General features: G+C 39.0%; 4 protein-coding genes across 4 annotated transcripts; 2 read left to right on the top strand and 2 right to left on the bottom strand.

The window, feature by feature from the left end:
• Window positions 1-19,117: 19,117 nt before the first annotated feature.
• prop1 (PROP paired-like homeobox 1) lies at window positions 19,118-24,146 on the top strand. The gene is made up of 3 exons (XM_062996356.1): window positions 19,118-19,187; window positions 20,401-20,627; window positions 22,630-24,146. The coding sequence occupies exons 1-3, from the start codon at window positions 19,118-19,120 to the stop codon at window positions 23,020-23,022; spliced, it is 690 nt and encodes a 229-aa protein (XP_062852426.1). The 3' UTR covers window positions 23,023-24,146.
• Window positions 24,147-24,640: 494 nt separating this feature from the next.
• On the bottom strand, window positions 24,641-32,475 carry mcfd2 (multiple coagulation factor deficiency 2, ER cargo receptor complex subunit). Its single transcript, XM_062995974.1, has 4 exons — window positions 32,379-32,475; window positions 29,341-29,504; window positions 27,389-27,548; window positions 24,641-25,841 (listed from the first exon to the last, which is right to left on the bottom strand). Exons 2-4 carry the CDS (start codon window positions 29,493-29,495, stop codon window positions 25,710-25,712), a joined length of 447 nt encoding a protein of 148 aa, XP_062852044.1. The 5' UTR covers window positions 29,496-29,504; window positions 32,379-32,475; the 3' UTR covers window positions 24,641-25,709.
• Window positions 32,476-37,796: 5,321 nt separating this feature from the next.
• Window positions 37,797-101,995, top strand: ttc7a (tetratricopeptide repeat domain 7A). Its single transcript, XM_062995051.1, has 20 exons — window positions 37,797-37,941; window positions 43,465-43,628; window positions 44,232-44,400; window positions 51,196-51,326; window positions 51,442-51,566; window positions 52,495-52,573; window positions 52,679-52,848; window positions 56,348-56,411; window positions 56,783-56,920; window positions 57,991-58,074; window positions 59,429-59,533; window positions 64,111-64,228; window positions 64,373-64,430; window positions 64,522-64,594; window positions 71,449-71,609; window positions 81,350-81,466; window positions 81,548-81,654; window positions 84,409-84,543; window positions 86,009-86,211; window positions 101,699-101,995. Exons 1-20 carry the CDS (start codon window positions 37,812-37,814, stop codon window positions 101,915-101,917), a joined length of 2,550 nt encoding a protein of 849 aa, XP_062851121.1. The 5' UTR covers window positions 37,797-37,811; the 3' UTR covers window positions 101,918-101,995.
• Window positions 101,996-119,367: 17,372 nt separating this feature from the next.
• calm2a (calmodulin 2a (phosphorylase kinase, delta)) lies at window positions 119,368-124,094 on the bottom strand. The gene is made up of 6 exons (XM_062995973.1): window positions 123,996-124,094; window positions 123,134-123,164; window positions 120,943-121,086; window positions 120,750-120,856; window positions 120,525-120,660; window positions 119,368-120,357 (listed from the first exon to the last, which is right to left on the bottom strand). The coding sequence occupies exons 1-6, from the start codon at window positions 123,996-123,998 to the stop codon at window positions 120,329-120,331; spliced, it is 450 nt and encodes a 149-aa protein (XP_062852043.1). The 5' UTR covers window positions 123,999-124,094; the 3' UTR covers window positions 119,368-120,328.
• Between the last annotated feature and the right edge of the window lie 935 nt (window positions 124,095-125,029).

Below are 125,029 nucleotides of genomic sequence, written 5' to 3'. Positions count from 1 at the left end.
AGTTGGTGCATTTTATAAAATATTAAATATAAAACTCTCTCTCTCTCGAACCTTTATTTAACTGACAAAAGTAATGCTGCTTTGACTGTCCAACTTAATTGTATTTTGTAAATATATACAAATTTAGAATTTGATGCCTGGAACACACAATATATTGAGGCAGATACATTTTTCGCACCGTGTTGTATCACCTTTTATATTAATTACACTGAGAACACTAATTGTTGCAGTTTTGCAAGTGAAATTTTGTCCATTCGTCCAGACTCCGACTCAACAGTCTGTGTTTGCCATTGTCTGATTCTCCTCTTTATGTTGTGCCATACATTTCCAAAAGGAGACAAATCTGGACTGCAGGCAGGCCTGTCAAGCACATACATTGTCCTGCTGAAATAACCACGGGTTTACCCATGTGGGCAATGATGCACCACCAAATCATGGCAGATATATTTCTCATTAACTGAAGGACTTCCATGTTGCCATATATTAACTTTACACACACAATGTCATTCATTTTTGTAACAATAAATATAAACAAAAATAATAGATAGATGGATGGATGGATGAATCTTAGATGTTAGATAGATCTTTTTAAAGCATAAGGTAAAAATATTTGATAGGGTTGAAATGTTCATTAACTATATTAAAAAATTAAAGGCTTAAAGGGTACAAAAATAAATCAAGTTTTCTTTATTAATGCTCTTATTAAAAAAAAAAATACTTTGGTTAATATACTAATTAATATTGGGAGAACATGCAAACTCTGCACGGAAAGAACCTGGACCGCCCCGCCTGGGGATCGAACCCAGGACCTTACATTTACATTTTCGGCATTTAGCAGACGCTTTTATCCAAAGCGACTTACAGTACAGTGACAGTATACAGTCTATGCTATTGCAGTGGCAACCTGGCAGTGGTGGGGCTTGAACCAGAAACCTTTGGATTACTAGTCCAGTACCTTAACCACTAGGCCACAACTGTGCCCACTGAACACTGGGCTTTGACATCTAAGATAACCCAATTGCTGTCAGCTCACAGACTGATGATATCACAGTATAAAACTACATTTGCTAAATACAGCAAGTACCACGTTTGTATCCAGATGTAGCAAAGCACAGCATCACCATCACACTACCACCACTACATTTTACAGTTGCTGTTATGTCCCAAGTAGAAACTGTTTTGGTTTACCCTTGTCCAAAAGCTTTGACATATGTTTTACTGTCCATAAAGTCAAATAAACTCTGATGGGCTTCTTTAAGGTCCTAAACATTAACCTAAGCTGGGCTGAAGATCTCTGCACCTCTGTAGACGAGTTTCTGGTAACGTGTGTGACTTTCCAAATAAATTCACTAAGCTCTTGAAATTTCTCCGAGTTAATAGCACTCCCTGTGTTTCAGTGGAGTCCTAAAGTGTTTGAAATTACTTTAAACCCTCGTCAGAGGTGCAGCGGGCTAAAACACCAGCAGCGGGCTAAAACACCAGCCCACCAACAATGGCATTAAGCTTGAATCTCGGCTGTGCTATCAACCAGCTGGGTATCCTGACAGAGGATTGGCTGCGACATTCTTGCTGTGAGGCAACAGTGCTACCCACTGAGCCACCGTGCTGCCCAGTTATAAAATTATGAAATGAATTATTATTCCTAAAATTTCTACACATAAATTTATAAAACTAGCACTTAATAAAAAAGCAACAGAGCCAGAGCAAACACACACCAAACATTACTTGTAGTCAAATTCATTTAATAATCCACAATCAAAAAGTTAATGGGCTCTCAAATTTACTCCAGATAGATATACCAATACAAAATGTAAACTTTCTTTTGACATGCTTTTAAACATACAATAATAGGGATAACAGAGAAGACACTATTTACTTCAAAAGAGATGCAGGATGACTTGAAAGGAGCAGAAACAGAAGCTACTAGTAAAACATTAACCATTTACCAATAACTTAGACTGTCATTTTTAAAGGAAAAGGGAAGGTTGTAAAACCATCTACAGTGATGTATGGAGGTGATCATTATTTGGGGTCATTTTTCTGTCAGTACTGTTTCATAAAATGCCATCAAAGAAAACATAAATAAAGAAATATTTTATTTTTATGAACCAAGAAACTAAATCTGGAGAGAAAATCCAAACATAAAGCCACAGTAACTAAAACTGTTTTCCAAGAACGAAGGTAAAGGTACTTGCATAGTCCAGCCAATCTTCCAACATGGAATTAGTTAAAGTATAATAAAGTTACATTCTGTCAGAGGGACACTTGTAACCTTAGGAAACTGAGGATAATTTGGGCCAGAAGTAAAACACGATGCAGAACGCTATTGATTTTGTAATCAACAGCTTGGCAGCAAAGTACTTATGTTATTAATTTGGGTTTTCTAAATACTCTTCCTTCTTGTAGTTTTTGTTTTTAAATGTATAGTGGATAAATGCACTGGTAGTACAGTATATTAAGTAACAAAAATATTTAAGTATTTAAACAAAAAGGTTGTATACTTGTGTTTCCTCACTGCAGTTATATATGTATAATATACACCGATCAGCCATAACATTAAAACCACCTCCTTGTTTCTACACTCACTGTCAGCCCCACTTACTATATAGAAGCACTTTGTAGTTCTACAACTACTGACTGTAGTCCATCTGTTTCTCTGCATGCTTTGTTAGCCCCCTTTCATGCTGTTCTTCAATGGTCAGGACTCTCAAAGGACCACTACAGAGCAGGTATTATTTGGGTGGTGGGTCATAATCAGCACTGCAGTGACACTGACATGGTGGTGGTATGTTAGTGTGTGTTGTGCTGGTATGAGTGGATAAGACACAGCAATGCCGATGGAGTTTTTAAACACCTCACTGTCGCTGCTGGACTGAGAATAGTCCACCAACCAAAAACATCCAGCCAACAGCGCCCTGTGGGCAGCGTCCTGTGACCACTGATGAAGGTCTAGAAGATGAACAACTCAAACAGCAGCAACAGATGAGCGATTGTCTCTGACTTTACATCTACAAGGTGGACCTACCAGGTAGGAGTGTCTAATAGAGTGGACAGTGAGTGGACACAGTATTTAAAAATTAATTTTATGCATTTTCTCCCCATTTTCCTCCCGATTTAGCGCACTCAATTTTTGTCTTCCGCTGCTGAGAGATACCAGATTGCATCCAAGGAGAGCACGTCACTGTACATATCTGTTCCGACACGTGTACAGCCCTCCTCTTCTTGCCCACTCTGCACTCTGCACAGGCGTCTCTTCCGCCAATCAGGGTCTTTACACAGCATATGAAGACCCACCCACACATAGTCCGGTCCCCACCCTGCAGATACGGTGGCCAATTAGTATCTGCTGCAGGCACTGCCAATTATGCCTGCCAGATGGCGCCCAGCCGACCAGTGGCAACACCGAGTTTCGAACCGAGGAGGCTGATGGAGTTTTTAAACACATCACTGTCACTGCTGGACTGAGAAATAATACCTACTCTAATACCTACTAAATAATACCTACTCTGTGGTGGTCCTGTTGGGGTCCTGACCATTGAAGAACAGGGTGAAGCAGGCTAAAAAGGTATGTAGAGAAACAGATGGACTACACAGTCAGTAATTGTAGAACTACAAAGTGCTTCTATTTGGAAAGTGGAGCTGATAAAATGGACAGTGTAGAAACAAGAAGGTGGTTTTAATATAATGGCTGATCAGTGTACGTATATCAATCAATAAACAGTTAGGTATAGCCACACGAAACATTTTATCATGTTGATTAGACATTTAAAATCCAATCATACAAGAGCTTTTCAGTCAAGAGCCGGACTCTAAAACTAATGGACGTCTTCACTCTCTCTATTACTCTCCTAAGGCTATGGATTCAATACAAGCTGTTCTTTCATGCTGTGTGAATCAGGACTCTTCTGTTAATAGAATAGGGGTTTTGCTCTCCCAGCAGTCACATGGCTGATGTCTTTTACGCAACTCATTTAGTTCATCAAACAAAAGGCCTCATTATCCTCATATGTAAAGCATCTTTTACAAACTATAGGCTGACTATACCACAGCCAAGTGTATATTTCAGGGGGTACAAAGAAAACATTTACATCGCATTGCAATAAAACCTCCAAAATATTTCTATTAAAACTGCCTGACAGAAAAATGTAACCACAACATACATTCTGTACTCAAAAAAAACAAAAAAACGTGTGGGTTTGAAATACTTTAACCACTAGGATTTTTATTTTGGGCAGATGTCAAGTTTGATGAGGCTAAATAAAGGAACAAGCATTTTAGATGTTGACCCAATTCCAAATAAATCCCTGGACAGTAGGTGAACTGAAAGCAAAGCAGAAAGTGGTGATTTGTAACAGGAATACTTTTACAGGAATTGGGTTTGTGTGTATGCTGAACAATAAAAAGGAAATAAGGAAAACCTTGACATTGAGATTTGGCGATTAGTAAAAATAAATGAATTAATAAGTTAGTTTGGGATGTTTTTGTTGTTTTGTTCCATGTAGTTGGGTCAGGACTAGTGATCGACCGATATGGGTTTTTTAATGGCCGATGCCGATACCGATATTTAGACGAAAGAAGTGGCCGATGGCCGATATATAAAGCCGATTATACCATTTTTTTACAACTAAAAAATACAATAATAATAATAATAATAAAACAAAACAGAATTAATGATCTTAAATAAACATTTATTTATCACTGTATATTCTTGTTTGCTCTTTTGGCCGTTCAAAAAATTAAATAAAAAAAATAAAAACTTTAAATAAAATACAAATTATTTCAAAGGTTTCAGTGCACTTAACATACACAAGCAGATAGCAGTATCTTTTTGTTTTTAAGAATGAACAAACATGCTTAAACCTCCAGGCTGGAGGATTACAATCCTTGTTCTTGTGCATTCACTGATGTCTGCCTGGAGAGTGGCAAAATGGACACACGGGGCGCTCTAACAACAGCCAGACCAATGACTGTATACAGTCACTGAGCTGACGGAGGCAATGTTTAAATATCAGCCTTGTGCGCACATATATCGGCCGATGCCGATTATCAAAAAAATGCCAAAAATCGGCCCGATTAATCAGCCGGCCGATTAATCGGTCGATCACTAGTCAGGACTCTCCCAGGACCACCACAGAGTAGGTATAATTTCGATGGTGGATCATTCTCAGCACTGCAGTGACACTGACATGGTGGTGGTGTGTTAGTGTGTGTTGTGCTGGTATGAGTGGATCAGACACAGCAGCGCTGATGGAGTTTTTAAACACCTCACTGTCACTGCTGGACTGAGAATAGTCCACCAACCAAAAACATCCAGCCAACAGCGCCCCGTGGGCAGCGTCCTGTGACCACTGATGAAGGTCTAGAAGACGACCAACTCAAACAGCAGCAATAGATGAGCGATCGTCTCTGACTTTACATCTACAGGGTGAACCAACTAGGTGGGAGTTTCTAATAGAGATGTCAAGTGTGATGAGGCTAAATGAAGGAACGAGCATTTTAGATGTTGACCCAATTCCAAATAAATCCCTGGACAGTAGGTAAACTGAAAGCAAAGCAGAAAGTGGTGATTTGTAACAGGAATACTTTTACAGGAACTGGGTCTGTGTGTATGCTGAACCATAATAGGGAAATAAGGAAAACCTTGACAGAGATTTGGCGATTAGTAAATAAATGAATGAATAAGTTAGTTTGGGATGTTTTTGTTGGTCTGTCCCATGTAGTTGGATCATGACTTAATTTTGCTTGTGAAACTTAAGTAAATGGGTCCATGCGTTGACGATGACTATGCCTGTGGAACTTGTGACTGCTCAAATGAGATATCAGACTGTTGTTAAGAAATCAGGCCTGCTTTCTCCCTGACGCTGTAGATTATCTAAACTGTGTGTGTTTTTTATTGGTTCTCAGTTGTGTTGTAAGGGTGTGGTTGCAGTTGTTGGCAAGTTGAGATGATTTCCTAATTAATCCTGTAACTGACCAGCGCCAAATGCTGTCAAACACACATAATTACACTCACACTCATGCACCACACACCCTGTTGCTGTGGGGACTTCCAACACAGCTGGCAGTCACGCTATGCACTGGTCAATTCTAATGTGTGATTTCCGTTATACAGATGGAGAAATAATTGTTGATTGGTTATAGGAAGTGTAATTTGTGTTAATGCTTCTCACTTTGTTTATGAGGGTGTGGTTGCGGTTATTGGCATGACAAAGATTCATAATTAACCCTGACACTGATCATTGTCCACATGGACTTTTTTTACACTGACTTTTAAGATAGCTTGCAGTCACACTATACACTGATCAGTAATGATTAGGGCCCTACCTAATTTACAGCTGTATAATAGTCAATTTGCTGTAAAATTCAAAATGTAAGGTTTGTGTTTAGCGATATAATGTTTTTCATTCATGTAGCATATGTAGCATTTAAGTGCCTTATGTTTGTTTGTTAATTTGCACTAGGCTTGTCCTAGCAATCCTACAGCAATTGAGTTAGCAATCAGATAAAAACAGCTAATAAGCAGCTAAAAACATTACATAAGAGGACAAGGTAATTGGGTTTGGACAAAATGAAACTGTGTGTCAATCCCCACCAATTATATGGACGCAGAGAGGGCTGTGCCAAAACAAGGACAAGTACTTTTGTCTTTTACATTCAGCAGATGCTTTTATCCAAAGCGACTTACAGAGCTGTGAGAGAATATTGTCTAAGCAATTGAGGGATAAGGGCCTTGCTTAAGGGCCAAACAGTGTTAACATGGCAGTGCTTGGGCTTGAACCGGTGACCTTTCAATTACTAGTCCGGTTCCTTAACCACTAGGCTTCAACTGCCTTGTCTTAGAGACAGAGCATGGATGTTCTCGCTGGATGTTCTAGGTATACATTTAACCATTAAGGTTAAGGCTGTGCTGTGTATTGTATATCATTCTCTTCATGAGTGTTATTTAATGACTGCTGTGAAATGTGGCACTTTTGTTTAAAAATCTGTGAAATCTGTGATTTTTGAAAAACGCACATTTTCCTGTAAATTTATTAGGGCCCTAGTTATGATAAATGATTGTAGTGTAGTGGTTGGTGGAAAAACAGTAAACTTAAAAATCTAATCTTTATTTACAACCCCAAATCAGAAAAAGTTGGGACAGTATGCAAATAAAATAAAAATGCAGTGTTCATCTTTTCCAGGGACGTCCATGCATTTTTCAACAAGACAATGCAAAACCACATGCTGCACACATTACAAAGACATGGCTGTGAAACAAGATGGTACAAGTACTGGACTGACCTGCCTGCGGTCCTGACCTGTCCCCAATAGAGAATGTGTGGAGAATTTTGAAATGGAAAATGTGACGACGACCCCGTACTGTTGCACATCTTAAGACGTGTTTGCAGGAAGAATGGGACAAAATAAAAGCTGAAACACTAAATCACTTGGTAACCTCGGTGCCAAAACGTCTTGTGGTGAAAAGGAATGGCAACATTACAAAGTGGTAAATGCTTTACTGTCCCAACTTTTCTGAAATTGCAGGCCTGAAATGCAGGAATGGATGTTTATTAATCAATCAAATGACGTTGACCAGAGAAAACATGAAATATCTCAGGTTCATCCTGTCTGCAATCAAATAAAAGTCAAAGTAAATGTAAGAAACTCTGTGTTTTTATTATTTGCATTTTCCATGCTGTCCCAACTTTTTCTGATTTGGGGTTGTATATGTCTCAAAAAACTATTAATAGGAATATGCTTCAGTTACATTTGGTTTATAAATTCATCATATAATATAGATTTTGAATTAGAGTTGTAAAGAAATGGCCTGGATGAGGATGAGTAATCATAAAGACATTTTCTCATGGCCTTTCTTAACCATCTTTACCAAGGGTGGCATTAATTTTAATGCCGGCTGTATAATGTTTTATTACTTCTTACTTTAGTGGTAGTAGTAACCATTATCAGTGCCCACAGGCAGCTCTATAAACACATGAGCAACAAAAGTGTAATTTTTAAGGTAGCTAGCTGTTACACCATACCCTCATCAGTTATGATGATTGATTTATGTTAAACAGATTGTGCTTATGTGATGTTTTGCTGACCCTGCCCTTTTTAAAGAGGAATTATGTATTTAAATTTAAAGCTACAAGTGTCCTAACAGCATGAGTTATGGGATTGGGTTATTAAGGTAACTTTATTGGAAGGTTTAGGGTTCTGGGTTAATGTTGGTTTAAACTCATTGTGTGATTTATGTGTAGGATTAAATACACCCATTGAATACACCCACACTTGTTAAAGCAAGCAAACAGTGCCAGAATGTTTTATGTGTGTATGTTCCTATGCTGGCCCACTTGAATTTTACCTCATAGATGACAATAGGAAAATTGTAGCTGACTTTGAAAGAAGGTTCAGGACTGGGACGTATGGCAGGAGCTTTAGTGGTGAAGACAGCTGAATTGGCTTTTGCTTTAACAGGGTTTAAGCATGTGTGGTGCACACCAAGAACTCGGTTGACTGTGTCACCTAATAAGGAATTCTGAGGTCGATCCACAAAGTTTAATCCCATCATATACAGTAGCTTTCAATATCACTAAAGTAATTACTGTATGCAGATTTTAATGCACCAACTCAAATTCATGAATTCATATTTTGGACAGTTGGTGTTAGAACTGAACAGCATAAATTATTGCAAATCCAAAACTGTTCTAACACATGTCTATAAAGATGTGGTGGGATGAGTTTTGTGTAGAGGAACTTCAGTGGCTTGCACCTGACCTCAGCCTCAACACCTTTGGGATGAATTGCACAGTGGCACAGTAGGATATTCTGCTAGCACACCAATGCTGGGATTCTCAACTCTGCTACCGACCAGCTGGGTGCCCCTAGCAGGCACAATTAGCAGTATGTGCAGCACCCGGTCTGCTAGGTAGGAAAAGACCAAACTAAAAAGGGGATGGGGTCTTCGCCGCATTGTAAGGACCTTGGTTAGTAGTCCAAGGTGTCTGTACAGAAGTGGAGGAAGCAGAGATCAGTGCTTGACTCTCCGTGCACGAGACTGGTCTCACGCACAATTCCTTAGAAGTATACATGGCTAACATTCAGTCAGTTTATAATGATATAAAACAGCCTCACCCTTTGTTATTTTAATGCTTAATAGATTATTATTATTATTATTAAAATAATATTAATGCATATAAAAGTTTTCTGCTTTTTATTAGAATCTCTGAATGCAGCTGTAAACTGGCGGATGCACACTGAGGGTGGGTGAGGGTGCCTGTAGAGTTCTGTAGCTGCACTCTCAACTGGAATGGAATTGGAATGGTTAGCTGCTAAAAATAATTTTAAATTCCATTTTAATTTGATAGTATTAATAAGACAATGGCTTTCTTGATGGTTAGTGGTTACCACTGACATCCCTAATTGAAATGTGGTTTGAGAGCCAGGTCTTGTAATCCATTATCACTGCTTGTCTCCTTAAATGCTCTTTTGACTGAATGGGGAGCATTCCTTCAATTTAGTTGTTTTCAGTTTCCTATTACAATTTCTTTGGCACTTGCATCACCCCCACACTGGTCGAAGAGGCTCCCAGATTGGTATCTGCCCTCTACAACTTGTCACTAGTCGCTTCTTTACAATGTCGAGTCGCTTTGGAAAGACACACTATACCTTGAGTTATTCTCCACTAATCATGACATTGTCTCAAAAACACAGCAGAAGTCCCTGTTGAAGCAGCAATACAGAGAAGCCCTATCCAATTGTGTCCAACTCATGTCGCCAGCTGCTTCTTTACAATGTTGGATTCTTGTGTATGGAAAGACACACTATGCCTTGTATTTTCCTCCGCTAACACCAGTGCCTCAAAAACACAGCAGGAGTAAATGTTGAGGCAGCAATGAGGAGATGCCCTATTCGGTTGTGTCTTTTGAGTATCTGGCATGTATGTCAACTTTTGACTGTACTTATGGCCCCAGGAGAGTAAAGAAACTCTTCCCTTGCAAGAAACCCACAATTCCTTCTGGGGCATACAAACTAGGTATGTATAAATTCAGTACACAGGAAATGCGTGTGTTTCTAGGAAATCTGGTAGTTAGGGAATGAATGCTTTGTTAAAGTGTGGGTGTATGCCTCAGGCTGGATTCTGACTCATATTTGATATTGCCAAATTTTGACTAGGGAACTTTTATAGATTTCTGGTCATTAGCTTTCAGCATTGCTCATTTCTGCATGTGAATTTGAGTCAGCGAAGCTAATTCACAGACAACCTCAGCCTTCCATAATGAAGTGAGCTGACAGCATGGATTCAGGCCAGCCAATTTCTATGCACCAATTTAAGAAAATTTGAATCAGACTGTGCACATGTACAAATGCTGTTTGGGAGAAATTGGGACATTTTATAAAATGGATTAAAACAGTTTTAAACTGACAAAAATGCAAGAAAAGAAACAACTAATTTTGAATGTGATGATTGGAACACACTCAAAAAGTTGGGAACAGGGCAAAATGAGAGTGAAAGGGTTTATAAAATACTTAAGTTACAGTTTTTTTAAATGAAGTGAGGGTATCATGACAAATGAAGTGAGGGTATCATGATAAATAGAGGATCTGCTAAAATTCTTTGCAAGCAAAGAAAGGTTATGGCTCATCACTTTGTGCCATAGGTTGTCAGAGAAATGTCAATTACATTATATATGTGAGATTGCTATTAATTTAGGTATTTTATCCTCTTTGACCATCTACTGTACATAACATTGTAAAAAAAATCTGAAAATCTGTAATACATTTGTGTAGGGCAAGGCCAGAAACCAAACCAACGGTGACTATTAAGCATTTATGAAAGTTTCAAGAGTATCAAATATTTTTCTGGATTTTTCTTGTATTCCAGGATGTTACAGCTTAGGCCTAGTTCACACTACACAATTTTTGCCCTGATTTTCACTAGCCGACTGGTCGCCGCTAGATGTGGCAGCTCGGGAGCAACTCGCATGTTAGATATCTAGCATGTTGAATATCTGGATCAGTCGATTGTGACTGGCAATGAGTCTCACACACAAACTTTACAATATTTGTGAACTTATCGTCCACGGCCGCTCAGGTGGCGCAGCGGTAAAAAGACACGCTGCAGCCAGAGCTGGATTCTGAGTACATCGTATCGAATCCAGCTCTGCCTTACCAGTTCGAGGCTGAATGACTGTATGAGCAACGATTGGCCGGTTGTTCAGTTGGGGGGCGGGACAAAGAACCGGATGTGGGTCTCTCTCTGTCAGAATGCGATTACGACCTCTGCCGGCTGATTAGAGGCGCCTGCACAGAGATGAGGAAGAGTGCTCTTAGGGTGTGTCTCTCCGCATGCAACGCTAGGTGGCACAACACTCATCAATGTGTGGGTGGCAAACAATGCATCCGGCTGCTACCCATGTTTCGGAGGGGATATGGGTTAGCTTCGATCTCCTCGGTCAGGGCAGGGTTCGGCATAGACAGAGAGGAAGCATGATGCAAATTGAACAATTGGATGCGCTAAAGGGGAAGAAAAAGGGAAAAAAAACTTATCGTCCACGGCAAATCATAATACCAACACTGCATTACAAAAAAATATTTATTAACCTCCAACTCACTACAGAACAAAACAATCCCTGCTCGTCGCATTGCCAAGTCCACTCGGATTCATTTATTTTTCTCTTTGATTTTACGCTGCACATCAGCGCACAAACTTTGATTAATCGCTACTTGTTGTCGTGTATTTTTGGACATGGTATCATTAAACCCCTCGTCACTTCTCGCATTTGTTTTCGTGACAAAATGTAGTTTGGGAGACCAGAGAAGCTCGCCTGCGATTCCAGTTGGTGATAGATCGTGTAGTGTGAAACCCGCTATCGCCGATCAGTCGTGTAGTGTGAAATACACACCGACTTGAAAGACTCCCGATTACAAGAGATCCAGTTGTGTAGTGTGAACTGTGCATTAGTGGTGTGCTTTTAAAAATGTATAAATCAACTCAATAATTTCTCAACAGTTTCTACCTAACAACAGTTGCAACAGAAGATGGTGTTGTGCCTCAGCAAATCCAGATGAGACATGAAGCCAGAATGTGTCCTAAAAATTCTAAATAATAGACGTTAGTATGCATTTCAATATATAATAAATTAAAATAATGAATAATTCTTTAGTATTACTAGTTACAGATTTTGTTTGCAGACAGGAAAATGTTAAATCATTATTTGTTTGTTTTACTGCCCAGAAATGAACTTTACCAAAGTAGCATGTAATACCACTAAAATGTATCATGTGAAATGTGATATATTTGTTTTATTACCAAATACTGTGTGTGTGTGTGTGTGTGTGTGTGTGTGTGTGTGTGTGTGTGTGTGTGTGTGTGTGTGTGTGTGTGTGTGTGTGTGTGTGTGTGTGTGTGTGTGTGTGTGTGTGTGTGTGTGTGTGTGTGTGTGTGTGTGATGGCAGGTCAGGTCGACCTGGCCGGGTGGATGCTTGAGCAGTCCAGACGATGGCGGTGTCTTTCTTCGTGCTAAGCCTTCTGCATTCACACGTGTACAATAACGCTTAAGAACTAACATGACCTGAAGGTGTGTGGATAAAATCTAAACTAAAGATATAATAAACAATTAATACTAATAAATAAACAAACTTACTAGTAAGTCACATGAATAATCCTGTTTGCAATATTTGCTTTGACTCCTTGAGATCCAAGTCACTGATATTTGATTCTTTAATTTATTTTCAGTTCCTGCTTGAATCAGATTAGGGTAAAGGTGGATCTGGAGCATAACTTGAAACACTGCATTATAATAATAATAATAACAATAATAATAAGTTAAATTTATATAGTGCCTTTCTCATACTCAAGGTCATAAAACAAGTGAGTAAAACTTCAGTTTTGTCTGGATTGAATTTTAGGAAGTGTTTGCTCATCCACTGTTTAAGATCTTAAATACAAGATAGAAGAGCAGGGGGTGGTAAAGTAGCAGTAACTTAATTGCTGAAATAAATCTGGGTGTCATCAGCATAACAATGGAAATGAAGATGATCTGACCAATGGGTAACATATAAGTAATAAAAAGAAGAGGGCCAGGGACTGATCCCTGGGGAACTCCTTGAGTACAAGAATTAATGTGAGATGTATGTTTACCAATGGCAACATAGTGTGATCCAGGGGCGGCTCGTTCCTTAGGGCGATCGGGCGACGCACCACCAAAGGGCGACAAGGAAGAAATTTTTCTATCACAGCTGTGACTGTTCTGTAGGGTGGCCACATTCATAGTCACGAAAAGGAGGACATTACACTCCAAAAGGAGGACGTCATACCAGGAACAGGGGGGACATGATACTGCAACACACAGAATGAAACCATAACCCATATAACAGAGTTTTTGACCAATTTAAGCAAGAATTCTATAACAAATTACAGTTTTACTCACCATGTTGTGTCTACTTTTGATATTTAAGTCTGTTCCTCGCTGCCTCCAAAACTTTACTAATTGACTCAAGTAGAGGTGTATGCAGAACAGAGCGAGCGGGCGAAATTCAACCACCCAATCACAGACTAGCATTTAGAGGGCGGACCTTCTGCGATTGGCCAGTGGTGGGCGAGCATTTGTTTTGACATGTACCTGAGCTAATGACAGATAATATTGATCAAAAATGTAACCAGTTCATTCCAAAAGAAGGATTTTTAAGTGTCCGTCCTAGTGTTGCATGGGCGGAGGACTGGCAGCTGAAAAACCATACTGTCCGACCTAAAGCCGGACGGCTGGCCACCGTACTGTTCTGGACAGTCTGTCTTGCCTCTGAATATCGTAGTCCAATCAGCGTTCGTTCCGTACAGTACCGCCCCTTTTGGGGCGATTTCATTCTGACTGAAAATCTGCAATACAATCTGAATGTGTTCCGGGAGGGCTCGCACTTACGTGCTTGCGTCACACGTAACCTGGTGTCGCGATCTCGTCACCATGACTACCATCACCTCAGTTCGGAGCAACTCCATCGTGTAATCAGGATAAATTAGCAACTTAAGAATTAGGGCCACCCGGACCAAATTTAAACATCAAGCAAGTATCTACAAAGGGGGGAAAATCATATAAGTTACACGTAAATTACAAGTAAGTAATGTAATTTTTAAATTGTGAATTGTGATTGCACATATTGTATCTTCCCAATTGTTTAATTGTACTTCTTTATTCATTGCACATCAGCCCCGATGCCAATCTTTATTCTGGATCTGCTGCACCTAAAATAAAATGCTATCTGATGAAGACTGAATTAAATTGTTAGTGTGAAGGCTTCACTTAATTTTATGATTAATGGTAAAGCTGGTCTCTCTCCATGTTCAAAGTTACTGACAGATGACTTAAGATGTTAATTATTTAAGCTTTAATTTACCCATTGAACGGGTCACCTTGGCCATCATCGCAACAATTGCCCCCCCCTGAGAGATTTGGCAGGAGCCGCCACTGGTGTGATCTATTAGAAATGTAGGAAGTGAACCAAGGAAGTACAGTATTGGTAACTCCAATGACTGAGAGACGGTTGATGAGTATGTCAAATGCAGCACCCAGGAAATACTCTGCAGGAAATACCCTGGATAATCTATTTCTAAACATCATGCATTTATTTATTTCCTTTTTTTTTTTACTCCCTAGGGCAAAGTAGATCACCTATTCCATCTACTGGCATCTTTTGGGGGGATGGGAATAATACCTAATACAAATGTATGAAGACATGAGTGACCGGAAGCCAAGACTGAAAGCAGTTTCCCAGGACCCTGGTGCTGCGCATCACATAAGAGATTCCTAAAAACAAAAACTATCACTACTATGAGGGGCCCTCATCTTTTGGCTCGAGACAGTTATGACCATGAGACCATTCAGCTAAAAAAGAATGTAAGCGCTGGTTATTATAACCATAGTTATGGGTTAAGGACACATTTGGCATCATAAACACTGCAGAAATTTTAATTAAAACCGCAATGACAAAAAGGTGAAAGTTGATAAGAAAATTGTGTGGACACACAATCCATTAAGCAGTACAGAGCTGGGAGGAGTTGGGTTACATTCCTTCCATCAGGGCTGCGGCGCTGCCAGGCGGGTCACTCTCAGCTCAGTTCCCAACTCAACATGCTGCCTCTTTTCTGCATGTTGTTCCATGTTGTGCAACTTCACGTGTGCTGAACTGGCAGTGATATTATTGAATATGCTGTGTCACAGAACTGAAGACCTGGCAAAAGTACACACCAGAGGAACATGTATGCTTGAATGATTGCATGTGTGAGCGAGAGTGGATGTTGTGGTTTAGTTCTGGCCCTCACAGGCAGAACCTCCACCCAGTGCTGTTTGGGTCTGAGTCAGAAATTGGAAATTCCCAGAATTCTTTGGGCAGCCTGGCCACAGCGTTCCGGGGCTCTGGAGAGTTCAGCCAGTACCCACGTTTCACTGGAGTCAAATCTGCCCAGTCTCTTTAACACACACACACACCCACATCCAAATACACACATACCAGCATTAGTAGCAGTTCAGGACAGTCTTTGCTCTGGGCACTTCATTTTTGCCGCTGTCTAATTTTGATGTTTATTTAGTAAATCCTTTTATAAAACACAAGTCTAGGTCACTGGAAATTCTGTCTATTTCTTTCTTTCTATTTTCCCTCAGCCTTTTTCTCTAGATCGGAATAACCAGCATGAATGTTCTGGAAATAATTATATAATGAATATGCAAGAACAGAGTTTCCTAGACAGTACATACTGATCACAATCCACGTGCCCAAAGATCATATGTACTGTATATTCATGCAGGAATTACACATGGAGCAATTTCTATATTTTATACAGTTGAAATTGAAAATATTAAAATTTTATCCAATTCCACTCTCCTTGCCTTGGTATTATAGTGATGTTTAAAGAATTAAATGAATGTACAGTGGTACCTTGTAACTCCACGACCCCTAAACTCGAAATCTTTGAAACTTGATGCCTTGTCAAGAAAAGTTGTACCCTTAAACTCGACGTGTGTGCGACTGCTGCTTTGTTCAGCACTTGGCTTGAGTGGTGCAGTAAGACGTCCTTAAAGTGTGCGTATCAGACGAATCTGCATTTGTGTGGAATAACCATCAAATCTACTCTGTATCTGTGTTTAGCTGGATTTTTTTTTTTTCACTTTTAAACTTGTTATAGCTCGGGGTTCAGCTTTTCATAGCTTTTCAATCAGATAGAAACACTTAACCTCTCTTAATTATTACTGCTCATAGTTCTATCCACTAATGAAATTCCTCGCTCGTTGTTTTAATACAATAAGTCACGTTAAGCTTTGTGCACCGGCACACTCCATAGGAAATAATGGCACAGCCAGCGCACGGCACTGCCGCTTTTCATGTGAATGCACCTTTACTGAACCTTTACAGGTTTTATTGTATTTAACTGTTTCTTAATTGTATTTCAGTGTTTTAATATTATATTTGTGTGTAGTGTCATAAATTTCCTCAGTAACACTGGATTTTTTTTTGTTGTCTTGATGAGATTGCTAAGGCCTCTTGGATGAAATTCTGGGTTATCACCCATGATCAGGCAGGTTTATTGCTGCACCATATGTTTGGAACTTGAACACTTGAACCTCTGGATGCTGTTTATATAACACATTCAGCAAAATCTAATTAAGGGTGGTTATTGAGTTTCCAATGGTTTAATTATGATGTAACCCAACTTTAGGTCATACAGACTAGCAGTAGGTTTTTAGATAAGCAGTGTTATGTAGGGACTGAATATTTGTGACTTTATTAACAAAATATACTGTTACTACATCATTCATTTACTTTATTCATTTGATGCATCATTCAACTGATAAAGGCTTCATTTAAAGCAAAATCTTGCTCGGCAGAAAGGTTTTATTTTGAGGGGTTAAATATTTCCAATTGCAAAGGTAGAGGTACAAAGTACCTTTAAATGTATCAATAATTGTACAGGGGATTTGATGTATTTGTAGTATTTATACATTTATAGAATGCGAACTTTGCTTGGACATTTTATTTGCACTGGAACTTTCTGATGTGACATGACTAACTGATTAGTTTTAATGTAATTTAAATGTAATTACACACACAAGTAGACTGGGTTCTCTGAATTGCCCCTTTGTGTTAGTGCGTTAGTGAGTTATTAAGTATGCGATGTCATGTATAGAATATCTTTCAGAATGGGTTGTAAACCTACAACAACGTGAAGTAATGTCAATCACTTACTAGATTTATTATTTTTTTCTGTTCTCTTTTTTAAATTAAGGGTAGTTATACATCCCATGTTGACTCCTGGGTGGTTTTCATTAATTCATTATGGCCCTTCTTTTATATTTATTATATAAATGGCAGATGTTGCTATTGCGAAATTTATGTCACTAACCAACAGTTCTGCAAGACACATTTTGGCTTTTCAAGTAGCGTTTGTAATACAGTGGAACCTCAATTTAACGGACCTCCATTTAACAGATTTTGGATTAAACTGACAAAATCTGAAAAACCAAATGTCCGATTGTTTTAAAATTCCAGCGAGAAGCATAGACCAGTAGTTTAGTAATTGTCCTCAAATCGTTGCATGTCTCTCTGTTTACATGAGTGATAGGCTTTATTTTGTTGGAAGGCTCGCTTTGTTTTCACCTTTTTTCAGTGTTTTATGCCTAAATATGCACCAGTACCACCATCAGAAAATCCTTCACCACACAAGATAAATGAAATTTTTCCCCAGCAGTACAGTCCAGCAATTTTAATATTTATTTACAGGTTTTACATTACATATTTAAATATCTATTTACATTTGTTTAATTTACTGTTTATCATATGTGCATGTGTAGCACTTTTGTGGACATTAGTGCTGTGTTTTTGTATTCTACGGACCAGTGCACCCAATTTTAGTCTGTTAAATCAAGGTTACACTGTAATTTGATAGCCAAATGTGGGTTTTAGCAAAATTAAAATTATGTGCTTTTGTTAACAAAAGATAAAAATACAGAAGGCCTATGTAAGGTTAAGCACAAAGGGGTTTGCAAGGAAAAAATGTTATTTACCACTGCATTATGGGACTAATGGTTCATATTCTAAAGTTAGCAGATTGAATAAGTGAAACAATTAGAAGTAAGATGTGGATGTAAAGCATGGCTGGCCTGACTAACAGTTTAAAAACCCTCTATTCTGCTCAGATGATACCCAGACTACGTCACTTACAATTAAACCACACACAGAGCCTTTTCATTCAACTAACCCCCCCCCCCCCCCCCCCCCCTTCTTTTTCCATTACCAAGTTAGTCTGTAGCCATAATGGTTGCATATCTAGATGCAAGTAAAAACCACACTGTTCTTGCATATGTCACAGAAGTTTATTATAGTTAACAGTTAACGTTTATCTAGATGATTATATATGGAGCTCATGTAGTTATATATGGAGCTAATTTACAGTGCACAAAGGACACTGGAGAAGTCAATATCATCAGAGGCAAAGTAAGGATACATTTCTTATATTACATTTTCATTCATTGAAATGAGATTTAAGGAAGGACACAGACATCTCAAGACATTCCTAATTGCTAAATTCAATCTGAGATAAATTGATAATTTAATTAGATTAGAAGCAAATTATACATGTGTATTAACTGAGTATATCCACATTGAACATCAGTGCCTCAGGAAAGACTTTTCATTTGATTTTGAGACATAACTGTAGGGATTTAATTATATTTAGTTGCATACTGTTGAGGTTCCAATCAATGCAAAGTTGTTGGACTGGGTTAAGGTTAGGACTCTGGAAAGGGCTTTCCTAAACTTTGCCTTAAGCTGGAAGCACACAATTCTCTGTATGCTGTAGTTTGCCTACGCCAAATGTCCCAAACCAGTCCCAGACTATGATTTTATTTAAATATACCTTTCCCAAGTTACATTTGTATGTGTCCTATGTTACAGAATACATGCTCATTAACAAGCATGTAAAGTGGTGGAATGGCATGTTTATGTATGGTGGTAGTTTTAACTAGAGGGGACAGGGTGTTAGGGGGTGTGATCGCTGAATGATGTCAGCAAGGTGTTAAAGCTCAGGTAAGCCCAGCTTGTCATTGCTTACAAGTGAAGAATTACTGAGGTTTAGAGAAGACCCGCGATGGACCCTGCAAATCCTCATCCACAGTTTTCTGACATGTACTCTGAAGTTGTTGTCAGCTCAAGTGCAGGTAAGAATGATTTATTAGCACATCTTTGTGCCTTTTAAAAAAAATATAATATATATATATTGCGTTTTACTGTATAACCTTTGATTTATGCTTTTGAGAATTGCTGTTGGTTTTAAGGTCACTTCAAATAGCTTTGATTCATTAACACAAGTACATAGATTCTAGAAACATCCCAATATAAAACTGTATGTTATGTATATATGTGATTCATTTAAAAATTCATTTCTCTAAAAGACCAGTCCAAGTTGTATTTTTTCAATTCCGATATCCAAAAGTTTTGTATTAACCAAGCATTTTTGTAAGCAAGATATGAAAACATTTAAAGTGTGGGCTGGCATGCTTTTTGACAATCAGTTTCTCATGTTTATGTGACTCATCTACGCAGTGTCAGTCAGCATCTCACACACACACACACACACACACACACACACACACACACACACACACACACACACACACACACACACACACACACACACACACACACACACACACACACACACACACACACACACACACACACACACACACTAACATTCATAGTATAAAATATGTCAAATCCAATTTGATTCCGGTTTAGGCTAGTATCAGCCCTGATACTAATTCCTGGTAACACATCTGAACATTTTTAATATACATGAATGACTGTGTAATGCTCAGTGTTTATTAGGTTTCAATCCATTTTTGGAATAATTACCAGAAAGGATTTAGTTACATGTACTGCCATCAGATTCAGATTTTTAGATCGACAAAACCGTCAAAAAAGCCAACTCATTTAAAATGAAATGAAATCTGACTTCATCTGTACTTCTACCTCCCATACTGACCTTGTGAAAAGAAGCAACCAAGTCCCACGATTTGACAAATTAGGCTGTTTTTTTAGCTTTTGTTTGGCTAATCCTGACTCAGTCTTTTGGCCTCTGGTGTCCCTCTCTCACGATATTGAGTTTAGGCAGTAAAGCCTGCATCCCATTTGGTTCCTCTTCTTTTGTTTGGCAGTGAGGGCTTCTAAACCCTTTTCCGCCAAAGAACTTTCATTTCTGAGATGCGTTTCTTTGCAGATTAGCTTCCAAAAAGCCATCTATTGCCAGTGAATCTGTCTCTGTTCCTGGAAAATTGCCTGCAACCAAAAATAAATGAACTACACAGAATCTTTCATTTGGCCATTTTTCTCACATAAAACTTCTTCACTTCTTTACTTTGTTGAATGCAGATGTTCAGGCTCCTGCTAAGAAAGAGTCTTCAGGGGCTAAAAACGGGGTGAATGTGGTGGGGCAAGCGAGATTCAACCCATCCCCATCCCGGAGGAGACATCGCACAACTTTCAGCCATGAACAGCTGGAGCAGCTGGAGATTGCCTATAGACACAACCACTATCCTGACATCTACTGCAGAGAGGAACTGGCCCAGCAAACCAAACTCAATGAGGCCCGCATCCAGGTTAGTGTGACATGTAAAGTTGTGCTGTATATATACAGCCATTATGTGTGTGTGTCTAAATATATTTTTATAAAAATTTTAAATTGTCTTTAAAATGATTATATGTTATTGCAGTCTTACCTTAACTCAGGTTTTGCGCTTTGTTTCTGTTCAAAATAACAGAAATTTTAAGACAATTCTGTTTGTTTTGGTGACCAGAAAACATGCAAATGCTCCTCAATGTCCTGCTACATTGTAGACAGTTTAAATCTTCTATAGTTGCAGTCTTTTTTTTTTTTAGTTAATTAGCTCCTAACAAAACTTGCATCACACTGAACTAGTGATTAGGAAGAAAAATGTTCATGACTTAATATTGATTCAGTCAGCAGAGGGCAGCAGCAAGGGAAATTTGGTTATGTGTGTCCACAAGTGAGAGCACTTCTACTGTCTTACCATGCTACAGTGTACACAGTGTTAAATAGCTATGGTGTACAGTGATATTGTTTATTTACCAGCACAGTGGTCTATTACTCTAGCCCACCACCACTGAGATCCAGGTTCGAATCTCAGTGGTGCTATTGGCTGGCTGAATGTTTTATCAGGGATTTTATCCTTACCTAAAGGTAATTTGGCTGTAAAGGGAATGATGAAGTGAGTGTTTTTTTGTTTTTTTTTGCACTGCGCTCAGTGTTTGTTTGTTTCTTTCTTTTATTAGGATTTTAACGTCATGTTTTACACTTTTGGTTACATTCATGACAAGAAACGGTAGTTTCTCATTACACAAGGTTATATCGAACACAGTCATGGACAATTTAGTGTCTCCAATTCACCTCACTTGCATGTCTTTGGACTGTGGGGGGAAACCGGAGCACCCGGAGGAAGCCCACACGGACACGGGGAGAACATGCAAACTCCACACAGAAAGGAACCGGACCGCCCCACCTTGAGTGGCATAGCGGTAAAGTATGCGAACCCACCTCTGCTACGATATAGGGATCCAAGGTTCAAATCTCAGCTGTGCTATCTGCATAGGCATGATTGGCTATGTCTGAGTGAGGGATTGGCTGAATTTCTTTTAAAAATATTTCTGCCTTGAGTCCAGTGGAACTGGGCATGCCATGACCCTGACCAGGATACAGCAGTTAATGAAAGTAAAATGAATAAACTTGCATTTAATCTTCTATAAAATCAACATTATTATTATTATTTACTACTACTACTTCTGCAAAGTATGCTACTACAGTAGACCCTTGACTTACGAATTTAATTAGTTCCGAAGGGCTGTTCTTAAGTCAAAATGTTTGTTAGTTAAACCTATTTTTCCCATAAGAAATAATGTAAATAGAATTAATCCGTGCCAGACCTCCCAAACCACCCCCTTATCTAACCCTTCTAATGTCTTAAAAGGTATTTTTTGTTATAAATACATGTATATTTTCCCTTAAATAATAAATTATAGAATAGATAATACTGTAATAAACAACAATAAACAACAATACACAGTAGTACTGAACTGTACAAAAAAAACACACATTTCAGTACGTGTCCTGTACCATACACCATAGTACACTTTTTTTTAATAAAATGTATCTAGCAGAAACAATAACTCTCATATTTCTCTATTATTTTCCTCTTTATTTCAATAGTGTTGTATTTTGTAGGTGTAATTGCACGAAAGAAAGAATACTTTACTGAGCCGAATTCCTTCTTCTCTCTCAAACTCAAACTCACTCACTGTCCCTGCTGTCTGTGGGAAGGTGACAGAAACAGCCTAGCCACTGGAAGGCACACTTGTCCCATATATATAAATAGGAGAGTTGTGTCAGGAAGGGGTCTGGTATGGGGACCAGATCCACTGTGGCGACCCCTACATATGGGAGCAGTCAGAGGGAAAAAAATGACTGCCATGCAATGTGCAATGCGCCATGTTTTTGATGATTCAAATTTTTTAAATGACCTTTTTAAACTTTCCTGGGCTTTGGTTCATCATCCCTAATCTCTCCTGCTTCCTTTTATCCTTCAGGTTTGGTTCCAGAATCGCCGTGCCAAGCAGCGGAAGCAGGAGCGGGCCTATCAGAAAGTGCTGCCAGCAGTTGTGATGCCAGGGCACAGGATCCTCCCAAGCAGTGTACGCTCTGGCATGGCACGACAGTACCAGTGCTCTCACTCTCTGCCTTACATGACTAAATTTACCTCAGTGCTGCCCTCTGCTGATTACTCCCCCAACACCCACACTGTTGCTGGCACTCAGCTGCTTTGCTCTTCGCCTCCCGATGCAGACCAGCCTGGCAGGCAGAACGAGGACTGGTATTGCCAGCTGCGCCACATTGGCACACCGGCCGCTAGCCTCCCCCATGCTTCAGTGTTTTCTCTGGCTTCTGTGCCAGCACTGGAGCCAGCTGGGCACTGGAACTAAAGTCGGCTAAAAGTGAGGTCCGAAGAGTCTTGGCCAATATGCTTTTTTAGTTTATTTGGGTTAAATGACCTTTTTGGTCGTAATTCCCTTTTGGAAAGCAAACAAATGGTTTAACTGAAATGTCTGAATGTTTCTGAGGGGTGGTGTTCTTTCTAAGGTGGCAGAAGTACACAGAAATAATTCATCCCAAAATACAGCTTATGTTTTATTTTAATCAAATTAAAATTAAAATTCAAGTGTTCATTAAGAAGTCATTTGATAGGGTTTTTGGAAAAAAAGCTTTGTACACTATTTTACCAAAAGTATATGGACACCTGCCAAGAACCTTGTACCACTGCCCACAGCTGCACTCCAACACTTCTTGTACAGTTCACAGCCAGCTTCTTCTGTAGGATCATCGGCAAGCCCATGGCCTGCTTTGATATCAGTTTAAATTTTTAGCAAACATTTGGTAACACGGTCACTTAAAATACAAATGTGAAGACATGATAATGAATTGTATTCAGCATGGAAGATCACATGTTGCATTAGCACATGTCTAAACGTGATTATTGGGTTAGACATCACCAGTGCATGACACAATCTCTGTCAGCAATACTTCACATAACAACTCTTACCCTGGACTCATTAGTTGACAAATGAGAAATGGGTAAATGTGGGCGCAAAATGAAGGGCATGTCTTTATATGCCTCCAAACTTTTAGTCCTTAGCTTTCCTTAGATCATGGCATATTGTTCCCAAGGTCTAGGGTTTGTGACTTGTTTTAGTTTCTGTTTGTACTGAGTTTTGTAGGTTCTACCCATGTCTACATGGGATTAAACCTCACCAAAACAGCCAAAAGGTGATCAAGCTGCATTAAATCACTACTAGATGTGAATGTTTGAGTGTTGTCTGGCCATAGATTACCACTCTACACAAGGTTCCTAACTCATATGTGGGATTTCCCAGTGCGACCCTGAACAGGATGAAGCACCAAGTGAAAATGAATGAATAACTTTCTTAAATAAATTACATTTTAAATAAGTTGTTTTATTTCTTTTGTGTAATATGTTTTGTTTATCGATCTAAAAGTTAATACATATAAATCAGTAATGTATTTAGAAAGGGGACAGTTGTTTTTTACAGCACTGCCGTTGTATTTATTTCGTAATAAATAAAAAAACCTTGGACTAATAGTGGACTATTCAAAGAAAGGGTAGAGTTTAGGGTTTAACCTTCTGCATGACCCTAAACTTCCCAATTGTTTATTTATTTATTTTATTTATTAGAGATTATAACGTCATGTTTTACACTTTGGTTACATTCATGACAGGAACGGTAGTTACAATTTACACAAAATTCATCAGTTCCCAAGTTTAATATCAAACACAGTCATGGACAATTTTGTATCTCCAATTCACCTCACTTGCATGTCTTTAGACTGTGGGAGGAAACCAGAGCTCCCAGAGGAAACCCACACAGACACAGGGAGAACTTGCAAACTCCACACAGAAAGGACACAGACCGCTCCACCTGGGAATCGAACCCAGGGCCTTCTTGATGTGAGGCGACTGTCACCCCACTCCCCAATTGTATTCAAATTCAACACATGCCACCTCTGCAAAATTAGACAGTCAGATTGCTTGTGAAATGATATGTCTTTATTTTCTTCCTGTTCCAGCACACAACGTTGTATTAATTAATGATATAACGTTCAAAAACAAAATATAATTACACTAAAACTTTACAAATCCTGAAACAAACTGTTAGAATATAATGTAATCTAGTTTACAATCTGAAAAGACTATTGGATTTCTGTTTGGCCTTATTTACACAGGCTGAATGTGGCTCCTGATGCAACATTACATTTTAAATATCACATTAATAACTACAGTTTTACTATCAAATATTACATTATTGACAGAAATAAATTACACACAGTTCTGTATATGGTTTACATTGCCTGTTCAAGTAACTTATCATTACACGGACATTCTTAGCTTGAATTAACACAGTCCTTCAATAGAGTATCGTAAGCAAAAGTTAAGTAGCATATAAATTCAGTTCATTAAACTTAATCAGAGATTCTTACTTCCAGGTCTGACATACTGTTGCACTGCCCAGGTCAGGCAGATTAGTACTGCTGTGATACTCAACCAGCTACAAAGGATTTCTTTTAAAAAGAAATAAAATGAAATAAACCCATACAGCCTTTGATTGACTATAGTATGATAGAAAGACAAACAGGGACTGTCTTTGGTGAGAATTACAACAGGAATAAGGCATACATTTAATATCTGTTTTCTAAATATGGCACTTGGTATAAGTTTGTAAGCTCATCTGCTGTTTTTTTTTTTTTTTTTTTTTTTAATTCACGGAATGTATAAATTATCTTGAGTAAATGAATAAACTGGGCATCCTTGTACTAACTCCAGATCAAGAGATTCAAGGCAAAAGAATACTCTTATCATCAATAGATGTAGCATGTACAGTAGCAGCTCAGATCCAGTGTTGAAGAAACATGTGAGTTCATCATTGAAGTGCTTTATAAATGTAATAAGCTAGATTATGACAGGGGAATGACTGAGCTGTGCAGCACTGTAGCCACTGTGTATGTGAAATCCGTTCATACAATTAACTAATACCTTTTGATTTTTACATCAGAGGTAAACAGAGCTCACGCTCAGGCATCACACCCCCTCCCCACTTTATTGTAGGGACCTGGCAAACTCAGCATAGTCGATGTATCCGTCATTGTTTTTATCGTCATCTCGAAGGACGTCATCGATGATGCGAATGAGATCCTCCTCCCTCATTGGTGGGGCATCCTCTTTTTTTTCCTTTAAAAATAAAAAAAAACATAGATGAAATACGAGGAATCTCCTAAAGGTTTCTGCACTTTTATATTTTTATTGTAAACAGTGAGGGCTGGAGTAGTAGTAATTGGTCGTGTTTGAGAGACTGAGAGAGAGATTATAGTCCGGATCCAGTGCCATCCGATTTGCACCTTTTTGGACGCTCAATGAAGCTTTAAGGGGAACAAGATTTTCATGTGATGATGTGAAAGCAGCGGAAATCAGTGGCTATGCGCTCAATCAAAAACATTTTTTGCTGATGGTATTAAAAAGTTGGTACGACGCTGGAAAAAATGCATCAGAAGGTGACTATGTAGAACAGTGATGTCATTTGTTTTTGAAATTCTTAATAAATAGAGTTTAAAAAAGTGAGAAAACTTTTTGAAGTATATTACAATAGAATTTTCAACAATTTCTTTTAACTGAAATCTGTCCATTGTTCATCAACGATTTAGCATCAACTGACCAGTCTAGTCCACTTTTTTTCTTGTAAATAAGGCTGTATGCTTTCTTTCACGATAGGAACACAGCCTTAATGTGTGTCTTCAAATATATAAGAGATGTATAAAATTCAACAATCTAAAGCACGTGTCAAACTCATCTAGCCTGCCATGTAATTTTATGTGGTCCGCAAGAGCTTAAAAGACGTATGATTGTCTTTAAATACACTGTAAAATCATACATAAACTGCATCTCCCACAATGCATGCCGATTTTGTGACTCGCAAAGTGACCGCATCCCACCACAAGATGGAAGTGTTTCCACATCAGCGTTTAACTGAGGCGGTATTCCAACAAGTGATGTTAAGAAACATTTACAAATAATCCTAAAATGTACAAGAAGAGAAAATTGAAGCAGACGGAAGAAATGTAATGAAAGATGGGAAAGTGAATACAAGTTTGTGCTTCAAGAAGAGAAACCGGTACGTCTCTTGTGTTATGAGGCCGTGTCTGTGGTAAAGGATTACAACATAAATATAGATATACATTATTATATATTAGTATACATTTGGCATTTTGACATCAAACAGAAACAACAAATTTTCCAAGACTTAAGTCAGACTGCAATCACAGCAGGATACGTTACAATCGACCCTTTGAGGGCCACCATAATGCAGATGTGGTCCTCAGTGAAAATGAGTTTGACCCCCCTGCTCTAAACTATTACTAATAAAAAGATCAAAGCTGTACTAACACTAAGGCAGCATGCATAAATCATGTTTAAACCTGTATGCTAGTCACACATACACACACACACACACACACACTCACACACAACTGAGCACATGCAACAGGTTCACCCACTGGTTTGTAACAATGTACCAATATTTTTACATCACAAAAACCTGTCATTGTAACAGGGGTGTGTAGACCTTTTATGTCCGCTGTATAACAAAACACTCTTGCTGTTTCAGTGAAGCTAAATGTGATGAGTCAGTGTGCTTAATTAAAGCTCTTTCTCCACACTAGGATTAGTGAAATGACATGATGGAGCAGGTTTTTATTCAGAAATAACAGCAGCGAGCCACCCACCTCCTTGTGTACATGTGTAATGGCTGTGGCAAGCTCGAGCCCATCCAGCAGGTTATTGCCGTCGTAGTCGTGCATTTTGAAGTAGTGAAGCTGCAGTTCTTGTGGGCTCATGTCTGACTCAGGCTTATCAATCACCCCCTCCAAATGCTCCATCACATGGCTTCAAGAGAGAACAGACAACCTGTCAGCATCACTAAGTAAATACAGAGTTGGTTGAACTTTAACTTAAGCTTTAGCTTATCTATGCATAGTGGAGATACTTCCAAAACAAAACAAAATAGCACTTTATTTTATTGATTTGTAAAAAGGAACCACTTGACTAATCTGTGTAACCAAATGTCTAAGAAAGTGCTAGATTCTAGTTTATATATAACAGCAATGCTATTTTAGACAAGCTCATTTTAGGCCATTTTTAAGTATCAAAGTTCAGCTTTATGCAAACAGAACAGAGAACATCAATACCTAACCTTACCTGAGTTATTACAGTTGGTTTTAGCTACTTTGCATATTATATACTAATTTTGTTTTTACATAGGTTCTCAACTTGCAGCCAGTGAGACACTTGGGGCCTGTGACGCGTGTAATTGCAGGCATGATTTTTAAACAGTGATGGCTCAGCAGGTAAGTTGCTTGTTCAAGCCCAAGTTGCCTCTGTTGGGTTCTTGAACAAGGCCCGTAACCCTCAATTGCTTGGACTGGATTTGCGCCTCACGATTGTAAGTCACTTTTAATAAAAGCTTCTGCTAAAAACCAGACGTACATACATAAAAGAGCTTTAGGTCTGTCATTACAATTAATAATAATAATGAATTCTATAAATAATTAAATAAGAACTACAAGACCCACTTTTCATCACCTTTGTGCCCAATGTATAACAGTTGAGAACCCCTAATTTATGTTAGAAATTAGAGATTATAATATAGAACAGGGGTTTTCAACCTTTTTAGGCATGCACCCCCCTTCGTGTCCCGAGCACGACTTGCGCACCCCCCCCCCCCTTCCTCACGCCACGCACCCCTCCCCTGGATAAGGCACGGCTCGAGCACGGATGCCAAGCACGGCTTTCGCCACGCGCACCTCCCCTTAGTGAACCACGGCTCAATCGCGGATGCCTGCCGCGTCCTCCGCCAGTCTCGTGTGCCACCGGTTCATAATAATAATCTCGTAGTGCCATGCCCCCCCCGGACAGCCGCTCGCGCCCCCCTCCAGCCCCACAGGTTGAAGACTCCTGATATAGAATAGAATATACAGGTGTACAGTACAACGAAATTCTTTCTTCAAGTATCCCCAGCTTGTTTGGAAGCTGAAGTCAGAGCGCAGGGTCAGCCATTGTACGGCACCCCTGGAGCAGAGAGGGTTAAGGGCCTTGCTCAAGGGCCCAACAGTGGTTGCATCGCAGAGCCGGGGTTCGAACTCTCAACTTTTTAGTTGATAGCCTAAAGCCCTACCCACTAGGCTACCACTGTCCCAATATGCTATTTTAAATAAAACAGCCACAACATTTAATAAGTACATCAAGTGTATACTGATTAAAGGCATTTTTCATTACCATGACTTCAAATAAAGTGTGTGTGGGGGGTATTATTTCACTACTATGGCACTACTGACATACTAATGTCAATATTGAAGTTACATGATTATAATGTAACATTAAATACTTTCAGCACCCACAGCATTCAGCAGACAATACCATGTTTTTTTTTAAACACATTCATCATGCCTTTGATTTTTGCTTAACATGAGTTTGCTTGGTTGCTGTGATGTCAGTTAATAAAAATATCAAAGCTCTACTATTTTGTTGTTATAGTTAATGATGATGAATACCTTTTGCAATTTCCTTTACACATCTCACCTTTAAATAATAAGGTTTCCAACTATGAAAAAATAGTCAAACACCATATTTCCTTCAAATAATGACTAAAAGATACTGAGCAATTTAAAATAAAACTCACTCTTTGTCCTGCACCATGTTTCTATCCAGACGGGTGATAGGAGGATGAGTGTCTCCAGACACCTGAGCTTGATGCTCACCATGGGAGTAAGCACACAGCACAAAGTAGGACAGAAGCAGTAGGCATTGCCACACCTGCCCCACTGTACACCCCATGATAAGGTGCTGGTGAAAACAAAACTAGATGTTATTATCACAAGGCATCAGTATCAGAAATACCAAATATAAAAAATTATGCAGTAAACCTAATATAAAATATTAGCTTTATTTACAGATCCTTGGTCGACTGCTTAGAGAATGGTTATATGTTGTCACATGGTTTCAGATTATTTATTACACTTTGGAATTGCTGAATTCCTACATAAATAAATTATGACCTACCAAATGAATTGTCGGTGGCAATTAAGCTATAAGAATTTTGCCACCACAGCTGAAATGTTCGCAACAGAACAATACATTTTAATGAAAGTTTACAAATGCTACTTTGGCAAGTACGCAGCCAAGCTGAACCTATCTCTAACAAATAAATGATTTTCCAATTTATTGTGTTAGAACCACCAGTGAACATCTTTGGAACTGCAAGTAGGTGTTATCATTCAACCTCATTTATGCTCTTGTAGCTAAATGGAAGTAAATCCCTGCAAGTCTCAAAGGAAAGCTTAAAAGAGTAAGCAGGGATGGGAGACCAACTCCATTTAAATCCCCATGGTTTTGATGATGGATGTGAAGGTCATTTTCAACACATATTCAATTGAAAACAGTACAAAGATACTGCATATACATTATTTTATAACCAATCATCAAGTTCTAAAACAGATCTTTTAATTATTTCACAAATTGCCAGTCTTACATTGCCCCTGTTACAACAGTTCTTGGAATAGGGATTTAACATGCATTTATAGAAATCACTCACTCACTTTCTTAACCACTTAACCGCTAACCGCTTATTTCTTAACCGGGGGTGCTGGAGCCTATCCCAGCTTTTCAATGGGTGCAAGGTAAACAGTAACACCCTGGATGGGGCGCCAGTCCATCACAGGGCAGACACACACACACACACATTCACCTATAGGGCAATTCAGTGTCTCCAATTAACAATGACTGCATGTTTTTGGACTGTGGGAGGAAACCGGAGCTTCCGGAGGAAACCCACACAGACACGGGGAGAACATGCAAACTTCTCACAGAAAGTGCCCGGACCGCCCCGCCTGGGCATCGAACCCAGGACCTTCTTGTTGTGAGATGACAGTGCTACCTACTGAGCCACCATGCCTTACAGAAATCAATAAAGGTAAAAAAATAAATACTAAAAAGATTGTATGGTATATACATATAATATACATTCATATGATTATAAATATGATGATAATTTACCTACCAAAATGTACCAAATTTGGGTTTGTAGTTTTTTTTTTTTTTACATTTTAACGTTTGGCTGATAGGAATGCATATTCCAAATTCTTATTTAGATTAAGTAATGAATGAATTTACTCAGGGGCCAAATAGTAGCAACTTGGCAGTGGTGGGGTTTGAACAGGCAACCTTCTGATAAGTAATCCACTACCTTAACCGCTAACACACACACACACACAGACACACACACACACACACACAGACACACACAGACACACACACACACACACACACAGCTGAGTAAAGCCCTTGACCCTCAATTGCTCACACTGTGTTCAGTCATAAGTGTAGGTAGCTCTGGATAAAGGCATCTGCTAAATGTAAATATATGTGTGTAAATATGTAAATATAAGGGTGATTCTTCCATTGGGGGAACTTTTACGTCCCTAAGTTATTATAAATTTGTGTTAAAAATACTTTATTACAAAACAAATATTTTAGGTATTAAAAAGATCATTCATTGCATCACTAAAAAAAATTACATACCAAAATAATTATGATTTTCATTTTTTATGATGATTTAAACATCAATATTTTGCTACTTTGGCCTTGTCCCCAACCCAGACTTTAAAACTTCTCTGCTCTAATAAAATGCTAAAAAGTGATCAATTCATTATAAAAATTACAATATGAGTTTTATAATAACTTAAAAAGAAACAAAATGTAATTTTTTTTTTCATATTTGTACAACCTATGCATATTTTTGAGCAATATATTACTGTCCCCAGCATTATCGTCATTACCGCAACAGTGTATGGTTTCTGTAGGGAATCATTTGAAGGTAACACTTGTTTATGTTGTAACCATGGAAACAAAGACTTGCAAGGAAGCACATGCCAGCCATGAGAGAAGATTGACATTTTAATGTCTGGAAATATGAGTAATTTAATCATGTATTCCTCCTGATCATAGAGTATATTTATTCAGCGTCATTACCATTTACCACTGTATCAGTATGGCAGTATTTTACCAAAAAAAAAAAAAGAAATTTACACATTATTTATATGTATTTAAAGTGCATCTTGTACTAGCTGTTGACTAGCTTTAGCAAATCCATGGCCTATCTAGTTTTTTTTCTTAAAAAAAGTAAAAATTGTCATTACCGCAACACGTCATTACCAACACATAATGACATTTTGCTATGCCACTTCGCAAATAAATATGAAATATTAAAATTCTATATAAGCTCAATTGTAGCCATCATTAAGTCTTTGCTCTAGCATTATCTTGACATAATTAAAACTAAATTATTCCTAATTTTATTTTTCAAAAGTTAAGATGGTCAAAAGAGCCCACAATTGAATCACCCATATGCAAGTTGATAAATCAGTTAGAAGTCAATAAGAACATGATGTTGATATTGATGATAATGACAGCAAATATGAGTGCATGTAATGACAGTAATGACATGTATAAATGACATGTGTAAATAATGACCCAGAATAAAGATGAGTCACACTGAGGTAAACAGCTGGCAGACAGGACTGCCATGATAACTGCCATTTACCACTAAAGTGTATCTATACATAAACTAACGCTTCACATAAGTTCACTAAGTGCAATGTAGCTATATTTCCAGGCGCTGATATAAAAAATAAAGCATAATTATGACAGGTTATTCCTCACCTGATGAAGCACTTCGACTTTAATCAGTAAATATTTGCAGTTGCACCTCGCGCAGAGCTACCTGTCCAAACTCCTCTCACTGCTCACACATGTAAACGCTCTCGCTTTCCGTAGTTCCCTTTCAGCTTCTGGACACGACAGCTAATTCTGATTGGATGCTTGGAGCGCGTGACTCCGTATACACATATACGTGAGAATGTTCGAAACCTTAACAGCGAAATGGCTTGTTATGTTTAACCCTTTGATGCACAAGCTAAGCAAACCCCTTCTAATGCACAACATGGGTCAAAAATGACCCATATTCATCCATTCAAGAATATTTTCATATGCACATTTGTCAGTTATTCATGTATTTGCTGTCTTAGCTAATGAAAGCTATCTATACTAGAATATGTAAACAGATAGCAAGCAAATAGTATTGGACATATTCAAGATTCAAGAGCCTAATCTTTGGTTGTCTTTCAAAAGATCAGTAAATATGTTTTTGACTACAAACACTTACAAATGTCAGTAGTTCCGTTCAAATTCCATAGTAAATACATAAGGGTCATTTTTGACCCATGTTGTGCATTAGAAGGGTAGTGATACAAAAATGATTTTTATTAAAAAAGTAAAAAATATAAAACTTAAATAAGGATTTGTGATGATCAAAAACAAGTTATTGAAAAATTCATGGAAGCTTGAATGACGAAATTAATTTATTGCAAAGATATAGAAAATAAAAACTCAGTTGGGTCACTTTTGACCCAGGTTGTGCATCAAATTAAGTCATGGTGCAATAACACAGACGGTGTTTATAACACCATTCCTGTATTCTGTACACCGCCCCAAAATACACTGTGTAATGGACCACTAATATTTATACTGTACAAGAAAATATCATGTACTACACCAGTAAAAACGACTGTGCCAATATATACATAAAATTGTACTGGTAAATCGTAATAACCTTACTGTATACACAATATTGTATTAATATATAACTGTATACTGCATAATGCACCACAATGCATTAGTACCATTACCAAGCTGACATAAAATACATATGGCAAGCCAAAAATGAAGTCTGTATTCTGACATTTTGCTTTATCTGGGTTTGCCGGGTAGCATTGTCGCCTCACAGTAAGAAGATTCTGGGTTTAATTCCCGGGTTCTTTCTGTGTTTGTTTGTTTTATTGGGAGTTTAACGTCATGTTTTACACACTTTGGTTACATTACACAAGGTTCTTCAGTTCACAAGGTTATTTCGAACACAGGCCTGGACAATTTTGTATCTCCAATTCACCTCACTTGCATGTATTTGGGCTGCCGGAGGAAACCCATGCAGACACAGGGAGAACATACAAACTCCACACAGAAAGGACCCGGACCTGGGGGATCAAACCCAGGACCTTCTTGCTGTGAGGCGAGAGTGCTACCCACCGAGCCACCGTGCAGCCGTGTGAAGTTTGCATGTTCTTCACATGTCTGTGTATGGATTTCCTCCAGGTGCTCCGGTTTCCTCTCACAGTCCAAACACATGCAGTCAGGTTAACTGGAGATACTAAAGTCCTTATAGGTGTGTGTGTGTGTGTGTGTGTGTGTGTGTGTGTGTGTGTGTGTGTGTTTGCCCTGTGATAGACTGGGGACTTGTCCAGGGTGTTTCCTGCCTTTCGCCCAGTAAATTGGATCCACCGTGCTCGTCTGAAAACAGACAATTAATTTTGCTTTATCTGCCCTGATGAGCTATAACCAATATTACACTGTTACACTATTACACCAACATTTACTTAACTGGAATTGGCACACCCAGTGCAGATACCACATTGAGTAAAATATCTGACTGTCTCTCTAAAAAAAAAGACATATATAATAAAATGATCAAGGATTTGAGGTGTTTTACTTAAGAATGTTATTTTATTGCATTCTATTTAAAGTCAAATGCTTGTATTTAACATATAACGGTTGATACATTTTATTTTGTCTACTACCACTTGTGAAACTTTAGATAATTATTTACACAGTTCAAACGCTTATTATTATATTTGACATCTAACATAACCTTGTAGTCATGCAGTTTAGTTTATTAAAGCTGCTTGGTAAATATGATCTGCTTCATGAAATTAGTTTAAAGCACTGCTAGCATCTGGCATTAACCTACAAGCATTCACTGAAAGCTAACTTTGACAACATTGGGTTATATGATTTAACACTGTTAAAAAGCTGACTGTTTTAGGCATTATGGTTTGATATGTTAATAATACTGAGACATTTATAATCTTGATTTTAAAATGTATAATTGTCATGATAATTATGAGTAATAGCAACAGGCCTGGCTTACTATTTATAGATATTTTAATATATAAGCCACTAAACACTGCTTTGGTGTCTAATCACCCACAAAACATCCTTTTTATGTTTTTTTGCATTTTAATCCACTAGAATTTACCAATGAGTTGATGTAAGACCAACCAATCTGTTGACATGAATAAATTAAATACAATGTTAGAGACAATATTATTTAAATCTGATGAAAATATGTACATTGGTTAAGTATAATTATCATGAAGTGACTCGCTTGTCAATTTATCTGGTTCACCTATTTTGTATATAGATTAAAGTTACCATATTTTTAAAAATGAAAACCATTTACATTTTTGTTCACAAAATGCATTATGTGCAGCTAGTAAATTGCCCCCTGTCCTTTCAAGTGACATAAATGCCTGATTTTGCACTCGTATTCGCACAAAATCCCGCCTATTTCACTAGGATTGGTTCTTAGCTCATATACAGGGGTTGGACAAAATAACTGAAACACCTGTCATTTTAGTGTGGGAGGTTTCATGGCTAAATTGGACCAGTCTGGTGGCCAATCTTCATTAATTGCACATTGCACCAGTAAGAGCAGAGTGTGAAGGTTCAATTAGCAGGGTAAGAGCTCAGTTTTGCTCAAAATATTGCAATGCACACAACATTATGGGTGACATACCAGAGTTCAAAAGAGGACAAATTGTTGGTGCACGTCTTGCTGGCGCATCTGTGACCAAGACAGCAAGTCTTTGTGATGTATCAAGAGCCACGGTATCCAGGGTAATGTCAGCATACCACCAAGAAGGACAAACCACATCCAACAGGATTAACTGTGGACGCAAGAAGAAGCTGTCTGAAAGGGATGTTCGGGTGCTAACCCGGATTGTATCCAAAAAACATAAAACCACGGCTGCCCAAATCACGGCAGAATTAAATGTGCACCTCAACTCTCCTGTTTCCACCAGAACTGTCCGTCGGGAGCTCCACAGGGTCAATATACACGGCCGGGCTGCTATAGCCAAACCTTTGGTCACTCGTGCCAATGCCAAACGTCGGTTTCAATGGTGCAAGGAGCGCAAATCTTGGGCTGTGGACAATGTGAAACATGTATTGTTCTCTGATGAGTCCACCTTTACTGTTTTCCCCACATCCAGGAGAGTTACGGTGTGGAGAAGCCCCAAAGAAGCGTACCACCCAGACTGTTGCATGCCCAGAGTGAAGCATGGGGGTGGATCAGTGATGGTTTGGGCTGCCATATCATGGCATTCCCTTGGCCCAATACTTGTGCTAGATGGGCGCGTCACTGCCAAGGACTACCGAACCATTCTGGAGGACCATGTGCATCCAATGGCGGTGCCGTGTATCAGGATGACAATGCACCAATACACACAGCAAGACTGGTGAAAGATTGGTTTGATGAACATGAAAGTGAAGTTGAACATCTCCCATGGCCTGCACAGTCACCAGATCTAAATATTATTGAGCCACTTTGGGGTGTTTTGGAGAAGCGAGTCAGGAAACGTTTTCCTCCACCAGCATCACGTAGTGACCTGGCCACTATCCTGCAAGAAGAATGGCTTAAAATCCCTCTGACCACTGTGCAGGACTTGTATATGTCATTTCCAAGACGAATTGACGCTGTATTGGCCGCAAAAGGAGGCCCTACACCATACTAATAAATTATTGTGGTCTAAAACCAGGTGTTTCAGTTATTTTGTCCAACCCCTGTATATGATCCACGATTGGACATTTTAAATAAGCGCGCAACAATGGCCAATCACAATCGAGAAAAGGAGGGGTTTGTCGGAAAAGAGCTGGGGAAAAAAACGACGCACTAGCGGAGTATAATCCAGTGTGTGCGCGTCTGCAAGAAAGCGTTAATTAAAATGTCTTGCCATTATAACTACTGTCTTGGATAACTACTCTTTTTCTACTCTTGCAAATGGCTAACTTTAACAAAGAAAATGAGAAGTCCTTTCAGAATCTTCTTTTCTTTTTGGAGGTTGTGTGAAATGCAGTAGTTTAGACTTTTAGAAAAAGAGTCGTGGATAATCCGTAGCTAAAATAACACTAGCATGCAGATGTTAGTTATAACATCATATTTCCTCTTCCAGGTAGTTTCCAGCTCTGTATAGGTTGTGATTCTTTATTATAAAGTAGATTAATTTAGAAAATCTGCAAAATGTTACATTTGTCCACACAATTACTGCTGCCATTTATATCACAGCATAGTCTGGGGTTGGTTTTTGTTCAGACACATATGTTGCTTTATTGTAACCTCAACAATACTGGAAAAAATAAGGCTAAGAAGAAGTGCCTATAATTAACCTAAAGCTTAAGGAAGCTAAATCAAATGTATCCACAAGGTGGCACTAATTTCAAGAAAATGTGAAGAACGTGCAGAGATTCATAGTTTAAATGTTTAGGCTTGCTCCTACAGGTTCCCTCAAGATGAAATTGATGAACTACAAAACTAATGTTTAACTTTAGTCTCTTGACTGACTGTGTTCTGTTTGCTTCTAGATTTGGCTGATTTTTAGTGCCATCTATTCATTCATCTATCAATGCAACGTTTTCTAAGCCACACAAAAGCATAATAGATACACTCCTCTGCCCAACAATTGTCAATGTGTTGTTTTGAATAACAAATTCTGTATTACTTTTTACTTTGCCTTTTTGTTCAGCATACTAACACATATCTCAGTCTTTCAGATCTTGTCCTGACTTTCACAAATCCCCCTAACTACATGCATACATCTGCATGGGTTTACTCCGGGGTCTCCGGTTTCCTCCTACAGTCCAAAGACGTGCAAGTGCGGTGAATTGGAGACACTAAATTGTCCATGACTGTGTTCGATATAACCTTGTGAACTGATGAATCTTGAATCATGAATGTAACCAAAGTGTAAAAACATGACGTTAAAATCCTAATAAACAAATAACTAATAATAATAATAATAATAATATAATTAAAGACGCAGCCGCCTTTCAAAACCTCTGTGCTGGTAGTTGAGAGTGAAGCTGTAGTGCGCATGCTCAGTACTCGCTGCTACACTCCTGTGGGTGTGTATGTAGAGTATGTGCTCTGTGCTGTAGAGTGCAGTCTCTCCGCTGGTTGTGGAGGGAGCGCGGGAGCGGAGCAGCATGTCTTCCCGGCTCTCTCTCTCACTGTCCCGCCTGGAGGCAGAGATCGAGCGCTGCAGAGCCGAGTGCCAGTGGGATAAAATCTCCGCGCTGGTGGAGCAGTTGGCAGCCGCTCGCTTCCATGAAGATGGTGAGTGATGGACGAAAGATGAAAATGTTGTATCTGTATTAGTTGTAGTGTTGTGTGTGTCTAACTATTTTGTAGAAGGTGGTTCCGTATGAACTTTGTACTGCGCTGGTGTTAAGCTCCTGTCAGAAGCAGTTGTGAACTCCTTAAAACTCAACCGTGAGCTGTCAAACGTCCTGCCTGTCATTGACATTGTCGTTTAAAGACGCAGAATTGGTCACTTAGCAGAATTTACTTAAAACAACCTTTTCACTTTAAACTTTTTTACTTTAAATTTTTTGAACAAAGGAGTTAAATAAGGTCAGGTTGTTCATATCCAGATAGCTTAAACAATTAAATATCACTGCAAATATCTTAAACAAACCTCATTCGTCTGTGATAAAGATGTTGCTTGCAGCCAATGGCTGGTTTACACCTGGATATGTATGAGTAATAAATTAGCCACCACTTATTACTCAGATTTTAATCAATGAGAATCAGGGGCGGATCTAGAAAAATATTTATGGGGTGGCGAGAGGGGGACAGGAATTTTTGAGGGGTGGCAACATATGGCAGACGTATTTATACTGAATTTAATCACAGTTATCACAGTTTGATGAGAAATAGTATGTACACACTACAAAAGGGCATGGGCTGCCATTTACAAACTCATACAGACAAACTTAATCTCAGGCAATCAATGTCTTGCATTTAAGGTTTCATGTGAAACAGTTCATATTAGGAATAAGTGACCATACAATGTGATCTCAATAATAGGAGATAGAAGTATGGTAACACTACTGTAGGTGGGGCATTATCAAAGGAAAGGCATTAAGGTAAGTGAGGTAAGGCAGATGTGTGAGAGGGAAAGCAAACAGTTTTTGACTGTGTCAGAGTGGCAGCGTTGCAAATTGGCCATAACTTTTCTTTTAATTTGTTGCTGCCAACTGGGGTGGCAGCAGGGGTGGCAAGGCTTTCTTTTAGGGTGGCATTTGCCACCCTATGCGCCCCCGGTAGATCCGCCCATGATGAGAATATATAAGAAGGTGTTCTTTTATTATCTCCACCTTAGTGACTTTTTGAGTATATGTCAAACCTTAAAACTAAATATTTAGCTTTTTGCAACTTTGTAATTCAGGTGAGTTTTGCCCCACTCACCTTGACGAACCATCTACAAGGTGGGGCCGCTCAGGTGGCGCAGCGGTAAAAACACACGCTGTTCACCAGAGCAGAGATCTCGAATACATCGTATCGAATCTCGGCTCTGCCTTGCCGGCTGAGGCCGAGTGGCTACATGAACAACGATTGGCCTGTTGTTCAGATAAGGGGCGGGACTAACCCGGATGGGGACTCTCTCTCAGACTAGTGCGATTACGACCTCTGCTGGCTGGTTGGTGGCGTGCGGTAGAGGGTGTGGCCCTCCGTGCACAGCGCTGTACCACGCTGCACTCGTCAAGTGTAGGTGATGTTCGATCGCTGGGCACGTGTCGGAGGGGGCGTGGAGCAGCCTCGTCCTCCCCAATCAGGAGCAGGGACCAGCATTAGTGAGAGGATGATTGACAGGTAGAAATTGGATGCGCTAAAGTGGGAGAAAAAGGGGTATAAAAAAAAAGTTACAATTCTCCAAGGTTACTAGGGACCCCCGGGCGGCACGGTGGCTAAGTGGGTAGCACTGTCGCCTCACAGCAAGAAGGTCCTGGGTTCAATCCCCAGGTGGGGCGGTCCTGGTCCTTTCTGTGTGGAGTTTGCATGTTCGATCCTGTCCTGGGTTCGATCCCCAGGTGGGGCTGTCCGGGTCCTTTCTGTGTGGAGTTTGCATGTTCTCCCCGTGTCTGCGTGGGTTTCCTCCGGGAGCTCTGGTTTCTTCCCACAGTCCAAAGACATGCAAGTGAGGTGAATTGGAGATACAAAATTGTCCATGACTGTGTGTTCGATATAACCTTGTGAACTGATGAATCTTAACTACCTGTCCTGTCATGAATGTAACAAAGAGTGTAAAACATGACGTTAAAATCCTAATAAAACAAACAAAACAAACTAGGGACCCCCTAATGGACAGGTAAATTTAAAACCCATCATACATTTTAGTGGGTCATCAGATTGGTTAGGCTATGCAATCATTTTGATTTTCTTCCATCAGTTTTAAGTTATAACCATTTTGGCTTAATGTTTTGGTCATCGTCTTGTCTCTCAGCTGATAATTCACTACATTCATTTCCTTAGCTTGCCCATATCGTGATGCACCTACCTCCACGCTTTATTTTGGGTAAACTGTTCTTGGTATCATTGGTGCAACATGTTTTATTCTGACCAGAGTGTATTATTTAAAAAGTAATGTTTCAAAGTTTATGTGCAAATGTTAGACATACATCGCTATGCACTGTTTATTTAATAGATAATTTTTGCATAGAGTGTAGGAACTAATATAACTTGTTTATAATTCTGTGGGGACTTTTTTTTGCTGTGGGTCATCTTTCAGGTCTTTTTGAGTGACTGCTTACTCTTCTTTTACTTTTTGTCATTATTGGAATGAAAGCACATTTACAGGCTTAACTGACTGGGACAATTACTTGTCGTTCCATGAACTATTCACTTGTGGATTGAACCAATTGTATCTACTGGGCTAAGCTTTTTCCATCCAAGGGTTGTTTCATAGTTTTGTCTCTAAGAACTATAGGAAGCATTAATGAATTCATTGTCTGTTTGAGTACAGCTTTATCCTGGTCAAGGTCCTGGAGGTTCTGTTTAATTAGGCCAAAGATAGGAAAAACCTCAGGTTGTCAGTCCATCACAAGGCACACACTCACATTAAGGACTATTTTAGTAGCTCCAGTTGGCCTGACTGCATGTCTTTATACTTGCGTGAGGAAACCGGAGAACCTGGAGAAAACCCACACAGACACTGGGAGAACATGCAAACTCCACACAGAGGGGACCCTGGCCGCATGGCAAGAGAATCAAACCCAGGCCCTTTCTGCTGTGAAACAGACCCCGCCATAGATTGGCATTGTGTGTGTTACTGGATTACGTCCAGTAATTCCAGGAAAGCCAAAACCAGGATAAAACAGTGTTAAAACATGAAAAGGAATGAATGAATGCTGTGTTTTTATTTGCATTAAAAGATCTTAGAAGATTATATAACTAGAAAATCACATGTACACGGAGTTGTATATATGCACTGGAAATACATGAAATAACAAAAGAATGGTGACCTAATGCTTGTTTTCCCTCACTGTTTATTAAAAAAATAATCATCCAACCCTTTTTATTGACCCCACTTTGTGTCCTAAACACTGTCAGAAAGGAACATGCTGCCACAAAAGTTAAAAAGACATATTTTTAAAGCATTATTTCAGAAATATGATCTTTGACTTGTGAAGGATCTATTTTATTAACAATGTTTGTCTAAGGCAAATTCAAAGGTTGTGGCCTACATAGCCAAACCCTCTAATTGTAATGGGTGTGCACATATGTTTGGCCATGTTTTGTACTCCTACACCCAACCCTAACCTTACTTCCAGCTTTAGTTAGAACATTATTATTTTTTTCCAGAAGGAATGTTTACTTTTCTTAAAGAATACCAGACATCAATAAGAACATTTGGTTACAAGGAGATAAGTGCATGCCCAGACTGACACATTCACACACTCACACTCTCACATGACCACTCACCTTGCTAAAGTAAACACAGCTAAGGTGATAATCCTCAGCACTGTGATACCTTTTAGTATTCCAAACAAAGACCATACACCTTAACTTACACACAGTGTAATATGCTCTACTGTACAGCTTTTAGTATGTATGTTTCAGCATCTTTGCTATCTTTGCGGACCAGAAACATTTAGAAGCTAGACTCTTTGTTCTAGTTGATAAACCTGGCTTGTGAACATAATGCTGTAATACATTTAAAGATATCAAGAAGTTTCTGGCTTAACATCTGGCAGAATATAACTAATGCCTAATAATAAAATACGTAGACTGTTGAGACATACTGCAAAATAGCCTAATAGTAATAAAATCTCATTTAAAAGTTAAAATTGTTCATTCATCCTGTAAGAGTGCATAAACACTCACTTTTTAAAAACATTTTGGTTTGGCTAGATTGCAATTTGGGAATTCATTCTGCCAAATTAAACTCTCCATGTTCTTCATGAGTTCTCCATGTACATGTTTTTATAATTGAAAATTTGTGGTCAACATAATGAATGTAAAATCTGTAAAGCAAAACATCACACCAGCAATGTCGTCAAGTTAAAATAATTTGTATAGCGCTTTTTACAATGGACATTGTCCTAAAGCAACTTTACAGCATCCAGGACAGACAGAAAAAAACCCTGACCAAAAACAGACCAATGTTTTGCCATAGCCATAAAACAAAACACACTGTTAAATAATAAGGGTGCACTCATTTCTAAACGATTATTTTAAATGTAATTCTTTGTTAGCACTGTCGCCTCACAGCAAGAAGGTCCTGGGTTCAATCCCCAGGTGGAACGGTCCGGGCCCTTTCTGTGTGGAGTTTGCATGTTCTCCGTGTCTGTGTGGATTTCCTCCGGGAGCTCCGGTTTCCTCCCACAGTCCAAAGACATGCAAGTGAGGTGAATTGGAGATACAAAATTGTCCATGGCTGTGTTTGACATTAAAACTTGTGAACTGATGAATCTTGTGTAAAGAGTAACTACTGTTTCTGTCATGAATGTAACCAAAGTGTGTAAAACATGTTAAAATCCTAATAAATAAATAAATCACTGTTAATGAAAAAATACATCTGGGGAAACCAGTATTCAACTGCTTTTGTGCTTATATCCACTTTAAATTTACACACAAAATATCTTTACATACAACATAAAGTAAAAATTTTTGTAACAATCAAGTTGAATAAAATAGCGTTAGTGCATATCCACTGCCAAATTGCCTGGGCCATTGACAAGAAGGGCACTTATTGGGATTTGTACTTTTACACCAACTATCACTTATCTGGCAGAACTTGATGTAAACATTTGTAAAGAACCTAATTAATTAACTGAGATTCAACTAAATGAAGTAGCTACTAAAGGTGAGCCAGTTATTTCAGTTCTTGATTTTTTATTATCGTTAAATAGATACACTTCATTCTTCTGAAAGTGTGTCCAGTCAAATGATACAAATCTCTGTTTGTTTTTTATTTAAATGAAAAAGGGTTGGTGGGTAAATACTTTTAAGGTGCTGTGTATTGTGCATAAAATGCTATAGTTCTTTAAGCTGACCAAAAGCTTACTTTGCTAAATATTTTGTAAAAACTCCCTTTTTCATTCTGATTACTGCCACAACATTCACTTCCCCAAACATACCACCGGTCATTGTGTCAACCAAGTCAGTCTTTGTTTCATACGACAGTTGTTTTAATCCTTCTTTAGAAAGAAGGTTTTTTCTTTATTTATATTATCAGCAACAAACTTGAGTTTGTTGATAGAACCAAAAGTATTAAAACAATGTAAAACATCTTTTATAAACATGAACTTATTTTCTCCCTTATTCTGTTTCTTTCTCTGTTATTGGTGTTTGAAGATGACTATGGGATGCTGCTGATGGCTGAAGCTTTGTTGGAGGAGTGTCTGATGGAGAACATGCCTCTGCTTAAGACATCCACTCCACTGTCTGAACAAACCCAACCCAAACTAGCCCAAGCCAAAAGCCACCTGGACAGCCTCCTGAGCAGAGGACGTCTGGGGGTGGGTGACAGCATCTTTTCTATGTTGCATACAGTTGTCTGAGAAGATTTAGGAGGATATTGGATATTGGAAAAATTATGTGTAGTGCACCTGTCCAGGCTCCAATTTGTGGCTTTGTGAACGTTTGACTTACAGTATTATTAAACCAATAATATTGACAGGAATACTTGCTGTGTTTTTGATTATGCTTATAAATTTAAGTTTGTAAGTTTGTGTTTACATTAACGTACAAAGTGAAAGCATTTTATGTGTGTTAATTTAAAGTAGATGTGTGAACTGGGGGTCATTTAAATAAGAAAAACAGCCGTGGTCAAGGGTGCTCGGGTGGGGCAGTGGTAAATTATACTAGCTCACTACAGCAGGGATTTAGGGTTTGATTCTCCAACGGTGCTAATGGCCAGCTTTTTTATGGAATGTGATTGATTAAAATATCTTATATATTACTAACCCTGTTTAGTCTGATTTAACAAGGTCATTTCGAGATCAGTTTTTTTAAATTTATTTAATTTTTAATTTATTTAAAACCAAAAATAAATTCAAATAGGATGTAAGCTTTGCAACAGTATGTCAGTCCAATCTCTAACTATTCGTGTGTCTCACCAGCCACGGCACCTGAACGAAGCGCTTCTCATGTTGGCCAAAGTGCACTACGTACAGGGTCACTATCGAGATGCTCAGGGGATGTGTGTCCGCGCTGGTATTGAGGAGTTCAACCGGGATGAGCAGCCCCTGTATCGCCTGCGACTGCTGGCAGAGGCTTTCGTCATCAAAGGTACAAGCGAGGGATGGGCAGTATAGCCAAATTACTCCTATTATGATACATGTACAGTGTCAATCACAGTCAGTCATTTCTATAGATATTTATGGCTGTGTGTCTAAACAGCATACACACTATTTATTTTCTATTTTGTCACTGTAATCACTGCTGATAACCACAAGCTTTAAATCTCCAATCTTACCAGTGGTCATTGTGTCATTGTTTCATAGTATAGTTGTTTCAACCCTAATTTTGAAAGGTTTCTTCTTTATTTATGTTATTAGCACCTTGAGTCAATTGTAGAGCAGAAGGTTTTTTTGTGGGGCAGTTTGTAAGTGGCTTGCAATGTTTGTTTGTGGTCTGTGTGAGAAACTGTTCCGGCAGCTTCTTATTCATGGCAGACCTGTGTTGGTGGTTTTTGGATTGTATTTGAGCATCTGGACAAATTTCCCTTGGTGAAAATTTGGGTTTTCTTCCAAAACTTGGGCAAGATACCACTGTTTTATGTACTTTGTACTTACATACCGTTGCTTATATAAACAAGATCATGATCTTGGGAAATGAGATATTTGAAAATGGCTCCATGTGAAGTCTTAAACTGTGAGAATCTGTGATCCACTTTCTGAGATCTGTCCAGTTCTTTGGAGACTATTTCATTTTAATGTTTGTGGTTTTTTCTAATGGGTGCAGTTAAATCCTGTTTGTATTTGCACAAAAAGTCCCCAGCTGTAGTCAATTATTATCACTAGAGAGGAAGCAGAATTAGGACATGTATTTTTTTAAACCAAAGAAATTGACACAAAGTTGGCATATGTAGATCTTTTTTTGGCAAAAAACTTCAAATTTACACTCACCAAGCATGTTATTAGTTATACCTATTTTGTATGTACAATTATTGATAATGTTATAGCATACCACATACAGATGATACTTTGTGGGTATTGCAATTTTAAAATTTTCACCCCCACACCCCATTTCAATCAAAACGAACCCCCATAAAACCCCTAATTATTAAGTGCTGTGTTCCTGCTTCCCTGCTAACATGCTATGACTAAATAAGTAATTAGTAAGCTACAGTACCTGCTAGATAGCTATATTATTTAAAAAACGGCTTACTTCCACTCAAAAGTGCTCAAAGTGTTGAAATTATTTTGTTATGATTTGGTTTGAAGTGGTTTTCATTGCTGTTTTTTTTCTCGTAGTTTGGGTTATTAATGCAGCTTAACAGTTCTTACATTCATTAATTCATTGTCTGTTTTACCTGGGCTTTATCTTGGTCAGGGTCACAGTGGGTCTGCTTCATTGGGCGAAAGTTAGCTAACACCTTGGGACAGATCGCCAGTCAATCACAGGGCAGACATACACACACATGCACACACTTAGGACAATGTTAGTAGCTCCAGTTGGCCTGACTTCATGTATTTATAGGGCCTAGCGGTTAAGGTACTGGACTAGTAATCAAAATGTCACTGGTTCAAGTCCCACCACTGCCAGGCTGCTGCTGTTGGGCCCTTAAGCAAAACCCTAACCCACAGTTGCTTGTTGACTGTATGCTCTCACAGTGCTGTAAGCCGCTTTGGATAAAGGCATCTGCTAATAGCTGAAAATGTGAATATTTACACTTTTGGGAGGAAACCGGACCACCCGAAGGACATGCATGCAGACAGAGGGAGAACATACAAATTTCACACAAAAAGGACCCTGGTTGTTTGGCTGTGTTGCTGTGCAACTTCAGCACTACCCACTACAACTCTGTGTTGCCCCTATTCTTACATGTTTTCAACTACTTTTATGCTGTCTGATAAACAGTAGCATTGCACCTTCACAAACTTGTACTGTTTTTGATGATCTTACAGAAAATACAGACATCCCGAGATTCACTATCATAGTAACAAACTAGTGACTCTAGTGATGCAAAACGGAGCCACATTGTTTTGCTTAACCAAAAAAGCACACTTTGCTCTGTTAAATTATAAAAAAAATTGACAAAAATCTGCACTGGATAGTGTCGATGATAGGCGCTATCTTGTTGGAGAAACAAAGGAGTGCATAGTCAGAAAAATGTAGTCAGTAATACACTTAAATGCCTGCAATAAACAGTGCAGTATCTCTAAAATGACCAAAACTGTCATACTGTTTGTATTTAACTTTTTATTTAGTGAGTGAAAAGTGAATTACATGGACATATTTGTGTGTGACTGCGCTTCTTAAATTCCAGACTAAATCCTGTGTTTTTGTGTTATTTACACTTGGGCTGCTCTCTACGTCATGGTCCCCATCTACAGAGTGAGTTTAAAGTAAACATAATCTTGGTTGTATTTATAATAAAAGGTTTAGCATGGATGTTGTACTCAATACGCTTGTGATTATGTTTAAGAAATGTCACAGCTTTCGGCGTCAAGGGTCAAGAAGCACCCTAACACTGAGCACCGACTAAACCGGGATAACTGGAGCTTTCAAACTGCTAGGTAGGCTAAAACAACATTTCCTTATAAGAAGCAAAAATCTCCCTGCTCTGGCTGATAAAATGCTGTGGACCTATCATTTTACAAATAAAGCCTTAGCCCCACGTATGCTTAAGAATGAGAGGCGAAGATTTACCACAAGGACATTTGAAATGAAAATGTCACATGGTTGTTAGCTTGTGTGAGCGAGTAAATTTGCCTTGCCTTTGTGTCATATCTGGAAAAAGCAGTGAATTAACACAAGTACTAGAATGGATGAATGAAAACATAGAAATCTTTGTCAATGTCTATAGGAAAAATGCTATATATAATTGACTAAGATAAAAAAATAATAGTACATTATTACATGAACATTTTACGAGTTGTATTCATGTTTTACTTATATACAACCCCAAATCAGAAAAATTTGGGACAGTATGGAAAATGCAAATAAAATAAAAATGCAGTGTCCCTTACATTTACTTTGACTTTTATTTGATTGCAGACAGTTTGAACCCAAGACATTTCATGTTTTCTGGTCAACTTCATTTCATTTATTAGTATACATCCATTCCTGCATTTCAGACCTGCAACACATTCCAAAAAAAGTTGGGACGGGGGAAATTTAGGGCGAGTGATGAGGTGAAAAAACTAAATAATGATGTGATTCCAAACAGGTGATGTCAACAGGTGATTGTAATCATGGTTTGGTACAAAAGCAGCATCCAGGAAGGCTGAGTCTTTGATGAGCAAAGATGGACAGAAGATCTCCAGTTTGTCAACAATAGAGCTGTCCCCAATAGAGAATTTGTGGAGAATTTTGACACGAAATGCGACAACGACGACCCCGTACTGTTGCACATCTTAAGACGTGTTTGCAGGAAGAATGAGACAAAATAAAAGCTGAAACACTAAATCACTTTGTATCCTCGGTGCCAAAATGTCTTTTAAGTGTGGTGAAAAGGAATGGCAACATTACAAAGTGGTAAATGCTTTACTGTCCCAACTTTTTGGAATGTGTTGCAGGCCTGAAATGCAGGAATGGATGTTTATTAATAAATGAAATGAAGTTGAGCAGATAAAACATGAAATATCTCAGGTTCATCCTGTCTGCAATCAAATAAAAGTCAAAGTAAATCTAAGAAACATGTTTTTTTAGTATTTGTGTTTTTTTTCTGATTTGGGGTTGTAGTATAGACTGCACTTCACTTGTGTAAATTGTGGTAGTCCAATTTTACCTTAATAAAACAAACATTTGTGTTCCTTATTCCAAGTTAAGATTTCTTTGTCATACTCTATCTTGTGCACATCCTTTTAAAACCAGTGTGTAGCTAAGTTTGCCTTACATAGCCAGCAAACGTATACATGGCTAAGCTGTAAAACACCCTTCCATGCCAATGACCTTACTAAGGAATGATTCTCAACTGTGTTTGCAAACTGCCATGTGTCTGGCTATTAGCTACTGGAAGACACTGGTCATCACTCTGAGAAAATAAGCATTCATCCTCCACTCCATAGTAATTAAACAAACACACACACATGCACGATGTGTGGAAACAGATCTTCACTGAAGCTGCTGGCACAGCGTGGATAACTGCCATCCATTTCCAATTAAGGCTAGTCAGTAAGGTGATATTAAATCTTTGACCATTTTTCACCATGCCTTTCTGAAAGTATTAGAAATATTGCTAGTGTCTACAAACCCCATTTCCAGAAAAGTTGGAACGTTTTGTAAAAAAAGAATTTGTAAATTCTTCTGTGATTTGTAAATTCTTTTGAATTTTATTCAACTGATAACAAAATTTTCACTGATCAATTTCATTATATTTTCTAAACTGAAACACATTCAGAATTAGTTGCCAGCAACACATTCCAAAAGAGTTGGAACAGAGGCATGTTTAGCACTGTGTTCCATCACCTTAATTAGTGCATTTTTTTCTCTTTTCTTGCTTGATATTCGACTTCAGCTGCTCAACATTCTGTAGTAGCCTTAATCAGATTCTTCTCTTCATGCTGCACCATACATTTTCAATAGGAGACAGATCTGGACTGTAGGCAGGTTAGTCAAGCACATGAATTATGTGGCAGCATGTGTCTCTCCAAAATCCTAATATACACCTCTGTGTCAATGGTATTCTCACAAATATGCAAGTCATGGGCACTGATGCACCCCAATACCATAACAGATGTTGGCTTTTGCTCCTTTCACTGATAACAGTCTGGATGGTCTTTTTCATTTTTGGCATGGAGAGTTTTTTTCCCAAAAACAGGACAAAAGTGGACTCATCTGACCACAGCACATGTTTCCACTGTTCTTCGGAACATCTGAGATGAGCTCAAGCCCAGAGAACTCGGAGGACTTTCAGCATAGAATTCATGTGTGGTTTTCTCTTTGTGTAACAGAGTTACAGGTTGAATTTCTTGATGCAGCGGTAGACTGTGCTAAGTGACAACAGTTTTCTGAGATACTCCCAAGTTGATGTGGCTATATTTCATATGGGGATCATGTGCCGATCCCCGTATCCCCTGTCTTATTGTTCAGGCACCCACAATCAACCAACAGAGGTCATAATTGCAGCAGTTCTGAGGAATCTTCTCTGGCAATTTCACCCAAGCAAGAACTGCTGTCTGGAAGTTGAGGTTGCCAGTGTTCAGCTGGGGAGAGACCCTGAGTTGACAAAATTGTCCCTAAGACAATTTCTAAAAATAGTGAGATGTCATGGACAGAAATACAAGTGTAATAATCGTGTCAGAATTCATACTACATGAATGTAGTTCATGTACTTGGATATTTCAGTGTGGTCCTCACTCTAGTTGTAGGCTTTAGAGTGAAACCCCAAATGCTCATGAGCAATACCCCCCCCCCACACACACACACATACACTGAATGTTATCCTATCTACAGTATGACTGTGTGTATTTTGCAACTAGCTGGGGTAAATTGGCCTTAAACCCTGAGGCCATATACTTGGTCTAGGTTATGGGGACAAGCCTGAAAAAAGGATTATTTTATACTGTTTCAAAGACTTTAGAACCCTAAGCAGAGCATGATATATCTCTGTATATTCTCAGCAATGGCAGTTGCTCCTTATTTACCTTTGTTATGTACTTACCTCCTCCAATTCCACTGACAACGAGGTCTACACTAAAGTATTGGTATTATAATGACTTAACCAACACTCATGGCAGAGATCTGCAGAGAGCCTGGACTCTGCTTCAGTCAGACAGAGAGATGTGGGAAATCCTACCAGATGTTATGTAGATGGTTAGGGGATATATTCAAATGCAGTGCTATTCTCTCTTCCTCATTTTCCTTTGCCACAATATAGGAATGACCATAAAAATTTGAATATCTAAATACTGGAACTCAACTTAGTATTTGCTGTTTTCATTTGCACTTTTGAGTAGTATGCAGCTTGGGATGCATGGTAAAAGGGAGACTGTAAGAGAGGAGAATATGTTTACAGTGTGAACACATATTGCAGTAGGTAATATTTATACATTATTTATGCAACTTAAACCTTTAGTTCAACCACTTTGGGAATGGCTTCTCTATGACTTTGGAGAACAAATATTTTCTAAAGCCTTCTGTGCACATGTGGGTGTTTTTGGAATCAGTTTGTGCTGACTTGCACATGTTGAAAACATAGAACGTATTTAATATTTGTTTGTTTGTTTATTGGGATTTTAACGTCATGTTTTACCTTTTTGGTTACATTCCTGACAGGAACTGTAGTTACTCATTACACAAGGTTCTTCAGTTCACAAGGTTATATTGAACACAGTCATGGACAATTTTGTATCTCCAATTCACCTTACTTGCATGTCTTTGGACTGTGTGAGGAAACCGGAGCTCCCGGAGGAAACCCACACAGACACGCAGAACATGCAAACTTCACACAGTAAGGACCCGGACCCCCGCCCCCCACCTGGACCCAACCCAGGTCCTTCTTGCTTTGAGGTGACAGTGCTACCCACCGGGCTGCACCAGTTGACGGTGTGGTGGTTCCACTCATATTTTGTCGTCTACGCTCTGTCTTCAGTTCCCTATCTTTCCTCTTTTTCCAAGAAATGGTTGTTGCCGATGGCCGGAGTAGACTGTCACATTGTGATAACCAGTTCTTAGTTTTGCACTACCTTTTTATTTATGCATTTTCTCCTATTTTCTTTCAATTTTAGCATAGTCAGTTTGTCTTCCGCTGCTGGGGGATCCCTGATTGCCGTCGAGGTGGTATTGCTGCTCACACCTCCACCGACCCGCATAAATGAAATGAAATGCTAATTCCTATACATAGTACTCTGTACTGTCATCAATACCAGATAAACACATTTCAGTTTGGTTTATAGTCTGTGATTCTGTGTGTAGGTCTTGCTCTGGATCATCAGACTGTGTCTGCTGCCTCTCGTGTTCGACTCTCTGGGAGAGGGGAGGAATGTTTGTCCTGCTACCTCCAAGCCTGTGATACTGCCCTGCTCTACCTGCAAGAGCTAGACAAGGTTTTTGTTTTTTAAACATATCTTACAATTTCTAAGTTCTCTTCCTTAAACATATTTTTGAAGAATCCCTACCATAAACAGATTGTTTAAATATTACTTTTTACTACTTTGATAGACTGTTATTGTGCCAAATTCCAAGACAGCCAAGAGCAATGTGTCAGCTGCTCCAGCAGAGGTCGATCCAGGTTACTTCCTGCAGGCTGCACTCCAGAGTGCCTACCTGTGCTTGCTGCATAAAGGGTGTGTATGTATGTGTTATTGTTCCTGACTTACAGAGTTAAAAACTGTTATGTTGGCAACCTGCTTTCTTTTAAAACTGTGATGCCAACTCGATCAGATCAGATTTTCTGCCAGCTTAGATGGTGGCATTCTTTAGATTGTATTGGGAACCATGCTGGCGTCAATTTACTTTTTGGTCACCACAATAGCACCGCTTAGAATCAAAGAGCTTGTTCCAGAGCAGGCCCCATGCCTATGTTTCAAATGGCCACTACTACATGCCCCACCCTAATATTTAGATCATATAATTATGTAAACATGATGAATAAACATATTCCACACACTATTTTTGTGTACTGTTAGAATCCGTGAGTGTTTTCATCAGTTGTTGATATTGCAGGGGTGTTTTAGAATGCCCCTCAATCCCAGTAGATTTGACCTTGGAATATAGTAAAATTTTTGGGATGCTGCCCATATATTATAGGATATCTTCCCTAGGAATGTAAATCTTATCTTAACAGCATAAACCCCCCATACACACTCCACCTCAGTGAGCAGGTGGACATGTCTGTTTCAGAAAGGGATTTTTCCAAACTGGAAACTTCCATCTGACAAACTTAAGGCTTTAAAAGCCAATACTGGATATGTCCAGCAGGTTGCAGTATTTTGCTAATATTTTTTTCAAGTTTAAGCTGTTCATGTTTGCCCTACTCCAATGAGACACTAGAGGGTGTTAAACATCCAAAAATTTTATATCTTAGTAAACACTAAAAGACTGATTTATTTTTTTCTTGTTATAGCATGATGCCATTAATCACTGCTATTCTTGGCTTTTCCTGTGAACAATAAAGGAGTGGTTTATTTAACCAGTTAAACCGTTTATCTAGTGCTTACTACTCAGTCCTGCCTTGTGTCATCGTATCTGGATGGGTGTGTGTTTGTTTGTTAGTCACCTAGTTCAAGGAACTCACCAGTTACGTCAGGTCTTGAGGGTGGTGGAGAGTCGTGGGTCCCAGAACTTTCGCAAGGTGAGAAAAAATACAACAGAAAACACAACAGCACGTTTACAAAATGTTTTACATTGATAATGTGCTCTCTCTCTCACACAAGCATGCATGTTGGTTTTTGCACAGGCAGTAGCGAGGAGACTCGCAGAGGTCCTGCTGAGCTCAGTCAGTGAGGAGAGTTATTGGGGACCGCTGTCACCGCCACCCCCCACCTGGCTGCACATAGATGGAGCCACAAACCCAACGGATACCTCCTACCCCTCATCCAGGCCACCACAGCACTACAACACAGAGGGGTCAGATACACACACACACACACACACACACACACATTTCTCTTTCAGCATCCCATTTCTAAGCCTTATATCGAATTTAAAATGACTAATAGTTGAGGTCAAAAATGTACATTTGTAGGAGATATGAACATCACAGTACTCTTGGGATTATAGTAATGTTTACCACTGTCCTTTTCCCAAGGCTATGTTTCAAATAATCCACTACTACATGCCCTTCCCCCAATATTTAGATCATATAATGATGTAAAAATGATGAATAAACATATTGCACTCACTATCTTTGTGTAATGTTAGAATCAGTCAGTGTTCCCATCAGTTGTTGGAATGGCAGGAGTGTTTTACAATGCCCCTCCCCCATCCCAGGATATATAATGATATAATGATGTAAAAACAATAAATATATACATATTGCACTCATTATCTTTATGTAATGTTAGGATCTGTCAGTGTTCCCATCAGTTGTTGAATGCCCCCCCCCCCCAGTATCCCAATCTCTCATCCCCACTCCAAATGTTCAGTTCATGACTACATTGTTATATAGTACAGTATTTGGGACACTGACCATATATTGTAACACATTTTGTCTTAAAACTTTCTCAAAATGTATTAATTTGTATGTGATTTATGTAAATATTACAGAATACCCAGGGTCAAAAATACATACAGTGCCCCCTAATATCAGGTTTTATGTTCTGGTCTATTTCATCTTGACCAGCTTCTTTTGATAGCTATTAACTAACTTTTGGTACAACTTTGGTTAAATATTTGACCCTTTACTTTGCAGAATTGGTGGAACTATTCTAATTAGTTGGTTTTATGGCATGAACTTAAATTTTTAGTACAGTCTTTATATTCAGGAGACCCCCAGAAAAGACCTATAGCTGTAGGCAGTCATAATTGATGCCCTGTCTTGCACCCAGTGTTTCCTGGTGGAGCCAGGCCAGGATAAGGCGGTTCATGATGGCATTAATTGGAAAGATGGAAAGATGATGTAACACATGCCTCAGTCCTAACTTTATTTTTTGCTAGTTTGTTTATGCATTTTTTCCCCTTTTCTCCCAATTTTGCATAGTCAATTCGTCCTTTGCTGCTGGAGACTCCGGTCATGTCTGAGGAGGGCATCGCTGCCTGCCCCACGCTCCCTCTGACGAGTGCGCAGTCCACTGAGCCCTTTTATTTTTTGCCCACACATTCGGTGAATTTGTGCGTCAGCCCAGTATTCGCGTATGGAGAGCCACGCATTGATCTCCGTGCTTTTCCACTTTCTGTACAGGTGCCTTGGGCTACTAACCAAGGTTTAAGACCCTACCCACTTACAGTCCAGTCTTTTACCCACTCCGCAGACTTAATGGCAAATTTTGTCTGATGCAGACATTGCCAGTTACGCCCAGCCGATCGATAGCAGAGCTGAGGTTCAAACTTGGGAGTTCAGAATCCCAGCGCTGGTGTGATAAAAGATTATTCCGCTGCGCCATCTGGGCGCATAGTCCTAACTATTTTGATTGCTTTGCAGGCATCATTTTTTCCTAATTGCAAAATACAATTAAATGAATAAACAAATCCCAAATTCTGTTTTATTGGATTTTTACAAAATGGTCCAAATAGGCTTTGTAAATTAATAAGTTGCTGTATGTATATACACATAAATACATACATATATATACACACACACACATATATATATATATAATACATAATTAAATATTTACAGGTTTGTGTAATCCATTTTTAAACCAGAATTCTTGATAGTGAATTATTTCTTGAATTCAAAAACATTTGTGCACTAGCCTAAATGTAAAAGAAACAAGGGCTTAAAGGCAAAGCATTCCAGCTATTATCCAGCGATTATAAGTTTAAATCCTAACAAAGCCATCTGGCCAGAAGTTCAAGGCGGCATAATTATCAGTGCTTTTTAATTAAGGGCTGTACTGCTCTCTTTCATATAGCAACAAAAGCCGGGCTCGTACATGCGGTATGAGTTTGCCTCAAGCCTTTCAGCTGCTTATTGTCATAGAATTGCCACGTTTATGTTAGTACACACCCTCCCAGATTAATAGCCTCTGATATGTGAGAAATATCTAGAATCTGATAATCTGCAACAAAGTATGAGAAAATAGGGTAAAGAAAGTCAGATGTGTTTTACACAGATTGTATTCTGTTCATTTGACCTATAGGAAACAAAATGAAGTAAAAGTGTAAACAAAATATAACGAAAAAATGGGTGGGACACCATAGTATTTAACTGGCAAAAAGACCTGTTGACTAACTTCCAGTGTTATTTGCATTCCCACCTGTGCACACACACACACACCCACACACACTCAAAACACACACAAACACACACAGTACATCCATTCATCGTTTTTTAAATAAAAACGTTTATACTTTGAAACGTATAAATAGGGCAAATATGCAAACATTAAAAGATTTTCACCTCTGACATCTACACAGATGTAATTTGCTATTTCTTAGGGAAAGAGATGGTCAAAGCCCTGTGATGGATTGGTGCCCTGTTTCATGTGTTTATGCACCCAATGATTACGGATAGAACCGGACCCACTGCAACCCTAACCTGGATAAAGCAGCTGATGACAATTAAATAGATCAAATGTTTTTTAGGTTAATTTGTATTGCACTAAAACAGAGTGTCAGGAACCCCTTTAGGACCCAGTGGAACTGCTGGAGAAGGATCCACTAAATGCAGAAAGAGTTTTTAAAAAATATATATTTTTATTTGTTTATGTTTACTTTCTGCTTATTGTAGGCAGGGTCATGCTGGGTTTAGTGTCCAAGTGGTTTCCTCTAGTTTCTGCCTATCACCCAAAAACATAAAAACATAACAGTAGGCAGGTGAGACACTTCAACACAATTTAGGTATGGGTGAATGTGTATGTGTATATGTATACACCGATCAGCCATAACATTAAAACCACCTCCTTGTTTCCTCCTTGTTTATTAGCCCCCTTTCATGCTGTTCATGCATCTTTGGGATCTTCATCAGTGGTCACAGGACGCTGCCCACGGGGTGCTGTTGGCTGGATATATTTTTGGTTGGTGGACTATTCTCAGTCCAGCAGTGACAGTGAGGTATTTAAAAACTCCAGCAGCGCTGCTGTGTCTTATCCACTCATACCAGCACAGCACACACTAACACACCACCACCATGTCAGTGTCACTGCAGTGCTGAGAATGATCCACCACCCAAATAATATCTACTCTGTAGTGGTCCTGGGAGAGTCCTGACCATTGAAGAACAATCATGAAAGTAGTACTGTGAATCTAAAAGAGGTTGCAGACAAACATGAAGGCAGTATTAAAAAAAGCTGTAAAGGGCACAGAAACATTTAAGAACAAAAGCTTCTGTGTAAAAGATACCTAGGAGTTTTCCATGATACAAGTGAAGCTTCTCTATTACAGACTGAAATGTGTAACTAGACACACACACACACACACATAGCTGCATGACGTAACCTGTGTCCTTCCTGTTTTTTGGGTGCAGAGTATTCTGTCCTCAGGACGTGGTGGAAGAAGCCGTGCTCCTGCTGCTCATCACTGAATCAATGGTGAGGCTCACTTTTACACTCATATCTCCTCTCTGCTGCTCTTCATTACTCACACACTCCCTTACTTTTCGTATTACACCAGTCAGTTTATTACAGCTGTGACAAACGCACCTAAGCAAATAACCCTGACTAAAGCTGTAAATGTATAAACTCTTGTTCACACCTGCTGATACTGTGCAGCATGTATTATTTACAATAAAAGGATATTAGATTCAGCGTATCACCATGCTGACCCAAACTAACCAGCACCTTAAACAAAAGATCCAGATGATCACTGATCACATTTCTTTTCATAATCTTAGCAGACCACAAGTCTTGCCACATACATACTGTGTTTACTTGATCAGTCTGAATGTGCTCCTCTTTTATAGGCCAGTGGTGAGGCAGTGATCAGTCGCACACCAGAACACAAGGAGGCGCGCGAGACCAGTATCCAGGATGCCTCCTCAGTGTATGACCTGCTTAGCATCGGCATGGCCAGAAGAGGGCAGTATGCAATGCTGTCTGAGGTTAGTAATCAAACCTCATGGACAATCAACCAACCAAGATCAGAGACTGACTTGCTAGATTTGCTAGTTTTGATTTTTTTTCTTTTTCTTGGCTTTTCTTTTCTGTATGTCAGTTGATTGTTTTGCTCTTATTCTTCCCTCCTTTCCCTCAGGCTGTGTTCATAAACCAGATGCTTTCCAGCCCTCTCAGGTGAACTCAGGAATGCAAAGAACTCTTGGAATTAAAACTCTTGCATTCTAATACAAATCCTCTAGCCACCTCACTGATCGCATTCGGCATTACTTATTTACTAACAGTGTGATACAAGCGAACTGAAAATGCTTAACATGCATCCTTGGGAAACGCCAACCTATTAAAAAGCCATTAACGCTTCTATTATGTGTATCATTCATCTCATTATCATCTGTTAAATAAACTCATATTATTAATGCTTAGTAATGTTGACTTCAAAGAGTCCTAATCAGGAATTTTGACAGAAGTCAAGTCACACCCAAATTATAAGACTAAATACAGAAATAATTAATAACAACAAATTAAAAGTCTTGTTTGCAGTTGCAAAAATTCCTGGTTAGGGCTGTAACCATCATCAGACTTGTCTATTACCGTTTCATATGTAAAATCACTATACAAATGCTAAATATAAATACATATATATTTACATACGAGGGTTTTTGGAGGTTTCTGCACTTTTTTTTAACTTTTATTAAGAATTTCAAAAACAAATAACATCACTTTTCTACATAATTACTTTCCTTTCCCCAGCATTGTACCAACTTTTTAATGCCATCAGCAAAAAATGTTTTTGGTTGAGTGCGTAGCCACTGCTTTCACATCATCATCACATGAAAAACTTCTTTCTCTTAAAGCTTCTTTGAGCAGTCCAAAAAAGGTGGAAATCAGATGGCGCAAAATCTGGACTATAAGCTCTCTCTCAGTCTCTCGGATATGACCAATTACTACTCCTCCCAACCTCACTGTTTCCAACGAAAAGATAAGAGTGCAGAAACTTTTTGAAGATCCCACGTATACATATACTTTTTGTAACCCTCTGTTTATGTATTTGCTTCAGTGTTTAGAGCGGGCTATGAAGTTTTCCTTTAATGAGTTTCACCTCTGGTACCAGCTTGGTTTGTCTCTCATGGCAAGTGGGAAGGTAAGATCTAAAAATCGAACTATCTTATTTAACAGAGAATGCAGGTCATTTTAAAGACTTTTATAAGAATTTACAGTGTTTACTTGTTTTATCTAATGCTGTAATCAAGACAAGCTTATGTAGGCTAAATTGGTGGGCAGATCTGAATGCTTTCATGGTAGTGACACCACTTGCAGCTTATGTCCCAGTGAATGATTGATCCAGTTTTAAACTTGGACATTGTTTATTAGGGCTTGACCAGTTTAGTGGTTGGTGTATAAACTGACTTGTACTCAGACTACACAGATTGAAAAAAAAATCATACTGATAAAGTAATTATTGCAGTATTCTTATTTAAAAAGAGACAATTACTATAATGCTACTGTTTATAGTGTGAACAACAGTTTTGATGTTATGTGCCTAAACCAGGGTTGAGGGTATTGCTTTGACTTGCATACTAGGACTTGTCTGCTAAAAACATCCCACATTCTTGATTCTTGATTTTTTTACTAAAGTTGCATGTTAGCACTTTCAAGTACACAGTTTTATGCCTACAGCACATTTCTACTTTTGCTGCTTACTGTATATATTAGAGGTTTTCCCCTTTTTGTACACACAGTAATGGAACTCTGCACACAATTCTGAAAACTTGAATATCACATATCAACAGCATGACTTCAAACTGCTAAACATTAAGCACAATTCAATTTCTTACTTAATCGCATCAGTCAGCACACTTTGGTCACATAGAAACATTGGTCTTTAAAGTGCAACACACTGATTACCAATTAGTCATGTTACACATGTGCAAACTCATTTGGGAGAACACTTCAGTAATTTTGTAGTGCTGTACTTTCCACAATATTCCCCTTGTCTTAATCCAACGGAGACATTTTTTCGGCAAGGCGTGAGGCATGTGATGACATCCACATAGATGAATGCCAGAAATGGATCCGCCATGCCCAGCATTTTTACCCCCGCTGCTTAGGCAGGGAGAATTGCAGCTGATGTGTCCTCTGGGCCACCTGACCCGAATCAGAGGCGGGATGCAGAGTGTCCTGTTTCATTGCATGTTTAATTGTGTTTAGTTCAGCTAAACACTCTGTATTGCAGTAACAATTAAATGTTACCTTTTTGTAACTGTGCATTGATTTTCTTTGTAGCGTTTCTCATTGTACCTACATAGGTGAAATTTACTGAGTTTTTGCAGTGAAGAAAAGTAAGAGTGCAGATCAATAATGAAATAGGATGCTCTGTAAATGGACATGCCATTAGGTGCTTTGCCCATTTGCCCATGTGGGTGTGATTCTCTCTCTCTCTCTGTCATTGTGTCACTTTCTATTGTTTGTGTTACTGACTGTAACCTATGTTTCAGAATGAAAGTGCAGTGGCTGTTCTTAAAGAGTGTGCCCGAATGAACCCTAAAGACCCCACACCATCTCTACTGGCAGCCAAAGTGTGCATCAACCAGCTGCACTGGGTAAAACACTAGCACACACACACAAAAACATATGCAAAAAGTAATTTCCATGTGTTTCTGAATTGCCATTATGTAAACAGCTTAAAAGTACAATACAATAGAATAATGCTGGTTTTGGTACTGTATCAATCACATACTCAGCACAGCTGAATGGAAAGGATCATCTGCTGTGGGAGAAGAAAACAGGGCTGATATGGAGGGTGCATGACAAGAGGATTATGTCTTTATTTTCAGCAGGCCACTATGGCAGTAGAGCTTCACTTAAGAGAACGTGCTAGATTTAATGTGTCTGATCTCTTTAGAATTGTACTACTGACTACTTATCAGTGCTTTAGCTTAGGATTCAGAAGTACTCCTAACATAAGAAAACTAAGACTACACTTTGGATAAGGTTTGTTTAGAATTTAATAAGTTTAATTAGTGATGTAAATTTTGCCAATGTCTTTTAACCAATAACTGACAGTCCTATAGCGTCCCATTAAAATAAAAATCAGTTTCATACTAACAATATGCTTTCATTGTGCTTTATTAATTAAAAACAGTATAACAATCCGAACATGGTAGAAACACAGAACAGTAAGATGAACATAAACACAGTGAGCAAAACAGTTTAACTTTATAAATGTAGGTTTTTTTTCATTTTTCTCCTGATTTAGCTGGGGATCCCTGATTGCATTCGAGAAAGATATATTTCCTGCTCACGCCTCCTCCGACGCATGCGCAGTCCTCAGTGGACCCTTTCTTATTTACCCATGCTTCTGCACAGGTGCCTCTATCTGCTAATCAGGGTCCTTGCACAGCATTTGAAGACCCCACCCACATAGTCTGGTCATCCCGCCCTAGCCCAATTATGCCTGCTAGATTGCGTCCAGCCGACCGGTGGCAATGCCGAGTTTCGAACCGGGGAGTTTAGAATCTCGGTGCTGGTGTGCTAGCGCAGCGCCACCTGGGATAAATGTAGTTTTTAACCTCAGCCAGTAGCAAACAGTTAATTATACATTGTAAATTCATTCATTTATTCTTTGTCTGTTTTACCACGGCGTTCTCCTGGTCAGGGTCACGGAGACACCCTGAAGAGTTTGCCAGTTCATTACAGAGCAGACACTCACACACACACACACACACACACTTACAGGGCAATTTTTAGTAGCTTCATTTGGCCTGACTGCACCCAGAAGAGTAGGGAGAACATGCATAAAGGACCCTGGTTGTCTGGTCAGACAATCAAACCCAGGCCCTTCTTGCTGTGAGGTGACTGCACTTCCCACTGCACCACCATGGTGCTAAATGTTAAATAAACATGCTAATTACTTTATTACATTTTTTTCCAACTCGTTGCAAACATTTTCTAGACCATTAAACATATCGTAGAGAAAGCAGAGAAAAATTCACCGTTCACTAAACAACTCTACACACACTTCAGAATTAAATAATCCACTCAGAATAACCCACACATACGCTACCCACGAAGTCACACACTGTGCAGAAAAATACAAATGACTCATCAAATATAAAAACAGCCACTGAATAAGCAATTCATTAACATTTTTTGGAATTGTTCATTCAGTCATTCATTTATTGTCTGTTTTACCTCCTCTTTATTCTAATCAGGGTCATGGTGATTCATTCATCAAAGGGCAGACACACTAACACATATTTACAATCACACTCACACCTAAAGCAATTTTAGTAGTTCCAGTTGACTGACTGCATGTTGTTACACTTGTGGGAGGAAACCAGAGAACCCGGAGGAAACCCACGCTGACACAGGGAGAACATGCAAACTGCGCACGGAAATGACTCTGGCCGTCCGACTGTGGAATCAAACCCAGTCCCTTCTAGATGTGAGGTGGCAGTGCTACCCAGTGCGTCACTTTGCCACTCTACTGTAATTGTTTACAAATGAAATTACAAAATGTAATGAGCCAGAAAACACATATTTCTCAAAAGCTGCTTGCATTACGATAAAAAGTGCATTATTGCTTTGGTATTGGATGTTATTTTTATATACTATATAAGAAATTGAAAAAGACAACTCAGGCATCATCTTGACAATCATGAGGATTTGGCCTCAAAATCTTATCTACATCCTTCTTATCTACCTAGAATGCACCCTTGATGGGACTATAATATCTTCACAGACTTATAGTATTGCCTTGAGAAGGCTCACTTGTTGGTGCCTCAGATTATATATCTTCCATTGTCAGGCTAAAAGAATTCCTCATTACACTACGTATAAAAATCTGTATTAATTAATACTGAAAGAAATATTTATTTTACAGTTTTACTATTTTGACTCTGAGTACAATATATTACACTTATAACAATATACACCAATCAGCCATAACATTAAAACACCTCCCTTTCTACACTCATTGTCCATTTTATCAGCTCCACTTACCATATAGAAGCACTTTGTAGTTCTACAATTGCTGACTGTAGTCCATCTCTTTCTCTACATGCTTTGTTAGCCCCCTTTCATGCTGTTCTTCAATGGTCAGGACCCCCACAGGACCACTACAGAGCAGGTATTATTTGGGTGGTGGATCATTCTCAGCACTGCATTGACACTGACATGGTGGTGGTGTGTTAGTGTGTGTTGTGCTGGTATGAGTGGATCAGACACAGCAGCGCTGATGGAGTTTTTAAACACCTCACTGTCACTTCTGGACTGGGAATAGTCCACCAACCAAAAACATCCAGCCAACAGCACCCCATGGGCAGCGTTCTGTGACCACTGATGAAGGTCTAGAAGATGACCAACTCAAACAGCAGCACTAGATGAGCGATCGTCACTGACTTTACATCTACAAGGTGGATAAACCAGGTAGGAGTGTCTAATAGAGTGGACAGTGAGTGGACATGATATTTAAAAACTCCAGCAGTGCTGCTGTGTCTGATCCACTCATACCAGCACAACACACACTAACACACCACCACCATGTCATTGTCGCTGCAGTGCTGAGAATCCACCACCTAAATAATACCTGCTCTGTGGGGGTCCTGACCATTGAAGAACAGGATGAAAGCAGGCAAAAACAGTATGTAGAGAAACATATGGACTACAGTCAGTAATTGTAGAACTACAAAGTGCTTCTATATGGTAAGTGGGGCTGATAAAATGGACAGTGAGTGTAAAAACAAGAAGGTGGTTTTAATGTTATGGCTGATCGGTGTAAATATTCTGTTTATTTTCTGTTCTATTTAGTCACTTTCACACACTGTTCTACTGCTTTGTTTGCTGGTCCTGTTTTTGTTTTCAGATGATGTTAATGAACTTCACCTATTGCTTGTTAGCTGTGTTTACATATTCTGAAGTCCCATCCAGATCATGCAACTTTTTGTCGTTGTTGCTGATTAAAGCTGATTGTGCACTGGCTTTTCCCAAATCATTTCCAGCAGTCTTAAATAGTTAGCATGAAAGCGCCCGAAAAGAAAAAGAAATTCTGAGCTCTGGAAAGACTGTGATTGTTAAAATCATTTGCATGAACTGCCAAATGCAAATTTCTCTAGGAACTTCATCTCTGAGTTTAGAAATCAGTGCATGTAAACAAAAACACTACATTGACTAGCCACAGCTTTGGGTGTGGTCTTCATCTAATTAACTTACACTGATCAGCCATAACATTAAAACCACCACCTTGTTTCTACACTCACTGTCCATTTTATCAGCTCCACTTACCATATAGAAGCACTTTGTAGTTCTACAATTACTGACTGTAGTCCATCTGTTTCTGTACATACTTTTTTAGCCTGCTGTCATCAGACAAAGCAGCAGCACTGCTGGAGTTTTTAAATATCATGTCCACTCACTGTCCACTCTATTAGACACTCCTACCTAGTTGGTCCACCTTGAAGATGTAAAGTCAGAGACAATCGCTCATCTAGTGCTGCTGTTTGAGTTGGTCATCTTTTAGACCTTCATCAGTGGTCACAGGACGCTGCCCACGGGGCGCTGTTGGCTGAATATTTTTGGTTGGTGGACTATTCTCAGTCAAGCAGTGACAGTGAGGTGTTTAAAAACTCCATCAGTGCTGCTGTGTCTGATCCACTCATACCAGCACAACACACACTAACACACCACCACCATGTCAGTGTCACTGCAGTGCTGAGAATGATCCACCACCTAAATAATGGTTTAATAATGGTCTGTGGTGGTTCTGTGTGGGTCATGACCATTGAAGAACAGCATGAAAGGGGGCTAACAAAGCATGCAGAGAAACAGATGGACTACAGTCAGTAATTGTAGAACTACAAAGTGCTCCTATATGGTCAGTGGAGCTGATAAAATGGACAGTTAGTGTAGAAACAAGGAGCTGGTTTTAATGGTATGGCTGATCAGTGTATATTTTATTGTTATTCTTAAATTAGCACAACATTTTTTTTGGTAATGGTAATTACTGCTAAAACGTACCCTGTATGTTGCTGTGAGTGTATTTCACCACAATTTTTTTTACCACAGTTACAAAGTCACAAGATTTATTTTCAAGTTAGACAGCTGCAATCCTGTTTTATTCAGTATTACCTTGATGTCATCACTTCTTTGTGCAAAATATGTCAATGCCTGTGTATTACAGCTTGATGAGGCTGAAACTCTTGCAAAAAGTGTGATTTCTATGAAGGAAGGTGCTGGGGAATCTCTTGCCCGAGCACACTTGGCTATTGGACTGTGTCACAGTCTTCAGGCTTCAGATGGTAAGAGTGTGTTTTATTATTGTAGTCATCATCACCCACTGAGAATCTAGGTCCACTGAGTCTTCCACTCTGACACATTGTGCTTGCCTCTTACATAACTCCGACTCCAAACCTGGTAAATGTCTGTCTCATTGTTTGTTTCAGCCATGCTAAAAGCTGACCAAGATGGGTTCTACAAAAAAGCTCTAGATGCTTTACAGACGTAAGTTGAATAAGAAACTGTAAATCTGTGGTATTTCTACAGCCATTAGTACACGTTTTTGCAATTCTTTTTGTGTGTATTTCACTCTTAGTGCACATAAATTGGATCCTCAGGACTCTCAGATTGCCCTCTACCTCTCTCTTCAACTTGCCTTGGTGCGACAGGTGAGGGTGCATGATCACTCACATTACTTTGTGAAAGGATACGTTTCCATTTATTGCAATAAAGTGACTAACAATTAAGAGTGAATACAATGCAAGCAATTAAGGGTTAAAGACCTTGCTCAGGAACCCAACAGTGGCAACTTGGCAGTGGAACCAGCAGCCCTCTAGTCAATAGCTGAATACCTTAAGTCAAGTCAAGTTTATTTATATAGCGCTTTTTACAATATACATTGTCTCAAAGCAACTTTACAAAATCCAGGACCAACAGATACAAAAACCCCTGTTGAGCAAGCCGAGGGCGACTGTGGCAAGGAAAAACTCCCTGAAAATTACAGGAAGAAACCTTGAGAGGAACCAGACTCAACAGGGCCCATCCTTCTTGGGTGGTCTGGAGGATACTTTAAATAAATACACGATTTACACAAATCATACAAACACAGAATTGAATGATCTAAAAGTCATACAGTGGTAATAAATAGATAAATAAACAATTAAATAATAATAGAGTTGTTATCCGCTCTAGTCTTCAATAAAGTCTGTAGTGATTTCTTGCCGTTGCAATTACTCCAGACCCGTCACATCTGACAGGAGCAGCATCGTTGTCCCGGCAGTCTCGACTTTAATCCTTAACCTCGGCGGGTAAACAGGTTTCCATCAGAATGCCCTCGGGGTAAAACAACAGAGAATGTAGTTAATAATGTACAATGCTAGTTGACAAACAGTTTTACAGAGAGTTTTAGACTCCGGCAGCCCTAATTATTACAGCATAACTAAAAGGGAGAGCGAGCAGGTAACAAGGTCATGAAGGCTTTCACAGGACATCAGCGCCCACCTCTCCTACCCAAACCAGAGTGATTGGACAAGAGAGGCAGAACGACAGCGACCCAACATCCCTGATCACCACAAGTTTCTATGACCAAGAACCCCCAAGCTCTGCGCCTTTGTCTATATTAATCAAAAGCCTGAGAAAATAAATATGTTTTCAGTTTAGACTTAAACATTGAGACTGTGTCCGAATACCGAACAGAGGCAGGAAGATTATTCCAAAGTTGTGGAGCTTTGTAAGAAAATGCTCTTCCACCAGCTTTGGTCTTTTTAATTTTAGGAACTATAAGTAACCCTGCATCTTGTGAACGAAGTGGACGTGCTGGGCTGTAGTGATTAATAAGCTCACTCAGATACTGTGGAGCCAGACCATGTAGCGCTTTATAGGTTAGTAAAAGTATTTTGTAATCAATGCGAAATTTAACTGGCAGCCAGTGTAGAGATGATAGAACAGGAGTGATATGATCAAATTTTTTAGTTCTAGTTAGCACTCGAGCTGCTGCATTTTGAACTAACTGGAGTTTGTTTAAGGATCTACCAGAGCATCCAGTTAGAAGAGCATTACAATAATCTAACCGAGAAGTTATAAACGCATGGATCAGTTTTTCGGCGTCATTAACAGATAGTATATTTCTTATTTTAGAGATATTACGCAAATGATAGAAAACAACTCTAGTAATATTATTAATGTGTGTATCAAAGGAGAGATCTGAATCTATTGTGACACCTAAGTTTTTTACATCTGGGCTGGGAGTAACAGAGAACGTGTTTAAGTTTAGCACCAGGTTAGACAACTTGTCTCTTGCAGCTTTAGAGCCAACAAGTAAAACCTCAGTTTTATCTGAATTAAGTAAAAGAAAATTACACGACATCCAGTTTTTTATGTCGTTTACACAATCTTCTATCTTACTGATTGTGTCAGTATCATTTGGTTTGGCTGATATATACAGCTGTGTGTCATCTGCATAGCAGTGAAAGTTTATGCCATGTTTATGAATAATTTCACCTAGTGGAAGCATATAGAGTGTAAATAATAGCGGTCCAAGTACCGACCCCTGTGGAACACCACACTTTACTTTTGTAGTTTCTGAGCATTTATTATTTACATAAACGAATTGAGAGCGGTCAGTCAAATATGATTGAAACCAAGAGAGTGCGAGTCCTTTAACACCTACTGTATTTTCTAGCCTCTCCAGTAAAATGTTATGATCGACCGTATCAAACGCTGCACTAAGATCTAATAGAACAAGAAAAGAGACACATCCATTATCAGAAGACATTAACAACTCGTTAACTACTCTAATTAATGCGGTTTCGGTACTATGGTTGGGTCTAAATCCTGATTGAAATTTTTCATGAATACAATTTTCATTCAAATAAGAACATAGCTGTTTGGAAACGACTTTTTCTAATATCTTTGAGACAAAAGGAAGGTTTGAAATTGGCCTATAATTAGATAAAACATGTGGATCAAGATTAGGTTTTTTAATCAGGGGTTTAATAACAGCACTTTTAAACAATTTAGGTACATACCCAAGGCTAAGGGATGCATTGATTAATGTAAGCAGGGGCTCTACAATAGCTGGGAGTAAATCTTTAAGTAAACGAGTTGGAACAGGATCGAGTATACACGATGATGACTTCGATGATTTAATCAACACAGTTAGTTCATTTTGGGAGATTGGATTAAAGGAATTTAGTTGGATTAACTCGTTACTATTATCACCAATGCTGCTCGGAGTGAGTCCATACTTAACATTGGCAAGTGACACACTCTGACTCTGAAGTCGTATTTTTTCTATCTTGTCATTAAAGAATTTTAAAAAATCATCACTGGTACAGTCAGGCGGTATATTAGATTCAGTTTCATTGACGTTTTTAGTTAATTTGGACACTGTCTCAAAAAGGAATCTAGGATTGTTTTTATTTTTCTCTATTAGGGATGAATAATATACAGATTTAGCTTTTATAAGTGCATGTTTATACTCAGTTAGAGCATCTTTCCAAGCAATCTTATACACCTCCAGTGTAGTGTGACGCCACTTACGTTCTAATTTCCGTGCTGCTTGTTTAAGTGCGCATGTGTGGTCATTGTACCATGGAGCAAGTTTTTTCTCCCTAATCAGTTTAGTTTTGAGTGGGGCTACGTTATCTAAGGTTGTGCGCAGTACGGTCTCTAGGTTTTGAGTTGCCTGATCTAGTTCTTTAGGTTCTGATGCTGATATATTTGGTAATTCTGGTAGGCAGTTTATGAACGCTGCTGCAGTTGCAGATGTAATAGTGCGCTTACATTTAAAACGATTTGGTTGCTGTATATTATTGGACAGGGACACTTCATATATTAGTAGGGAGTGATCAGAGATTAAGTCATTCTGTGGTATAATTTCCAGGTTGTCTATGTTTATACCATAAGTAAGTATTAAATCTAAGGTATGTTTACAGCGGTGAGTGGGTCCTGTTACATTTTGGGTGATGCCTAAGGATTCTAAAATAGAATCAAACGCAATTTTGAGTGGATTACACTTATCCTCATAATGAATATTAAAGTCACCAACAATTAGAGCTTTCTTAGTTGATAAGACTAATTTAGAAAGAAAATCGGCAAATTCGTTAAGAAATTCTGAGTAAGGACCAGGGGGTCGATAAACAGTAACCAGTTTAAACATACTATTTTTATCAGATGAACATTTATTGGTTATGTCAGAGATAAGAACTTCAAACGAGTTTGTTATGGGAGTTGATTTTACAGTAAGACCTATGTCTTTATCATAAATTGCGGCTATTCCTCCACCACGACCGCTAAGACGTGGCTTATGTTCATAACTGTAACCCGGAGGAGATGCTTCATTTAAACCTAGATACTCATCAGGTCTAGCCCAGGTCTCGGTTAAACACAGGGCACTAAGACAATTATCTGTAATTATTTCATTTACAATTACTGTTTTGCATGCAAGTGACCTGATGTTTAGAAGTCCTAACTTTAGTTTAACTTTACTAGGGTTTTCATGATGCTCATTTAGATTAATTTTAATTAAGTTATTATGACATACTTTTTGATTTTGTTTTGGCTTACACCTGCCACGGTAAACAGACACAGTCTCAATGGTTTGTGACCTAAGGATTCCGGGTGACGTCCGATGGCGACTCGCAGACAGTCGGTTAGGCCTGTTAGTCTGCTGCCTGGTCTTGGCTCTGGATAGTCATTTAACACTATCTGCCGCTACACTAACGCGGTGGTAAAGCCTGTCACCTATGCTGCAAGAAATGCGAGCAGCACCCTCCCACGTGGGGTGGACACCATCCCGCTTCAAAAGACCAGGCCTTCCCTCAAAGGTGGACCAGTTATCTACAAAATCGATGCAGTTTTCTGAGCACCATTTAGACATCCAGCGGTTCAGCGACAACAACCTGCTGTAGGTTTCGCCACTGGGTCGAATCGGTAAGGGGCCAGAGCACACTACTGCCTCAGACATCGACCTAGCTAACTCACACACCTCTTTAACATTACTCTTAGTAACCTCAGACTGCCGTAAACGAACATCATTAGTGCCGACGTGGATAACAATCTTCGAAAATCTACGATTAGCATTAGCCAGCACTTTCAGGTTTGCTCTGATGTCAGGCGCCCTGGCCCCCGGAATACAAGTGACTATGGTTGCTGGTGTCTCTATGGGGGTTGCAATACGCACGTGTCGGAGCTGAGAATCTCCTATAACCAGAGCACTTACATTAACAGGCTGCTCAGCGGGTGGCTCACTGAGTGGGGAAAACCTGTTGGACACGTGCAACTGAGATGGTCGGTGCTTTTCCCTACGACTATGTCGCCGAGACGTCACCCAGTCGCCCCGCTGTGAGGGCTCTAATGCCGGAGTCTGGGGTTCTGTACCTGAACTGCTGGCATTCGGGACTGCTACAGCTGAAACTAAGCCCTCACTAGTAGTGGTCTGTTCTAACGCCCGAATGCGCCCTTCTAACACTGAGATCTTCTCCGTTAGACTAACCACTAATCTACACTTATCACATGTAAAGTTATCACTAAACACGGAGAAGGAATAACTGAACATATTACACTCGGAACATGGATACAAAGCTCCTGCTGGGGCCATAGTAACAAAGTAATATACTTAGCTTTACAAGATGAGTTGGAGATGATGTTTATGTTGGATTCACCGGCGCTTCTGCTGGTAGTCACAGAAGAACGGCTTTAATTCCGGATGAAACAGGCGATGATGAGCTGGAATACAAAAACCACCAACCAAAGCAACACAAACACGCTTCGTTCGGACAAAAGCGGCTGTAATTCTAAAGGAAAACGGTGTTATGCGCTGGTGTACAAAACAAATAAACGCGGTTCCTACGAACAGAAACAGTTATAACTCCCCACAAAACAGAGGTGTTTTAAGAGCTGAAATACAGAACACAACCAAACACAAACGCGCTTCGTGCGGACCGAAAACGGTTTTAATTCTGGATAATTATGATGTTTATGCGCTGAAGTACAAAAACAAACAAAACCGGCTTCGTTCGGATGCCGGTAGCAGAAGTTTCCTAGTTTCCAACACAGCACGAATTTACGTTAGTAAACACAAGCGCTTTTTTACGATAAACAAAATAAAACTAAATCAACAACACACGGAAGATTAACGTATAAATTATATGTTTAAAACATACGTATATAAAAAGTTATTTAGCTAAAGGCTACAAACAAACAACTAGGCTAGCGTCTCAGCGTGCGTACCACCGGAAGTGACGCTTAGTGGTTAAGTGACGCTTAACCACTGAGCTTACACTGCTACACTGCCATTTAGTACTTATCTTGCTAACAATTATCATATTATGTTATAATTACTGTCATAGGAAAAGCACTAACATTTATGTAATTATTATTGTTCATTTTCACTTACCCCTTAACACTAGTTGGGGTTGCACTGGGTCCAGTGCCACCTGTAAACCCTTGGTCAAGGCAGTAATACACAGTGGACAGGGAGCCATCTGCATATTTTTGGCCAGGCTTCGTATTTATACTTTTTTATATGCATTTTCCCCCTTTTTCTCCCAATTTAGCGTAGCTAATCAGATTTCCGCTCCTGGGGACTCCTACTTTTTTTAATTTGCAAACATCAGGGTAATAATTAATTAATAGGCTTAATTTTAAATATTTTTGAATGAACATATTTCTGTAATATTGTTTGTCTATTAGAATTTTAACATCATATTTTACCCACTAGTTACATTCATGACAGGACAGGTTACTCATGATTAATCAGTTCAAGTTCAACATCAAACAGAGTCACAAGCAATTTTATATCTCCAGTTCACCTCACTTGCCTGTTTTTGGACTGTGGGAGGAAACCGGAGCTCCCGGAGTAAACCCACACAGACACAGGGAGAACATGCAAACTCCTCGCAGAAAGGACACAGACGGGTCCAGCTGGGAATCAAACCCAGAACCTTCTTGCTGTGAGACGACGGTGCTACCCATCGAGCCACCATGTCTCCCGCTTATGTAAAGAATTAAATAAGCGACATTTAGTGAGCAGGAAATATAAATCATGAATCACAATGTTTAAAATGTCAGTTAATGTCAGCGCAAATTTCTCAAACATAAGCCAGATGGGTGGAAAACTAATTGTCAGTTAAGAGGGGTAAGGGTACAGTGAGAATGCTGAGAATTTTATGTTAATTCAGTCTATGATAATGGCAAGGTGGCACAACAGGTAATGTGGTTGCCACATATTACCGTGGATACTATCAGGAGTCTGACGTGTTCTCTTTGAGTTCTTTCTGGGTGTCCTCCCATTTAGGCATTTGATAATATGACATTTTGGCTGATGATTAATTAACATACACCTCTTACAAATATAAGCAAACTTTAATATAAGCTTAATTTGCTGTTTAAAAAAGTTTGTCAGAGTGCCATGTTTTATGTTGTTCGCTTCAGCACGTCCTCTTGTCTACTTATGTGGGCACGCTCTCTCTCTTTTTCCCTGCTCTTTATTTTGTGCACTTTCCTATGTTTTTTCTGAAAGGTGTCGGCAGCAATGGAGCCTCTGCAGCTGGCTCTAACTTTGCGCAGTGATGACCTGCATTCCTTACACCTTCTGGTGCTTTTGCTCAGCGCTCAGAAACACAATCGACACGCCCTCGACACACTTGTACTCGCCATCAACCAGTACCCTGATAACTTCAAGTAGGTCAGATAGAGTGTTAATGCATTCAGAGCTTTGGATACTACTGTTTTATTAAATATCATTTAAAGTATAATGCAATCGTAATGCTTGATGGGATTAAATAATTTACAGCAGGGCATTCAAGATATATTTTAAACCTTTTTAATACAGGACCTTTTCAAATCCTTCAGGCTATTGGGTTCTCTTGGGTAGACTTTTCCGCTCATCTTACATGTTTTAATATCGAGATTGAAAGCTTGACTCCAAGCATGGCCATTGCTGTGAGAAACTGGATGTTTGTTTCAGATCATTTTCCAAAATAGCATTATCAGACTATAGAATCCAACTCTTTTTTTTGGCATGGTAGTAATTATAGTTTTGACCTCTAGGGGCAGATGGAATACCTTTATTTTTCATGTATAGTACAGTGAAATTCTATATTCCTATATCCCAGCTTCTTTGGTGTGCAAGGGCCACCATTGTACAGCACCCAGGGTTAAGGGCCTTGCTCAAGGGCCCAACAGTAGCTGCATGGCAGAGACAGGATTTGAACCTACAACCTTCAAACTTCTAGTTGGTATTCCACAGCTCTACCCAATAGGCTACCGCTGTTTCTACTGCTACTTTTTTTCCTTTTCAAAAATCTTCCTCGCTGTGCTTGAGGGCAAAAAAAAACCCAGTGTTCTCTACAAGGCAGCTTAATTACACTGAGGCTTGTTCTGAACTGTGTTTCATAGCCAAGGCCAACATTCCTTTTTTCCCTAATGTTAATGAATAACAAGATAAATTTGTGTTCTTACAGTGGGTCATGGGATCAAAGGGTTCATTAAGTTGGTTAACTCTCGGGTGATCTTAAACACCACTGACAGTGGTAGCCTAGTGGGTAGAGCATAGAAACCGTGGTAGCCTAGTGGGTAGAGCTTTGGGCTATCAATTGAAAGGTTGAGAGTTCAAATCCCTTCTCTGCCATGCAGCCACTGTTGGGTCCTGAGCAAGGCCCTTAACCCTCTCCAGGGACGCCATACAATGCTGACCCTGCGCTCTTACACCAGCCTCCAATGTATATATATCCAATGTATATGAGAAATGTAACTAAAACATTAATAATTCTTCAGGTACATTTTGTTCATTGACGATGCATTGTATATATTGTATATAACATAGTTTTAAAGCATATAGCATGTCTATAATATTACACTGTGCTCTATTTTTACTAAACACAAAGCTTAGAATAACATTTCAAACATGTTTACAGTGCAAGGCTTTCCATAGTTTACAACAAACAACAGGCATACGCATGTCTGTGTAAATTTACCTGACCTGGTGTGTGTACGTTTAATATAACCTCACGGGAAAACCTGACTGTAAAAAATACAGTTACAATTACAAACAATACAATTCCATTAAAATTGTATAGCTAAAACTCTTTGATATTAGATAGGACATTAAGAATAAAAGTGCTGTTTTATTTTTCCTTGACATTATTTACAACAAAACAAACTTGCTTTGCAAAACAGGTTTTCTTGGATGACTAACTACTGGTATTTGCACATAAATCTGTTTGCAGCAACACTAGTAATTCTAGTAATTGTAATGACTGATGACTAAAGAGTATACTAGCAACGAACAGGTTTTTTGGCATTTGTCCTCAGGCGACCACTTGGTACCTACAACATGTGTAACAACAGCATGGACATGATCTGAATGCTGTTATGTTTTTGTACGGTTGTGTATTAGTAAGATTTCATTCCCAGTTTAGAACAGCCAGTAGATGAATCTGCCAGTCATTTCACTGTTAAGTGTATATATTTTTTTACATCTAAAGTGTAAAGTTGACATGAACTTGTAAGAGACATGTACGAATTGGGATTGAAAACATTTGGGTTTTTTTGTACTTCAGTAGATAGAGTATGCAAAACATCTAGATGAGCCTAAGGCAGTTTAAAAAGTGCTGCGGGCGAATGTGGTATTTAATTCTTCAGCCTCGGTTACTAAATGAATGGTAAACAAAAAAGCAGCATTTAATAAAAGGACATTTTGCCGACTGTTAAACTCTGGGATTAAAATCAGATCATGATTTTGGTTGGTGTGACAACTAGAGACACAGGAAATACTACATTGGATTCCACTGAATTTTTGCGTATCAGCAAATTCGGGACGCAAAGCAGAACAAGAGCTGCCTTTTCACTGGGTCAATAATGTAAAATATAACTTTAGAAACACTTAATGAAACACAAGCTGAAGCTGTTCCTAAAATAAGAGCAGAGAAACTAGCTGGCTTCAAAAAGCATGTACAAGCTGTGATATCTGCCAAATAGAGTTTTACCAAACACTGTCCAGAAACAGTGGTAGCCTAGTGGGTAGAGTTGTGAGTTACCAACTGGAAGGTTGTGGGTTCAAGTCCCAACTCTGCCATGTCGCCTCTGTTGGGCCCCTGAGCATGGCCTTTAACCCCCTCAGCTCCAGTGGTAGCGTACACTGACTAACCTTAGTACACATGTATTTTTATGTTTGAAAAATAAAAACAGTCCACCTGCCCTAGGTTATCTTATTCTTATTATAATCAAATCCAAACCCACAGTTACTATTTCATTTACTGTTTTCTTACTTACTATTTTCATGTACACAGTTACTATAATTTTTTATGTTTAGAAAATATAACTGTGGGCGACACGGTGGCTCGGTGGGTAGCACTGTCGCCTCACAGCAAGAAGGTCCTGGGTTTGATTGCCAGGCGGGGCGGTCCGGGTACTTTCTGTGTGGAGTTTGCATGTTAATTGGAGACACTGAATTGCCCTATTGGTGAATGGGTGTGTGTGTGTGTATGTGTGTCTGCACTGCGATGGACTGGCGCCCCTTTCAGGGTGTTACTGTGTGCCTTGCGCCCATTGAAAAGCTGGGATAGCCCCCCCCTTCCGTGACCCTAAGTGGATAAGCGGTTAAGAAAGTGAGTGAAATATAACTGCATTAACATTTGCAGAAATACAGTGTTTACTTTTTTTTACTTGTTCACTTATGACAAAATTAATGAAGTGTTTTTTTTTTTTTTTTATCTTTTGATAAATGACGATGCTCAATACTATGCCAACTGTCTTTCCCTTTTCTAGAGGTATTGCCAACTTTACCTTAGGTACTACAAACTGTGTGATGTGTGCTCCAAATGGAGAGTGGTGCCAAAATTAGCCCAGTACTTAGTACTTGACATACTATTCAGTTTTGTTTACAAAGTAGGCAGCCAACAAAATAAATCCTCTAAAAATGGACCTCTCCAAAACAAAAGTAATGATAGCAGGATCTTAGGTTGGAACCCTCTAGAGTTTCAGTCCCCTGTGTCGGTGTGGCTCACTTCTTCCATTCCAAACACACTGAATAGTCAGACTCAGACTCAGCTTTATTGTCATTCAACCACGTACATGATAGAACGAAATACAGTTTCCCAGGTCTCGGTGTGTGTGACATGAAGGAAATAAAATAGAATAAAATATAGAATAATATAGAATAAACTATGATAAGTAATAAAAATTTAGAACAAACTGAGAAACTAAAAAGAGTACAAGTACAAAGTATTTACAAGTATTGCACAACAACTGCAGCAGCTTATGTTTACTAAAGTGCATGATTGCAAAGGTGTAGCAGCAAAAACTAGCAGCAACAATCCCAAGATTGTCAAAGTGACAGTGTGCCAGTTGTGTCCAGTATGGTAGATTGTGTTGATAAGATGTTCAGTATATGGGGAGTAGAAGAGTTCAACAGTCTGACTGCATCCGACTGTTGAACTCTTCTACTCCCCATATACTGAACATCTTATCAACACAATCTACCATACTGGACACAACTGGCACAGGGATGTAGTGAGTTCTCACTGGTTTCAGGTGGTGGAGAGCGATCATGAAGGAGTGATGACTAAGCCTGTAACAACAGGGCATCCTTATGAGTGGAAACTACAACATGCTGTTGCTTTGTGTTTAAATCCGTAACAGTGATCCAGCAGTGGATTGTGTAAATGTGGTTTCCATAGTGCCCGGAGAGACAAACAGATCCCTGACAGCAGTGGTTCTCAAAGTATTTATGCCAAGTACCACCCCTGGTGAAACCAACACGTCATCAAACACCAAGAAGTCCTCTTGTAGAAAGAGACAGGCCACACACACTTATACCCAATATGCCTCCTTTCATTCAAAGGAAAGGGATTGTGCTCTTGGTTCCTTTCTTTGGTGCCAGTTGAAATTAATCTCAAATTTAGAATCATTAGTGTTGTGCAACTGTAGCTGTTCTCTTTAAAATACAGTAGTGTGCCATCCTCCTTTTCATATCAAGAGTGTGTCTTAAACAATCTTAAACAGCATTTTTAGAAACACTGAAACAGACAAAATCTTTAAAAAATGAAATGTAATTAAATGTAATCTAAAAAAGGACACAATATCCTAAATTTTAAAGAAAGTATTATACCTTAAATACTCTTAATAAACCAAGTGTAGTGGATGTTCATGTTCTTCATATTGTAGCCATGCGAGGTCACTGTTGTCTTCCAGGGTTTAACAGAGACAGGTAGGTAGGGAAATAATTATGTCCAAGGTGAGGTTACAGGCTCAATAGAAATAAATATTAAGACATATTAAGAAATGTTAAGAATAACTTTAAAATTGCAGATATCCTTAAATGGGCAAGGTGTTTGTGGTTCATTTGTCTACCTTGTGATATTTAATTGCGGTAAAATAATACAGTTAATGCCAATAACAATGTGCCAATAACAGTCCATCATAAACAAAGAAATAACAATTTTAGGCATAGAAATGTCAGTTTGATGTTTTTTTAGTTAAAGTTACATTTCACGTCATTTTTCAGCCCCAGAGGATTCATCCTGGTACTGTTTAATTACATTTAATAAATATAAAGTTACTGCATATTAACATTTTCAGAAAAAAGGGAGAATGTGTGCTGCAGGGGTAGTTTTTTACTTGTTTGAACTTAATCAATTAAAAAATTAAAAATTAATTATGTAATTAGTGCCCACACTATTCCATTCAACTGTTTACTTGCACAATATGGGTAAAGTATGTGAACACCTTACCATGAACTGGCTCTGGCCTTTCCTTTGCAGCTTCTATTCTTCTAATTCGGCTTTACTCAAGATTTTGGGGTGTAAGTTCAGGCACTTATACTGGATGCCATTTACATTCCAAATAATCTCAACGGTGTTTAGTGGGGTTGAGGTCAGGGGTTTGAGCAGGCTGCTTGAGTCCAAAACACCAAACTCATAAACCCATGTATTTATGTACCTAACCTGGGTTTGATTCACTGTCTGTGTAGCCAGTGACCTTTCTGTGTGGACTTTGCATGTTCTCCCTGTGATTGAGTGGATTTCCTCAGAATGCTACAGTTTTCATCCACAAGTACAAAGACATGCAGTCAGGTTAACTGGAGCTACTAAAATTGCCCTATGTGTTAGTGTGTGTAAATGTGAGTGTGTGTGCCAGCCCTGTGATGGACTGGCACGCAGTCTGGGGTATTTCCTACCTTTTGCCCAGTGAATTGGAAACACTGTAACCTTGACCAAGATGAAGTAGTGGTAAAACAGACAATGAATGAATTAGTGAATAAATAAATAATGACTGAATGAATTAATGGATATTATAATGTATTATAAAGTAAATTAACTAATTAACTGCTTAAACATTTCTTATTAGCTTCTAATGTGGGTAATAACTGCTGTATTTACCCCTTTTGTATCTACATTTATTAGCAATAAATCTGTTATTCAAATCCTCCATGTTTTTTAAGATTTATTATTAAATATCATTACTTTGCTTTTCTGCAAAATAGTGTATTTAAGTCATCTTTGCTAAATATGTATTCTTCTTATTTACTTTAACTTACCTAAAACATAAAAAAAATTATCCTCTGGTTTAAATATCACTGTTCTAGACCAGCGTTCTAGGTCTGGGTGAAATGACAAGCTGTTATTGATATAGCAATAAATTACCACATACTGTATCTGGGAGTGTAGTTGTCGGGTGCCAGTGCTGTTAAAACACTACTGTTACTGTATCTCTATTTATAACACACTAAGGCAACAGGCAAATCATTTCTTTCTAAAGCAGAGAGACTGTGTAAATATATGTATATATATATATATATATGTATATATATATATGTGTGTGTGTGTGTGTGTGTGTGTGTGTATGTATGTATGTATATATATGTGTGTGTGTGATTTTTTTATTAATCGCTTTATCATAATCGAGGTCATAGTAGGTTCGGTTCCACCAGAAAGCACTGGGCGCGAGACAGAAATACCATCAATCCATCACAGGGCTTCAGCCACCCCCCTTCCTGAGACATAGCCAATCATGCCTGTACAGATGCCAGGCTGGCAGATAGGACAGAGCACCTTATGTATCCATATTATTATAAAAGTGAATTTTTTAAAATATTTTTTTGAAAACTTTCTATCCATCTACTTTTTTCTGTGATTAGATCAGCCAGCATTGCTGTATGGTATTCTTGTCAGACCCCGGCGATCTGAAATGTGTGCTGAGCTGTGTTTGCTGTGTTTAGTGTAAGGTCAGGTTGCACTTAGCTCCTCTCATATCATATAGCTCATATCACATTGCCACTATGACTAGAAGGTTGGGTTTTGTCTGAAGGATCACTTTCACTCTTGACATACGAGATTCTGGACCCGAGTGTGTATGATTACAGGTTTGGCTCCTTGTTCCTGCTTAATGGACTTAAAATAAAATGCTGACAATGTGGTTAAAGTGCTTAATGTCAGCAATGTATTACTTGAATTTACACTTCTACTGGGTTAACTCTAGGTGGATTACAGCTTTTTATAAATCATATTATGCTATCTATAATTTTTTATTATAATACTTTTACATCGTAGTCACTATGCTGAATGCTTAATATCTTCTATTAGGACATTGTTCTAGGTTTGAATTACTGTCTGTTTTCAGATATTTTTGTATCGTGTAAAACATGCAACCAACATTTTTGGTCAGCACAGATGGATGATCATGGTGTCAGTTCATTTTAATTAACAGTCATCTGTGCCTTATTAGCATTAATTCTTAGCAGACTGTTGCTGAGAAAACCATCCTGGTTCCAGAGAAAAGCAGGTTTTCCAAAAGAAGAGCTGTAAATAAGAAACCGTGATATATAGAAAGATTCTCAAATGAAGTGAATTAATGTTAACAAGGCACAGATAACTGTCAATTAAAAGAAACTGACACATCAATCATCTGTGTCTCACGATGGAGGACATGACTCCAACATGGTCAAACTTCTTCAGCAGCTGATCCACATTATACTATGTATCAGTAAAAAAACAAGAGCAATATGTTGGGTTTTTTGTACTATTATAATTAAGGATTTCTCATTTTCACTAATAAGACATTTCAGTAGCAATGAGTGCCACATTACTACATTGCTATGATAACACTTGTAGGCTTGTAACTTTAAAACACCGTAGAATGTTCTAATTTAAATAGGGACCCAATTGTCTCACATTCGTTTAAGCTAAACTGGCAGGCATACATCACATGTCAAATGCATCACTTTAATTTTGGAAAAGACTAGTTATTAAACAGAAAAACAACATAAAGTAGTGTAGCAATTGTTGTAAGGTGGAATAGTAATATTAACCGAGATACCTTAAGTGAAGCAAGTTTGTCTTTCAAATGCATAAAAGAGAAATACTACATCTACTGTAGTAGTCTTTTACATTTTTTGGCAAGGAACTGATTAAATAGGCTAATAAAAGAATACAGATGTCATCTATACATCAATGTTACTTCTGACAACATAATACTGTAATAAAATATCCTCATCACTTTTGTTGAGAAGTGCCGACATATCCACATTTAGGGTTTAACAATCAGATAAACAATGTCATATTTAGATGATTAGATTTTCTATTTTTTAAGTGTAGTTTACATTGTTGGCATTTATCAGATGCCTTTATTCAAAGCAACTTACAGTACTGGGACAGTATACAGTCTGATCAATTGAAGTTCAAGGGCCTTGCTCAAGGGTCCAACAGCAGCAACCTGGAAGTGGTGAGGCTTAAACCAGAGACCTTCTTAGTACTAGTCCAGTACCTTTTTTTGTTTATGCCTTTTCTCCCCTTTTTTCTCCCGACTTTTAGCGCGTCCAATTGCCCGATTACATCATCCTCTCCACTAATGCCTGCCCCAGCTCCGATTGAGGAGAACGAAGCTAACCCACGCCCCCTCTGACACGTGGGCAGCAGCCGTATGCACCCTGTCACCCACACTAGACGAGATCAGCTGCGGACCAGCTCTGTGCACGGAGAGACACACCCTGATTCACACTCTCTCCCCGTCTCTGTGCAGGCGCCATCAATCAGCCGCATCAGTCATGAGAGAGTCCCTATCCGGCTCAATACCCCCCACCCCTATATGAACAACAGACCAATCGCTGTTCATGTGGCTGCTCAGCCCAGGCGGCAGGCAGGGCTGCACATCGTATCGAATCTGAGATTCGATACGATGTATTCTAGATCCCAGCTCTGGTGTGCTAGTGTATGTTTTTACCGCTGCGCCACCTGAATGGCCCTAGTCCAGTACCTTAACCGCTAGGCTAGTAAGTAACGATTTAAAGGCTGAATAGTTTTCCTGTTTAACTTGAAATTAAAACGTATGTCACTGAGAGGAGATGCATCTGATGGCAGGGCTGCAGAATTTGACAATTAAAATAACTTTCTTGATCTTTAACCAACAGCACTGATTAAACAATTACCAATTTCTCAGGTATTGTGTTTCATTTATAAGAATATTTATTTGTTTTGGTCCTACAGCAGGGATTCTCTTTTCCACAGTGGTTGCAGGCTTTAATACCAACCAACCAATTTACTAAACCTAAACTTATTCTTCAAATTGTATATTCATTTGTTCCTGATGTTTAAACTGCTGTTAAAATTTAAACAATTTAAATAAATTACCTTGAATTACCCACTTTAGGCCACTTCAGGTCACCCAAGGAGGATGATCCCCTGCTGAGTCTGGTTCCTCTCAAGGTCTCTTTCTGTAATTTTAAGGGAGTTTTTTTCTTGGCACTGTTGCCCTCTGGGTTTTTGGTCTGTTGGTCCTGGATTCTGTAAAGTTGCTTTGAGACAATGTCCATTGTAAAAAGCACTATACAAATACATTTGACTTGACTTACATTTTAAGGCCCCACCAGCATTGTGGGAAAGTTTATTGTCCTAAAAAGTTTCATTGTCCTATAGCCTCAGACATTTTTTTCAAGGACAGTTGGTGAAGGACTTTTGTCTGGGACATCCTGTTTCCCTGGGAGTTTTGTCTACTATGCTTTAAATTTAACTAGCTTTATTTATACCCTACATTACAGTCCCTCCGCTGCACTTGGCATGCTTGAGTAAAACCATTTAGCACTTTGCTGCTCTTGTGACAGATATTTCTGCTTTCCACGTATACTGCTTGTTCACTCACTCGTAGACTACTAAGGAGGCATGCTTCAGTGGTCGTAGTGCTCTTTGCTGCAGTAGTGTTCCTGTCAGCAGAGACAGGAGCCTGAAGGAGAGCTTTACATACTACAGATAGCAGCACCCACACTCTTCATCCACAAGCATTAGCACAGCTAAAGAGCTCAGCTTATAAAAATATCATCCATGCAGGGTTTTTAATGACACCCTGATGACTCACTGGTCTTATGTGTATGATTGCCTTGTCATCAGTTGAGTTTATTAAAATGATGTGTGTGTGTGTGTGTGTTTCAGTCTGCTCTTCACTAAAGTGAAACTGGAGGAGGCTCTGTTTGGTCCAGCTGTAGCACTGCAGACATGCGAGGACATGCTACACTTGTGGCAGAGCCGTTATGACTTTGCTCGGTCAAGGTAAAAATGCGTGTGCATGTGTTGATGTGTTGTTTCTGCCAGAAAGGATGAACCATTTTGAAACAGAGCTTATTGTTTCAGTGAGCCTGATGACAACAGCAGTACTCCTCCTCCTGAACCCGGCCCATTAACCAGAAAGTCCAGTGGTGTACATCTCACACTGCCAGATTTCCAGGAGACAGAAACAGGTCTATATTATTGTGAAATGTGTTTGTGTTGTGTGTGTGCATGGCTGAATTTAAAGGAATACTGCAGCATTGTGAGCTAAATCTCCAGCTGCTGCATCTGTAACATAGATAATTAGCACAAACGCAGTGGTACCCTGAAACTTGACGTCAATTGATTCTAGGACTGGTGTTGAGCTTAAAAGGCGTTGAGTTTAAAGGTATTTTTCCCATAAGGATGTATGGGAAACCTGGTAATGTGTTCTATGGTCATGTGGAACTGCATATATTTTAGGCTAATGGGGTTGTTTTTTACGCTTATACACTGAAAATAATATATATAATATAAAAAACACTAAAAATACAATTAAAAACAGTTAAAATCAATAAAAAATACGATAAAATGTGCTGTTTACCTTCACCTTTTTATTGTTTTCTCCTTAATCATGGAGATGCTTGATTATGGAATAACATATTCTGTTTAGTAACGGCGCATTCACATTAGAAGCAGCAAAACCGTTTTTGCGCTGGCTGTGTCGTTGTTTCCTATGGAGTGTTTCTGTGCACAAAGCTAAACGTGACTTATTATACTAAAAAAACGCAGTATGAGCAGTAATAATTAGAGATGTCTATGTCGTTCTTGTAATACATTAAGTCACATTAAGCTCTCTTGGAAAAGCTGATTCTCACAATTTCTCAGCATCTAAAACACAAGTTTAAAAGTGAAACAGGAGGAAAAATCCAGCTAAACATGTAGACGCTTTCAGAGTGAATTTGACGGTTACTCCACACAAATGCAGATTTATCTCATATTCGCACCACTCAAGCCAAGCGCTGCACTAAGCGGCAGAAACAAAAAAAGCTGAAGAAGCGGCAGTCGCACATGTCGAGTTTAAGGGAAACTATAAGTGTAAGGGTACAAATTTCTCGACGAAGGACATCAAGTTTCAAAGATTTTAAGTTTAGGGGACGTCAAGTTACAAGGTACCACTGTATTACTTTTTTAATGTTTAATATTTTCTTGTACTGAGAAAAATCAGAAAGCATAGAAGCCTAAGGTGGAATTTTGATGTTATAGATGTGACATAGTAATGTATATTTATTTGCAATGTATATTATGTCAAGTATGAGCAAAACATTTTATATTTTGCTTCCACACAGTACTTGGTTTGTCCCTCATCCTGGTAAATAGTAAAGTAATTTTTCCCAAAAAGTCTGCCGAGATGCATTTGGTATGTTTGCCAGTGGAGCTCGAGTAGTGCAGCAATAAATTCCATTAACCCATTACTGATGCTAGACGTCTACATACAGACATGATTGGCTATGTCTAGGGGGTGGGAGGAATTGGCGTCCTGTCTGGGGTGTGTTCTTGCATTGCACTCAGTGATTCCAGGGAAATCTGACTCACCATGATGCTGATGGTAATAAAAGAAGAAATAAATGAAAAATATTTGCCATTGTCTCATAAAGTATTTCTATTCACAGTGAGTAGGTAAACCTTGTGAACAATGAACCATGTTTTGTTTTAAACATACAGCCAGTCAGTTTGTTACTTTTATTTTGGCCTATCTGTATTGTAATTTTATGACATACATATGAGGGTTCTTCAAAAGATTTCTGCACTTTTAACTTATTAAGAATTAAAAAAAAAAAAAACTTCACTTTTCTAAAGTCACTCTCTGATGCATTTTACCCAGCGTCGTTCCATTTTAATGCCATCAGCAAAAAATGGTTTTGGTTGAGCGTGTAGCCACTGAGGCATCGCTGCTTTTACATCGTCATCACATCAAAATCTTCTTCCACTTTTTTTGAGCGGTGGCGCTAAATCCAGACTATAAGCTCTCTCAGTCTGTCAGACACGACCAATTACTGCTCATCCCACCCTCACCGTTTCCAATGAAAATATAAAAGTGCGGAAACTTCTTGAGGTCCTTCGTACTTTAATGACAACAAAACAAGTACTGTAGTGCTGCATTTCAGGAATATTATTAAAATAGGCATTTTTTAAATGTCATTTATTAAAGTACATAATTCTTTATGATGCACCTTATTAAACAATACTAGGAATATGCTTGTGTATTTTATTCAATCATGGATCACTCAAAAAAAGGGAATAAAAACCTTCGGTCAAGCAATATTACTGTTTAGAACAATACTACTTGGAAGTTATTCTTTGCAGAAAAAAATCCTGTTACCATTGCTGAGATCTCAAGCGTGCAAGTTCGAATCTCAGCTCTGCTACCAGCCGGCCGGGCACCTACATCCAGACATGATTGGCTAACGTCTGCCAGATGGGAGAGCAAGAGGAATTGCTGCAATTACGGTCTCTCCTGGATGGTTGATGCCGCCTGCACGGTTACATAAAAGTTACATAACCGTGGATGCAAAAACAGCTGAAAAACTGTTTGTTTTTATTTCTACTTTATTATAAGGTCCACAGCTCATCCGGTCTGCTTATGGCTCACACACAAGCTTATTTAGATTAGCTCAGCATAAGGGGAAATTTAGCACTACCAAAAGCTTGCTTTGTCCTCTTTCATTCTAGTCAAGCTGTTGGTATGAATGCTGCTTAATAAGTCTTAATAAATTAAGATATTTATAGATTTATTGTAAATGAGTTTTCAAATAATGGTGTTCAGATATAATTTTAGCATTGAAAAAGGTTGATGTTAAGATTGGTTAAATTAGTAGTATGCCTTTAACAAGTGATGTGTAAGTGAAAATGTGTATGTGTGTAAATGAATATTGTTCATATTCATGAAGCTTTCTTTGTCTTAGGCTCTCAGAGTGCTCCATCTTTAGCTGTCTCTCGACTGGAGCAGGCCATGTCTGAAGTGTCTGCTATCAGTTCCACCCAAAGACATGGCCCTTCCCACATCTGGACCACACTGGAGCGCATCTGGTTGCAGGCAGGTAATAAAATCATGAATGAGCCTATGCCCATCAGGTGTCTGAGAACAAGAGAACTTTGATAAGCCATTATATGTGTGTACACTGTGTGTGTCCTTATTTTTTCCTTTCCCAACATTACTCTGGCATGGGTTTATTTCCTGCTCGAAATGAGCCACATCCTTGTTTTTTTTTTGTTTTTTTACAAGAGGTAGGAAGTCAGTGTGTGGCAAAGAGGGTGATGTCACGCAGGGTCCACACTGGAGGCATTCAGTTTGAGAATGTGGGCTCTTCTGTTAGCAATTTTCCCAACCTGTCTTCATGGGTTAGTTAAGTTAATCTTTAATGAACTTGAAGCGACAGGGTTTGATTTTCAGTTATTCTGCAAATGTGTATATATGGAATACATGGAATTACATTTTTTCCAGATTTGTCAGATACAGCAGTTTGTTCTGGTATTTGATAGATGTTCCACTTGTAGCACAGACAAAAACAAAAGTAAACAAAATTGCCAAGTATGGCCAATAAATGTGGAGGTGGCTGGCAAGTTGTGATACTGTGTGTTGTTTTGGCATGAGTAGGGCCCTACTAAATTCACGGGAAAATGTGCTTTGTTTCGTGGACCTTGTTTTTCACAGATTGTTAAAGAAAAGTGCCACATTTCACAGCAGTCATTAAATAACACTCATGAATTCAATAATAGAATAAATAAAAGCTACAATACACATTCCCATCCATGTTTTGACCCCCGACCCAACCACCACCACCACCACCACCACGTCCACAGAATTGGTTGGGAGTTTTCCAAACTCAGTTACCCCAGTAATGTTTTAGCTGCTTTACACTTGGACATTTTGACTAATCGATTGCTAACTTAATTGCTGTAGGATTGCTAGGTCCACCTCATAGTGCAAATTAACCAGTAAACGTGGGACAAGTGTTAAATATTAGAAATCGCAAAACACAATCTGGGTGGCACGGTGGCTCGGTGGGTAGCACTGTTGCCTCACAGCAAGAAGGTCTTGGGTTCGATCCAGTCTTTATTTACCGGACACTGTCTGATCACAGGAAGCTGTTGGCTTTATATTTTTGGGTTGGAGTACTGTTCTTCTCCCAGCATTGAAATAGATTTGTTTAAAAATCCCTACAACAGTCCTGCATATGATACCCTTATACCAGTACTACACACACTACCATGTTATTATCATGTTAGTGTCATTTCAGTGCTTAAAATGGTCTGCCACCCAAACAGCATCTGGTCAGTGAGTTCCTAGGGTTTGTCTCCTTTGATTTATTGCCTTTAGGGACAAAGTATGCACAGTAACAGATGGGCTACAGTCAATAATTGTAAACCCACAAAGTTCATCTGTATGGTAGGTGTCCCTTTTAAAATAATCAATGACTGTACATACCAGATGTTTGTTAGTCAGGTTAACAGACTGTCATGGCTAAGCATATATGTGTGTATATGTGTATGTGGGTGTTATAGGGGAGCTGTTCATGGCCGCTGGGCGTCTGAAGGAGGCACATTTCTGTGTGCAGGAAGCAGGATCACTATTCCCCACCTCCCACTCAGTGCTGCTGCTGAAGGGCCGACTCGCTGAGCGCAGAGGCAACGATAGCGAGGCCAAGAGTCTGTACGATGAAGCTCTGGCCATCAACCCAACAGGACATCAAATACTAATCCATCTGGTGAGGTTCTTTCTCTCTTGCACATAATTATAGCCATCCCATAATAACATTCATCACGTACTGCACATCAGCTGAGCAACTCTAACGTCATGACCTTTTACGTTCATGTCATGTGTTTGCACATACATCACCAGCACAGATATGGATGCTGTTCCACCCACACGTGGACACAAAGTTTTTCACACTATGCTCTTACTCATATTGGCCTCCAGATTAAAAACGTAGAGGATGTAGAGGATCTGAGCTTCTCTTCACACCACAGCAGATTTCAACACCACTGGTGGTGACGTTAAGCACATCTGCTATATGTTTTCACTAGTGTAAATAAACATGTGTACTGTTATTAGCTGGCACTTTCTGACACTAGGTTGTTAGTTATACCTAGGGCCCTACTAGATTCACAGGAAAATCTGCTTAATTTCACAGATTTCATGGATTTTTAAGCAAAAGTGCCACATTTCATGGCAGTCATTAAATAACACCCTGTGTCCACAGAACTGGTTGTGAGTTTGTTTTCCAAACCCAGTTACCCGAGTAGTGTTTTTAGCTGCTTTACACTTTGACATCTTGGACATTTTGACTAACCGATTTCTAGTGTAACCGAGGGTCTTTACAGTTTGCTCATTGTATAAAGAAAGAAATAATCTGTACATAGACAAACTGTCAGAAGCAGAATACTTTACTGGCTTGTTCTTTTGAGGCACAGCATAGACTACACAGAGATGATAACGTGTGTAGAGAAGCACACTTTTCCATTAATTATGGAATCCCCAAAGGCACAAAATGCACTCAATACATAAACACGTACATCAAACATTGTCAGCACACTACACTACAGAAAAGTCTGTTACACTAACTTAATTGTCTAATGAGTGCTAGGACCGCCTCATATTACATATTGTGCCTCATATTTCATACACTACGGGAATAAAAAATGGTAAATCGCTAAACACAAACCTTAATGACGTGAATTAGGCGGAGCCTAAGATATATCAAATCAGTTATTTCATTATTTTGTTCAGGACTGCAAAAGTTTAAAAATTATTTATCCAAAAATCCATATTACTAAGTATGGATCAGAAAAGGTGTAAATATAATTTATTTGAATTGTTTAGGGGGTATAGTGGTGCAGCATGTAGTATTGGTATTGCCTGTGTGGATGTCTTATTGTGTTTTTTTGCCTGTGTGTGTGTGTGTGGGGGGGGGGGGGGGGGGGGGGGGTGTAAACTTAAATCTACATATTGAGGAAAATTGCAGATGTAAACTGAATGGCCAAAAGTTTGTGGACTCCTGACCATTAGTTTTTTTGAACATCACATTCCAAAAGAATAGGCTGTACTATTGAGATAGTAAAAACCATTCCTGGTCAGCTAATTAGTTTTAGCATATTTATGGAGAAAAAAACAGTACAGCTTTCCCAGCAGTGTTTTGGTAAGCAACCAATGTATTTGTGTCATGCAATTGCTAGAGGTCGCCTGAGTGCACAGGGACATCAGGTATATCCAAATTAGGACATTGCAAAAAAAAGAAAGAATCTAAAACAATTACTTGTTTTAATCATTTAGCTTAAAAGAACAACTGCAGAAAATTATTCGAAGTATATGACTACCATGTCCCACACGTCTCTTTAATGTGTATGTATCCTCACACTAGTGTATGTCTCTTGTACGGTAGTGTTCACTCAATTGCTCTAGCCCACAAGGCTTTCCAAATCAAATTGAAAAGCAATGACACTGTTAATAAAGAAGCAAAAAAGCCCAATCACAAAGCGAAGCTGGCGTAGTGACATGACATGAAAGAAGCAGAGCTTTGAAAGCACTCATGGACTTTCAGTAAAGATGTGTTTCTGGGTGGGACAGGAAATTATGTTCTAAAAGCCTGTAAATAAGTGCTGATCTTCCCCCGTCCATGCACTGATCAAGTTCAACCCTACTTAGTTTCCGAGATTGTATGAGATCAGGCATTTTCAGCACTGAGTGGCAGTTTCCACTCAGTATTTTGCTCCATTAAAAGCACAGTGAGCCTAACTGCACCATAAGATCATATTCAGTTGTGCTTCCACTGATGATGTTCAATTCCTATGGACAGTGGATGGACAGTAGCATGGTTACTTTGACTGGCCTTCAACTATGCAGCCTCAGTATCTCTTCTGTTGGTCTGTACCAGATGACATAGTCTTCTATGTTTCTGGCATTGGGTCTTGTCTGCCCAACAACCGGTCTGCGGTTACTCACTGAGTGCTGGATACTCACCATGGCTGGCCTGTAGACATTGCCTTTAAAATGCTACTAATGCTTACTGCTCTGTTCCAAATACATTAGCTGTGGTGGTGTAACATTACATAATGTTGACATTTACACCATGTACACTGTATGTACAGTACATTCTGAGCAAAATAGCATTGTCTTTTTTTCCCTTAACACATTCATTGTCTGCTCAACTATTTGGTTGGGCTTACTTTGAGTCTAAATAAGCTGTATTAAGATAATCTTGTTTGAGCTGTATCTACTCCTTGGTTGACATGTGTTAAACTTAAAAATATTGGTAGATGGTTTTAAGAAAACAGCCTTTCTAACCTATATGTCAACTAGCAGCTGAAAAATAGTTGTTTTTGTGATCATCTCATCTGTTTGGTAGAGACTCATTAAAAATACTGTGTGCACTAGAAAAAATCTGTGGCATGAAGTGGAGTATATAAATGTACAAACCCCATTTTTGAAAAGCATTTTGGAAATTGCAATATAGGCAGTATTTTGTGATTTGTAAATTCTCTGGCATGTTCATTTGACTGACAAAAGTACAAATAATTGACTTTTAATGTTTTGGCTGACCAAATTAATTGTACTTTGTAAACAAATTTAAATTTGATGTCTGCAACCTTCAACCACTTTGTGAAAGAATTTCATCAGAGAATTGTCAACTATTTAAAAGAAAAAAAATTGCCGCTCAGCAGGGTATTCCGCTAGCACACCAGCGCCGAGATTCTGAACTCCTCGGTTCGAAACTTGGCGTTGCCACTGGTCGACTGGGTGCTATGTAGCAGGCATAATTGGCAGTGCCTGCAGCAGACACGTTCTGCTAGGGCGGGATGACCGGACTATGTGGGTGGGGTCTTCAAACACTGTGTAAGGACCCTGATTGGCAGATAGAGAGGCAACTGTGCAGAATGCATAGGTGAAAAAGGGTTCCGCAAAGGACTGCGCTGGTCGGAGGAGGTGTGAGCAGCAATATACCCACCTCGACTGCAATCCCCCAGCAGCGGAAGACAAATTGAGTATTGAGAAAAAAAAAATTCAACAAAAGTTTGCAAATAACTGAAGTCTTCTACCATCTACCATACATAATATTGTGAAAAGATTCAGGTAATTCAGAAAATCATTGTATGTAGTGCAAGGCCAGAATGTCCATGACCTTCGAGCAGAAGTAGTTTGGAAAATCGTTGCCACTTAAACACAGTTTGCCTGTTATAGAAACAAAGGGTGAGGGTACAACTGCTTATTAATGGCCGAGAGTTTGAAGTAGAATGTCTGCTTATTGTCAGGTTGTCAGGTATCCACATTCTTTTGCCTACATAGAGAACTAAGAGTGGTAAAAAAAATTAATCATTCGCAGTTCTTGCTGTAAGATGCTACTTATGCTGTATCATGTGGAGGCTGCAGTTGCAGCCCACATGGAGTAGGTGAGCTAACATAAGAGCTTCCTCCACTCCTTGTAAATCCATGATGCCAAGGTCTTTATTAGTCAGCACTGGAGTAAGCACAGCAAAACCAGGCCATTTTCTCCCAATACCTGGCCAATCAGAGCACATTTTGCTTTTATTTCTGAACAACATACATACTGCATACACATTTGTGGATTGCAGTCAGTGTGCTCTGCTGAAAATCATGCAATGATGATTGTTTAAATACTTTTTGCTTTAACAAGGTCCCAAATGCAAATTACATGCTTTGGGAATGACTCAACACATCTACGAGTTGGCAGAATGCTGCCAGTTTTCCCTGTAAGTGAAATAGTTATAAGTATACTCCGATCAGCAATAACATTAAAACCACCTCCTTGTTTCTACACTCACTGTCCATTTTATCAGCTCCACTTACCACATAGGAGCACTTTGTAGTTTTACAATTACTGACAATAGTCCATCTGTTTCTCTGCATGCTTTGTTAGCTCCCTTTCATGCTGTTCTTTAATGGTCAGAATTCTCCCAGGACCACCACAGAGTAGGTATTATTTAGGTAGTGGATCATTCTCAGCACTGCAGTGACACTGACATGGTGGTGGTGTGTTAGTGTGTGTTGTGCTGGTATGCGTGGATCAGATACAGCAGTGCTGCTGGAGTTTTTAAGTTGGACTTTTTTAGAATTCAAGTTTTGCATTTTGTAATTTAATTTTTAACATGGACAGGGCACCAGGTAATCTCAGGGCAACACACACTCACCTGTTTACTCACTCACACCTTGAGACACTTTTCATGTTATTTGCACAATTATTTTTTGCAAATTACACATGGCTGTTAAAACATGTCGACTAACTACATGCAAATTAACCTTTACCATCCAATAAAAATGTTATGCCCCCCACAAACGAGAAATCCCATTTATTTGTTTGTTTCTTAGGATTTTACTGTCATGTTTTACATTTACAGGACAGGTAGTTACAGGTTACACACGATTCATCAGTTCAAGTGAAATGTCAAACACCGTCATGGGCAATTTTGTATCTCCAGTTCACCTAGCTCACATGTTTTTAGACTGTGGGAGGAAACCAGAGCTCCTGGAAGAAACCCACACAGACACTGGGAGAATATGCAAACTCCACACAGAAAGTACCTCAACACAGGACAGTGCTAACGATCGAGCCACCATGCCGCCCCCACAGAAATCCCAATAAAAAAATGAAAGGCTATAAATACCTACAGGGAAAACACACTTCAGTAGATGTCATTTGTGTTATTGATTGGTATGAGACAGCAGCAATGTCTGTAGGGAGTTCCCCCATGGGCCACCCGTGCTGCCCAAAAAATAGCAACAACATTTCGGTCTGGGTAAGCTGAACTAACAGTAGGATAGGAAAAGGTTGGTATTTTAGTTTGTATTTCAGGTCCTGAATGTGTGTTTTCTAATCATCTCAAAACATGTGATATTGGGCAGCTGGTTGATTTAAGTAATACACACGTTACTGTGTCATATGAGTTTATATCAGATGTTACCTTACTGCACCTCATTGTGACTCAACACTGATGCTGTCTCTGCTTGACTGTTCACTACACTCAGCCTCATATGGGCATTCTCATTCCCTCTCTTTCTCTCTGATGGGGCTGGTTGTGAGCTGATTAGATAATGCAGATACATTATTTATAGCACTTTACTCTTTCTCCGACCGTTATGGGATTGCCTAGCAACGAGGGAATTTTATTTAACCACAAAGAGGTTTTGCCAATAATGAAGAGTTACAGGAATCAGAAGTTATGCTCGTGTGTTTGTGTGTTGTTTCTTTTAAATGCACACTTTAGATACGTGTGAGCATATTGTCGAGGTCAAAATTTACATACCTGTATGTCATGGTAGTTCAGGGATTTTGATTTTGGCAACGGTTCTTTTTCTGAGACTAAATAATTGGAACACATCATTTTTGCAAGACTATTGTGGGTTGTGTAAAAATATACATACAATACAGCTAGAGACATTTATGTAATGAGCCTCAATGTATCAATTGGCTTGTTCCAGTCCAGGGTGGCTCGGTGGGTAGCACTGTCGTCTCACAGCAAGAAGGTTCTGGGTTTGATCCCCAGGCGGGGCGGTCCAGGTCCTTTCTGTGCGGAGTTTGCATGTTCTCCCCGTGTCTGCGTGGGTTTTCTCCGGAAGCTCCGCTTTCCTCCCACAGTCCAAAAACATGCAGTCAGGTTAATTGGAGACACTGAATTGCCCTATAGGAGAATGGGTGTGTGTATGCGTGTGTATGTGTGTCTGCCCTGCGATGGACTGGCGTCCCGTCCAGAATAATACTGTGTGTCTTGCGCCCATTGAAAAGCTGGGATAGGCTCCAGAGAAACACACCCCCATGAACCTAATTGAATAAGCGCTTAAGAAAGTGAGTGAGTGAGTGTTCCAGTCCCCTGGCCCTTGTTAAAATAATCCCTTCCGTCATGGTTCACCACTTTGTGCCAAACTTGCTGAGAGAACTGTTAATCAGTTCAAAAGAACATTTCTCAGCACAAGATTACAAGCTCTTTCACTGTCAACCTTGCATTGTATTATGAAAAGATTCAGGGATTCTGTAGAAATCATAGTTCATGAAGGGCATGGCCAGAATCCACTCCTAAATGTGCGTGATCTTTGAGTCGTCGTACGACATTGAATGCTGCTATTATTAATGTTGTTACCTGTTTGGTAGTACTTTGGAAAACCACTGTCACTTGATTCCACTGCAGCAAGGAATGCAACCTAAAACTTTATCATGGCGTGATTAAATGAGTCCATATTTTAGTTTGTTTTCTGGAAAAACGGGCATCTGGTTTTCTGTGCCAAAGAGGAAATAGGCCATTAAGCATGTTTTCAAAGAAAGGTGAAAAAAGCCAGCATATATCATGGCATGGGTAAATTACATACACCAATGAGGCATAACATTATGACCACCTTCCTAATACTGTGTTGGTCCCCCTTTTGCTGCCAAAACAGCCCTGACCCGTCGAGGAATGAAGTCTGGCACCTTTCTGTCAGAACCAGCATTAACTTCTTCAGCTGTTTGAGCTACAGTAGCTCATCTGTTGGATCGGACCACACGGACCAGCCTTCACTCCCCACGTGCATCAATGAGCCTTGGCCGCCCATGACCCTGTCGCCGGTTTACCACTGTTCCTAACTTGGACCACTTTTGATAGATACTGACCACTGCAGACCGGGAACACCAGACAAGAGATGCAGTTTTGGAGGACCTCTGACCCAGTCGTCTGGCCATCACAATTTGGCCCTTGTCAAACTCACTAAAATCCTTACGCTTGCCCATTTTTCCTGCTTCTAACACATCAACTCTGAGGATATAATGTTCACTTGCTGCCTAATATATCCCACCCACTAACAGGTGCTGTGATAAAGAGATAATTCACTTCACCTGTCAGAGGTCACAATGTTATGCCTGGTCGGCGTATATGTGATGGTACCATTGACACAAATGCATATATTGGAGGTTTAGCGTGACATATGCTGCCATATTTTATAAACCATAAAACAAAACTGCAATAATTACAAAAAACTCATTTAGACACAGTGAAATCCAGACCCTAAAGCCTGTATTTCTAAATATTACCTTTTGTACATTATATGGTCATAAAACTGTTTTTATATTTTAAATGCGCTGGTGCTATGATCCACCAAACCTAATAATTATTTAGCTACATTGCTGCAACTCTCCAATTTTGGCAGAAAACAACCTAATTCTTTAAGGACATACACTGAGTCTTGTTTTATCTTTACTTTTTGACAACGTAGTATGTGTTCTGATCGTTCAGGCAAAAACAAGAACAGTTGAATGCATAGCACACATGTCTCCTATGAATCTATGTAAACTTTATACACCAGTTGTATGTTTAGGTGAGTGAATGTTTTCTGAGCTGTGCTGTATTAGCTGGTGAGTGTAGCTCATTTCATGGCAGCCGACTCACACAGGGATAAGGCTAGCAATGCAGCAGGATTAGCACATTCAGATGCTGACTGCATGATCTTTGATCTGCATGCCAGTATTTATGCTCACCATTCAATGACACAGCAGCCTCAAAGCTCTCTTACTTACATCATGCCTCTTTATGCCATTGTGGATCTTTTTTATTACAAACCCAATATCATGATTTGCTAATCCCTTAAGATCTGTATTCAATTAAAAACAGTACAAAGACACAATATTTAATGTTTTAATGAAACAAATTCTAATGGTTTTAGTACAGTATATCTAGGTTCATTGTAAATGTGATGGCTGCAACACAATCTAAAACGCTTGGCCTGAAGCATGTTTACCACTGTGGTAAATCAGTATGCACTCAGAATATATTATGTGGGTAAATTTAAGGTGGATATATGCACTGGAATATATTAAATAGCAAAAACTATCGTGGTTAAATACTTGAATACCTTACTGTATAATATTGTAATGGTTGGTGAAGAACAATGGTACACTGACTCGCCACCAAACCGATCCTAGACCCAAGTACATTGGCTGAACACAATCAGAACTAAGAAAGTAAACAAATGTCAGCCACACTGAACAGAGTGGCTGATTAGAAAGAACACACACACAAATACACACACACCCCATAGCAGGATTCAGAACCATACAGTAGAGCATCAGAGAGAAGCAGCCTACAGCATGAGGTAACCACCAGAGCTAACAGAAAATGCAGAAAGCAAGGTTGAGACTCTATTTAATGTGCGAACACAATTGGTTCCCCAAACACACTGATCGTTTCCGGTTAAACCAAACCACATAACAAAATAGAATACGAAGATGAGAGTGCTTGGTTGGAATTGCAGTTGAACTCAGTCCACTGACTCACCACTAAGCTAATTCTATACCCAAGTGCTGTGGCTGAACAGAATCAGAACTAAGAAGGCCAAAGGAAACAAATATCAGTTACACTGAACAAAGTGGCTGCTCAGAAAGAACACTTACCAAAAAAACGTAACTAAATAGGGAACTAACGAGGTAAGAGCACTAGGTTAAACCTGCAATTAAACACTCACTCTAGCTACTCAGTCCACCAACGTGCCACAGTCGGATTGCAGACCATAGCTTCTCCCTTGAACCCTAACTAGAGATTGACTTTGAAAAATCTGATCAATGATGGGTAAGACATTAAAGATACTTCTGAATTTAGGATCTCTGTCAGGAACAGATGTCTACCTTTCCAGCTGTGTCAAAAAAATCTCTGAGCTGACACCTACTGCTGGTTGTCCTGCACACCTCTCTGCTGGTGGAAAAGGGTGTTACAGACTGATTCATTACAAATACTTAGTTTATATTGTGATTGTGTTTACATCAATGTTTTCGGTTGCACCCACATGTAGGGGTCGCACAGCAAATCTGGTCCGCATACCAGACTTGGCACAGTTTTTACAACAGATGCCCTTCCTGACGCAACCTTTCTATTTTTAGCTGGGCTTGTCGGTATTGAGAGCTCACTGACAAGTGCACGTCCCAATGGCTAGGCTGTTTTTATCCAGCATCAGTGCCTGACTTTGCAAATGCCTTTTTGACAAATTGGCACAAACCCCCAGACATACACTCCATCTTGATTTGAGGAAAGCATTCACAAGAGAGTTAAGCCTGTTATAGCCACAAGGGGGAAGGGAGGGGAAGTAGCTTAATGATTGCAGTTGGTTTTAGAATGAGATGTTTACCAAGCTTATCTTCCGGTGTGCACAGTGAATGTTTTTTCATATATTGAATATTGTGCCAAAGTGGTAATAAAAACATTGATGGTACATTAATTTAACATGCTATTGAGTACAAAAGTATGCAGTTTGTGATGCATTCCAATTGTCATAGTTCTTCCCTAGTAGATGCTGTAGACCTTGGCATCTTAAACATTAGAATGTGGTGTTTTGAATATGCAAATATCATGAAAATGTGGATAGTTTTTAAGCAGTCAGGTTTGTTCCTAAACTCAATATGTAAACACATTCTGCTTTTAGAGTTCACAACAACGAGTTGGTGATTTCAACAGATTTTGTTGTTGTTCTGTATTGTGCCAACAGGCCTTGTTTGTCATGTGTATCGAAGCCGTTTTATAGGAAATGGGTGTAGTAGGTACTTCATGTTATGACCTGTTTCATGAACCGGGTAATAAATATATGCTTGTTCTCTTCAGTGAGGATCTTGCTTCTCATGATTTTCTCCCTCCATCTCTTCTACAAGGAGTCACTTTCTTCTCCTCTCAGCTTTTGAAGTGCCTGCATAATCAGCAGCCATCTGTTGTCACTGAGAAATATCAGAGCTGTGTGTGTGTTGCCTCACTCCCTCTTTCCTAGACTCATATCTCTGGGTTAGTTTGTGTGCTTATTAGTGTGCATGCATTATTAGGTGTGTGTGTGTGTGTGTGCTTGGATGCTTTGTCATTAGGGACAGTGTAAGTGTTGGAAGTGTTGGACTGCAGTGGGCTGATCACTCAGCAGTATGTTATTGGCAGGGTGCATTTTAAATCTTTCCATGGACATGCCATAAACACTAAAACACACACAAATACATACACTGATCAGCCATAACATTAAAACCACCTCCTTGTTTCTACACTCACTGTCCATTTTATCAGCTCCACTTACCATATAGAAGCACTTTGTAGTTCTAAAATTACTGATTGTAGTCCATCTGTTTCTCTGCATGCTTTGTTAGCCCCCTTTCATGCTGTTCTTTAATGGTCAGGACCCCCAGTACACCACTACAGAGCAGGTATTATTTAGGTGGTGGATCATTCTCAGCACTGCAGTAACACTGACATGGTGGTGGTGTGTTAGTGTGTGTTGTGCTGGTATGAGTGGATCAGACACAGCAGCGCTGCTGGAGTTTTTAAATACTGTGTCCACTTACTGTCCACTCTATTAGACACTCCTACCTAGTTGGTCCACCTTGTAGATGTAAAGTCAGAGACGATCGCTCATCTATTGCTGCTCTTTGAGTTGGTCATCTTCTAGACCTTCATCTGTGGTCACAGGATGCTGCCTACGGGGCACTGTTGGCTGGATATTTTTGGTTGGTGGACTATTCTCAGTCCAGCAGTGACAGTGAAGTGTTTAAAAACTCCATCAGCATTGCTGAGTCTGATCCACTCATACCAGCACAACACACACTAACACACCACCACCATGTCAGTGTCACTGCAGTGCTGAGAATGATCCACCACCAGTCCATCGCAGGGCAGACACACCTACACATACACATACATACACACACCCATTCTCCTATAGGGCAATTCAGTGTCTCCAATTAACCTGACTGCATGTTTTTGGACTGTGGGAGGAAAGCGGAGCTCCCAGAGGAAACCCACGCAGACACTTGGAGAACATGCAGACTTCGCACAGAAAGGACCTGGACCGCTCCGCCTGGGGATCAAACCCAGGACCTTCTTGCTGTGAGGCGACAGTGCTACCCACCGTGCCACCCATGTCATAATCATGTTTTGTTTAATTAAATTGAGATTATTAAGAGCCACGAATATGCAATCTATGCAGCAGTTTTTTTACACCACTGTACAGCAGAGGCAACACAGTGTGTTTGAATTATCTTTACACAGCCGTCTTTCAGGTCTTTTTGTTGTCTTTTCCCAAATTTCAAATCTCTAGCCTTCTTTAGATAGAATAAGAAAGGAGCAAGGGTACCAGAAGTCACGTCTTGTTGCATCTGTTTTCACAGTAGCAATATTGCAGCATAAGCCCTATGTATTTGTTTAATAGGGGGTCTGGAGCATCGCTACGTGACTCTAAAACCAATTTCCTGCTCCATGCAGATGACCTGATTCTGCAGTCCCTCACTAAAAAGGAATTGCAGCAGACCCTGGATTCACTAATGCTACACAGAGGGACTAAATATAAAAGGACAGAAACAAGCATGTTTCTTCTAAAAACATGAATATCTCAGTTTACTTTCTCTCCTGGGACACACAGAATGGAAAAGTAGTAATAAGCTAGTTCTTTATCAGTAGTTTAGATTGCCAAACTGGAAAGAGTACACAGTCATACTTAAATTGCCATGGTGAATTAAAATGGGCGAAGAAGAGAAAGCAAGCTGTTTATACATTTATAAATAAACTAAGGTGAATATAAACATTAGCATGTGACTATTAAGAGTTTTTTTGCAGGAGCTCATTACAGTTACTTTTCCATTGCACGGTACATGTTTTTAAATACATAATCCCACATTTAGTGTCTGTTTCCATTCCATAGTGGTTTGTATTGTTCCTTAGTAACTTTGTAATATTTTCCTTTGGGACCCAGCTTAATGATATATATACAGTGTATCACAAAAGTGAGTACACCCCTCACATTTCTGCAAATATTTTATTATATATTTTCATGGGACAACACTATAGAAATAAAACTTGGATATAACTTAGAGTAGTCAGTGTACAACTTGTATAGCAGTGTAGATTTACTGTCTTCTGAAAATAACTCAACACACAGCCATTAATGTCTAAATAGCTGGCAACATAAGTGAGTACACCCCACAGTGAACATGTCCAAATTGTGCCCAAATGTGTCGTTGTCCCTCCCTAGTGTCATGTGTCAAGGTCCCAGGTGTAAATGGGGAGCAGGGCTGTTAAATTTGGTGTTTTGGGTACAATTCTCTCATACTGGCCACTGGATATTCAACATGGCACCTCATGGCAAAGAACTCTCTGAGGATGTGAGAAATAGAATTGTTGCTCTCCACAAAGATGGCCTGGGCTATAAGAAGATTGCTAACACCCTGAAACTGAGCTACAGCATGGTGGCCAAGGTCATACAGCGGTTTTCCAGGACAGGTTCCACTCGGAACAGGCTTCGCCAGGGTCGACCAAAGAAGTTGAGTCCACGTGTTCGGCGTCATATCCAGAGGTTGGCTTTAAAAAATAGACACATGAGTGCTGCCAGCATTGCTGCAGAGGTTGAAGACGTGGGAGGTCAGCCTGTCAGTGCTCAGACCATACGCCGCACACTGCATCAACTCGGTCTGCATGGTCGTCATCCCAGAAGGAAGCTGACGCACAAGAAAGCCCGCAAACAGTTTGCTGAAGACAAGCAGTCCAAGAACATGGATTACTGGAATGCCCTGTGGTCTGACGAGACCAAGATAAACTTGTTTGGCTCAGATGGTGTCCAGCATGTGTGGCGGCGCCCTGGTGAGAAGTACCAAGACAACTGTATCTTGCCTACAGTCAAGCATGGTGGTGGTAGCATCATGGTCTTGGGCTGCATGAGTGTTGCTGGCACTGGGGAGCTGCGGTTCATTGAGGGAAACATGAATTCCAACATGTACTGTGACATTCTGAAACAGAGCATGATCCCCTCCCTTCGAAAACTGGGCCTCATGGCAGTTTTCCAACAGGATAACGACCCCAAACACAACCTCCAAGATGACAACTGCCTTGCTGAGGAAGCTGAAGGTAAAGGTGATGGACTAAACCCAATTGAGCATCTGTGGCGCATCCTCAAGTGGAAGGTGGAGGAGTTCAAGGTGTCTAACATCCACCAGCTCCGTGATGTCATCATGGAGGAGTGGAAGAGGATTCCAGTAGCAACCTGTGCAGCTCTGGTGAATTCCATGCCCAGGAGGGTTAAGGCAGTGCTGGATAATAATGGTGGTCACACAAAATATTGACACTTTGGGCACAATTTGGACATGTTCACTGTGGGGTGTACTCACTTATGTTGCCAGCCATTTAGACATTAATGGCTGTGTGTTGAGTTATTTTCAGAAGACAGTAAATCTACACTGCTATACAAGTTGTACACTGACTACTCTAACTTATATCCAAGTTTTATTTCTATAGTGTTGTCCCATGAAAAGATATAATAAAATATTTGCAGAAATGTGAGGGGTGTACTCACTTTTGTGATACACTGTATATATATATATATATACTATATATACACACACACATACTGATCAGCCCTACCATTATAACCACCTCCTTGTTTCTACACTCACTGTCAATTTTACCAGCTCTACTTGCCATACAGAAGCACTTTGTAGTTCTACAATTACTGACTGTAGTCCACCTGTTTCTCTGCATGCTTTGTTAGCCCCCTTTCATGCTGTTCTTCAATGGTCAGGACCCCACAGGACCACCACAGAGCAGGTATTATTTGGGTGGTGGATCATTCTCAGCACTGCAGTGACACTGACATGGTGATGGTGTGTTAGTGTGTGTTGTGCTGGTATGAGTGGATCAGACACAACAATGCTGCTGGAGTTTTTAAACACCTCACTGTCACTGCAGGACTGAGAATAGTCCACCAACCAAAAATATCCAGCCATCAGCGCCCGGTAGGCAGCGTCCTGTGACCACTGATGAAGGTTTATAAGTTGACCAACTCAAACAGCAGCAATAGATGAGCGATCGTCTCTGACTTTACATCTACAAGGTGGACCAACTAGGTAGGAGTGTCTAATAGAGTGAACAGTGAGTGGACACGGTATTTAAAAACTCCAGCAGCGCTGCTGTGTCTGATCCACTCATACCAGCACAACACACACTAACACACCACCACCATGTCAGTGTTACTGCAGTGCTGAGAATGATCCACCACCTAAATAATACCTGCACTGTGGTGGTCCTGTGGGGGTCCTGACCATTGAAGAACAGGGTGACAGCAGGCTAAAAAGATATGTAGAGAAACAGATGGACTACAGTCAGTAATTGTAGAACTACAAAGTGCTTCTATATGGTAAGTGGAGCTGATAAAATTTACATTGTGTGTAGAAACAAGGAGGTGGTTTAAATGTATATATAGGCATATACGGGCCGTATATGTGATGCAAGGAACAGACGGACCATCATTTGGTCATATACAAACATCACAGAATGCCACTGGAGTAAGACAATATATTTACCATTTTAAATCCAATAGATTTTATTTACTTTTAAGAGGCTTAAGAAAATTAGCAGTTTAAAAAGAACCTCATCTCAATGCAAGATAACACAACATAGGGCTCTCACCATCTACCTTACATAATACTGTGAAAATATTCAGGGTAACTGGAGAAATCTCAGTCATTGGCATTGCTGAATGTGTTTGACCTTTAAGCTGTCAGACAGCATGATTTTACATAAAAACCGTCATACTACTGTGATTAATATAACCACATTGGTTATATTTAAAACTAACCACAATGGTTATAATCAAAACCGTACTTGGGAAAACTGTTGTCACTTAACAAAGTGTGCTTGACTGGCTGCCTGCAGTTCAGATCTGTAACCAATTGAAAATGTATGGTGAATCACACCATGCCGACCACAGATGAGCAGCTAAAGTCTTGTATTAAGCAACAATGAGTTCCATCTGCAAAACTGCAACAGTTAGTGTCCTCAGTTTCCAACCCATTAATTTGTTTGATTATTAGGATTTTAACGTCATGTTAAATTTTGGTTACGTTCATCAGTTCAAGTTCAATGTCAAACACCAACACGGGCCTCCCTGCATCCCCAAGTCACCCCCCAAACCATTAAAAAAGTGTAATGAATAGGAAAGGTAATGCAACAGTAGTAAACATGTCCTAATTTTTTGAGTATGTTGCAGACACAAAGTCTAAATTTGTTTTATTTACAAAAAACAATGACATCGGTCTGTTAATGTATTGGAATTCTTTGTGCTTTTATTAGTTTAATAAAGATTCAAGAGAATTACCAAATCACAGATTTTTATTGTTTCTATTGCAGGTTCCTAATTTTCTCTCTTCTTGTTTTCACGTATGCAGTGGAAAATGCCCTACAACTGAAATACCACCTTTTGTTTTTGTGTAGGGTAAACTGCTGGTGCGAATGGGCCGGGTGAGTTTGGGAGAGAAAGTGTTGCGTGATGCGGTGCAGACCCACAGTCTCGCCCACGAGGCATGGAGCGGCCTGGGCGAGGCACTGCAGGTTCAGGGAAGCTTGCAGGCCCCTGACTTCTTCCTCACAGCACTGGAGCTGGAGGCCAGCTGTCCCATCAGGCCTTTCACCATCATCCCACGAGAACTGTGAGAGTAGAACTCCAACAAATCTGACATTCACACATTCACACAGGCATATTCACACGTGTTTATACATACATGTGCATCTTAATGGTGAAGCTTTTATTCTATTTTTTTATTATTAAAAAAAAAACTTTATTAGAACTACTGATTCTAATTATTAAGTGAAATTTTTGTATCATAACAATGACACTAGAACTTGAAATCACAACTAATTTAAAAGCATATAATATAACAAATGTTTGTATGCCGTGTTGAGACTATTGAAAACTTTTAATCGACAAAAACGAGCATAAATATGATGGTCATTCTTTATAAAGCAATGTTATTAACTCTAAGTACAATAAGACAATGTGTGTGGAAGGGAAGGGTATATGAAGCTTTTATGCAGTGTTTGAAAAGAAACAAATCAGCAGCCTAACATGCTAGTCCACCACTGCCTAGGGTTCGAGGTCCTGAGTTTGAGTCTCAGCAATGCTACCAGCTCTGTCAGGTGCCAAACAGACACAGTTGGCAGTGTATGAGAGAGGGAAGGTCGTATGGGGTTTTTTCTTCACTGTTGATGCAGTCGTATGCAACAGTTCCAGCCTACAAAAGGCTGCCGAGAACGATTTAATTAACTTTTTAAGAACCAACCAACCAAACGGACGATACAACCAACCGGACTGATTGTTCCTTTGCACTTTTTTTCCAAAGAAAATTGAACCACTCCCAGAAAATTATTACAATAACAAACGCAAAAAGCTAAGAAAAAAGTCAAATCTGACATCGTCCTTGAACAGCATCTACAATTTGAAATCCAGCTGCCAGTCTAATGACTTTCATGCTCCCCAATAAGGTAATTAAATTCGAACTTATAACAGTTATTAAGCACTAATGTATGTCTTCTACAACTTCACCTACATGAATAAACACTGTAAAATAATACAAATATATTCATTTTAGGAATGCCCAAGTATGATGTCATACAAGTCCAACCAGGTTGGTAGTGCAATTTTGGGGCATTCCCTTAAATAAATATTTTTTGAGAGATGAAGAAGGTAAAGATCTACTTCACTACTTACCTTGAAGGATGCTTAATGGTTGGTACAGCAATAAAGGGTGCTTAACTTCATCCTGATGTTAATTACACCAATACACACCAATAATGTTAGCAGTGTGTATGGAGGTATTACAATCCTGGAATTTGGAAACATTATCAGGAAATAGCGTTTGCACCATAAGGTGCACCTGGTCCTGTATAATTGCCTCATATTCTAGCTGTGATAACCATTATAGCTCAGCCAGCTGTTATAAGACTATGCAAAACAATTAGACCTAATTATTTCTACCAGATGACTATATTATTATACATGTATCTCCCATTATACTAAACAGCTGACAGCAAACATTTTGAGTTGAAGTCATCATTTCAAACATTGTTCTGTCCAGATGTAAAAATAGAGTAAAAGTGGGCGCATTAGTCCATATTATTTTCCATTGCTCCAGGTTTGGTGTTCCAGGTTTGATTCTTCTTACACCTACAACTCTGTGTGCACTTTCTGGACACTTTGTGCCTCTAATGCAAATTGTCACAGTTCGTGTTGAGCTCATATAGTAACAATCCTGTAAAGTGTCTCTTTTTTCCATTTGCCCTGCAATGGACTTGCAGTCACTGTACACCTTCCATTCCATAGGGTCCCTATGCAGTGCCCTTGTATTCCGTACACACAAATCATGTGATATCGGCTAAGGGAACTTCAGTTTGTTAAATCCTTTCATACAGCATGCCCTGTAGCATCACTTAAACGTCAGACCGTTCCTTTGCTTTTTGAAGTATTTAGCAAACTAATAAACCACAGCCATGTATCATACTGTGTATGTGATGTGGTAATAAACGTGAAATTTGTTTTTGGCTCACCTTCCAGCATTTCTAAACATTCACCGGTTACTTTACATCACTGGTGGTTTTATGGAAAGATTAATAGAACATCAGTCTGACATAATCCCGCTTGTACCATTTGCTACTCTCAGGTAGTGTGACCACTGTCTTAACCCACAAGACACGAGATGACTGATTTTACTGTCAGCTTCTTGTGTAGTGATGAACTGTGATGAAGTACTTCCTACACAGTTTAAACTTCCTTGCAGACTGAACTCTTTCACTCCCTACGATTTGGGATCTTGTTTAAAATAGTTGAGTTCCCTATGTAGTTAACTTCACGGGGAACTACTGGTGTGATTGGAACACAGCTCATGTTAAATGTACACTGTTGTGACTGTTCTCCTTGTGACTGCAGTTTGAGCCGTCACTATGTGGCCTTATTTGAACTGTTAAGTGTCTCATGTTGCACTCAAATCCTATATATGAAAGTCCTAATTGTCAGATATTTTTCATACCTGAAGGAAATTACCAGTATGTTTTAAATAAGGGAAATTAATATGTAAACATTTGTTTAATGTTAAGAATCTTACCATACAACTGTATCTTAAAATTTAAATTCTTAAACAGTCAGCACGTGATTTTACACAATTATTTTATACATTTTATAAAGGCTTTATACACACAATATGTGCTTTCTATCTGGTGTATGAATGTGTTTTAAAGGTACAACGTAAGTACTCTTCAAATAATGTGTTACCATTATTATTTATTAAACCGAAAAGAGATGATTGTATAATTATACTGTATCACCAAAGCTAGCTACATACACACTCCAACACCCTGATGCACTGAATTGTATCCACTGTGAACGAATATAACACACACTGGGTCACCTGACACGCTGTTTTTTTTCTATTTTAGAGTATTCAAATATCATTCCTTTCAATAAAGGGTGATTCCACGTCTGTGTGTGTTGTGTCTAATTTATTTGCATTTGTTCTATGTCAGTGTCCACGGCTCTGTAATTGGAGGGCTGTGGCTCAGTGAGATCTTGTGTATTATTTCCAGTGCTGCTGTGAAACTGGAAGCCCCGTTTCCTTTCTGCAGGGCGACTGTGGTTGCCTAGCAGCCATTCTTTATTTGAGTTACTGGGGAGACTGGGAGAGTTTTGAGTGTACCAGTCTTTTTTATTTTTTGAAAACAGTGCTGTGCTTTTTTAATGCAGAGGCTCTGGCTGTTAACAAGAATAAGGAATGTGCAGCAGACTGATGTGCATTATGTAAGAGTTGTGGGTTTTTAAAGCAGAACTCTTTCTGTCCGCTCTGAGCTGAAATGATGCAGAAAGCTAAGGGAACATCTCCATGCCCTTTAGCCTGAGGAGCAGTAAGTTCGTTATGTGGTCACAGGTTCACAGGTCTTCTGTTATCTTGTATTACCTGGCATCTCTCCATGTCGTTCACCTGGTACAGGTACTTGACTGTACTTTCACTTCAGTTCTCACTTCACTTTCTCTTACCATTTTTTACCTCTCTTTTACTCTCTCTTCCTCCTTTTTCATGGTTGTGACCCTCAGCAGGTGGGCCGTAAGAGGAGATGAATTAGCTGAAGAGTTAGGTGATGTATTGGGCTGCATGGCGAGGTCGTGACAGTGACTGGTAAAAGGAGACAGATAAATGAATGGTGTGGCCTGCCACCCTGACATCAGCTGATGAAGGGTGCTAGGCAGTGCCATTCATCGCCTTCACTGCCTGAACATTTAGGCTGGCCTGCAGACTCATTTATTGTCCCTCCACTTTCCTTGCTTTGCACTGTTAATATTAGTTCATTACATTCTAAAGCCAAAAGTTATAATACATGAATAGAATATTGTACATTAATTAATTAATTAATTGGATAGTAATACTATAAACCTATACTTACTATAACATGTTTGTTTCATTAACTAATTAAATCAGTTAATACTTGGCTATTTAATTAATAATTAACACTAGTAATTAACAAATAATCAATACTAGTAAACTACACTTAACTAATTAACAAAAAGCGACTCATTGGCTAAGTGGGTACCACTGTCACCTCACAGCAAGAAGGTCCTAGGTTCAATTTCCAGGTGGATCAATCCAGGTCCTTTCTGTTTAAAGTTTGCATGTTCTCCCAGTGTCCTCCTACAGCCCAAAGGCATGCAGCAAGGTTCATTGGAGATACAAAATTGCCCCTGTGTGTGTGTTTGTGTGTGTGTGTGTGTGAATTGTACCCACCATAATCCTGAATGGGATAAAGCTGTAGTAAAACAGACAATGAATAAATAAATTACAAAAAATCGCATCATACCTTAATTTTTCTTTGGTTGTGGGCATTTGTGGGCAATCAGAAGACTGGACTAGTCATCAGAAGATCACTGCTGTTGGGCCACTGAGCAAGGCCCTTAACCCCTTAATTGCTCAGACTGTCTACTGTAACAGTACTTTAAAGTCGCTTTGGATATAAGTGTCTGCTAAATGCAGAAAATGTAAATATCCGAGGATATGTGACACAGTGGTGATACTGAAATACTTAAAACACTCATTTAAAACTGTGTTTTGTTCTTATTGTGTTGTTTTGCATTTTGTACATGGATCTAAACCAATTTAGTATTGCCACCATGCAAAAATAGTGGAAATCAAAGGTACAATACAGTTTCATGAAATTAGAAGTCTCTGTGCGTACAGGTTTGTCTACTGGTTACTGTTGGACAACAGTTTCTTATGCAGCAGTAGAGCAGATCAAGTGTCTGAAACCAGGTACTCTAGCTCAGCTGCCTGATTAATATAGTTTTGATAAGGACAATCAGTACTATAGTGTATAGTGTTATCTGGCCAGATGTTTTAATCCTGTATCAGTTTATTCATTGAGCTCACAGGAGAAAGATGCTGAAAGAAACTTGACTCTGCTACCAAAGAAACCTGCCTTCATTGATGACTGGACACTTAATATCCTGTTATCTAAGTGATTGGATAATGGACTGATCTGTCATGTTTCGTTATTATCTGATTAAGAGGTTGTGTTCCACGTCTTTGCCGCTCATGCAACATCGACAGCTGGTTGGTTAGCTTTACCATTGCAGTCCAGCCTTAATATAAGATCATTTACCTGAGCCAGAGACAAACAAGTTAATCATGCACAACCGCTTCATATTACCCATCACAAACAATAGGAGTGCTCTCAAATGAGTTCTATTGAGCCTCAGCCTCTTCAAAGTTGCACGAGTCATTTAACAGAGCTCTGCTGTAATGCTAACACACCTGTCAGTGGCAAATAAACTGATACCACATGATGCTATTGTTTTGCTGTGTGTCCTCTGAATAAGAGCCAGGCTTAAATGACCTGTGAGCTTGCTCAAGCCTGTGGGATGTCCCCCAACCACGGACTAGAGTTACACTGTTGTGCACTTTTATTTTTAGGAAGAAATAAATTGAAATTATGGCTTTTAACTGTAAATTGGTGACTCACTTCTCCTGTGCAAGTGGATGTGGAATACAGAATTTAAAAGGACCTCATTTAAAAAGGTTTGTATGTTAAAATCATTTTAGGAGGCATAGGATGTGTGAAAATGTGATACAACACTTTCCTTTTTTCAAGAAAAGATTGATGCAAAATTTATTGTTAAAAGGTATTTTGACACCACTGATGTAGTCACCCTTGGAGTTTTGCCACCCTAGGTTAATGTTTTTTTTTTTTTTAAAGCCTCCCTTTAGTACTGTGTACCATTTTAGTCTGCCAACAAAACAGTGCTTAGTCTTCTCTTATAATGCCTGATGAAATTTTAAAACTACATAGTGAAAAATGAGAACACAGTTCAGATTTCCAATTAAATCTCCAAGTACCCCATAAAAGCCATGATGCCATATATTCTGACAAGGTTTAGCACTACCTGCTGCACCAACATGTCACTCTAAATGTATTGTTATAATAAAACTTCACTAACTGCTTTATCTATCAGAGCTGTGAGTGACAGAGCCTATTCCTGAAACACGGGATCCAGTCTATTACACCATTCCATCACAAGACACAAGGCGTACACGCATTTACCCATTCATTCACACCTAAGAAGAATTATTGGAGCTGGTTCATCTACCAGCATGGAGTATTAAACCAGAGTACTTACACAGAAATGAGAGGAGCATGCCAAAGTCAACATGAGCTGAGGCTGAGTGACACCAAGACTTCATAATATTTGTATTATCATTGTTGTTCTTGTTGTTTCTTATTATTATATAATATATTATTGTAGTTGTTGTTGTTTTTATTTTTATACATTATTATTATTATTATTGTAGTTGTTTTTATTTTTATTTTTTATATATTATTATGATTGTTGTTTTTTATATATTATTGTTGTTTTCATTTTTACATATTATTATTATTGTTTTTATTTTATATATTATTGTTGTTGTTTTTATACATATATATATATATATATATATATATATATATATATATATATTAGGGCTGTCAAACGATTAAAATTTTTAATCGCGATTAATCTCAGAATTTCATATAGTTAATCGCGATTAATCGCATAAAAAAAAATCTGTGTAAATGTTATAGAAAACAAGGATTTTTAAGTGAAATGTTACAATTAAAATGGTGAACACATTTTATGCTAAATGTACTTATGTTAAAAACTGCTGGGACAAGAGAAAACTGTAAGGGAGTTTATTCACTCACATACTAGGCAGTAAATGTCAGATTGTAGGTTAGAATTTCTCCATCAGCAAACATTGTAGATCAGCGGTGCTTTAGGTGGGATAAGGCGTAGTTATTGTATCAGACTTGTCTGTGGTTGTATCGTGACAATGGTTTGATGGACGTTTCTACACGAAGTGAGTGTGTTTTGACCCTTTGGGGCTTCCATAGTTCATGAACTAACGTGCTCGACTCAGCTTTCCGGTATTCGGTACAGAAGAAGAAGTTAATTAAGTGTAATAAAGTGTTCTGCTCCCGACAACTTGTGAATATAGCGTGTATTTATTTCTTTATTATGCAAGTGCATCACTACCACGATCGGTTACATTATGTTAACAAACCGCAAATGAAAAACGGTGGCAAGTCCGACATTAAAACGTTTGTTCTACCAGTCAAGTGTCAACATGAACTAGAATTTGCGTTAATGGCACTAATTTTTTTAATCGCGTTAAATTGAGGTCGCGTTAATGCGTTATTATCGCGTTAACTTCGACAGCCCTAATATATATATATATTATTGTTGTTGTTTTTATATTTATATATTATTTTTATTGTTGTTTTTATTTTTGTATATTATTATTGTTTTAATTTTTTATATTATTATTGTTGTTGTTGTTGTTGTTTTAATTTTTATATATTATTATTTTTGTTGTAGGTTTTATTTTTATGTATTATTATTATTGTTGTTTTTATTTTTGTATATTATTTTAATAGTTGTTGTTTTTATTTTTATATATTATTATTGTTTTTATTTTTATATATTATTATTATTGTTGTTGTTTTTATTTTTATACATTATTATTGTTGTTGTTTTTATTTTTATATATTATTTTTATTGTTGTTGTTTTTATATATTATTTTTATTGTTGTTTTTATTTTTATATATTATAATAATTATTATTATTATATATATAATAATAATTATTAGTATTATTATTGTTGTTGTTGTTTTCAATATTATATTATTATTATTATTATTGTCGTTTTTATTTTTATATATTAATATATATATATATATATATATATATATATAATTATTATTAATATTATTATTATTATTGCTGTTGTTTTCAATATTATATTATTATTATTATTTAATGCAGCATGTAGTCTGGAATACAGCATAGCTTTTCCTAAGAACTACGGTATTCCTCTGGATAGTCTGTGTGAACTTTGGCATGTTCCCCATTGCCACATGACTTTTGCCCCCTTCTAAAACATTCTATTGGGTGAATCAGCTATTCTGATATCTATATTTACATTCACAATCATCAATGCTCTGCATTCAGAGCCCTGGTGTATAACTCGTGATGGTGGAATAGTTGGAGGACCTCACCACACATATTTCACTCAGGCTCTGTTCAGCATTGTGTATAATAGCAAGTGCTGAAAACAGCTGTTTTATTGTGTGACAGTGACCTATTTGTCCAAATGAATGAGCTTTGTAAGCCTGAGAGTCATCACAAAGGCTCGGCTATTATACGGATAGCTAGCCTGTTTCCAGTGAGCTGCATAGCTGAGATAGCTGTGAGGCACAGCAGCTGGACATGCAGCAGAGAGAGTGCAATAGGTAGATAATGAGCCCGAGTTCCTCCCATATGCAAGCTAAGTACCAGACAATGAGGCAAAAGAAAAGGAGCAATCATCCTCTAAATAAATGCTGCAATTAGCTTGTCCTACATAGCTGTTATTGGCTTTCCTATGTAATATAATATGTGTGAGGAAAACATCACGTCACAATCATATATAATGCCAACAAAACATGAGGATGTCCATCCACGATGGCAACATCACAGTATGATTGTTAAACTGATTACACATTTTAAACATTTATTTTCTTATATATTTTGTCCTAATCAAGGTTGCAGTGGTTCCAGCACTAACGAAAAAACACTGAGCAGAAAACACATACACACTGGACAGGGTGCCAATACAATCGCAGGTCAACTCACTATTTATGCCTAGAAGCAAATTAAATCCACCTTCTCACTTTCACTCAATTTCTTAACCGCTTATCCAATTAGGGTCGCGGGGGGAAGCTGGAGCCTATCCCAGCTTTTCAATGGGTGCAAGGCACACAGTAACACCCTGGATTGGACGCCAGTCCATCGCAGGGCAGACACACACACACACCCATTCACCTATAGGGCAATTCAGTGTCTCCAATTAACCTGGCTGCATGTTTTTGGACTGTGGGAGGAAACCGGAGCTCCCGGAAGAAACCCACGCAGACACGGGGAGAACATGCAACTCCACACAGAAAGGACCCGGACCGTCCCGCCTGGGGATCTAACCCAGGACCTTCTTGCTGTGAGGCGACAGTGCTACCCAATGAGACACCGTGCCGCCCAAATCCACCTTCTGTACAGTATTAAATAAAATTCATTTGGTTTTACCATCTAATTCAGCCTTAAACATCTTCTCATGTTCAACCAAATTGTCTTGTATGCTTTAAAATGCAGTACATAGCCAAAATTATGTGAACAGCCCTTCTAATTGTTGAGTTCTGGTGTTTTAGCTACACAAACCCCTTACATATTTATTGCCCCTATTTTGGAGCAATAGTTGGAGAAGATCAGCTTCTGTTCCGGTATGACTGTGTCCCTGTGCACAAAGCAAAGTCCTTAAAGATGTGGTTTTACAGTTTTAGTCTGGAGAATATAGCTGGTGCAGAGCTCTGACCTCAACCGATACGAACACCTTACGAGGCTGGGATGAATTGGAATATAAACTGCAAGCCACCGTCAAACATTTGACATAACACATGCATGCTCTTTTGACTGAATTCCTTTAGATACATTCCAAAACCTTTCAGAAAGCAATTCCAGAAAAGTAAAGGCTGTTATAGTCACAAAGGAAAGAAGGAGGGAGGCAACAAGCTCATAGTCAGGTGTCCGGGGCATTGCAAACATAGCTTTAGAGTGAACACTTTATACTGTGGGAAATTGCTAGTGGCTTACTGGCTGTACTGTGGAACGTTGGGTAATCTTCATTGAAATTACAGAAGCTAGCTATTTCAAAACATAAAACATGCAGTGAAGCTACTATGGAAAAGGTAGTGTAACAAAAGATGTGATTGGCTTATTAATATGCCGCTTCAAAATATATCACAAAAGAAATATTCATGGATGCTACCCATGTTGGCTTTGTTGGCAAACCAAGGTCCCATCTGCCATGAGGGCTCATATGTACAAGGACAGGCATCCTCTGCCAAAACCAAAATAAGGAAAACAAATTTCATTTGAAAGGATATCATTTATTAAATATCCTTATTTAAACATTTTGTTAGAAATAGGTGTGGCTACAACACCTGTACTTAATCACTACACAGAGTGTCCACATACTTTTACATGTTAGCATTTACCCCAGACTCATTTATTTCCAGGGGTGAAAGGAAGAGCCTTACAGCTCGCTCCTGCATGCCTTGCCTGCATTACTTGGCTCTGAAAAAGCAACCCTACAATCATTAAGTGCCATTCGACTCCAGCAGCAGCTTTAACACGATCCCCTCCAGCCCAAACTGTAATGTGTGGAGGGCTGCAGTGTGTCTGAGGTGTTAATGCAGCTGTATTTCCCAGGGGTTTTAAAAGGAATGAGAAGAGGCGGGGGCGGCTGCCATTCTAGTAAGCAGCGCTCCGAATGGCTCTCAGTGGCTCTCGCCGCTCTGCATTATGCTGGCTTGTTGCAGATTGTTGCCTCATAGCACAAATGTCTGCTGAGCCACTGACTTATTACTTCACTGAAGAGAGATAGTGTAGCCAGGAGAAGCGTTGCTGTGCGCTCCATGTTTGCACACACCACAGGAAGCATTCAGTAAGTTATTTTTGGTGGGAATGGGGAGGAGGGGGGGTGTTCAGAGAGAAAGATTATTTTAGCAAATTTAGACTGCATACTGAAAGGCTGATTTGTGATGGAGGAGTATGAAGTTCATTAGGACTGAGATGCTGCTAAGCCAAACCTAAATGTGTATTGTGGAAAAAATTTGCCTGCAGTAAAAATATCTGCTGTGTGATGATTAATAATGTGAAATTCTGCCTTTTTCCTCTAGTTTTTCCCCTATTTTACATCATGATATTTTTACCCACTATAGTATGTGCCAGTATAGCATGTGCTTCCTCTGAGGCACACAAAACCAGCCAACTGTATTTGTAGGAGCTGTGTGCTTGTAGTAGCTGTGAGACAAATAACTAAATGTAATGGGTGTGATGTTTCAGTTTGGGTAAAACAGTGACATCCCTGTTCAGCCTTAAGACATTTAAGACCATCACATTCAGTAATTCAATTAATAGGGGATCAGTGGTAGCCTAGTGGGTAGAGCTTTGGGCTATCAATTGAAAGGTTGAAAGTTTGAATCCTGGCTCTGCCATGCTGCCACTGTTGGGCACTTGAGCAAGGCCCTTAACCTTCTCAGCTCCAGGGGCACCATACATTGGCTGACCCTGTGCTCTGACCCGGGCTCTCTCTGCAAGCTTGCAGTTCAAAATCTCATTCTTCATGTCAGACCCTCTAAAGCTCCATTAGATTGGATAGCATGCATCTGTGATCTGTCGTCTTCATGTCTTTCCTCAGATGTTTGATGGGGTTTAAGTCTGGGCTTTGGCTGAGCCACCTACAGACATTCAGAGACTTGACCTAAAGCTACTCCTTTGGTCATTGTTATGTTCAGTGGTCACCGCAGTCTAACTTTGTTTGCACTCTGGTGCAGGATGTTCCTGCATTTGGCTATGTCTATCTACACCTCAATTTATAACAGTCCTCCTGTCCCTGCAGTTAAGAAGCAACCCCACTGCATGATGCTGTCACCACCATGTTTCACAGTAGTAATTGTATTAGCTGGGTAAAACATAGTGCCTGACCTGGCAGTTCAGCAAAGCATAGTGCTTGCTATTCTGCAAAAGTTTAGCATTTTCTCCTATCTGGGCACCAGAGTGACCATTGGGTTGATTTTTTCTTACCTTTCTGACTAAGACCATTTTCTCCTGGATGCCCAGTTCTGCTGTACTGCCAGCTCTAGGAAGGTTCTAGGTTGTGCCAACCTTCTTCAGCATTTCACAATTATTGAGACCCCTGTGATGCTGGAAACTCTCAAGGCCTATTAAATATTGTTTTAAATTCTTGCTCTGATCTATGCAATGCCATGATTTGATTGCATAGATCCACAGAGAGTTCCCTGGACATCACAGCTCTTTGTTGTGACAATGCAGTGTAAAATGTGGACCCTTATAGACCTAGGTGTGTGCCTTTCCAAACTGTGTCCAATCAATTCAAATTGAAACAGGTGGACACCAAATGTCAAGAAGTTGACATCAGAGTGCACCTGAACACAATTTGAAGTGCTACAGCTAAGGGTATGAATACTTGTAAATAAGAGAATTAAGTTTTTGATTTTAATTTATTACAAAAAAAATACAAAAGATTATGGATAAAATAAAATCTACAACACAATAAATTGTGTAACACTAAATGTGATGCAAATTGGCACAGACATTTCTCACATTTCAGCTGTGTGCTAACATGGCCTAATGCTATCACAATAAATAATAATAATAATAATAAAACTTTTACTAAAATACATCTTCCCTGAGATGACACGCTGCCTTAACCGAAGAAAGCTGTAGCATAAGCCCTATTGGCAGCTAATGAATGGCTTAGCACCCTCAGTCCTCTGTCAGCATGCAACAGCTGCCAGCCATTCCATCCATCCATCATGCTCTGCCCTCACAGTGCAGCTGTAGCCACAAGGATCGCTGTTAGCAAAGCAGCATAGCACTTTCTAAAACAATAAGAACTAACAGATATTCTTTGACAGTCTGAAACAAAGACATTTTTTTCATAGAAAGTTACTGGAAGGCTGAACGGAACATCACAAAAGAACATCATCAGCAAGAGAAAAGAGATGAGTTACAAAAGCATGGAATACAAAGAAGCAAACTAAGGACAAGATGAAGAATGGAGTAAAGAAGTAAGAGCAGATTTAGATAGAGGTAGAATACAAAATGAAACTAAATCACTAAAAGCTCCTTTTAAACTGGCAGTGATTAAGGGAAAGGAATACAGCTATATTGCTATTCAAGTATGCATTTTGTTATAAAAAGAAAAACCCCCTGAAAAGCCTGAAAGTGCACGCAGTTTAGGAAAGGCTTCTTACTTGGAAGATAATCTGAGGACAGGCTTTCCAGTCACATATTTACATTCCATTTTCGGCATTAAGCAGATGCTTTTATCCAAAGCGACTTTATCCAAAGCAATTAAGGGTTAAGGGCCTTGCTCAAGGGCCCAACAGTGGCAACCTTGAACCAGCAACCTTTTCATTACCTACCAGTACCTTAACCGCTAGGCTTCAACTGCCCAGTCACATCATAATGACACGTTGAGACGTCTGTGTCTGTACATATGCACACACACATGCACATCAAAAAACAAGAGCATGTAACTTATTATTGAGGGTAAAAAATACTGACACAGTGTTTCCTACACTTCTAAATGGGGAAATGGAAAGACTACTGATGTTTGATATGCAAAGTTTGTACTGCACTGGCTCTCCAAGGCTGAAGTAGCTAACAAGAAATAAAAATCTCTCCCAAAATCCTTTTTTAAGTAACACACTGGACCTTGATTTAAACCAATTTTATTCCAGAATTAACGTGATGGATGCAGTCATTTACAATAACATTAATTATTTATGCAACCCAGATGTTATGATCAATAGGTGAGAAGTGTGTTTTGTTAATGTAATAGTCAATATAACCTGTAGATATTTTTATTGAATGTTTAAACGTGTTACTTTTTGTAACTTTTTCAAATGATACTTAAAGTAATATTAATAGCGATTAACTTTTTGTAAACTAGCCCAAAAGACTTTCTTGCACTAAAGCTGCGTGTGCTTATGTAGAAGTGGAAGGTGTTAAAATATAACACATATACTGTTCTGATTATAGACCTAGACTGTACAATTTAACAATAAATTGGATTGGCAGTAACTGAAGGCTGCCAGTATGCTGCAAAAATTGGCATAAAATTGCTCTACACATGCATGTGACCACTACAGTGGCAAGTGCCTCACATGAGTAGTGTACAAGGATTCCTGGTTAACATGAGATCATAATGCATGAGACAAAATGCATGTGGCAAACACATCGGTGGTTACTACAACTTCTGTAAAATACAGATTAGAAAAAGTCATGCAGAATTGCTGATGTCAACATACATTGGTGTGAAAAAGAAATTTCCCCTTTTCTGATTGCCTCTGTTACTACATATTTTTTACTACTGAAGATTTTTTAGATTATTAACCAAAACATAATATTACCCAAACGGGAACAAAGTCTCACATATTGTAAAAACACTATAGTTATATAAGAAGCAAAGTTATCCAACATCTATTCAATACTTGTAAAGCTGTGGCTGCTCCTAATTAACTCAATCCACCAGTTTACTACATTCAAAAATAACAAATGTAGGCTGACAAAACACAGAGAGCCTTGGAAAAATATTAATCTTTCTTATCCATCAAAATCAAGCAGACATGTCAAAGCTTTAAAAGCAACACCTAAGAAAAACTATATTAAAATCAAAGAAAATTTTTTGTTTTAGAAAAGGTCACAAAGCCATTTCTTAATCTCTAAGACCCCAGTGACCAATAGTCACCAGCCTGCTAAGAGGCAATTAAGCCCAAAATGTAGTCAGAAATGTAGTCACAAAATATAACAACAAATAAAAAAATAAAAAACACTGAATACATGAATGTCTCTGGTCATCGCAAACATTAGCAATCCAAATGAGACTAGACCAAAATATTATTTTAACATAGCTGAATATGGACTGAGATTTCTCTGTATTTTCTACATTTTTTTAACAATATTATGTAAGGTAGGTGGTGTAAGACCTAACAAATTTGCTATCTTGCATTTAAATATAGTCGGGCGGCACGGTGGCTAAGTGGGTAGCCCTGTCAGCTCACAGCAAGAAGGTCCTGGGTTCGATCCCCAGGTGGGGTGGTCCAGGTCCTTTCTGTGTGGAGTTAGCATGTTCTCCCTGTGTCCGTGTGGGTTTACTCCGGGTGCTCCGGTTTCCTCCCACAGTCCAAAAACATGCAAGTGAGGTAAATTGGAGACACTAAATTGTCCATGACTGTGTTAGATATAACCTTGTGAACTGATGAACCTTGTGTAATGAGTAACTACCGTTCCTGTCATGAATGTAACCAAAGAGTGTAGAACATGACGTTAAAATCCTAATAAACATTTAAATATAGTCAAATATATTCAGAATAAAAGCAATTCCTACAGATGAATACATGTCAATATCAGTGCCTCCCCCAAAGTTTTATACTGAGTGTATTTTAACATGTTCTATCTGTGTCCATATAGATTTGCTCTGGGAGCCACGGTTTCTTTATACTTTTTAAAAATAAGCCAAGAGGTGGATTAGATCATCTTCCCAAATAGAGTCAAAAATATAACAACAAAAAATAAAAAAAATAAAAATAAAAAAACACTGAATACATGAATGTCTCTGGTCATCGCAAACATTAACAATACAAGTGAGACTAGACCAAAATATTATTTTAACATATCTGGATAATCACCAGATGTTGAGATATGGAGATATTGGAAAGAATAAGTTTACACCTCAATAAATCATGTACATTTTGTTTTGCTAAGGTGTCTTTAAAGTAATGGCAACAAAGTCTAGCTCCTGCAAGTCATATAGTCCACCCCAATCATATATACATCACATATATTTTTTTTCCTAAACTCAATATGTAATCCTTATTCAGGTTTTTAAAATTTGTTTTATATTTAAATATAAAAGTGAAATATAACTGAAGTTTACAAAAAATTCCTAAAATTGTAACTAAATTTATTAAGCCAGCACTGCGCATGGTCATTCATTCATTCAATTTCACTAACTGCTTTGGACTGGTTTTGGTCACAGTTGGTCCAATATCACCTACCAACACTGGGTCAGACACTGCAATAAACCATAGACAGGATGTCAATCTTTTTCAGGGAAACGCACACTCTCAGATTCACTAGGAGTAATGTAAAACAGCCAGTATACTGTACTTTCTTCATTTTGAAAGGTGAAAGGAAACCGGAGAACCTGGAACACGTTGGGTTTTAGGTTGCATTTCTTGATGCCGTGTCAGACTGTGTTAAGTGACAACGGTTTCCTAAAGTACTCCCAAGCCCACGACTGTATTTATCAATGTAGCATACAGTTTCTCACGCACTGTGAGGGCTTGAATGTCACGTGGATTCAGTAGTGGTTTCCGTTCTTGTTTTTTAGGGATTGGGATTTCTTCATATTTCCTGAATCTTTGACAATATTACGTAAGGTAGATGGTGTAAGACTTAACAAATTTGCTACCTTGCATTTTAATACAGGTATAGTCAAATATATTCAGAATAAAAGCAATTCCTACAGATGATGACATGTCAATATCAGTGCCTCACAATTCCAGGCTCCCCTAAGTTTCATACTGAGTGTATTTTAGCATGTTTTATCTGTGTCCATATAGATTTGCTCTGTGAACCACGGTTTCCTCATGCCTTTTAAAAATAAGCCAAGAGGTGGATTAGATCATCTTCCCAAAGATTTAAATGAAGAGGAAATGTGAGATGCCATGCAATGGACTGGCATCCTGTCCCAGGTGTGCTCATGCACTTTACCCAGTTATTCTGGGATTGGCTCTTGATCAGTACAAAGCAGTTACTAATTATAAAACACTTAATGACCAAACGTATGCGGACACCTGACCATGAGCTTTTTGAGCAATAATTCAATATTTAATATAGAGTTGTGCCAACCATTTGCTGCCTTAACTCCTCTGGGAAGACTTTCCACAAAATTTGCATCTGTGGGAATCTGTGACCATTCAGTCATATAAGCATTTATAAGGTCAGGCACTGATGTTGGATGGAGTTCAAGGATCAGTGCATGCCACTAAAGTTTCTCCACATTAAACACCTCAGACTATGTCAAACCAAAATCCCAAACAAGGTCCCCAAAACCTTAACCCGTAAAGTATATATTACCCCCCATAAATTGATGATATTGATATTTACTCCTAATATTCTACAGTTAAGACAATATGCAATCATTTTCAAGCCCAGTGTGATTAAATGTATAATGGACCTGTAATAAGCACTTCTCACTGCTCTAGAAAAATATGGAATAGAACTAAAAACTATTGGCAACACGTAATAAAGCAGAGACTCAGCTGAGACCAGTGTGTATTAAATTTGTATAGTAGACACAGGAGGATGCGCTGTACCACTTGCATCATCTCCCTTCATTCAGCATCTCTGGGAGTTTGGGGCCGACGAGCTGCTCTATTGCTAGGTTACATGAAACACTTGCTTCCAAGTAGCCACGGTAAGTAAACCTTTATTGCTTCACTTTAGCCAACCTGTCTCTCCTGTAGCAATGAACATGAACACACATAAAGCTAATGGCCCCACTGCACAGCCTGATTTAGTGCCCCTGTGGAACTGCCATTTCAGTTCCTCTGCTGTTTCCACTAGGACTGTAGCAGTTACAGATAGGTTTGTACTGGGAATATCCATTTAATACTATTGCACTCATTGAGTTGTAAGGGTCCACCAGCCTTAAATGTCATTTACAACACCAAGGCCAGCTAGTTTAGGAGTATCCCATTTATAACTACTTACACATGCCAATAACTGAAAATAAAACAGAAAACTCTTAAATGACAGATTGATCGTTTAACTTATTCATTTATTGCTGCTATGCAAGATCCCACATGTAATCTAATTATACTTTAGTAATCAACAGGTTACAATCAGTTCATGTATGGTTTGTTATGAAAACAAGAGTAAAAATACAAAAGATGACGTGTACCACAGTTGTCATTCAAGAGTACTTTAATGAATGTTTATTTTGCTTTGACAAGGTGAAACCCCTCATCCTATCCTGTGATTACACATAGTAATTCAACCAGTTGACTTAGATAACATTTTATGAGGATTTACAAATGAACAATTCCTACTACAATAATTGTAAACATTCTGATTGATGTAAGTGGATCAAAACCACTAAAAATCAGCTCAGGGATGCATAACGGTCAACATACTGAAGAGCTTTCGCATTCTCAGGGGCTTAAACAAGGAAACCTTCTCAATTCTGGGTTGTAAATTTTATTGGAAAACAAAAATATACAACTTGGAATGAATTATGACAATGACGTTAAGCCGTTTAAAAAAAATGAAGGAAAAACAAAAAAGAAAAAAGAAAGTGAAGAAAACATGAAAAAGCATAATAAGATTCAAACAAGTTCTCTGGTACAGAACAGCAGATACAAAAAGAGTTTATGTACGAGTATCTAGAAGATACACCCGTGTCTTTTTTTTATTCATTTTTTTTCTTTTTTTTCTTTTGCAGTAGTGCAATGCTGATAAATTTCATATATATTATATACTTAGTCCATAGTCCATGCAGAGTTACTCCTCTACATTGTTGCCCTACCAACGTTGTTGCCAAGTGGCAAGCCAGCTGGCAGGTCTCCGCTCTTGCTACGCATCGGGTGGGGGGCAGGCAGACGTGACGTGCAGGGTTTTTGCGCGCCACTGCCCCCGTATCGCCGCAACAAGCACCTGATCGTGTAACCGCACCGTCACTCCAAAAAACACGATGACAGCAAAAGAAAGGGACATGAGGAGTTAGATCCTATGCAGTTTACATGCAGTTCCTTTGGACAGCTGGGAGGAAGAGGGGGGGGGACTTAACGTTTTACAGATAAATTAAAAGGAAAAAAGGCAAATTATTTATAAGAGAGAGAAAGAGAGAGAGGGGATCTGTACAAGGCTTTCACTTTGCCGTCATCATCTGTACAAACTCTGTGAAAACACACAAAACAATTCATTAATCTCTGTGAAAAATGAATGCATTTATCTATGCAGGTGGGACACCTGACTAAGTCAGACTGCATTTAACTGGGTTTCTTAATAACTCACTTAAACTTAATAAGGGCCATAAGTCAACATGGTTGTAAAGTTAGACCCACCTTCGTAGTTCACCTGACCATCACCATCAATGTCTGCTTCTCTGATCATCTCGTCAACCTCCTCATCAGTCAGCTTCTCTCCGAGGTTTGTCATCACATGACGGAGCTCAGCAGCACTGATATAACCATTCCCGTCCTAAAACAGACAGCACTCTGTGTCAGATGCAACTGAAGAGTAATTATCTAATAATGCTGTTTTCTTCTGCTGCCAGGGTCTAACTTTACCTTATCAAAGACACGGAATGCTTCTCTGATCTCCTCCTCACTGTCTGTGTCTTTCATCTTTCTAGCCATCATGGTTAAGAACTCAGGAAAGTCTATCGTTCCATTGCCTGTGAAGAGAGGACATCAATATCAGCTCTAAGTGTTCTTGGTATAGACCAGAACATTCTGTTTCTTTTGGTGCAAGTGTGCTAACCATCAGCATCCACTTCATTGATCATGTCCTGCAGCTCAGCCTCTGTTGGGTTCTGGCCAAGAGAGCGCATGACAGTGCCCAGCTCTTTGGTTGTAATGGTGCCATCTCCATCCTTGTCAAAGAGTGAGAATGCCTCTTTAAATTCTGCAGACACATAGAGAACAGGAAAACATGTTGAGCTTTAATTAAAAAAAACCCTCACAGCTCTTTTCTTTGAACATACTGCTCAAGCTTTTCACATCTGACTGTACTTACAAGTTACCAAAAAAGGCCAGGGATAAATACATTCCATTTCAGAGTTCTCACCCAGTGTCAAAGCATGCCAAAACACTTGTAGGCTCTTCAGTTCTCATTTAACCCCTATTACTACACGTTGTCAGAATGCACAAGCATTAATCACTGAGAATTAACAGTGAGGAGAGGTGGGGAGAGGCTGGGGAAATAGAAGGTCAGTTTCCAACGTAACAAGCTGATCGCAATAAACTTTAGCATAAGCCAACTTTTTAGCATTGTGAGAGCCATGACTTGCAAAATGTATTAGTTACAGACCAGAGCACCTGCCTGAATCTGTGTTTATCTGGATACTAATTTAACATTGACAGTCAACACAACCAATCTTGCTGTTTTTTTTAATGTAACACAGTTAAAAATGTAACGGTAAAAAACAAATAAATAAAGGAAATAATAAAAAATACAGTGGTCAGTAGTTGTAGCTAAGCCAGTGATGTAACCACCCCAAAGTATATTGATATATTGATTTTCCCTAATGCTTTCAACATTTATTCTCTTAAGCTGACATATCATCATGCCGCAGCAACCGATCCAAGATCCATAATGCTGGTAAGCAACTCTTATTATGCACAGTCCTTATGTAAAATCCTGTCTTCACAGTAACTTGCAACCAAAACACTGTTCTGCTCTTCTGCATAACATCCACCTGGAAACCTGCATTTCTATGGCAACCACTGACCTCACCCAGTTCCTATGGAGACCAGCCACTAAGAACCCTGGCACATACACAAGACTCAGTCCTTAATTTTCAGGCATGGTTTCTGACCTCATCTTTTTGGTTCTCCTCCCATTTTCAACTCACTAAGCAACAAGGAAACACAGCTGTGACCTCACACATTCTCATGGGATGCACACTACCATTTGTGCCACACTACCATGTGATTTTAAAGTCACTATGGAGACAAACAACTGTGACCTAAATGATGCTATTTAGGTTCAGATTTTCCATTGTGATCAAACTGCAGCCATTAGGGTCTTAGATAATAGGCTCGATAAGATGAATTTGTAAAAGCTAGAACACATGTGCTAGAGATTTAAGATAATGGGTGGCTGTGGTAAATCATTAATGCCAATCTTTTTTTTTTTGTTCAGGAAAACGCATTTCTTAATAATTCTTGCATCACTATGATTACAAACGCATTTTCTTACAAATCTTTTCAGCACAGTTGTTTCCCTACACATTATAATTATGTATGTAACATACCTGATTAAATATCAGCTACACATTCAATTGCTTTTGACCAATAAACAGTATGGCATTTTGAGACCAAAAGGTAACAGATTTTAGAAACACTTTTATACCAGAAGTTTACATTATCAGCACATTCATTTAAAGGGGAAAGGTATGCCATTCCTAGTTACAAGCATAATGCAAGCTGTCAGCCACATGTTCCCAAAATGTAACTTCTGTAATCTGTATCCATTTTATTTAGAAAGTACCACACTGTATTCAATTTTGCTTGCTTGCTCATTTGAAAAATCCACATTACTATAAGTATGACCAACAAAATGTGAGAAATAATTTCAGGACAGATGGACAAGCCCAAAAGTGGACACACCCTAGCTACTCAGTCTGTAGTCCAATGTGTGCTCTAATTCAAGACACTAAACCGTTTGAAATAAAAATGCAAAACTACAGGTAGCCATTCCTCTGGCTGGGTGTCTAAAGGGCACCGTTGTCACCCAAGGTTTTTGCAGCAGCAGCTTTAACGCGTCCATTCATTTTCCTGTTGCGGTGTGGGTTTAGGACACTGCCATAAAAGGAAAAACCATAAATCCAACGCAGAGAGGGAGAAAGGGAGGGGTGGAGGAAAGAGAGAGAGAGAGAGAGAGAGAGAGAGAGAGAGGAAAAGCGGAGATCCACAGGGGCGGCCACGTGTGCCATGCCAAAAACACTTACCGGCAATCTGCTCCTCTGTCAGCTGGTCAGCCTAGAGAAAAACGGGAAAAATGCATTTAGAACCAGTACAACATGACTCCATTTCCATAAGGGCTGAATTCTAAATAACGTCATACTAAACAAATGGTCTAGCAAAAATGTGAAAGCCTAGTATGCTTTCTTAGTTTAAACAGTATTACAGCGTATATTTGAGATATATGGATTTAGAAACTGAGGTTCGAGCCTTGGACCCTGGATTGACTGATTTTAAACGGTAAACTGGAACTGAGCCGGCGCTTTCAAAGCAGGGCAGTTTGCTGCAGCAAGTGGCGCAGTCTCACACAACCTGAGAGAAAGCCTTTACATTGCTAAATTGTGCATTTGTTTTAGAATACAAACTTTTCATCACAATTTCGTTACATACATAAAGGCGAGATGAGCTCGTCTATTAAAACTTCTAAATGCGTATTAATGACTGAATCTAGTGTTTATAAAAAAAATATTATTACCTGGTAATTGTTCATTCTATTTTGTACTGTATTACACTAAAACAGCAGAATTACAACGTTAATTTTGAATCAATTTCGGCAAAATGCTTATTAGAAATGATAAGCTCGTTGTACCCTAAATTAGACAAAATGAAAGAAAATACACTATAATAAAGCGTAGTCTTTGCATGACAAAACTGCAATTAATAAAACAAAAATAGCTGTTCTGTCAGAGCGCGCGCACGAACAGAATGGGCGCAACATGTATCAACTCATTCAGACTGAATAGTCCGCAGTAGACCAGGTACAGCAACATATTCTATGAATAAAAATACAGACATTTCATTTTAAACAAAGTCTTACAAAAGCATTGATATTCTGTAGTTCTGACTTACCATTTTTCTAGTTTAGCAAATCTATTTCCACAAGAGTTACAGTCCACAGCTGGCAAACAAACAGGATGCAATAAAAGACAGCCTGACGCGCCTTTAATGGTCGGTTGGAAGCTCCTCCCCGCGTTTGCGCTTCGTCCGCCAACACATTTCCTCCTTTACCACTAAGGATAAACAAAAAGCTTTACATGTTTAAGGTTTGGCACTATTTTAAATCTCTATAAAACATGCATATTATCATTCTTGAAATATACCCAAAAAATGCTAAATTTAAAGTATAAACGCGTGTTTTGAGTAAGATCTATGTTCCGGCGGAGTTATACATTCTGCTAGTGAGTGATACGCCAGGCGCCGCACAGCACGTTGTAGTGTGCAGAAACCGTCCCTGATTGGTGCATTCGGACCCGCAATGCGTCATTCGCGCAGAGCTGCGCCGCACTGCATTCACACCGAATTGTAAAGGCTGCATGGAGCCCAGGGCTCGGCATACGCTCCACATGGACGTGGTGGGACCACTACAACTCTACGTCCTGCAAACCACTTATTTGAATATGAGTGGCTTATTTCTCCACATTCCCCAAAGTCTAAAGGATTTTAAACAGATATTAATTCATTATTATAAGCTTTTAAATGATTTCTGTCATATCTCATGGATTTGTTCTGATTGTTTTAACCAGAGAGTCAAATAAAAAAAGACCTTAAAATGTATAAAATCTATTAAATATGAGAATCTAACCTACCTACTGGAGACTTCTCCATCTGAATAAGCTGTATACTGTGGGTTTCTCTCTTCCCCATATTCCCCATAGTTAAATTCTAGCCCATAAGAGACCACAGTGACTTGTCACAAACAATTTAAAAGGTCTAGAAAGTTCCTTATACAGCTTTATCCTTCAATTTATACTCATGAAGTTTCACTGACATACACTGAACATCCTGGATGCAATCATATGACTGAATTTGTGTTCATGTGACCTAATTTACAAAATGGTGGTAAGTGCATTTGATGAAATTAGCAATTTCTTTTTTGTTTCTAA

This window comes from Trichomycterus rosablanca, chromosome 5 (genome assembly GCF_030014385.1).
Source record: "Trichomycterus rosablanca isolate fTriRos1 chromosome 5, fTriRos1.hap1, whole genome shotgun sequence".
Taxonomy (NCBI): Eukaryota; Metazoa; Chordata; class Actinopteri; order Siluriformes; family Trichomycteridae; genus Trichomycterus; species Trichomycterus rosablanca.
This window is presented reverse-complemented; position numbering and strand designations above follow the sequence as displayed.

Bases quoted from the DNA above. Each gene is read 5' to 3' on its own strand.
- prop1 (XM_062996356.1), top strand. From the start codon at position 19,118: ATGGACCCTGCAAATCCTCATCCACAGTTTTCTGACATGTACTCTGAA. The intron at 19,188-20,400 runs GTAAGAATGATT...TGTTGAATGCAG, and splicing joins TGTTGTCAGCTCAAGTGCAG to ATGTTCAGGCTCCTGCTAAG. The intron at 20,628-22,629 runs GTTAGTGTGACA...TTTATCCTTCAG, and splicing joins TCAATGAGGCCCGCATCCAG to GTTTGGTTCCAGAATCGCCG.
- calm2a (XM_062995973.1), bottom strand. The intron at 120,857-120,942 runs GTTAGCACACTT...CTCTCTTCACAG, and splicing joins CAATGAAGTGGATGCTGATG to GCAATGGAACGATAGACTTT. The intron at 120,661-120,749 runs GTAAAGTTAGAC...TGTCTGTTTTAG, and splicing joins CATTCCGTGTCTTTGATAAG to GACGGGAATGGTTATATCAG.
- mcfd2 (XM_062995974.1), bottom strand. From the start codon at position 29,495: ATGGGGTGTACAGTGGGGCAGGTGTGGCAATGCCTACTGCTTCTGTCC. The intron at 27,549-29,340 runs GTGAGTTTTATT...TCTCTCTTGAAG, and splicing joins AACATGGTGCAGGACAAAGA to CCATGTGATGGAGCATTTGG. The intron at 25,842-27,388 runs GTGGGTGGCTCG...TTATTTTTAAAG, and splicing joins TTACACATGTACACAAGGAG to GAAAAAAAAGAGGATGCCCC.
- ttc7a (XM_062995051.1), top strand. From the start codon at position 37,812: ATGTCTTCCCGGCTCTCTCTCTCACTGTCCCGCCTGGAGGCAGAGATC. The intron at 43,629-44,231 runs GTGGGTGACAGC...GTGTCTCACCAG, and splicing joins TGAGCAGAGGACGTCTGGGG to CCACGGCACCTGAACGAAGC. The intron at 52,574-52,678 runs GTGAGAAAAAAT...GTTTTTGCACAG, and splicing joins GGTCCCAGAACTTTCGCAAG to GCAGTAGCGAGGAGACTCGC.